Source organism: Lutjanus erythropterus, chromosome 2 (assembly GCF_056507025.1).
Source record: "Lutjanus erythropterus isolate fLutEry1 chromosome 2, fLutEry1.hap2, whole genome shotgun sequence".
Lineage (NCBI taxonomy): Eukaryota > Metazoa > Chordata > Actinopteri > Lutjaniformes > Lutjanidae > Lutjanus > Lutjanus erythropterus.
Genome location: NC_139318.1, coordinates 17197571 through 17341749, shown reverse-complemented (window position 1 = coordinate 17341749; position 144179 = coordinate 17197571). Strand labels below are relative to the sequence as shown.

Genomic DNA, 144179 nt, shown 5'->3' with positions numbered 1-144179 from the left:
GGCAGATCACTTTATTTGTCCCCCAAAGTCAGACAAAGAGTTGATCCGTTTTTCCACATTTTCTTCACAGCCATACAGTTTTTTCTGTGGTGGCTCTTCCAGGTCACTCTCACATTAAACTGCATATTTGTCCACTGAAATAAAGCTGAGGACAAAATGTAATTTGTGTGGCACTTACGAGGTGCCACTAGTTGCCATGCAACCAGTAATTTTCTACAAGTTGTCATCCCTAGCCTATTAGACGATTATTAGGAGGTGAAGTTTGATGCCAGCCAAGTAGTGTATTAAATGTAGGCTGAAAGTGAAAGTATTTTAATGGAACAATGAAAATATAATGCATGCATCTCATTACACATTCATGGACTGCACAAAATGTTTCTGAGGGCGACTACTGGTCCACAGGCCTTGATTATGCTCTCAGTTGAACTGTTGAAATATAAAACCAGTTTGATTCAAGTGAAAGGAGTTGCATAAAGTCACATATACAACTGTGTAGTGGTGGAGGTATAGCCATCACACTAGATGAAGAGAGTTTCTCTTTATCTTCATAGGTAGTAAATTGTATTTCATGACTTCCATATAATTCCAGTAAATTTTGTTTTGACCACCCTGACCACTTCTGATTTGAAAGCAGCCAAATAACAGTGTCTCAAACTGTTTATACTGACCTCATTGTTCAATTTGTAAAGATCCCCCCTCATCTGTGGCTTGGCCCAGTACTGCCTCTGGCTATGCTTTTACATACTCTGTGATCTAGCTCATTGCACCACTTCACTGTGAATAGAGAGAGTTAAAGTCAAACCCCGGGGTAACAGAGGAAAGCATTATGGATGAGCAGCCTGTGAAAAAGGCCCATTGAAAAAAGCCCTTTGACAGTTTAATTGGTCGAATTAGTCACGATATTCAAATCACCTCTGTTGACCAGCCAATGACTGAAGTGTGTGCTACTGCAGGCTGGGCCAACCACAAAACTCTGTCCAGATTGCAAACGAGACACATTAGGCTTTCTCTTGCTGCCAGCAAACCCCAGTCCAGTGGCACAGCACTTCTGCCAGTGTAAAACTCCTTGAAAAAGTTTCATTGCTACTTTCTGGCTACATGGAAAACATTGAAAACTCCTTTATAATATCTGTCAGCTCCCCCAGCCTCCAACATAAACAGGTGTTCCACCCAAGCCAGTGTATTTACTTATGTCAAGGCAGTGCTTACATATACAGACACTCAACACACTTTTAACATTCTCCTCAATGCTACAGCCGAGCTGCACTTGGCATCAGTGTCTGCGGCAGGCTACACTGTTTCAAGAAGACAAATTAAAGCCATATAATTTGCCTGCTGAAAGACTTGCTCTGTATCGCAGGTGTCACGGCCCAAAGCAGGCGTTAACTCCCTCCAGCCCCACAAACACACAGACACACACACACACACACACACACACACACACACACACACACACACACACACATACATGCTAACATGTATGTAAGACAGCTACAAAAAATATCTCAAGCGGTCACTTAAGTCCCCATAGTATGGTTAACATGGTTGTAAAACATGCTGGCCTGCACATGGCTGCAGCTTGTAATAACTGGTGATGACAGTAATATGAGTTAGCATGTGTGTGTGTGTGTGTGTGTGTGTGTGTGTGTGTGTGTGTGTGTGTGTGTCTGTGTGTGTGTGTGTGTGTGTGTGTGTAGATAATGTGTGCAGATATTGTGTGTGATTGTGAGAAATGTATATAAATGTGTCAGTGCAAAGAGGAAGACGAAGACCTGGATTGTAGGGGATTAGCAGAGCTGAGTGTGGTTATGACCAAACACTTAAAGATGCAGGAAGTGATTCTGGAGAAAGATAATTGATCGTTGAGTGTTATTCCCAAATCGTCAAATACAAATACTTATGTTTTGGGAATGAAACTCAACCGTTAACAATCTTACTGGCTGTGATTGGCCAAAGTCTCCCATCACTTGCTAGATTTTCTAAAGCCTGAAAACAGAGCCAAGAGGAGGAGCAGAAGTCTATTTTTACGTCAGACAACTGTAAATAGACTATACTTAAAGCTTATTATGGATGCCAAAAATAACCTGCCTACGCCAACTTTAATAACAGAAATAGAAGTGCTTTTTTAGAGTGTGATAAATCAATATCAACTTTATGTCAGTCCATTAAACCTGTAAAAACAGTTAACCAGGGAAACAAGTTAAAACACAACACACAGACATGGAGGTTGATATAGTGAACATCTTAACAATCAGCCTACATTTACACATTTACCAAGTATGGAGAAACATTAACATTTTTATGGAGCTATTTTTGTGCCCACCAGATGAATTTGTGTCCAATATTCACTCTTTTAAACTTGGTTTTTGGTTTCTATCAACTCCTGAAGGAAATATGTGGCTCTTTAGCTGCCAAATGTGCCACTATGTTCACAAGCCAGTCGATAAGTATGTCAGTCTGATGTTTGATGCTGGGAAACTTGTGTACTGTGGGTTTATCAGACGTTTTGCTGAAAGCTGCCTGCTGAAATAACGCTATGAGAGCGGTGAGAAAGAACCAAAACAGTAAAGTTGTACATAAACAGAAATGTAACGAGGCCAGTTTGTGGTTTAAGGGGGAGTTACATGCTGTAACTATTTCTTCAGTCACTGCACAACAATCACATGCAGTGACTGTGCACAGCATCCTGAGGCCAGGCTTTACAGTCAAGCTGGTGCAGAAACATATACAAAAACCTGTGCTTATCCACCATATCCAGCAAACCCACACTGCTGGAGACACTGTGCAAAAGTACTTGGCAGATGGATGAGCTGTTGTCAAGAAATAATTCCAGGATGTAAGAATTGTTATTTTTTTTACATGTCTGTTTATGTACAGGTTAAACAAACAATAGCCTATGCACTGTGTAAATAAATAATGATAATCTTTATTGTCCACAAATGTGGAAATTTGCCGTCAGTTTAAAAGACATCACAGTAAATCACAATACATATACAATAATAACAATTAACACAACATGCACAGTAAAGACAACAATAACAGACATGGAGATTGTAAATGTTGTTGGTTGCTGCAGTGGCTCTTGTATCTTCCTGAGGGCGGTTGTGTAAATTGTTATATACCTGTTAACCTTTTTCCTGGGATCCTCCTGTATTTTACCCTTCTCTCCATTGTAAAAAAAAATGTGAAAAAGAAAACAAACAAATAAAAAAAGTAGGCCTTAGCCAGTCATAGCACACCAGCCCTATTTGATGGGTTTTCTGCATTCCCAGATGGCAGTACACAGGACATTAGCTGCAACACAAAAAGAAGAAGAAGAAACACAAGGATGCACAGACGGATGAACGTGAGTGGGATACAGTACCTGTCAAAAAATGCAGGAAGTTTGTGTTTGGGCTGGCTATGTCTACAGTGATACAGTGGGGTCATTTTCAAATCCTAATGTTGACAGGTGTGCTGCTTTCAGCTAAGCTAAGTTAAACCCACCTTGACTCCAGTTCATTAAAAGGACTGGATACTGTATTCCAACATGTCCCCCATTCTTTCCAATAAAAGGTGCTCACCAACCAAGCCAGCAGACGTCCTGTTAGCTTTGAGACTTCTTAATTTTAATTTTAATTTTAATATAATCTAATAAATTAATATTGCAGAGACCCACTAATTCATCCTTTCGTAATGACTATGTATGGGAAAAAGTTTCGGGGGGCTTCTGGGCAACACACAAGCTGCAGTTCCAACTGTGGCCACAACACCAAAGTCACCAAAGCCCCCAGAGCTGTTCTCGGAGGCTTGTTCCAATTCTGTTCTAAACACATAATCATGAGATTAATATTGATATTCTCATCTCACACTCAGAAAAAAAAAAGCCAAAAATGTTGAACTAGTCCTTTAAAAACAAAGCAGGGGGTGGAAAGTGGATCCAGCAGGGAGAGAGGAGAAGATGAGAGGAGAGGATGAGAAAGAGAAGAAGGGGAGGAAAAGCGATAGAGCACTGAAATGCCAAAAGTAATAATCCTTATGAGACACAAAGGCGTGCACTCCCTGGTGTTCGTATGTGTGATAATGTGGCTTGGCCTTCAGCCACTTCCAACAGTTGAAGAAAGCACTGGAGAAGAGAACAGAGGCTGTCCCTTCCACTTACCTCCCCCCACCTCCCTTCTCTGACTCTCTCTATATAAATGCTTGGCAGTTTTACGCATGGCTGGGAGCAATTTCCCACAATGTGTAAATTAGTCAATCTCCCAAGTCAGTAAAGTGGCCTTTGATGGGGAGGACATTAATGAAGTGTACCATTAGGCCTCACATTTGTATTCTTAGGGGCTCTCCAAGCTTTTGATGTCGCGGGGCCCCATGGCTGATTATCCACATGCCAGCACTGCATGCCTCTGTTACTTAGACGAGAGAGGGAGGGAGGGGAAGAGCCAGAAAGCAAAGATGCAGGACATTTAATGTTCTCTTTCGCTGCCCCGCTGGACTGTCCACACTGTCCTGCTGGCCATTTGAAATTGGCAAGAGAGAGAAAGCGGACGAGGGGAAGGAGAGAAGAGAGGCTGAGCAGTCCAAAAAGTCCTCCAGTCGAGGAGCTGGACTGCTCCCTGACACTTCAAAGCGCTGTCTGGAGTAAATTGCTGTGGACCGCTTCATTCAGAGTAGAAGGGCTTTCCCTTTGCGGATGACAGTTGCATGGTGACAAAGTTCAATTGGCACTGGTAGGAGTGGAGAGGAGGGGGGGGCCCAGATCAAAGCAGGACCATTGTAATGGTTTTGTTCCGTGGAAAATCGCTTTTTGTCCCCGGCCTTTTCAAGCCAACTCCTGGCTCCAGTCAGGGTAAATGGGATTTTTAACTCCCTTGTGTGGGTGGAAGGGCGAGGGGAGGTGGAAGAGCAGAGGGAGGGGAGATTCTTAGCCTCAGGGTAAGGAACTCAAGACCCCCCCTCTCCACCTCCCCTCCTGCTCCTCCTTTAACCCCCCACCCCCCCCTCCAGCCCCTCTTTCCACCCTGACAATGCAAGGCCAACTATGTTGATGTTATTGAGCCTTTCATCTGAGCTCGGCATCATAATCTTCACAGAGAAAGTTTAGCAGAGCAATTGAGCAATTATGTTTATTGTAATTACCAGAATGGGACCATGACTTATGTCTTTAAAATGTTCTCTGTTGTGCTCTCATCTGCGCTCACACACAAACAAATTCTCTCCGTCTGTCTTCATGTCTGAATTTCTTCCTTTTTCTTTCTTTCTTCATTGACAGACTCACACATGATATCTCATTCCATTGTGTACTAGGAAATAAAGCAGAAGAGGGTGATCTGAGCCAATTATGGACAAATAAACTATCATCATCTATCTCTGAGCCCTCATCTACTCCCCCACCTCCTCCTCCCATCCTCCCTTTTCTCTCATCTGCACTTTCTTAAAACAGGAGATGTGGAATCTCTGCCATCAGCTTGCTTTGAGTCAGTACAAAGAAACACATTTCTGCAGGGGATTTGTAGGGATTTCATTGGTCTGTTGGTATTTGGTCCAAACTGAAATATTTTAACAACTACTGAATCAACTGCTCTGACAATGAGTGCAGACATTTATCATCTCAGGGTGACTTGTAATCACTTTTGTTAATTTTTTAATTTACCACCACCATTAGGTCAATTTAGTCATGTTTCTACATAAGCCCAGAACAGACAATCCAAACACTGACTCCAGCAAGAGCCTTTTGCTTATTTCTGGAGTTTCATTGCTGCCATAAGTTCTCCTACATGCTGGGAAGGGGAGGGTGAGATGTTTGCTATTTGCAAGCTCACTGCTAAATGCTACTCAATCACACTGGAGTCACACTGGTCCTTTAAGCCACGTTTCCACTGCATGACACAGCTCAACTCTACTCTACATGGCTCACTTTTGGTGCCAGGTACTTTTTTCTGTTTTGTTTTTCACTGCAGACTGTACCACATCAGCATAGTTGAGATTCTTAGTTGACTGTCACAGCGATGCCAAACTGCTGTGACACCATTTTCAGGGTGACACAAACACAGGAACAACTGAGCAGAGCCTATCCTTTCCTTTTGAGATCCCTTCATTGGCAACCAAACAGAGGAACATCTGCACATAATCAGCTGACCGTGGTGTGATTTTGTGGGCTGCAATTTATCAAATCTGGGTTGAGTGAATAAAAATATTGCGGTCACATTTGTAGTTGGTGTACGGGATTTTCGTGTTGCCCTCGATGTTGCACATGACAGTTTTCCCTGTCACCACACCGTTTAAGTATCGACTCAGCTCATTTAGACCCTCGACCAAGGTGATGCTAAAAAAGTACGAGGTATCAGCTACTATCTACAACTTTTGATAAAAAACAAAAAAGGACAAATAGAGTTGAGTCAAGTTGAGTCTTGTTGTCTGGACCTCTGAAAAGACATGACACAGTTCTACACTTGCATGAACATGAGAAACCAGCATATTATACTGATAATATCATTATTTAGAGCATATATTACTTTATTATACGCCCTCTAATCCTCTAATTTAGTCCTCGGCTATCCCTACATTTTGAATGATTGCTTACTCAGTTACAACAATTAGAAGTTTTGCCTCAAATCTTCATATTCCATTACAGTACATTAGTGACAGTAAGTTCCTGACAGACTCTAAACTGAGTACCGAAAAATGTGTGTGTGCGTCTGTATGCCTCCACACACACAAGGTATGAGGATATTTTAGTAGCCAAGTGCGTCAGACAGAGCTTGAGCTCGGTCTGTGTGATTGACTGTATGAGCTGCTGGCCAAATGTCTCCGTTTTTTCCCTTGAGCTCGGGGAGAAAAGTGTTATTTCTTCAAAAGCCCCATTTGAGAAACCCCGCAAGCCTGTAATTGCTAGGGAAAAGGCCGGACAACCTGCCAAGCCAAACACTTGAGAGGGAATTGGAAATATTGTAAACAGTAGAGTAACCCACTCACTGTCGAGACCAAGACCAGGGGGGAGAAGAGGAGAAGAGACGTGGGGGTGTCGGAGGGCTGGAGGGTGGTTGCAGATGAAACATTGACTGTGTGAAAGAGAAATGCTTACAGATTTATGTGCTTCGACGATGACAACAGCTCACCGTCTCCTTTGAAGCTCCACCAGAAGAGGTACCTCTGTTAGTTAGATGTTAGATGAAATGATGAGGAGTTCTTCATCTGCGATGCCAAGATGAAGACGTTTGAGGATCCCTCCTTCTGCAAAACCTGCCACAACTATTTCTGTATTGAAGTTGTCAACTCTGCGATGCCTCCCCCTCCACACTTCTTGAACAGTGAGTGTACTTTATGATCACCAGTAACCTCTTTTATGTGTTGACACAATATTTTTCTTGTGCTGTCAAATAAAAGCAGGGGATTATTTTTCTAGCGCAACCCCATTTTCCCGTCTTAATGACCCGAGCCATGCTCTCCTGGAGTAGCAACCATTAAAACCCAGTTTGGGTTCAGTGCAACTCTGCAGTTCTGCATGTGGGCTTATTTTTCCCCTCCCGCCCCGCTTTCCTCGCTCGGTTTTTTTCACCTTCCCCTTTTAAAAACCAAAATCCCCCGACACCAATTAGAAGGCAAAAACGGAAATCTTCGACCAAACATGACATTTACAGGCTAGAACTCAAGACTTTTAACAGCTCCCCCCACCCTCCTCTCTCAGACGCATATTATGCAGGAGCTCACGTGCAACACACACACACACACACACACACACACACACACACACACACACACTGAATTTGTTGTAACTGTTGATGCCAAATCATTGCATTTTTATGAGTTATATCCTCATGTTCTGCTTTATTGTTTGGTGTTTAGAAAAAGTTCAAAAATTGTAGGTTTTGAACCTTAATGACCCCAAAGCAACACCTCATATTTCATTCTTCTACAGCCAGAGGTGAGAAGTAGCAAAGTAGTAATACAGTGTTACTGTACTTAAGTTTTTAGGTATCTGTATCTCGAGTATTTATTTTTACTTTTAATCCCTACATTTTAACACAAATGTCTGTACTTTCTACTCCTTACATTTTCAAAACAGGCTCATTACATTGGTTTCAATGCATCTGAGGGGAATTATTGTTTATTTCAGGTCATTGTGTGCCACCATCCCAACATCAAGATTGATTTAAACCTAAATGGATGAGACAACAACACAGAAAAAAAAGATTCCTTGATGTATCCATCAGTGCCTGTGATGCATGACAGACGTAACAAGACAAAAACAGACAAGAGAGAGACTCAACCGCAGAAAGAGGGTGATGGTCGGTTAACTTTGCAGAAACTTCCGATAGAAATTATGGGAAGAGAAAACATCAGGGCCTGCACTGTAAAAAAAAAAAATCATAAAGGAACTGAGTAGAATCATCTGATCTTTTCTCTTTAACTTAATGTAAACGCAATACAAGTTTTGTTTATTCAGGCTCACTGAATATAAAATTTATAGTAATTGTTTTCAGAACACTTAAGGACATGTAAAAATTTAGTTCTCCTAACTTGAAGTCTTTTGACCTGAAATGATGAGTTGAATTAGTGTCCTGTGCAGAGTTCAATCAACTCATTAAAATAAGTTTCTAAAGAAACATGCACTGTAAAAAGTGTATTTCAGTAGTAGTAGTCCCACTGAGTCCCATTCAGCTGTCTGCTTTACTGATGGCAGTCTATAACGATACATCCCTGTTCCTTAACCTGCCATTCTTATTTCAATAAAACTGCATCATTTAGATTTCCCAGATTTTTCCCTCAGCAGTTGAGCCACCATTTTCTCTTGGTGACTTAGAAAGAAGGTTATGTCTGATGTGAGACTAAATTATATTTTGTCATCACATAATGTATTATGTCAGAAATAAAATGTCCACATCAATTGGTTAAATTCTGTTTTTGCAGACTAACTGAACAAAAGCAGCTATCATTATGTCAAGCTAATGTTTTAATCATATTCATTATATCATTTAACAATCTGAAATAAAACACTACAGAATTATTGTACATTGTTAAGGAGCAGTATTTTACTTTTGGGTAAAGCAAATAATTGAGTTGGAAAATTGATTAAATTTAGGTTGCATCAATTCAATGATTATGACAAATTAATTATTTGAAAGCAATCAGATGATTCAGTACATCTGACTTAACTTAATTGTGCTCATATAATTTGATAACTTGGTTTGAAAAACAAAAACTAATTCACTAATTCATTTGGTTGTTACCAAATGAAGCAGTTTATGTTTTTTCAGTGTGATCAGCATATTAGCAGACTTTCCAGCATGCATTGTTATAGTTTTCTCAAGTACAACTGAATTAAATTCATGTTTATTTGATTTTAAATGTCTAATTGTTTTGAATCATCACAAAATGACCTCAACTTTCCTTTTCAAATTTAGTCAAATTAAAATTTTTACAAGGTGAACTTTTACTTGAGTAAAGAAGTTGAATCAGTACTTTTACAAGATTCTTTTTTACAGTATCTGTACTTTAGTAAAGAATTTATTTGCTTTTACCACCTCTGTCTACACCTCAGTGAATTAACTCTCATTTCATCTCGTGTCAGACTGCCACCCTCAGCGTCGATCTGTGTCAGTCTCCACAAAATTACATCTACATGTGTCTGTATGCCTGCGCTTTAACCAGACTGGACCACAGCATTAAATAAGATGGAAACACATCATTAACTCAGATGCCCCCCCTCTGAGCTGTTCTCCCACCCAGCCCAGGACTACAGAGCGTACACAAAAACAGTTGGGTAATTACTGATAATTAAATCAATTACAGGCAGGCTCTGCCTTGCCAGCTCTGGATGGCGGCAGCCGTGTCAGGGAGTTCCAAATATTTGAACAGCACAACCCAAATATTCTCTTTGAGGTGTTTTTCACTTCGGAGCAAATCAGCCGCCAAACCTCGTTCTGACAGCAGCAGTCAGCATGGACATGCGGGCAGTGCCAGCCAGCAGGCGGCAAAAGCCCTGATGAGCTTCAGCATTAATGATGAGGTGATTAGTCAGCTTTTCCTTCCTGCGGAAGAGGCTCTGCAATTTCATCCCAATCATAGTTCGCTTTGAAAGGTTTTTGGACAACTGTAAAAAAAATTGTGGGAGCAATTAAATTGTTTTTACTCTTTTTTTTCACCCAGATTACTATCTGGTGCTCTTGCAGTCATGGTTGACAGAAAAGAGATAAAATGGACCATTTACTGCCTCCTTGGGGGTGGGCTCAGGCAGGGAGAGGGAGACGCTGCAGGCCTGGGGAACAGGATGCTCTGCTTCAACTTTTTAGTGCTGGTTAGAGTCAAAATGTAACTTTTCACTTTGTTTTAACCGTGATATTTAAACAATTAAATATTGATATAATGTTAATAACAGACATATGATAATATTATGTAAATGATCCAGCACCTCTTAAATATACTGTATGCTCTTAAATCATTTATAATTATGGTTACAGACTCCCTTCACCTCCCTACACTCTTGTTTGGAGTTTAATTCACGTGCCAAAAAAAGACAAAATGCACAATAAACTAAATTAAATGTATTTGACTTTTATTCCAAATTTTTCTGTTAATATTGCAATGATGTCATTATCATAACTTATTTTGCCAATTTGTGCAACATTTATGACTGAATCTGCTTCAGCTTTATTTGCAAATTAGCAAGTTTAGCATGTTAAATTAAGATGTCTGCCATGCTAAACAGTATATAATACTAACATCATATCTGCCTAACATTAGCATTTAGAATTTTCATTGTGAGCATGTTAGCAAAGCGGTGTTAGCGTTTAAACCATAGCATTGCTGTGCTTAAGTGCAGCTTCACAGGATTGCCAGTATGGCTGTAGACTCGTGAGCCATGATCCCACTACATGGTACTAGGTACTTTTTGTCAATTTTGTTTTCCATTGTAAATAGTACCCCCTCAATGTAGGTGAGATTCTTAGCTAATTGTCATCATCTGAAATGCAACACAAACACAGAGGACAACCAGAAGATGTGTTTTTTGTGTTTTTTTTACTGAGAATTTTGTCTTGAAGTTGCATTTTTGTTTCTTTGAAAAAAAATAAAGAAGTACCAGGACAGACTGCACCACTTTTCTTTGGTGTTGCCTTTAATTGCTATTGACAATAAAAGCTGATTTATGGGAGTGTAAAGAACTCACTGATTTATGCTTCAACATGAGTTGCAACAAGTCTTACAATGTCAAATCATTTTCTATGGAGTGTGGTGTCAGTGTAAGTAGCATTTTACTCCTATGAGGTTTTGTGTGGCATTATTAGCTGTGTCTGATGTGGAGCTGTGGGATAAGGAGGGAGGGATGGACAGAGGGAGGGGGTAGTTTATCAGATGCAGATTTGGTGGGTAAAGGCAGCCACAGAGGGGAGTGGCTACCAATGTCTCTGTGTGGTTTTGATAAAGATAGAGATTTATGCTCTTCCAGCGTTTATGGGTCTGGGCCATTGTGGCGATGCCTACTCAGACCTGCCGCCACCTCTGTCTCGACAAGCTGGGAGGGAGGCGGATATTATTAACAGCGTGCCACACCTCTTCCACTGCTCTGTCACCCCCATCATGCCAACTGAGGGTCAAACAGTGATAGACTGACTGACTCCCTGCAAACAGTGAACTGATAAAGCATTTACCATGAAGTGGTAAAGACAGCTGCAAGGAGGATTTCCCCAGGGTGTCTGTTTTAAGCTTATCAGATCTAACACAGACATTAATATTAGAGTTAATTATGAAGGCCCCATTCACATTCATGGGTCAGCATGAAAGGGAAAATGAAACCTCAGATCTTGCATCTATTCTTATGTGTGCGAAAGGAAGGACGGAGGAAAAAATAATAATTTTTAAGGGGTTTTGTGTTTTTGTTTGAGTTTTTTTTTTTTTTTTTTTTTACCACAAAAACTATGCCCTATATTGGCTGGAGGCTACACACCATGGCCAAAAGGTTGATGCCCAGAAATGTCCCAAGCACTGAAAAATAGGTGGAAATAAGAAAATACAGGCCAGAGCAGGGTCAGATACAGCCACCACTACACACTTCTGCTGCGCTTGTCCCCCCTGGCTTATTGTGAATATAGCCGAAGTGATTCTCAAGCAGCTACGCCTGTGTGTGTCTGTGTGTGTGTGTGTGTGGATATCACTCAATATAGCTCTCACAGACAGACAGCAGAGGAAAGAGACAGAAAATGCAATGTCACCACTGGTCACTACATTTTTTAAAGTTCTGACAGCAAAATGTACATGGTGTATTGGCTTAATTTTGAATAAATACAGCTGAAGCGATCCTCAGTCTGCTCTGCCTGTGTGTGTGTATATGCAGCTCTCACAGACAGAGAGCACACTACTGCCCAAAGGTTGGTGCCCAGAAATGTCCTGAACACAGCAAAATATGAGAAAAAAAGAAAATACAGACAGAGAGCAGGGTCAAATATAGCCACCATCACATGCCTCTTCTACCATCATAAGTGATGATTTATGTAGTTATATGTACTCTGAGTCAATACATTGCTTTTGTTTGTTTTTAAAGGAAGATGCTGCACATTAAGCCCTTAAAATATCACAAACATACAGCGGATACAGTGCACAGTGGATCTTTACTTAGCGGAAGCTCCTTCCACTGCAGACTGACATTTGTTGCAGATAGCCCACAGAGGCTTCAGTCGGAAGAGTGAGGGCGCAGAGGGCAGGAGGGGGAAGCAGTGCGCCGCTGCGCTTGTCCCCCCTGGCTTATTGAATTACCTAAATGAGCAGAGGAGACCAGACTGGGGCTCTTAGTCTTTTGAAGTTTACAAATCATCCTGACTGCTCTGGGGCTTGAGGGGGGGAGACGTCGCGAGGGAGTGAGCGGGTGGAGGGTGTCTTTTGATGCCTTAAATAAAAACATCAGGGAAACAAACAAACAAGGGAGAGAAAGCGGATAAAGATGGAGACGGTGAAGAGGTGGTAAGGAAACACCATGTTACCCATGGCAACTTGGGAATGGTGATGGTTGAGAAACCACTTCCTGTGTATGATGGGAAAATTGCAAAATTGCAAAGTTCACTGTTGGTGTCTGGACAGACTGAGGATTGTGTGTGTGTTTGTGAAAATACAAGGGTAAGTTAAGCGTGGGTCCTGCTCCATGTGTAGGCAGAGGTCTTTGCCTTAAAGGAATAGTTCGATGTTTTGGGAAATATGCCTTTTTTTTACCATGACCATTTAAAGTCCAGTGTGTGAGATTATAATCACCTGAAAATAAGAACTGTTGTGCTTTTGTTTCCTAAGAATGAGCCGTAGTCTAGAACAGACAAAGCAAACACTGGCTCTTGATACAGCCACTAAATCTGACACACACCCAACTTCACTCTCTCAGGGTTCACAGCAGGCTTCTCTCTCTACTGTTGAACATGGTACTCAATTCTTACTCTTATAACTGTCCCCCCTCATGGAAGGTAAGAACTATCTAAGCCATAGGAAAGGGGACATGAAGAAGCAACTTAAATACCAGACATGAAAATATATAAATGAATACAGCGCTACAAATGACAATGAAATAATGATGTATTTATCAGTAAACTTAAATGTCTTAACTGTCTTGTTGTCTTGTTGACTTGAATGAAGAGCGTTAACATTAGTTGATTCAGAAAATGTAGGGAAATTAATTGTTTTGTGGCACTCTTTTTAAAAAACAAACTTTTTCATCTTTGAGTTTGGAGGGAGGTATCAAGTCACAAGGCTCAAGTCCAAGTTAAGTCACAAGTCATTGGTGTTCAAGTCCATGTTGAGGTGTAAGTCTATTTTGTCTGTTTTTTAATTTTGTCATATTGTACCAGAGTCATCAAATTGATGACTTGAGTCTGACTCAAGTCCATTTCATGTGGCTCAAGTCCACACCTCTGCCATTCCTTTAATGCATATAGGAAGCAGAAAAACATAAATGCAGAGTTTAGGTGTTTTTTTTCTCTGTCCACATTTGTAACGTCACTCTAACAACTGGTGAGAATTTGCTTGGTTCTGAGCATCAGTAGCCCACTGCAGAGACCTCTGCTCTGAAATCTATTCAAACATTTTGTCTCTGTACAAAACAGATGGGAAGAAATTCTGTGCTTCATTTCATTCCTGTGTGGACTTAGTTAGAAAAAGACCACATTTAGCTCACATGAGACATTTTCCTGTTTTATCAGTTCAAATTTAAATAGAGAAAATATGAGTAAAATAATTTGTCTATCCTATAGCAGCGTTTTGAAATAAATATAACTTTGTGGACTTTGCTCCCTAACAACACAGACCATGGTGATTCTTCTGCAAAGACCAATCAATAATTGATTGTGCCTGGACACGATGGAGAAAAGATAGCATGTTGTTAGTACAATCAGGGGCCTTTTCCAAGCTATTAAGTGGAACTAATTAATTATGGCATGGAAATGCGTTAAAATGTCTCTCTCCCACTGCAGACAACATCCATTTTGAAAATGGAAAAGCCTGAAATGTAATTAGTTACATAATCATGGCAAAATAAGGTTGACTTGATTCAAACCATATTGTTCACATTGCATGTCCCCATTTCCCATTTCCATTCCTCAAAGCACCCGTAACACAGTATTTTGTTTTCAAACGATATTTACCGTTCTCTCTGGCTGTCCGTCCCATTTGCAGTTGATTTTTCAAATTCATGAGGCTGGCTCATTTATGTAAAACACATGCACACATGCTCATGACCAAAAAATGACAACGGGGGAAAGAATGATTTCAGCATTCAGATTACCAGGAACCCAATCAACATCTGTCTGGGGATGGTAGGAATCCATTTCAACTTTGTGACCTGTTGGCTCTGAGCGTCTCTGTAACCACGCGACTCGGCTCTAATTGGACGACACAAAGTCTGGGAGTTCTGAGGCTGGACAGAACTCACGGCAAATTACCACTCACTTCCTGTTCAATCTGAGTGGGCACTCGAGCCGTCAAGGGAGCTGTTGGACTTTGAAAAGTGTTTGCTTAGTTTGGCATCTCCGGTAACCGTGACCCTTGTTGTAATGAAGAATAATTTACCATTTTGGAAAGTTCATTTTTGTGCACGCCTTATTTACAACAGCAACATCCCAACGGTGCATGGAACTGATCCAGTTATGTGAACGGGTAAATTGAAATGGCACTTATGAGATTTAGACCTTGAAATGATCTTTTTTGGGTCAACATAAAAGAAATGTTTGAAAAAGTTAAATGTTCCTTTTCTTTAAATTAAGGATAAACTACAGTTGCACAGTTGGGAGACTGGGGACGGCTGCAACACATTTTGCATTTCCCTCTGTTCAGAGACTATTTGAACCAGACCAACCAAATCTTTATATATTAAACTGGCATCTGCCAGGTAATTAACCAAACAATTTAAAGATAGATACATATGGCCTGTTGTTCACAATATTTATTTGAAGTGGAAAAAGTCAGACGTTGCAACTGACCCCACACAATCAAGAGACAGTTGCAAAATCTTATAAATACTTAAATTTCCCTAAGTAATTTGGCTTTTTTTTCTCAATAAGTAATTCTAAAAATATTCATTACTTTGCAATAATATTATGGTATTTTTTATTTATTTAATAATGTTTATTAAATAACAGTTACTGAGCTTTGTTTGTTTATGTGTAGCAAATAGGCCTACGTTGTGTTAATGTGCAGATGTTACAGATGCTATTCAATCTCTATAGTTCAGTCTGAGAGAGCAAGAATGGAGCGGATTTGCAATGAAACATTTTTAAAACCTCAGTATTAATAATCTCTTTTAGAAATTGATATTTGTCTCTTTTAGAAATTGATATTTGTCAGATTCTAGTCTGTGAATTATCTTCATATTTATCTGACAATAATATGAGTAGGTTTATGTTGAGGGATACACACTCTGTTTTGGTATGGCTGCTTAGCTTGGGGACGGTTGGGGACAGAGTATCCGCCATGACAGAACATCATGTGCGAGTTAGACACAGTGATGTTGATACACGTTAACCATGTCACTTAGAAGTCCACAAAACAATTATTCAAGCTAAGTAAATTTTGACTAAAGCCCACAAAGCAATAATAAATGTGTGTTCTGAGTTCATCACATCACAGAAAAATGTGTTATTAACCACCCAGCTAAATTTGAATGATTGCAAAAAAAAAATCACTGGTTATTAAATATTAGGTTTCAAAATTGTATAAAAATGAGCAGTTTTCTCTGCACTGAAATGCTGGGGGTTTGTCCGTTCCGCTGCCTCAAGTGTCACACACCACTATGACTAGAAATATGGCTGCACCATCATTGGACTTGTACAGATGTTTGTGCAACCAGAGGCAGAGGACAATGACCTACCCAAGAATCAACCTTTTTCCTCTAAATCTGCACCCACATGGGATTTTTTTTTTGTATTTAGTTGATGGAACTGAAGTGAGCAGTTACTACCCAGGTGATTTGGACTGAAAAGGTCACTAAAGTTACGTTTTTAACTCACTTTGTGGGTGTTGAGTCATTCATGAGTCGGTTCACTTGTGGTGGATGAACAAAATGAACCAGGTTACTTACAGTCTTCTCATAGAAAACAACAACAATCTCTGAGGTAGCAACCTACACGCTGAAAATATCAAATTAGCACCTGGGATGATAATGGTACTAACATAAACAAGCTAACAGCGGTTACCTTTTCTTTTGCAGTGTTCCACCAAACAAGTTCCCCCGACACTATTTTGCAGCAGCACCGTCACAGCATCCAGAGCTCAGTGCTGTCTGAGACGATTGTGAGTGGTTTAGAGAAATACAAAGAAGCAAGGCCATTTTTTCTCTTACAGGAGAATGATCATTTGTGGAGCCAGACCACCAGCGCCGTGGCTATAGGTCTGCCTATGCTAGATCTGGAGACATGTGCTCCAGAACATCAGTGAACCATATTTCAGGTCTGCTCAAAAATCCTGAACACAAAAACAGTTAACGGTAGAAGTCCAATTCAGTATTATGCAGGCTGACGGTCTTCACGTTTTCAGCAACTCTTGTCTAACATGTATAATGTGTTTAAAAGAAAACCCCTTAATTTAATTCAGAGGTTTTCTTTTAAACAACCGCTGACTTTAATTCATGTGAAAGGTCAGGACAGTATGAAAAAATACAGCTCAAGAAAAAAAAATTACTGTCCTACCTCCAAAACAAGTTATTTTCAATACATGCAGCACACCTACTGTAAGTGAAATTACAAAGAAACTGTTATTAAAATGCTTTTAAAATTGATTTTAAAAAATTATTTGTTAGTTTGTTTGTTTTAACAGGGACAATATAAACAGGCCAACAGGCCAAGTTGAACCTAAACTATGTAAACAGCTAAACAAACAAACAACAAAGCAGACAATATGCAAGTAGATATTAGAGGTGCACAGATATGTTATTATTTGTATCTGTATCTGTTCAGCCAACAAAATGATCAGTCTCTGTATCTGTCAGATAGAAGACAGGAAGTGGGTGTGGTTTATACTGGAAGTCACATTAAATCAGGCAAATGTTTTATTGGCAATGCAATTGTTGTAACCTCAAAGCATCAAGTTGATCAATTCTAGCTAAACTAAGGCTTTATGAACTGAATCCCACCACCACTTTTACTGAGGGACACTGAACAATCAGAAACTGAATAAGATGTTTTATAAATTAAAAGAATTTGTTTTGCATTGAACTCTTTACAGCAAAAATATCAAAAATGTCCTTCAGTTGAAGTGTCATGTATTACATTAATCTTACAGCAGTTAACAGTGTATTTTTCATCTATATTAATATAATAATAATAATAATAATAATAATAATAATAATAATAATAATAATAATAATAATAATAACAATAATAACAATAATAATAATAATAATATATTTGTGTAGAAATGTGCTCAGATGAAAGTAAAAAGTAGAACTCTGAGTGTTACTGTGTTACACTTTGAAAAATTTTTTTTTTTTTTCCCCAAATAATAATAAGAATATTTGGTTAGAATAAATATTTGTGCTTTCCAGAATAACTTATTTGTATTCAGGTACATTCCTACTGTATATACTATGTCATAGGTGTATGTTGTGCATGATTGTGTACTGATGTATTTTTGTAGGGATGGAGGGTTTCAAAATGAAATTATTCACCATTAAGGTTTACAATAAAGTGTATTTTATTGTGTAATTATGCATCATTTAAAGTCAAAGTTACAGGTATGCACATGTATAAAATGTGTAGACGTCACTCTCTTGAAGACTTTGCATTCTGTGTCCATGTCACCACGTTGGCTTTGTCAGGCTCCAGCAGGCTCCGTGTCTCCGTGCTGCTGCCTGGTGAAAGCAGCGTCCAGTGGAAGACGATTGGTAGTGACATCTGGCAGTTTGATAAAGTGGATTTGGTTTCTTAGGGGCAATTCCAGGCTGCTCTCCCCGGGCGCCAGGCCTACTCTGGTTAGTATATGACTTACATGTGTAGGCTGCTGAGAGGGGAGGACTGCGGACTGTGTGTGTGTGTGTGTGTGTGTGTGTGTGTGTGTGTGTGTGTGTGTGTGTGTGTGTTTGTGTGTGTCCGTTTGTGTATGTGTGTGTGTGTGTGTGTGTGTGTGTGTGTGTGTGTGTGTGTGAGTGTGTGTATGTGAAGGAGAGAGTGTCAGTATGTACAGTATACAGTATATCTAAATAGGTATGTGTGTATGTGTGTGTGCGGTTTGCTGTATTGAGCGGAGGGGAAGCGGTTAGTTCAAATGGAAAACAGCAGTCCCTCCACCATTTACATTAATGCAAGCCTTTCATCACCAGCTCCCCTAAAGCATGGCCTCTCCCCTTCTAATTTACTTTAAACACACACATTAGTCTCATCACTAAACGCTAATGGCTCTTTATGAAACAGAGGTCTATTTCCCATTTTTCTAATGAAGGCCCTGTTTCCCTGCAGAGCCTCCGAGTCCGCTCTAATCCATCGCTGAGATGGCTGATCCGTCCTTCCATAACATCCTCCGCCACCACAAAGTGAGGACAACAAACAACATGCAGGCATGTCCAAATACAGAGTCCGGTGCTCGTTAACATGTTCCTCCTTCACAACACATGGTACGTATAGACAGTAATACATACACTGTAAAATAAACAGTTTTATTTAACTTTAAAAACTTAGTGTCCAGGCTGCCTTAAAAAAATAAGTTGACTGAATTTGACAAGACAAGTTGTGATGATGAACTTGATTGTAATGATTCCAAACAAACTTTTTCTTGTCAAACACTATACAATACACTTGACAATATGACAGTGACAGTAGGATATAAAGGGGGAAGGATTGGATTCAATACCAATGTTCATCATGGTTCTCTGTATTTCGGTGCATAAGTGACACACATCAAGTTTTTATTATTTATGAACATGAAAAAGAAGGGTCACAGGATAATTTTAACTAAAAAAAATGCATGCTGGGAAGTCTACTAACATGCTCATCATGTTTCTTGGATTGATCTCTGTATGATACAGTCATTCAGCTCATCATTTCAAGTCAAAAGTTAGAAGAGTCAAGTTAGAAGAACTCATGTTTATAAGTTCAGAGATGTTCTGATAATAAGTAGAAGCTGAAATAACTTAAATAAATAAAAGTTGTATATTTATGTCAAACTAATGAGAAAAGACTGGTTGATTCCTCTAAATTCCTGTCTGTTTTTTTTTTTTTTTTTTTTTTTTTTTTACAATGCATGAATTATCTTAAAGTGTCTTAGAGACACAGCAACTTTCCATCAGAGTTTGAATGCAGGACTGAATTGCTACTTTTACTTAAACAAAGGATATGAGTACTTTTCCACCACTTTAAGTTACTAGTTACTTTAATAAAATAGTCTATAAAGTACAGTAGTTAAAATTACTTCATGCAATATTATATCCAGTAATAATAATACATAATATCCAATATATAATAAATCATAATAATCTAATCTTATGATATATACTGTATAATAACATAATAAATCTGACTATGGGTATTCTGAATAATGCATTCCTTTGCTCTTGACACTTTAAGTGTCACTTTGCTGTTAATACTTTAATGTACTCAACAAGAACCAAATAATGTTGAGATAAAGACGTAATGACACAGCAGCTCTGAACTGAATTGATATTTGAAGATATTTCAGGATCAGCCTTTTCGGCATGTCCACTGTGTGTAAAAGACACACAGTCACGTCATGGGTTGTATTCCTGCTTTAAAGTGCATGTGAAATTGCCCGGTGATGAAAAATCCTATTTACATTTTTGGGTGAGCTTTCCCTTAGATGGTGGAACAGCAGAATGCACGGTCTGTCCATGAGCCCGGCGTGTTCGTGTGAGCCCTGGCGAGAAAACACCCATGATGTTTTCATAGCCACAGTAGGACCGTGCTATTGACCTTCACCTCGGCTTTCATGTGGCTTGGTCCTAAAGCAAACCTCGGAACCCACAACATGTTCATAAATCAGTCGCTCAGGACAGATGCAACGCAAATCACTCAGTTTTGAAGCCACATAAAGAACAAAATATGGTACAAAAAAAGACATCCCTGGGGATGTTTTGCAACTTAAATCAGTTACTTTGGTGCCAGTATTTTCTCTTCAGTATTCCTCTCTGTAAGTAGTGTTTTGTTGAATGCTGCACTGAAATATCATTTTCAGGAGTGCTTTCATCTTCCAAGTTATCTATTTGGCTCTGCTGGCTCTGTTGCAAAAGCCCTCTCATCCATTTAGACAAATGCAGTCACAAAAACCTACAAAGCAGTTTCATGTCAGCAGTTATAAAGCTAATTTGGGCTTTTGTTTATGTATCATATTAATACCAGAAGATTATTGCAATGGGAGTCTTTTCAAATTCAACTTTCTTAGAAAAAAATGCCAACCTTTTGCCAGAGGAGCTGCCTTAAAGGAAAACTGAAAAAAGTCTGACACTAAAAAAAAATCATACATGAATTTAGTAGATTCAACTAGTTTTTTTCTCTTTAACTTAACTTAAATATACTAATTTTATTTATACAAGTTAATTCAACTTAAAAAGAAACATCAGCATATTAACAGACCTCCCAGCATGTTTTGTTTAAGAATTAAAGCTTTCCTGAGATCCTTCTTTTTATGTTTTAAAGAAAACATAGATTTTGTATCTTGCATTTGTGGTTGAGAATCAATAGTTAGCCTCTGTGAACAATTAAACAAAAACTATAAATGCATGATCATGGTCTACTACAACATTTGGCAGGAAATGAATCCCCTTCATCATATGGCCTGTGGTACCTCCAGACCCTGCAGAGGTATACCTCTTATCATATTTCACAGGTGCTTTTTCTGTCACTCGAATTTTTCACGACTTTGTCAATCAGTTTGTTCCTAATGACTTCAGATCTCTAATTTTCTGTCCCTGTTTTGATTTGTGCTTTTTTAAAACACCAATTTGTTGGGTTCCTGGGGGACTCCACTCAAAATCACCCAATTCTGCCAACGCAGTTTCAGTTTAGATGCAACTATTTGTTGAGCTTATGTTTGCCATGGGCTCCAATTTAAAGTACCACACACTGACAGGAGGGTAGAGGCACTCTGTCATTTTGAAGGAGACAGACACAGATGCAGCAAACACAGATTTCCTCATGTGCTCTGTCGACAACCCTGATATATTTTTGTCTTACATAATATTCAAATTAACTGTAACTTTCTTAAAATAATAATAATTTATTGTGCTGACGACATTAATTATATAACTAATAGTGTTTTGAGTAGAATTAAGTTAATACTTTTGCTGTTAGTTGTTTCTTAGAGTAGGTGGTAGTCCTTGTATAATAAATATGTTGATACGATGAGGGTCAAATGTTTCAAATAGAACACAAGAACACACAAGAACTTGCCGTCTGAACTTGATTACAGAAATTTGGGTTTGAAAAACTGCTTGGATGTTATTAATAATAAACTATTCTCATAGTCTGATCATATCTCAAGAAGCCCTGAGATATTTAACTGTTCTGTGTCCATTTAAGATCGTCTGGCTTCCTAATATTTTCTTGAATACGGACAAGAATTTGATACATTTTAAATTTCCTCTGAAAAGACTACGCTCAAAGGTTTAAGTTAGAACAAGAAAAATCTAAATGTATGATGAATAAGGTATATGTAATAGTTAAAGTGGACTGAACAGCCTTTACATCCGGGTTTTTAATTAGTAAAATCTAAAAAATATGACTTAATTTAATCTCCTGTCCTCTATGTTATACTTACTCTTCCATCTCTCTCTCTCAGTTCACTCTGTCTGTCTCTGAGTGCTCAGGAGGAAAAAGGATCTCCAGTTGGGCCTTACCTCACCCGTGGCATTGGAGGGGGAATTACAGGGCTTAGTTCTCTCAACTTGACCCCGCTCCTAATTACTTGTCGGATAAGTCCTTTGGCTCCTAGTGGAGTGTTGTCCTAACCTCCACTTGTCTGCTGTGTGTCCAAACATGGAGAAAGGAAAACACGTTCCAGTGGAACAGGGGGCTTAGCCTCCACGCCGCGTTCTCACAGAGCCCAGCGCCCCACCACAGGCTCCCAGGGACCCACACAGGTTAGACTGAGGACTCCTGCTTACCTCTGCTCTTCTGCTGCTTTGAGGATGAGTGAGTGGTGGGAAAAGGACAGGCACACTGTGTCCTGGAGTAGTATTTCATTTTGAAATGAGAGGACAACTCTTTACATTTTTATAACCTGTAAATGTAGAACATAAATTCCCATTGTTCCTCTTCACTGTACAAAAAAAACCACACACACACAAAAAAAAAAACATACAGGAATCAACTAAATCAACTAATCGTTTCTCATTAAGTTAATGTAAAAATACAAGTTTCATTTTTCAACTTAATTAAACTGAAATATTCTGGTCTTTACTTCAGAACAACTTTTGACTTGAAATGAGGAGTTGAATTAAAGTACTGTACAGAGTCCAGTCAACTCATTAAATTTCATTTCTAAGGAAAAATCATATCAGCATATTAGCAGACATCCCAGCATGCATTGTGTGAGATTTAAAAATCCATTGAGACCCTTCTTTTTTATAGTTTAAGAAAACAGATATGATGAAAACTTGGTGTGTCTCTCACAGAGACACTTTAAACTCAGTCATGGTTGTTTCACAATAATGAAAACATTGTGAATCAAGATGAGGTTTTTCCATTTTAAATGTAATAAATTCACTGAGTAGCTCCCACAGGAGCAGCTGCAACTTTCTTTGTATGAAATGAAGGACTGACTCTTTAAATTGAGAAAACGTAAAAGGAAATCAAATTTGTTTTTAATGTTTGCCAGCATGACTGAAGAGTTGTTAGTTCAACTTAATATCTTAAGCTTATTGAACATGTTTTCTCAAGAGCAACTGAATTAAAGGAATCAAAGTCATTTATTATAAGTTATAGTTCTTTCATGCTACACACAAAATACAACATATATGCAGATAATTAATTGAATTCAGAATGGAATAGTCTAAAATATAAAACAAAATAAAACAATACATACAGTTATTTACAGGAAATAATACTGTAGTGAATATTTTGAATTTACATAAGGTTGAATGTCATGATCAACTCTGACTGTGTTTGAGCTGAAAGCATCATGGATGTAAAATACTCCTCCTGTTATATGCTGTGTCCTGTCAGCATGTACAGTACACTCCACCAATCAAGTGCAACGCCTTTTATATCAAGTTTATTTAACTTGATTTGTGTTTTTTTGTTTAGTTTTTTGGAATAATGACAAAATATCCTCAATCCGTCACCTTAAATTTAGCCAATTTAAAATTTTAAGGTACCTCGGACGTTCACTTAAAGTGAAAAAAAAAAAAGTTTTTGCACTGTTCTTTTTTTCCCCCTTAGTTAAACAACAATACACCCCTCTTTGAAGCAGAATAGAGAAGCAGCAGCAGCGTTGTGAGCTGGAGACCGGTCTGTCTGGAGTATTTTAAAGCACCGTTGTCCTTTGTGACAGGCTCCAGTGAGTGGAGGCAACCTGCAGCAAATTTGTCTTCGTCAGACCATATTGTCTCAGACATTTCAAAACCTTTTTTGGCAACCTCCCCTGTAATTATGGCCCCTTCAAAGACGATGATCAGTGCAACAACTTAGTGTGTAATAGACACTAATGATGGATAATAACACTGGTATACAGAGAGAGAGAGGACTCCTCATAATCGGGTCTTTTAAGCGTTCCTGATGTGACTTCACACTCAGCAGGAATGTGTTGTGTTTTTGTTCTTTTTAAGTGTGATTCACAACTGAGAGACATTTCACTTTTAATTCCTTCTCTTTGCAGTGAGTCACGCGGCGCTCTGCACTTGAACTCACCCACAAATATGCAGCAATTATGACTGAATAAAGCAGAGAAGGTTAATCATTGTTACCAAGAGAGAAAATTAAAAAGTTACGGTCCAACATCCCCATCGTTTACTTGCTGATCATATCTCCTCAACTCATCTCTCCCCTCCCTGCCTTAACCCTGGGAAAACGTTCTCTGAGATTACCGTACTTTAAATCATAACTCAAAACAGGGATTATCAGGCTCAGAGATTAGCTTTTAAATGAGACCTTTTTAAGGTATGTCATCAATTTGGTCTAAATACACAGCGATAAGCAACAGTGGAACAGGACAATCCTCCAGGGACTGAATAAGTTAAAGGAGGGCAGTTTATTCCATTATTGTCTAATAGCTTCCATAACCATCACCCTTTACCCCCAATAAAGTCTCATTGGCCTGAGGATTGAGTCTGGATTACATGGTAGCTCTGCTAATAATGTCAAACACATGAAGAGACCTGACCCTGAAACTCACCCATCACCACAGCGAGGTTACCTTTGCACCAGAGTGTTAACTGTAACACACTGTGGTAATGGGAATATAAATAGCATAAGGATGTAGCTTTCTTCAAAAAGGCATTATGTGTCTGTAAAATGTTATGTACAGTATGTCAAACATGTTCTTACAGCATGTTATATCATTGTGTAATTGGTAATTAAAGGCTTTCAAAGGAGACGTGCTTAAACAGAGACAAGATATATAAAGGAAGAGCAACCTGAAAAGCCTCTGCCTTTCTTAAACATATGCGTGTATGTGTGTGCACTGTAAAAATAAACTTTGGTTTAACTTTAAAAAGTTAGCATCCAGGCTGCCTCAAAATTTAAGCTGACTGAATTTGAAAAGACAAGTCGTGATAATTTTGTAAGGATTAAAAACAAAAAAAAAATTCTAGATACATTAACTTGGCACAAAGTCTATATGTGAAACTGCTCCCAGTTTATTAAACTTGAAGTGTAAGGGTGTAGGGACTGAATTCAATACCTTCATCATGGTTCACAGCATTTTCATTTTGTTGTGAAAACAAACCACCATGACTTATCTTACAGTGTATTAGAGATGTACAGCAAGTCATCATATTTGTTTTCTTCAAACTATAAAAAATAAATATTCGGGACAATTTTAACTCACACAATGCATGCTGGGAAGTCTTGCAACGTGTTGCACATAAAAATGATTATAAACACAAAACAACGCTGTTTCGCTGTGTTTTAACTATGAATAAGCTCGTTGTCTTCTGGGAGTTTGATGTCAACAACATCTATTCGCTAAAGATTCATAACTTGACCTCAACATCATGGAACAAAAAATCACCTACTACACACCAATCTAAACATGAGTAAAACTGTTGTTCCTTCTTCTGTTTTTTTTTTACAATAGATTAGATGCTAATTCTGGGTGACAGTAGTTCTGGATTTAAAAATAAAGGATTCAAAAGTACAAAAGAGTGAAACAGACGAGTTTCTATTTAACATTAAATAATTAAATAATTAAAAAACATACAGATAACAAACACCATGTATGCAAAGGTTGGCTGCTGAACATTTTTTGGGGCAAGTTTGGCATGGTGGGACACACAAACACATAAACTGTTCTCCCATTATATTAGTAGGATAGCTACAACAATTTTTAATTTGCATTAAAACTTGTATATCTACATGAAGTTAACAATAAAAGATTACTTGGTTCCACTCAATTCCTGTTTGACTTTTTACAGTGTGCATACCTCAGCTTGTAGGCTGCAGCGCCGTGTGGCTCCCCCCGGGGCTGCACTGAGAGGCTGGTGCCAGAGAGTCTCACCTTGTCAGGTTAGCCTGGGAACATACTCATACTGCAGGCATTTCTTCCACTCTCAAACACGCACACACACACATGCTTGCACATTCACATGTCTGCATGCACACAATGCTGCCCACATCATAAGCTAATGAGCCATTATATTGTCATTAGTGTTTTATTTGCACCACCCTGTCTTTGAGCAATCTGTCACACCGTTCACATGGCGATGACTCAGAAACTAAACAGTTGTTGCGGATTTGAGCGTGCGTGTGCATGTGTGGTTGTGTGTGTGTGTGTTTCCACTCTCATGTGCACACACTCATTGTTTGTGCAGGTCTACATGCTGCACTTTTGTTAGTGATCGATTGCCTCTGTCTTTTTTCGTCTATTTTTGTATGCTCTTGACATGTAATCCATTCCCATTTGTCAAAAGCAGACAACATCTGAATCCATCATGGTGTCCACTGTGAATCCAACATGTGATGATGATGATTTCCCACAGGGCCTCAGAAACCATACATGATTTAAGTAGACTTGAAATTTGTTTGGGGAATGTCTACTGTATAAAGCATGTGTGTTTATGTACATAGCACGTCATTATCTTTGCATCTTGATTAGATTTTCTCATGTTTGTGCACCTAAATAAGACAATTCACTGGCAGGACCACCCAAACAGAGCAATCACACATGTAAAATAAGAAAAGGGATGCTCATTATGTGGCAGACAGTTTGACGCTCTTGGTCTCTGTTGCGCTTAAGAAAAAAAAAACATGACTGTAAATACAGTAAAAATTTGTTGAAGAACTTTTGGCATCATATTTGCCTCCATAAGTTGAGTAAAGTGATTTGTCTTTCCACATACAAGAGTTCAGAATGAGGTAACAGGTTTATACGTCCATCAGCATCACCTCCCGATGGCTGCTGCTGAACTAATTTCTCATGATGCCGCCTTTGTTTGTTTCCAAATGATCCCACGCTTTAAAGGTGCGATTATGTAAGTTAATAATCTTGTCAAAACAAACAGATGAAACCGCAACATGGAGAAGAGTGATTGCTGTTCCTGCACCTGGAGGGGAGGGGGGGCACCGCAGAGAGCCGGGCTCACGCCGAGCAGACGGGCTCTCCCCAGCGTTCACTGTGAGGAATGCAGCCAGAGTTGACAATAGCACTCAGTGTAACATTGATTCCTCCCACACATGCCAAAACACACACATCCACATGCTGCCACAGTGTTAATTGTTTGATTCAAACTCAGCCCAAACTTTACATGCCAGGATGAGTTTTAGCTGTTTAAACAGGTCTGATGAGAACAGCCACACCAGCGCGTATCGATGGCTTATATGGAGCATTTAAAGAGCTGGCAGACGTGGTAATAACTCTTCAGAAAAGGTTTCTCAACATTTTGAAGTATGCCTGATAAAAACTACAGCATGCACTATACGAGTTCCCGTTTGGCATGGATGCCTTTAAAGACTTCTTTCTTTCTCGTGGGATCCCATTTCAATAATCAGACTGAGCTATTAAACCTTTTAAGACCTAAAATACACTCAACAAAATATAAGTGCAACAGTTGAGTTTTTGCTCCAATTTTTCATGAGTTTAGAGTAAAAATGTAAGACTTTTTCTGTGCTCTCAAACTTTGTTCTCTTCTCCCCTGCCAAAATAAACCGTCCACCTGACCAGTGTGACATACAGAAATGCCGATTAAACAACGAGATTATGACACAGGTGTGCCTTAAACTTGTCACAATAAAAGGCCGCTCTAAAATGTGCAGTTTGATCTTGAAAGACATTTGAAGACATTTATTAGGCACTGACCTATGGTTATTTCACATGGGGCCACAGGTGCCATTTTCCCCCAGGACATCGGGTTTGAGGAGTAACTGAGTATTGTTAACGTAAAAAATACCAGGGTAAGCCAATTAGAGGTGGAGTAGGGCGGGACATGACTTTGCCCAGCTGGGGGAAAATGGTATCTGAAACCCTTTGTGAAATAACCATAGTTCAGTTCTAATAAATGTCTTTTTCCCAAGCCTTTTATTGTGACCAGTCCAAGACACACCTGTACATCATCATCTCTGCCACACCTGTCTTGACAAAGAAGAAGAGCTAACATGGATTTTAAAAAAAATTTTGATCAAAATTTTAGAGAAATAAACCTTTTGTGTGCACAGAAGAAGTCTTAGATCTTTTACTTGAGCTTGTGGGAAATGTGAGCAAAGAAGTCTTGCGTTTATACTTTTGTTGAGTAAATGATATTGAGATTTTAGCCAGAAGTAAAGAATAGTAAAGTTCATATGTACATGTAAATTCATCTATTTCACTAAAACCTCTGTTATATTTAGTTGAAATTATGACATGCTGCTGGTTAGGGGGTTCATGAATGAAATAATAAAATAATAATCATTATTTAAATTAACAATTTTTTATAATTGCTTCCATAAGAGATACAGTGATTTTGTTTTTTGTGTAGTGACACAAGTGGCTAATCACCCTGAGTTGTCAGGCAGTGACTCACCATTAAGCAACAAGGTAATAATGCCCCTTTCGTGCCAACAGGCCACTTTCTCTGCCCACCGCCAGTGAGGCTGATTTTCCTTACAGTTACAATCCACATAAGATATCGCTCAGTGTTTCTTTTGTGACAATACTAAAGCAATAATTACGACGAGACCAACACAGTATTTTCATCATTAAAGCACAGCTGTGATGGATGTGGCTGTTTCAGAATTGGAGTTTAGCCTTTAATTACCTTTGAGTGATTGCTCTCCTCGAACAAAGCACGTTGATGCTGTTGAGGAAGACATGATTAAATAGCAGTTCTTATTACAAAAAGCAGCACATGTGAGTCTGTCCTTAAAAGGTTCATTGGCTGGAGTCAGCTGGTAACACATCCCAGGAAGCATTTATGAATATAGTATATATTTAGCTCCATTCAAAGCTGGCCCGGCTCTCACGGCCTGCACCCCTGTGAGTCAGAGTTTCAACATTACCTGAAGAAAACTTGGCACAGCCACTCAGCAAGGGATGGAAAATTAAAAAGCCCAGTTAGTGCCTATGGGTGAGAAACAATTATGGGTTTGTGTTCATTACAATGGTGTACAAAGGGAATGAAAATTCCTAAGCTAAGGGTTTTACCATCAAAATGCCAAGAGTAAAATGAATGTAATTAAGGCCACAAATACCTCCGGCTTTTGTAACAAAGCTGTTTTACTGCCTTTAGCAGCATGCAAGTACTTTTCTTAAGACTAAGTGGTCAATAGAAGAGCTTTGGCCGGGAATGACTCTGGAATCACTCATGCATAACACAGCATGTCATTGTATCGTGTTGCATGTTTGTTTACCAGGCCTGAGATATTGCTAATTTAGATATTTTAATGAATTTAAATCTCCATAAACAAAAGATTTCTGCTTATGCAGCTCTTCCATTACTCAGCAGTGTTGTGTCACCATGTAAGAATCACAGTTTCCTTCATTCTCAAGCCCTCAGTGTGTCGTTTTCTTCCTCAACAGAATATTTAAAAAACAATACTTAGCAATAATACACTAAAAATGGAGGTATCATGAAGGCCAATACACAGTAAGGTACCATTTACTGATTTCCTTTAACAAATCCATAATAGTCATGAAGGAGCAGAAGCAGAAAAGACTTTCTAAAAGATCTTTAAGCTTTGACAAAAACTGTAATAATGTAAGGATCACATAAAAGGCACGGTTACTCAGTATCAGAAAGTCCTCCCCAATATTTATATTGAAAAAAATAAAATAGTAACTAACCCCTATTAAGTAGAGGTCGACACTGTGCTTTGTCAAGCAAGATGCCAATACAGATAGAAATTAAAATCTTGGTGCCAAACTTTAGAATAACACAAACTCTTTGTTGAAACAAAACTTTGTTGAAATTCCTTCAAGTATTATATTTAATTATGCTGTTACTCATAACGTGCAACCAATCAGATGATGTTATGGTTGGGACACTAAATGAGACCACAGAATGATGACTACAGACAGATGAGGCTGCATGTCAACCAAAGTTGCATATTTTAAAATTAATTTGTCTTATTAGCAATCAGATTGAGGAAAAACAAAAAAGAAGAGGAAGACGAAAACAAGCCAAAACCCATACAGACTCCAGGCATCGAGGAGGCCAACACCATCACTGAATAAAAGTTCAACAGCTAACATGTATTTGTTTGCACGCTTAGGAAAGCTCAGATGCCTCTCTGCAGTTCACACTGACAAAACCTTCTCCAGGCTTGGACCATAGGAGGGGGAAAGGAAATCCAAACCAGAAAATCATTTTATGTATTATTGACAATGTAATATACTCAGAACCTAAAAGACAAAAAAAAAAAAAGAATGAATATTGTTATTCACTGTAAAAAGAAACACATGAACAAACCACTGCAGTAAGTATATTATCTACAAATTAGAATTGTATAATAATATGTGTAGAATGGGTTATGTTGATGAAATAATACAACCAGGAATCCCACAAAAGTTAGACGTGTAATTTACTGAATGAAATTAATTAAATTTTAAGGTGAAAGGAATAGATGCCAATTTCCAACTGATCTTTCACTGTAATTTCAATCAATAGATTGCAATATAATCAGTAAAATCATGGCAGAAAATTGAAAAAATAACCTACACTAACTTTTTCTAATCAACAGAAAGAATAATGTGCCAAAAACATAGACAGTATTATAAACAGTGGACGGTTTCTGAAGAGCCATTGTGAAGCTCACAGTGTGGCGGCGCTGGCCGTTGCCATCTTGGCAGCACCTGACTCAGATAATCCAATATTGGATAAAGAGGTAGAGTGTGGGTGGTAGCCACCTGTGATGGCACCCACCTGTCACTCAAAGTGGGCACACCCTACACTATACATAACGTTAAGCCTCATAATCTCTCATGCAGTTGTCGAGAACGAGGAAATTAGCTAACAAGACCAAAACAGTTTTCTGTTCCAGGCTGTGCGCATGTGTGTGCTGTGAAGTTGGGCATTTTAATATGAGAGTCTGTGGGGATTGACTTGCTTTTGAAGCCAGCCTCAAGTGGCCATTCGAGCAACTGCAGTTTTTGAGACCTCTTCATCGGCTTAATTTTTCAACCCCAGAGGTGGAATAAAACCAACTTAAAAGAGTACTACTCAAGTTTAGGTGTATCAAAATTGATGCAGCAGAAGTAGAGTGTGTTTTTTTATTCCACACATTCTTCTTTCTTGTCAAGAATTGGTGGCGACATTACCCACCATGCAACTCAACAGCTGACAGCTCTGTTGGAGATTCCCTGTGTTACGCCAGCAGCTGCTAATGTAGATTTGAGCCACTAGCCTCAAGCAGCCATAGGGGGCTGGTAAGATCACTTATTTCTAACTCTTCACTCAAAGATTTTTTTTTTTGTAATTTTCACACTTCAGTTCCCTCTGATGCTGACTCAAGTGATCACTTGAGGCAGTGTATCATAATTCACACAGCTTCCTCTGGAGCCACAAAAGGCTTTATACTTTTTCACAATGCAGCAGAACTCCCTAAAACCTGAAAACAGACTTTAATGTGTAATAAATGGTAATGAAACTTAATCTATTAATTCATGTACATGGATACATTTTCTTTTCATGACACTGAGCATGACTTCCAAATTAATAAGCAAATGAAGTGGTATGAAGAGCAACAAAATCTGTATAGAAAGAAAGATGGATTAGTGGGTCAAACACAGGACTTTCACACGGGGGACTGGGGTTTGTTTCTTATTTGAAACCAATAGTCAATTAAGGAAGTAATTGTTTTCCTAAACCTAACCAGGTATTTTTGGCACCTAAACCTAATCAAACTGCAACATCACCTGAAATGTTTCTTAGCAAGCTTTATTGTGAAAGTCTTACTGGACATTGCATATTTATTATTGCTAACTTGATCACAGAATGAGAATTATGGTGGATAAAACATTAATTTGAAAGTTGTGCTGAGTGTCACAGAAGACGTGGAAAATTTGTGTTCATGTACACAAATTGACTATGTGTGACTATTTAACAAACTGCTGTGAGTCTGTGTTGAAATTGAAGTTTTCCTTTAAGCACTGAATGTTTTGCAAGAAAAATGAATTCAGTTTGTTGTCTGTTTCTCTTCTGTCAGTCTATCAACGAGGGCTCTATAAACTGTCAAATAAGATGATGTTATATATGTGATAAATATTTACAGAGGTGAATTAATACTCTATCTAGCTGAAAAATGCTTTATAGCCTACATGCTTAAATGACTAAGGGATTATTTTCTGACTAAAAGTCATCATAACATGACCTACAATAATGGAACATTTTTTTAATGTTCCTAAACAGTTGTTGCAGCATAAACAGCATATGTTTGCACTACGCACACAGTTTGTTATGTCTGCTGGATATCAGGAGGTCACAGTGAAAATAAAGCACTAGCGTAGCATCCATATCACCCTCGGGATATTTAGACACAGTTTAAACTTTGCTGTTTAGGCCTCAGCACTCGTGTGAAAACAGTTATTCAGCTGAATTCATGAAACAGTGAATCAAATTCTCAACTTGCTGAGTGTGTGTTTGGGTGTGTGTGTGTGTGTGTGTATGGCCTTTTGTTTAGTGTGGGTCTGTGCTTGTTTGTGAAAATCAGTGATCACAGAGCATTTTGTACGTCTCTGACATGGAGTATTAATAAGCAGATGTCGGGGCAGCGGTAACGGTGAGGAAAGCCACTTGTGAGTTTAAGAGGAACAACAGAAATCTTAAGGCTATGAGCCTATTAGACACAGCATGTTTTATTTCATGTGGACTTTGTTATTCCATCAAACCCACACTCAAGCAGGCCCTTATATCTGAGCTCTACATTTCCCCCAATTGAAAACATCTTCATTGAGATACATAAACATATTTAAAAATCCCATTTCGCTCTACATTTGGGTTCTTGTCTGCAATCTGATTTTCCTCCCTTTGATGTTACGTTCATATTCTTCCTCCTCCCCGGCAACATGTGTCCCTTGTTACATCACGTCATGCCAACGAACAATCAGTTTGTCAAAACACATCTCAGAGAGTGCAGAGAGGAGGGATGGGAAGAACGAGTGAGGGAAGAACGGCTGAAAACAGAAGGGACTGTCAGGAGTGTTATTAAAGCAGTAACAGATAGCCGCTCTTAGCGTCGCACGGCCAGCGGCTCCAAGGCCTCACCCCCCAACAGCACCTTCTCCTTGATGTGAGCACCGGGCCGCTCTGGGACCAGATCAGGGCGGCTCATTGAGTGACAGCTTCAATAAGGCTAATTACAGTGGGCTGCAGGGCCCAGTTATGTTGTCTGGCGACTCCACCCACTGTGGAGCCAGAGCGACTGTGTTAACTATGGTGTTAGAGCAAGGTAGGCATCAGTCAGCCACCGCTGGACCTCACAGCAGTAAACACACACACACACACACACACACACACACACACACACACACACACACACACACACACACACACACACACACACACACACACATACACACACAGTTGTGTTTCTACACTTCACATTTACTTACATACATTTTTCTGGAGAATTATCCAGACTCTACCCATAACGACTACATGCCTGACCCTGACCCTAACTTAATCTAAACCTAACCTCACCCTAATCTTAAACTCAGTCTTCACCATGAAATTTATGATTTATGTTACACTGCGCTCCCATAAGGAATGCGAGTCCCCACAGCGTGAGTGTGTGGACAGGGTTGTGTCCCCACAACATGAGTAATACACTTCCACGCAAACATACACACACACATCTAGGCACAGAGGAGTACACACAGGTTTGGTCATCATGACACTCACAAGAACATGAACACATACTCTTAAAAAACCTAACTGAAATAAAAGATAATCCTTTATGTACACACTACACTACAACTTTTTCCATGGGTCACATTATGGACAGAAGAACACACAAAATATTCAACTGTTGTTCTCCTTCGAGGTAACGCTTGATGACCTTAAAGTCCTGAGAATAATGTTGGCAATGTAGGTTATGATACCTGAAGAACAGATTCATGCTATTTTATACTTCTGCAACTCAAAGGAAAATGTTGTACTTTTTACTGTACTACATTCATCCAACAGCTTTAGTTATAACCAGTGGCAAACAGGGGTCCCTCCCACCTACTGCTCCAGTGTTATGCTGAAGTCATGCATGATATACAAGATTACAGTCCATATTTTTAACCAAGGTAACAACAATGTTGAAGCAGGAAAAAAATTCCACTGCTTGTCAAGTTTTTGGGGCAACATTAGGTTTCCTAAACTACTCAACATTTTGATGTCCTACCATTTGCAACAGCACCACCACAAACAACCAGGTATTCAGTGGAAATATGGAGAAACTCCATAACAATATTTTCCTGAATTTGTCAAAAAATTATTTGCAACTTGCATGATGAATTACAAAGGATTTTTTTTTTATATTGCAATGTTGTTTAAAGGTGCTGTGTGGAATTTCCAGAAAGTCTTCATTATTAGTGACACCAGTCACACTTGCTCACACTCTGGATGTGAGCATCCTGGGCATCAGTTAAAACAGTGATGTGACATAAACAAGACTCAATTTGATTAACCAACATAACGAGGTGAGTGAAGTTAGGCTTGTGTTGTAGTGGGTGCTGGTCGTTTGTTGATGTTAGCCACTAGTGTAGTTGGTGTTGCATGGCGCTGGTGCTGGCGAGCTGAAAAGAGGTAAGAAGAGAAGAACATGTTTCATTAATCCCCCTTAGTGGAATTTTCTTTTTTACTCCATTGTTAAATATTATTTTACACATATGTAGGCCTGTACACACACATGCACAAGCAATTTGTGGGAGAGGTGGTAGAGTGATGACCCAGAATCAGACACCTGAGCATTTGGGGATCCAGTGCTCCCCTCTCCAGTGCTCAAGGGCACCTTGACAGTGCCAAAGAGGTGAACAGGCACCTCACTAGCTACCAGTCCACACTCTGTACTTTTTTGGTCTGAGCTGAACTTGTAAGGCACTCATAAACGTCACATCCTTTGGATATTCCAAGAAAAAACACACTCACTCCTTTACATAGAAATCAGTCCACAGGCTGTTACAGGCAGCAGAGAAAGTTGGGGGTCTCCTTTGTTTTTAGTTATGTTACAATTTGTTGACACATTGGCAATTCAAAGCATGTAAATTTCTTCAAGGATATAAATACTTCCTCTCATCTTGTGATCAGTTGATGCCAATGAACTGCACCTCTGCTTCTTTCCTCTGAATATTACGGGGTTTTTTTCATAAAAAGTAAATACATTCTTAATTATGTCAGCAGAGGGGGTCTTTGTTTCAGGTGAGGTGCAGTAAAGCACTGTGGGAAACCCTGGATGCACATCTGCACTAAGGGAGAGTCAAACAGTTTAAGCTTGATGTTGGGTGTAGCAGTCATTTTGTATGATCAGTGTGTGTGCATGTGTGTGTTAAACATGCCAAACTAAAGACTAAAGAACATCACCATGTTTATATACAGCATCTGGGTGTCTTGGGTTTGGCATGTTTACAGTATGTTGCTGTCTGGAAGCTCATCTCTGCTGCCCTCACACTGAGAACAGTTCTGCTGCTTCACTCAGACTTGTCACGGACTTACCATGCTATGTCTTATGTGTAACACTTTCTGAGATATGTTGTAATATTTTTTGAATTAAGTCTAAAAAACTTGTTTGGCTTTCTGTGTCAAAGCCAGCAGCCAAACTGCTTTGCTTCCCATTAATTATAAATCAGGTGCAGTCTTGCCTGTTTATATAAAAACTGGAAATTATGCTTAATTAGAATTCTGCTTAATGACTGTCATTACAGCATATTGTAATTCATTATGGTACATTGTAATTATTGGTTACTCATCACAATAACCATGCCTGCATGTTGCTTCATTTATCATTGCAAAGAGTTTTAGTTTCATCAAAGAACCTGATGTTTTTCTGGTGCCGCAGCCGGATCAGCTGAACTCATCTTACTCTGCAGATGATCTGAAAAGTTTTTAAAATGACATTCACACATGAAAGACACAATGTGTTGTCTGTTCCAATTCTTTGCTCGAGCTACATGACACATCACACATCATCAGCAGTGCTGAAGATGTTGGTCAGCCGACCTGGCGGCAGGGCCGTGATGTTTGTGGGTAGCCCGGTGTGGGAGGCTCATTCCACAGTGGAGCCAGGACTGTTTAGAGGCCTGTTGTGTCTGGAGTCTCTCAGGTCACTTTAATATCAGCCCAAGGCCTCGAGTTGGCCCCCATGTCGCTCCAGCAATTACAGGAGGATCCCCCTCGTCCTTCTTCCTCCCTCCCTCCTTCCCTCTGCTGCTCTTCCTCACCCTGCTGCTGCTGCTGTCTGCCACTTTGTTGTGTCTACTAACCTGTGGCCTCTCACTGTCTTTTTCTTAAACTTTGTTTTTTTCTCTTTCTCCTTCTACAGTGTAGTCAAATATTAAACATAACTGATGGTAGAGCAGCCCATATTATGGAAGGTAAGTCATAATTATAAGATAAAAACTCATAATTATTAGAATAAATATCATTATTATTAGATAAAACATCACAATTTTAAAAATTACTTTTTTGTTGCATATTTATTATTATTTCTTCTCATAATTGATTTTTTCCCCCAAATTATGACTTTTTTCTCATAATTGACTTTTTCTCACAATCATGACTTTTATTCTCATACTTTTCACTTTTGATCCCGTATCTATGACTTTTGACAGTTTCATTTTACTAAGAATTTTGACTTTTTATCTCATTATTCAGATTTTTTTTTATCACAATTTTTGACTTTATTTCATAATTTCACTATTTTCTCATAATTATAATGTTTCCTCTTATAATTATGGCTTTTACTCTTATAGTTATGACTTTTTTCTCTGACATACCTTTGTATCTCAGATTTTTTTTTTCATAATTTTGACTTTTTTGTTCATTTTATTTACCCCAAACATTGCTTCTTTGCAGCTCTAGAGGAAATTTGAATGAGAACCGTTAACCCCGAGTCCATCATCAACCTTTTCAGCCATCGCAGTGTTTACTCTATCATTGATCTGCCAGTAAACCAAGTTCCAGTCTGTGCATTTGTGTCTAAGCATACACAAGTCATCGCTGTGAGCTTGCGTGTATACAATAATGCTTTTAGGGGATTGAGCCCTGTGTTGGGCCTTTTAACTTCAGTCAGCGCTGCATCCTGATATCCTGGTGTGACTGGTTTGAGGGGGTAATTCACTCCACCAGAAACACAGGCTTTTAGAGGTTCCACATGTTCCTTGGCACCAGACAGAAGAGAGGCCGGTAGGTTTCATTAATTGTGGCAACATTCCTGTAGCGTTGTCAGGAGGTTTTATTAGTATTAGCTTTGCCCACAGGCTGTCATTATGCCTCATTTTGAGCCTGAGCCCTTCCCATGGCTGTCAGGTCGTAACTGTTAGAGAATATTGTTGACCACTAACAACCTGATCATCAAATCAATAAAGCCAAATTTATATCATAAACTCACAAACGATGGAAAATATTGAATTGAAATCAATTTCACAATACAGTGAGGGAAATTTTATATTTAATTTCTTTTTTTATTATACATGTTCTTTCCCCAAATAATTAAAAAATATATCCAATATTGACATATAGGAAATCATTTAAAATCATGTTACTGTCTCACAGTTAATATTTACAAGAAAAACACAGTAATATGGAACCCCATTTCTGTAACTTAACAAAAACAAACATATGAGATAAAAAATCAAGATTGAAATGATAAGATAAGAGGTTGAAATCATGAGATAAAAGGGCAAAAATATGAGATAAAAATCAAAATTATGAGGAAAAAAGTCACAATAATGACTATAAAACTATAATAATTTAAATAATTATGAGATACAAATGTTGAAATGATAAAATAAATTGTCAGAATTATGAATGAAAAGTCCGAATTATGAGAATAAGAACATGAAATTATTAAATAAAAAGTGATAATTATGAGATTTTTTTTCTCTTTTAAAGGCAGAAATGGGCTTCCATACAATAATTACCACAAGCTGAAAATAAGAATTTAAAACCAAGCTATGCGTACCTAATGTGCTCTTTCATAGAGATGGAGTGACAAAAATATTTGCAGGTTTCCCTTGTCAAACATCCCAGAAGAAATGTCAAATGCTTCTTTAATCCATGCAGCTCACTGGGTGGATTCATTGGAGCAATCATCCTAATAACAGTAAATCCACAATAATTGACATGTCAAAATTACTTAGCAAAAATTGACTTTTTTTCCCCCCTTGACAGAGACCTTTTAAAACAGGCCGTGATGATCCAGCAGGTTGGAAATGAAAAGCAGATTGATCGTTCCAGCAGGCATTAACCTCACCTCTGGTCTGATCTCCTCGGGTCAGGCCCGGCTACTGAAACAGTCGCACTTCTGACTGGTTTGATCCGAACCTGTTGACAAGGTCAGCTGTAACCGGCTGAGGGGTTGTCATGACTGACTGCAAAGAGCTCCCGACTCATCTATGTAATCATCTGTCAGCATGGCGTGGTGCTCAAATGTCAGGGTTGGTTGAAAAAAGGCCAGAAATCATAGAAAATGACATTTGATTGTCTTTTGTTGGCAAATAAACAGAACATTTTTATAAACCTCAACAAATTGCTTTTAGACATATTGAAAATAGTTCAACTGTTAAGCATTTTAATTTACAGTTTCCGTACCACTTGATAATGAGACCACCTATATCAATGATTAATAAATGCATCATAATTATTATTAATTAGGATGAATTATTAACAATATTTTATAAATCATTGCTATGCTGTTACAGCACCGTGTATAAAAAGGACCTGTTATTTGCCAAATAGTGAGCCCACATTTATCTGTACAGTTAATGCTATTATGTAACATTTCAGTATTAAAATGTCTGAAAACAATAGAAGTGTGTTATCCTATTTTTTGTTGAGCTGTCCCAAATGTTTCCAACAATGATCAAACTCAGAGAAATCCACAATTTATTTACAGCAACTGTGCATTTACTACGAGCTGCTAGATGCTGTTACTTCCATGAAAACATGGGATACGTCACATATGTCAGAAAGTGAGGGCGGAAATTGAATGTGCAAACATGACTAAAAGTAACACAGATAAAACTTAATACATTACCTCGTCCATGAACATAATTTCTCTTTTGAGTCATGTCCTTTTCATATGCAACGGTGGTTGTTTAACACTCACGACAACAACTCCCAGAATCCCGCACTTCTTGAGATATTATCAAACTACTTCTTTTGTCATTGTTTTAACGTGAGAGAACCCCTCGCTGCAGAACTTACATATTGTACATTTAGTCTTCAAATCTCATTGCTTACTCAGCCTACCTTGTCTTCTCCATGAACAGTACGTATACCTTTAAGCAATATCACTTATTCTTATCAAATTAACATACCAAATTACCAGATTTATCAGCCAGTTCTAAATGTTAGTAACAAAGTTGTATAGCCAGGATTTTAGAAATACTGATGTCATGAGTTGCCCCCCCTGAGAAAATTTTGAAGCCTCCATTATAAATCTTTGCATTTTGAGAGTAACAATAATCACTTAGGAAATAATGTCAGCTGCAACATATAGATGAAAATTCAACACACGATACAGATGTGGCAAATTTTGAAAATACTCTTTCTGAGTTCAGTTTTAAATTGTATTGAAATGACTGATTGTCAACAAATTGTACACATCACATTTCAGTCATTTTTTTATATATTATATGACAAGTGTTCTAACACTCATTACTCAAGCTGATTCAAACAATGAGCCATAGTTCTGCTACAGGCTGTTCAGCTCTGCTGGTGAGATGATGCCAACCTTTGTTCACAACACACCGTAATAGAACAAAATAGTTTTAGCAATTTGTCACTTTAATTTAACACTCTGATAAAAATATAGGCCAAATTAAAAGTTCAAAAAGACCAAACACCTCAGTGGTGGCCACAGGCCTGGATAGTAACTCATTAGTGAGATTAATTAGTTATAAGCAGTAACTGGATCTTACCAAATAAAGAGCCCATATTGACATGTGAAAACTGTTATAACTTGTTTATAAATGTTTATTAATGATTTATAAAGTCTGAACAGCCTTATTAATAATGTGATTTTAAAAAGCATTTATAAATTATTTTCACGGTAGTCTTATTATAAATTGATACCATTATTTCATTAAAACAATACTTAGCTGAAAAGACTGTATCAAAGGGTTTTATCTGCAGTTTACAAATGTTCAATCTGCCCCTTTACTCTTTATTTTCTCATTTCTGGGATTTAACTTCTAACTGGCACCATGTGACTTGTTCAAGCAGAGAAATGTGACTAGTTAGTGGTGCTTATTGTGGTCGTCTGGACATGATTTGTTTGCACCAATAAAAGCGGGCAGGAATTGTTTGTTTTTAATGACCATGTTATCCACCAAGGAAGCATGAAATTTTATGTCTTTTTTCCACTGAGACTTCCAAAATCCCATCAGGATGAGATAATGAAACTGAATTACACTTTATTAGAAATATATTTAGTTGTTCTAAGTGCTTGAGTAAATATTTCACTTTGATCAAGTGTGTTTATGTGCTCATTGCATGCGAACAGCAAGCATGATGCTGTTTGTTTGTGCAACGTTTTTCATCATTATGACTGGGTCAGAGGACGTTCACAGAAAACTGTATGTACACATCACAGTGTAAGTGGCTGCTAATTCACATTTTACCACTGTGTGTGTTCGTGTGAGAGCCCCAGTGGTTCGCTGTCTCTCTGCATGGAGCTGAGATGTGAGAAGTGAATGAGGAGCTCTGCTGCCATCCCACTGCACACCAAACACTTGTCAGGCGGCACGAGGACGACAAACAGTCAAAACAGAAACTGATCTGGGGGGCAATTACTAGTGTTTGTTTAATCTTTGGAACGCGCTGTCGAAAACCACGCTCAGTGACACTGCTTGACTCTCTCTTTTTAGCTGGTGCAAGAATGGGGATTATTACTCATTTGGACTTCACAGTTTGGTGGATGGAGATGTGGGGGAAGTGTGTGTGTTTGGAAGGGGCATGATCCCCCCCCATCACACACAGAGGAGAGAGGAGATGTGTGTTTAAACACCCAAACACACCACAATAAATATAAGAGCACAGTCTGAAGTAGAAGTACATACTCCTGGCCACCAATTGCATATTGTGACATTTTTGTGGCATGCTCAGTATATAATTTAGCACTTTTCAAAACAAATGCTACAAAGTGCATCACAAGGTAATAAAACACAAAACATTTAGAGGCAGTAAAGATAACTTAAAGGAGCAATGTATAACAATTGCATGTCCGGAAATTAGTACTGCAGACTACATAGCGAGTTGAAGCCATAGACGGTATATTAAGTAGGTTGAAATCCTATTTAATATACAGTCTAAGGTTGGAGTGAGTTGTTTCCTCCCCAGACTTGAGAAAGCTCAGGCAGGCTCAAGGAGCACTGCAGGAGCGCAAGACAACCCAACATTGTAAACTGACAAAAACAAGTGATGACAAGTCCTGCACTGTAAGTTGATTACCATTTATAACTGTTGGTTATCTGCCAATGTAAAGCTAAGCCTTTTATCCTGAAAAGAAAAGCCAACTGCTCCGAAAAGACACTCTCAGGAGTTAGAGTCCAGTCACTGCCTACCGTCAGCCTCCCAGACTCCATTAACACATTACTTAATTTAACCATTCTGCAAACATTTGGCATTAATTGTAAGTCTCATTAACAAGAAGCAAGCAAACAAAAAATAATTTAAAAAAAGGAATTTCAAAGAATACTGTATTCATATGGTCAGAGTGGTGATTATTCCAACTTAATTTTTGATGACACTTCAGGGTCATTTTATGATTTATTTCAGTAAAAGTGTTACAGACTTCTTTAAGAAAGAACAGTGTTAATGTAAGGTAGCGCACGCTTAAATGTGGGCTTCCTCAGTGTTTGTGCGCTTCACCTAGAGACAATGGTTGAGGGCTGCACATGGTTACAGGGGTGAACATGCTAACATTAGCCTCTGTAGCAAGAGGTTCCATCTGGCCCCTTTCTGTCAAAAAAAAAGTTGAAAAAAACCCCATAAATGTTTCGTCTCACTGCAACAACACAAACCCTATCATTTTATATGATCAGTTTAGCTAACCCTTTCCATTACAAACACCAGGAATCCACACCACTGGCAATTAACATAGCATGTAGCTAACATTAACTTTTGGCTAGGGTAACAACAACATTACATCAGTTAGTGTTACAGCTTATATTTGGATTAGCATGTAACTAACATTAGCTTTTGGCTAGGTTCCATCGGCATGGCATCAGATAGTGTTACAGCTAATATTAGCATTAGCATGTAACTAACAGTAGGTTTTCGCAAGGTAACACTGGCACTGCATCAGATAGCATTACAGCTAATATTAGCATTAGCATGTCACTAACAGTAGGTTTTGGCAAGGTAACACTGGCATTGCATCAGATAGCATTACAGTTAATATTAGCATTAGCATGTCACTAACAGTAGCTTTTGGCTAGGTTAACACCAGCATGGCATCAGATAGCATTACGGCATTTAACAAGCATCATGTGGGCCATGTACTCCACTACTAACTGGTTGTCTATTTATGCTACTCACCAGAGAAGGCCAGCCTGTAACCGAGCAACACGTCCAGCATGTTGGACCTCATGCTGGTCCAGTTGGAGCCACTTCAGTTGTTGTGTTTCTTAATTGTCTAGTCTTGTTTTTGTTTCTTCAGCTTCTTCCAACACTTTTTCATTGTGTGAACAATGTTCATCTCACTTAGCTTGCTGCATATTTTTGCATACACTTTCTCACTGCAAATCGCCATTTCCAATTCCTATTGCATAAATGCTAAGTTAAGGCCTGGGCTTTGTTGTCGGTCCGTCTTTCATAAGCTTTCTTCTGTGACTTCATGTTGATGGCTCAAATCATAGTCTTGAAGAACAATAAACATAAACAAACAGCTTGTTGCTGCAGAGTTTTAAACATCATGTTTGAAATAAAATGCTGTGAGTAGTCAACCAAACAGAAATGTTCAGTGCTGCAGGTGGTACCCCCCAAGTTCCTTAACATCTGTAAAGTACTACCCCCTGAGCAGGGACATTTTTGGGGAAACAGTTACCCTGGAACTTAATTTAGACCCTGGTTCCTGCTGCTGAATTGCACTGCATCCCTCTAAAGGTTCCTGGGGAAATTTCCTGTGGTTGAAATTCAGCTTTTGTGTGAAGGACAAAAAAGAAAGGAAACAGGAATAAAAAGGACAAAATAATAATTTAATATAATATGATAAGTTAAAGCATGAATAGGTCTAAATTTGACAACAATCAAATCACACACTTGATTCAGTTTCTAATTTGTCCTCAGCTTTCTTTTCAACGTTTGTTTTGGTGAAAAAAAAGTTCTGAAACTGACACTCTTTCACCATTTTTCATCGTTAACCCGCTGGCAGTCCTCTCCCACTGATTCTGTTACCTGTTTGTTACCTCAGCGTCAATTAAAGCTATTTGAAACCTCAACCACCCACAGGCTCCTGCACCATACAATTAAGATGGCGTGAGACCTGGGTTTGCTTCACGCTAATTCCACACCACATTTTAAATGACAGCGTCAGGGGCCCTGGAGGGTTGTATGAATGGCTTTATTGGTTAGCTGAGAATTTATAATTACCTGAAAAAGTAATTGCAACTAATTCCACCCAGCCTTCAGGACATTACAAGTTAGGTATTTAGCTGAAAGCTGAGGTGTTCAGTCTCTGATTGCCTGTAAAAAATTGTGACTACCGTAAAGTTGCAATAAAGTTTCTTTGAATTCTTTTTTAAAACAATGACAAACAATATGTTATATGGATGTGAATGATAATCACTGTAATGACAGATATTTGCCCTCTGCATTTTCATCCATCATCAAAACAACAAAATCTCTTCTGAGTGTAAAATGTTGAGTGAGTGCATCCAAAATTCCAAAAATAACCCTTCATTGAAGTAAAACTTTGTGAGCACATCACTGCGACAAGTAGGGTCAGGCTGAGAAAATAGTTCAGGCCGGGAATCTAAGGTCAGCTCAGGCCAGTGTCTCACAACAAAAACATAAAACCATGTTTACTGTGACTGGTTTGTTGAATTATATTTTTTCTTTTATTTTTATTATTCAACCGTTGTTATGTATAAAACATTGTTATTGTGAAAAACAAAAGGGAACTACATATTAGTACTTTGCTCTATAACGATGAATAAATCTACCTTGTGCCTAGTTTTATTACTTAAAAAAAAATGCTTTTTTGAAGATTTGGCCAAGATCTATTGATGAGGCCTATTGTGAACTGGGTCATGATTGTCATTTTAAAAAAGTGGGTCCCCAGAAAAAAGTCAAGAAAACAATGAGTTAGGCAATTACACATCATATATTAATGTGCATTTTTAAAATGTGTTTGTTTTGTACCTGTGATTTCCGTCTGACTGGCCCGTGCTGATCATCACAAAGCTTTGGAAGCTCTGAGTATCTTGAGGTACTTCCCCAGAAAAGAGTTCACAGGTCTCCCCCCCACCCCCATCTCTCTCTCTCTCTCATTCACTCACACACACACACACACACACACACACAAACATCTTGTGGTCATGTAGTGACTAACCCGGGGGATGAGAAGAGGTTTCATGCTGACAGGATGTCAGTGCTCAGTGGGAGACGGCTAACTAGTGGGAGCATCAAAGAACGGCTAAATCAGCTCCCTTCCACCGCGGCACAGTCACGACATTCCTCCAAGGTGCAGATATGAAAGGGAGAATGTGCTCTGTAGAAAAAAAAAAGTACATTCTGAGATAATATTGGGTGTAAAAGCAGCAGCAGATGAATTTCTTTTGTGAAATTTTTTTGTGTCATTCCTGATTTTCTCCTCAAACATCTTAGCCATTGATACATTTTGCAAAACATGCTTAGATCTCTCACAGAACATTTCTGTGCCTAACAGTACAGCTGTGTTCACTTTGTAGTTTACTGTTGGCTCTTTTGTAACTTTTCTTTTTTTTACTGTTGGCAGCAGTAACACAGTAACCACCACCCTAAAGAAAATCTCATATACCACTCAGCACACACACTGTGAGGGGCCGTGTGCATGGAGCACTAAAAGTTGTTGCAGAGAGGAAAAGAGAATATAATGAGACATTTATTTGGTGACAGCTTCAGTCACTGTGCTTCTGTTTCACACTCGTATAAAGAGATGCCATAAAGGACAAATTGAAGTCGTGAACATAGACAGTGCTTTGATTTCAGAGGAAATAACTCTCAGATTGAGCTCTCTGTGGGGTGAATGTATTTCAGCATTTTTTTTTTATTTCTAAAAAAAATGATACACTGTAATAAAAAAGTTTTAATTTTGAAAGGTTAGTGTTAGACTGCTCTAAAAATTTTAATTGACACCATTTAAAAAGACAAGATACGGTCATTTTGCCTTTTTCATAATTTTGATTAAAACATTTTTCTAGACAAATAAAAACTTTCTTCCAGCACTGACATAAAAAAAAAAGAGTTAATTGAACTCTGTGCAGTACATTCATCACATCATTGTCATTTCAAGTCAAAAGACTAGTTAAAAGAACTTATGTTTATAAGTTCTGAAGTGCAAATAACATGAATAATAAGACTTGTATATTTCTGTTAAGTTTATGAGAAAAGATTAGTGAAATCCACTATATTCCTGCATGACTTTCTACATGGTATATGTTTGTTTGTTTGCATGAGTTAGTGGGCCACTTTTACAGCTCTCCCTCCTTTTTTTCAACACAGATTAACTGTAGGTGAGTAAACATTGACTTTATTTCATCCAGAGTGGGTTTTTCCCCTTCTGGGCTTCATAGCCTCACTATTGTTTCCTTGCCATTCTCATTCATCTCCAAACCGCCGCCTCAACCCCAAACTCTCCCCTGCCAAGCCCGTCACACAGCCAAACAGGACCTGCTTTGACTGCCACTTAATTACACACCGTTTTACTCCACAGTTTACCAGTCAAAAGGAGGGGCCAGCTGGGGGTATATGTGGAGGGGTTTGTGGGGGAAGGTGGGGGTACTGGGGGGCCCCCAGTATCCTCTCCATCAATGTCGGCGGCCCCCACAAAGGCCCTCATGACAGAGGATGAGTAGTTATAATGCCGTGGCCGTGCCTGCCGCTCAAAGTCTCCCCATTCCTAATTGCCCTCAGAGATGGCAGATAATGGAGGGGCTTTGAAGTGAAAATGGCTCCTAATGAGCAAGAGAAAGCAAAGAAGCAGAGGTAAGGAGGACGGGGACAGCAAGGCCATGTGTATGTGTGAGGATTGCATCTCAACCTGTTTATATGAAGAGGAAAGTGGAGAAAATGTTTGAGAAATGTAGAAAAATAATTGAGGATGTGTGATGAGGACCTGCTGCAGTCCTTGGTCGCTCCCACTGTGCTCACAGGAGCACAGAGGAGACCGAGACGGGAGTCTGAGACGGACACTCAGCAGGGGTCTGCTTCATCCATCTTCCTGGCTCGCCTCCCTCTGTCTCCAGTGTAGCCTTTAGGCACCTGTCTCCCCCCTTTCCAAGCTTGTCTCTCCATCTTTTCTCTCCTTACATCATACTCTCCTTCCTTTCATCCTCTTTTTGTCGTCTGTCTGTCCCTTTGTTCCCATCCTTCCCTCTTTTTCTCTGTGTTTCTGATGGACAAATTGACAATGGCACCGCCACTCGGTCTGGCGTCAGGGCCTTCCCATACCAGCAACATGCCTGAGATTCTTTGGACTGTCTTGCATGCTTTCACATGACGCCAAGGAAACTCAGATGATTTACATACAAAGCATTTTTCTTTTTACTGCGAGCTCCTTTTGTCATGCTCTCTGCTACTGTCTCTTGATTACCTTTGCTTTGTTATTTTGATGAAGCTCTCTCACACTTTACCTCTGACTTTGTCAGCAGGCTATAAAGTGAATTTACTTCACAGGCTCCCACTTTACCTTTGAATATACAAATAGGGTCAATCAGCTGCTTACACTTAAATAAGTACACAAGAACAAAAGTCTGTATACAGGAACTAGTCATATCTAAAGTCAAGTATACCCAACCTAAAGAACAAGTCATTTTTCATTGTTACCTGTTGAATCATGTTTATATACTAAAAAATCAGGATAAAATCACCTTTGTGAACATATATGCATGTGGAATGCATATAACTTTCTTCATCTTATCTTATAAAAATTTATCTTAAAAAGGTTCAGAGGTTGCACTTCATTTTCCTAATCCAAACAGAGATGGTGGCCAGAATGACATATCTTGCTCAATTCGTGCATCACATTGTGGCTTTTGTAAATTTTCAGTATGGCTTTACAATCAGTACAGTACTCGGCCCCTCAATCAGGAAAGGAAAAACTCTTTTTCTCTTTTTCTGAAAAAAATCTAAACAGGATAAATTAAAAAATATTTTTTTCAATGAAAGGGTTAGAACAGTCTTTAATGATTCTGGAAGTAACTTCAGAACAGCAGTAAAATCAGATGCTCGGTAATGGTAATACAAAACAACTGTATTTTAATGATATGATAAGGAAAATAAATGCTGTGCCAGTGGTATGGCTCAGGTCCCATTGGTGGCATCTGAAGTTGTTCAGCTGGATCTGCTTTTTTTGACATATGGTCATAATTTTATGTATCAGAAATTTTGTCATCAAATTCTGTATTTAATGTGATTTTGCTGTTCTGTTCAGGACACAGGACATCTACTGCTTGTCTTGAGGAGGGATCCCTCTTCTGTGGCGTTCCCTGAGGTTTCTCCCTTTTTCCCTGTTAAAATGGTTTGTTTTCGGGATATTTTCCTTACCCGATCGAAGGTATAAAGGACAGGAGATGTCACCTCAAATTGTGATTTGTGATATTGGGCTGTATAAATAAAATTTGGCTTGATTCGATTAATTTACTTTTTTAATGATCAGGTAATTGCCATTATTTTCTACAGTTTCCATAAAGCCCTAATCATATATTCTCTTTAGTCTTACTGACATCTTGCAGTCCCATTAGCTCTGTTGTTTACATCCTATTGTTGTTGTAATTTAGAGCCTATTGTTAGAAAACCAACTTTCCCCCTTCTGAACTGAATTTCATATAAACTTGCATTGATTTAAGTCTCCGCAACATTTGCAGCTAAAAGGTCACAGCCTTCCCTGTAAACTCAGAGCTACAACACCGGACAGTCTTAACTCCCTGCGTCGTGACCCGACCTTGTCACACAATAAATCTCAACCCGCTCAGGTTGATGAAACAGCCAGTTAACTGTAATCTGCCTTTATCAGGCCCCATCAAGCATTGTGAAACTCCCCTCAGCCTTTGTCTCCCTCTCAAACACAAGTTGTGTTTTTGGTATGGGCTACCATTTCAAAGGGGGCCCCCTCTCCTCGACAAAGACCAGAGCCAGCGGGGCCCTTCAGAATGACAATACTTTGAGGAATCAGTTGGTATTTACTGCTGAGGAGGAGGTGGAGTGCATTAAGCCAAGAGACTGATTGTTGTTGTGTTTGCCTTTACTAATTGGCTGGAAGGCAGTAAGCTGCTGATACAATTCAGAGGGAAAACAGTGATCAGAGGAGGAGACGGGAGGAGGAAAAAAGGGAAGGAGGAGTGGAAACTGCAGATTAAAAAAGTGCATGGTTGGTTGACTTTCAGAGGGCTGATGAGAACATTAAGATTATAAGGACATGCCAGACGGTGACATGCGGTCAAACCTTGTTTATTCAAAACTAAATTATACTGTGTGGATTCCCACATGTTGAATGAGGTCATGACCCACTTTATCAATGACTTTGTGTACACTCATAATGTCTACATAACACGTATTAGTGGTGAATGATTAAAAGCAGGTTTATTTTAGAACCATCCACAATCCAACAGGGTCCCCTGTCCTTGACAGAAACCTCAGAGACCGTCACTCCGAAATATGAGGGGAAACGAGGACCAGTGAGACCTGGTTCTGTCTAACCATGGGTACTTGTCTACTTAGTAATCAGGACAAGCTGTGGGGAGACTTGGCCTAAACTCTCAACCGCAATTTCTTCCTCCGCAGTGAAAGAAGAAGAGGAGGAATAACAGAGGGGAGGAACGGTGAGCGAATGTTTCTGCTGGGCGAGCAGAAAATAGCCATCCCTGTGATAATGTTGTGAAGATCCGAGGCAAGCCACAGGTCTGAAAGGGATGCACTGTGTATTAACAGTGGTGGAAAAACTATTCAGATCCTTTACTCAAGTAAAAGTACTAATACCGCACTGTGAAAATACTCCACTACAAGTAAAAATACTATTTACTTTAAGGACCAGTGTGTATGATTTAGGAGCATGTATGTCTCGGCTCACTCTCCCCTTCCAAGCATGTGGCACTACCTACAGCTGTGAAAAATGAGAAATGGTTTGTATCTAGAGCCAATGTTTGGTTTGTCCATTCTGGGTTACTGTAGAAATATGGCAGTGCAATGTGGTGGCTTCAATGGAAGAGGAATCACACCCACTATAGATACAAACATCTCATTCTAACATAACAAAAACACAGAAATTCTTATTTTCAGGTTATTATACACAAATGAAAACATACAAATTACTGCCATATTCCTCATTATTCCCTGCCTTATAATTAACGTAGTGGGGCAGTAGCTCGGTCTGTAATGAGTTGGCCTGGGAACTGCAGGGTGACTGGTCCAAGTCCAGCACAGACCACAATATGGAGTGTGGACTGGTAGCATGGAGAGGTGTCTGTTCACCTCCTGCCTTTGAGCAAGGCAGCAAACCCCTGATTACTCAGGGTGCCTTTATAAGTGGCACCTCTTTCACATTTCTCCATTGATGCATGTCCATAGGTCTTGCTTATGCATGCGTTGCTTCATGAGGGAATGCTGTGTTGGGGGACCATGGCTCTGACACATCACCGACTCATGTTTCAGTTCCGCCCCAAAAAATCTTGAACACAGAAATTGCATGTTTATTGGGGGGACTCTGCAATTCAGAAACAGACTTAAATAGTATTAAATGTGCACATTTAAATGTACTTTGTTAAGGATCCTATGTTATTCACATTGTACACTCAAACTTCAGGTAAACTGCCATATGTCACAATCATCATTTGATTTACATGGAGTTTTTGCAGTGTGCCCTTGATATACTGTGACATAACGAATTAGTTAGTATTCTGTAGCACCAGCTAGTGGATACAGGAAGTGATACTGAACTACTTCTTGTGGTGAATGTGCAACACTTCATGGTTACACTTCCAATCAGTCAGAAGCTTGAAGGACTTAGGTAGATTCAGGCAAATGTCTCTTTTGAAGAAGAAGAAGAAGAAGAAGAAGAAGAAGAAGAAGAAGAAGAAGAAGAAGAAGAAGAAGAAGAAGAAGATCCCTGGAAGAAGATCCCCAGGAGAAATCTCCCAAAGGCTGCTGGTACTGTTTGGTAATGCCACCCAGTGGTGAGGCCATGGCTGCCACAAACCCTGGCATGCATGGAGTGCTGCTTGCACCTTTAATTTCAAAATTAATTTTGAAATTGTAATCCTACTAATATTTTACATTTTTACTAAATGTGTCTGGAATCTGATTGCATGGAATGCATTAGTTACCTTTTTTTTGTATACAAATTACATAATCCAGTTACATGTAATCCATTATTCCCCAAGCCTGTATATTTTGATTAAGAGTTAGGAGAATTGTCTCGCCCCATAGAGATACACTTAATCGTTCAGTTTATCAGAAAAAAATAAATTCAGAATCACCACAATTGGAGATACATGGTTTTCAATGGACATTTATCGTATGAAAAATGTAATCGGAAAAGTAGCGAATATAGTGGAGTAGAAAGTACAATATTTTCCTCTAAAGTGTAGTGGAGTAGAAGTATAAAGTTGTATGAAATGGAACCACTCAAGTAAAGTACAAGAACCACAAATTTGTGCATATGTGCAGTACTTGAGTAAATGTACTTAAATACATTCCGCCACTGTATACTTCTGTGGGTGTGTGGGCATGCGTGTGCACGTTTGTGTGTGCCACAAGTGGACCAAAGGCATGCATCAGTTCATTTTTTGCTGACAAGAGCCGCCCCGAAAACAGAGACGCTACTCATCAACTTTTAGGTCAGAGAGAGCCCAAATTGAGTGTGTGACACACAGCCGAAAGGGAGGCAGGAGGAGGAGGAGGAGGGAGAATGGGGGGGACTCAAAATCAATGCAAAAGCCAAAAAGTTGGGCTCTCAAATGGTCATGGTTGAAACCAGTATTCACAGTGAATTTCCGGCCGCAGTGCCATGCCTAAGTCCCCTTGATTATTTTCTGGTTCAGGGGTTGCCGCATTTCAAAGCCTCCTCTCTGCCCACGTCTGTGATTCGGTCTTGTTAAGAGGCCTATATTTCAGCAGCGAAACACACAGAAATCCTCAGGCAAAATTAAAAGTGACTATCAGTCACACAGAGTTTTCAGTCTTCCATTTGGGGTGTGGTGGTGGTGGCGTAGACCTGGACGTTCAGCGGTGAAACCCTGCAACACTGAGTGGGCTGATATTTGAGTGTGTTTTTGGAGCATAAAGTTAAATTTACAGTGAGACGGGGGAAACTTTTGACTCTTACAGCCGAGAGCCATGAAGCTCAGCTGCTTCTGCAGTGAGTAGGCCTTTGTCCTCCGTGAAGATGCTTCACTGGAAATGCACAATCAGCCTCTGTCGGATGAAAAACACCCAAATCAAATGAACATGATGTGAGTCACTGAAGAAGACACTTTGTGAGTTGAATGTGAAAATGATCCAGAATCAGATACTGATAATATGCAACAGGCAGACATGATTGCTTGCATCTTATTTGAAATATTCTTTTGATTTGTATATACTACAGGAAAAAGTCTGTTTTATTTTGAGCTGTGGTAAGGCTTTCAGAAAGTCTTATCCATCCAGTATCTAGTATACGCACATTGCTATTGTTAGCAAAATGATGTGGGATTTTTAAAGGGGCACTTTTACACAAGGTTCGGTTTACTTGTCATGAGGAGTATTGCACAGCTTGGATAAATGATTGCATAATGTCTTCTGTGGCTCTGCAGTGGGCTTTCTTAAGTTAAAAAAAAAATGACCCCTAATGATGTCCTCAGGGTTACCTCGGCTTGGGCCTGAAACTTAAAATGTTTGACAGAGAGATTGTGTTTCTGTTAGAAATTCTTCGAAATCCCACAAATTGGAGGTGAGGGATTGTAAGCATTTAAAAGGCAGGGAGGGTCTAACGAAAGACAATACTGTGTTGCATTATGGGAGATGTAGGATCCAGTGTTTTTGGACCTTAATCCAGATTCGAGGTCATGTTATTTCACCCTCTGCTTCTTTGATTTTGATCATTCTTTTTTTTTTTAAAAAAATCTGTCAATTAGTTCCCCAGCTTCAGAAAGGTGCAATACTATAATGCTGGAGTAGCTATCTTAGCTCTATGACAATTAATAATTTCAATATCAAGTACTTTAATGATTATTTGTTGCACTAGTCTATTACGGTAATTGCTTTACCTAGAAAATATTAGAAAATAGCAGAAAAAGAGCTATCTATGTTGCCCAGCAGGGATGTCAATTTGATACCACAGTAAAAAAAATAATAATTAAACTCAGCTATTATTATTTGTCTATGCCCTGAAATAAAAACTCTTCTAAGCTTATAGGGCAAAAGACTGAAGGGAATATGGACTAAGCCTGACACAAATCACTGTCATATGTTACACATGTCTGGAAAAGTGATTTCTGCTTCTGAACTTTGAATATAAGTGGAACTCAGAGTGCAAGCAGTAGTTTAAATTTACTGACATAGTGACAGACAAAACACTGTTATATTTTGATGACAGATTGCAGACTGAACAGTATGGAGTCAGGACAATAGCCTACTAACACATACAGTACAGTATGTTAGCCTAAACACTGTAGCCTTTATTATTTAGCTGTTGCAAACATGGTGGAGCATAGTTGGCTATTCAGCAATGCAGACTGTCTCAAACAAAAATAACAAGGGGAACAATTTTGTTATGTTGTTAATCTGATGTTAACATGAAACTCATCAATGGGATGTCTGAGCTGTTTTGCTAAGTTAGTAAGATGGAAGTGTTTTCTTATTTGTCTGAAAAGTTTGTTGGCACTGTTTGCTTACTGATAATTGAAATTTTATTACTGATCCCTGACAATCCGCCTCAGATGTGAAGTCCTTCCATACCCAACTCTGTTTACTGTATTTCTTTCCAACAAGTTGAGGCGGAGTTGTCACCGAAGCTGCACATGTCACTTCACTCATCTTACTCAGGTTGCTATTGTATTTCTTCATCACTGGTAGGTGTTCCACTTCTTCCCGTCCTCGTCAGATCTGGAAGAATTGCATCCCTGATGTCTATGGCGCAAAAAAGTGAGAACTGGCACTTTTTTTTAGAACTTTGGCATTGACTTGGTACTGAGGTATTGGTTCCCAAGACATCCTTACTGCCCAGCCCCCAATGTGACATTTTCAAATCACTTGCTTTGTCCCGCCAAGAGTCCAAAACCCAAAGATATTTAACTTAGACATAAACAAAGAAATGCAACAAATGCTCCCAATCAAGAAGCCGAACACAAATGTTTGGCATTTTTGCTTACTTATATAATAAAGTTGATTAAATTGAATTGATTTAGCACTGAATGGCTGTATTAATTCCAATAGTTATTTGGACTGTTTAGGATACTCAGCCTTCTGTGGCGTTTATGTTTGTAGTAGATAAAGGTCATGACAGGCCAGTAGCATTAAGTGCGTGTGAATATCATCCTATCAAATCTTGAGAAACAATCATTGTCCATTGGCTAAATTCCTGCAGGACATAAAAGGAAAAAATGAAAGCATTCAGATGAGGGACCAAGTATCTGTTTCACATAGTCCCTGTCGCTGTTCACGATGCCCCCCTCTCCTCCTCCCCACCATAAGACATGAAAGAGCGAACCTCATAATAAAATGGAATAAACCATCCTCCAAGGTTGAATTATTGTAATTACGTGTAATTGAGTGTTTGGCGGCAAAACCATTTCCTCCTCAGATCCCGCATTTACTTTTTGAAAATCACGATCACTTTGTTCTTGGCCCCAGCCACCGATTGACCTTCTCCAATTGCAGTCTTTCCTGAACGGCTGTGACATGAGACAGAGTGGGACTTGGGGGTGGGGGGGGGGCCGCATGCTATGTTGTCACAAGATGAGTTACTCTCCACCATTTCCATATGGTTTCAGTCATCTGTTGGGCTCATTTCTCTCTTTCCCCTTTTCTCTGTGCCTATTTATAAATACATGAAGCCGTTAGTTTGCGACGTTCTGGCCTTGGCCAGAGCCTGGGGTTAAGAATGGGAGAAACCACCAAGACACAAATTAGTTCATGTTTCATTCCAGTGTCTCTGAGGAGGTTGGTTTGTTCTGGGGCAGAAGTACGTGCCTGTACAGTAGACATGCCTGAGGATGCATAATAGTGGCTATTGTTTTTGGGTTACACTGGTCAGCCAACAGTCTCTCAGCAGAAGAGCACAAGTTTAATTGACCTCAAATGGCCAATTGTCGTCTTGGAAGAGTTTGTCTTTTGTATGTTGTGGGTCAGCAAAGATTATACAAAAATTACAGACTGTTATATTGATGGAGGAGAAAATTGCAGTATACTGTATGTTACCTATGCTACCACAGCATAACAATCTCCCTATAAAATAGATTTCCTCAGTGAACCCGCTGACTCGTGCTAACGCCCACAATTCCCCGAGTCATTTAAAACTTATATTTCCGATATTACAAACGTCCAGTGAGGATGAGGCAATGGGGCGACCAGCGACCTGCTCTGTAAATGCTTCCATGGAGCTTTTTACCCCTCAAAGACCATTGTGTCAGTGTGAATGTAGTCGTCTGTGTCAGCTCTGTCAATCCCCAGTAAACGTGTCTAACTTGAGCTCAGAGGGTGAAGCGGTGTAAACTGTCCATTACAGTGTTGACGAAGCAACATGATTAATTCTGACCTGCACAACTTGCTGACTTAATATTACACTGAGTCATTTATATTTTTGGTCGGACCGCAGTAACAGGATGTGACTTTTTAATCCAGCCAGGGTATTTTTCCTTAGTTGACAGGAAAATAAATACGGCCTTTTGCTTTAACAAATGACTGTGAAAGTGTAGGGTCACTGTCAGTAATTAATATTAAGGTTGTGAAAAGAAAAAGCAACTTCAGGTCAACCACTGCTCTCTAAAAAGTTATTCAGAGGATCTATTGCCACCACTTAGTTGAATGTATGGTTGCAAGATAAAACTTATATTTAGATAATCCTTTTAAGTTGCATTTTTATGAGTTGTGTTGACATAATAAAGTTTTTAATTACATTAACTTATTATTGTGTCTAATTTAATCTAAAATTTATGCATTAATTGATACAAAACAAAATTCAGGTCGTAGTAACTTAAAGAAAATGGCCTGATAATTTAATTTTTCTCAAGTCCCCTCCCCAACCCACTTATCATGCATCAGACAGGTAAGACTGTGTGTTATACAGAGAGAAGAGAGAAACTTGGATTGGAAAATGAGCAGTTTTGGATTTAGAATTAAACCATGTTATACTTAAATAATTTAAATATGAAATACCCCAGTGGTTGGTTAGTGATAGTTATAAAGAGGGGTGTGGACTCGAGTCACAAATTTTAGAATTCTCAACTGAAAACAAAAGAAAAAATTTTAAAAAGACTTGCAACTTGGATTTTTACTCCTTGGCTATGACTCATCACTTCACTTGGACTTGAGCCTTTTGACTTGAAAATACGTGATACCTTCCCACAAGCCTGAGGTGTGCCATTAATCAGTTCATTTCACTTCATTTCCTGAATCAACTGAGGTAAGGTAAGGTAATGTAACGTGTGGTATACTTTAGGTCCTCATAGAAAACAATGTTTTAGACTCCAAGGTGCTGCATCACACACCATACTACAAACATAAACATAGATCATACATACATACATACATACATACATACATACATACATACATACATACATACATACATACACTTGGGTAGCTTAAATTCACACATGAAGTGTGCAACAAATTCACTGAAAGAAGAAAAGTAATAAAAAAAGACAATAGTTTCAAATAATATACCAGGTAAAATCAACCAGCTTCGAATACTAAAACCAAGTGTAAACAAAGCAGGTTATCAATAGTCAGTGTCAATGCTATTCATTCCCCAAAAGTCAGCACTTAATTACCCACATTCTCTAGATCCACTTTGTTTGAACCAATCTGACTGCATCCAGTCAAGTTGTTGGAGAGAACCATGAAGAACTAGTGATACATTACCGAGCTCCTGTTGGGAAAAAAATTATACAAAGATGATTTTGTTTGCTTACAATAACAACAAAACAAAAAACAAATTGCAGTATGCAAGACGCGTGGGTACAAAATGACAGATGGTGACACAACAACTTCCAACTCATTCGACATTCAAAGTTGCATAGAGAATGGTAAGGCTAATAGTAAACAAGTTAATGCTTAGCTAACATTAGTTTAACAGCTAAGTAACTCATTTCTACATAATGATTTGTTTAGGACTCAAAATGTAAAGTTTAGGACTTGAGGCTTGACTCTGGACTTGAGTGCAAAGACCTGAGACTTGTTTGTGACTTGGAAAAAATGACTCAGTCTCATCTGGTTTTAATTAGCAGTAGCCTATAGTGATAAAACTGACAGTTTACACAAAGAAGATTACAATAAGTGGCATTAGTCACGGTTCATCATTACGGGATAATTACATATATTTGACTTTTGGTGGATTAAACTAAAATGTGACTTTGATCTTTAAAATAAAACATTCCATGAGCTATAATGGAGAAATTGTAATTCTAGTATTCATAGTCGATTTGTCAGTGGGTATCATGCACTCCCCCTTGATTACATGGACTCCAGCTCAAAAGTTATTTGCGATTGGGGATGTCAGGTTGCCATTTTCTTATGATTGGCTGATGAAAGGTATAATTTGGGACTGCCAAGACAGCAACTTCAAAAGCTTCCAGTGCCATATTAGGCAGGAATGTGAAAGCTGTCCAGGCAAAAAATGATCCAATTTTCTACTGGCTTTAATTACAAAGAGGATCCCCTTTCATTGGTGGGGCAATTGCTGTCCATTTCTGAAGACCATTGTGGAAAATGATCAAGTCAAGCATATCCAGAATGTTTAAATCTGGACTGTCGCAGTGTGACCAAAGTATGATTATATCATATTTGAAACGCTCATATCCACAGTCTGTGAAACAACATCCAAACTGATGGTAACAAAGAACCAAGAGACATTTAGCACCAAACAAGACACAGTGATAACACTGATGGCCATAGTCCGATCAATCAATGTCCAAAAAGTAGTTTATTTAATAACCATTTTGTTTGTGCTTGTGGTGACAGCTCAGACAAAATAAAATAAGTGGTTAAAGGGTAATGTGCCTTGTAACCATGTTGTTTTAGAAAGTTTCCCTTTCTTGGCTGTCACCACGCCAACAAAATAAAAGCATAAATTGTGGTTAATCCCTGGAGCAGAGACATTGTGCCTGAAGCCTGTTGGTAATGGGCAATGCCCTTTCTAATCTAAATAAAGTTAAGCGTTTGTAACAGCGACTGCATTATGGAAAATCCAATTTGTGATTGCAACATCTGTACTTAACCTATGGGTAGTTCTTTGTTGGTCCAAGCAGCTAAGCTGCATGTCTTTTCCATGATTAGTTTTCCAGGAAACTTACGTGCACATGACCTTGCATGCAATGCTTATGATTCATATGCAAAAACCAGGTCCTGGTTATTATGGTGGTAAAAAAGAATTAACATCTAAATATTCTCAGACATGCAAACGCATGCATGGGGCACAGAACCCAGAGATATTGTACACACACACAAGAACATACACTGCAGAAAAATCATACAGGAATTTAGTGGAATCAGCTAATCCTTTCTCATTAACTTAACCGAAATATACAAATTTTATTTATTCAAGTTAATTACACTTAAAATTTCTTGTATTTATTTTCAGAACATTTCAGATCTTACAAATGTGCATTTTTCTAACTTAGTTATTTTACTTGAAATGATGAGTTGTATTAATGTAATGCAATCTAATTCAGTCAACTCATTAAATTAAGTTTCTAATGAAACATGATCAGCTTATTAGCAGACTTCCCAGCATGCATTGTTTGAGAGTATTTTCTATAGTTTGAAGAAACATATGAAAACCTGCTTTGTGTCTCTAAAAAACTTTAAGATAATTCATGGTTGCTTGTTTCCACTATAATGAAAACACTGACTCTTGATGAAGGTTCGTATTGAATTCCCATTATGTCCTACTTTGAAAAGTTCACTGTGAGCAGTTGAATCAAAGTAGCTCCAAAAGGACCAGCTGAAGCTTAAGTTTTTTTGTGTGCAAAATGAAGAACTTTAAACTGACAAAATATCAAAGGAAATCTAATTTATCTGTAATGTTTGTCAGAGTGACTGAGGAGCTGTTGGTTCAACTTAATATATCATAGAGCATGTTTTCTCAAGTACAAATTAAAGTAATAAGTCTGTGTACACCATATTATTCGGCCTACCTAAAAAATAATAAGATGTTCTTTGTTTGATTACCTTTTGTTTGACAATAATAATAAATTTATTGTTCATGTTAATTCAATTAAGATGACATTATTAGACAAAGAGAGAAACTCAGATGACTGAAACGTCGCCTGACTCAAACATCTATCCTGGCGCCAACTCCAAATATCTGTTCTTCTCTGGCTCTGAAAAGGCTTCTTCTATTTGTTTCATTGACATAAAGCCAACCAAAGCAAACTAGTTAATTCACCATCTTGGCCAACACTTCCCTCTCTACCCCCACCTGTCAAATTCCATCAGACCATATGTCACGAGGAGAAGGACACGAAGAAAAGGGGCCATTCTCACACGTTTGGGATGTGTCCAGAGGCTTATTTGTAAGCCTGCAGGGTGTGGCAGGTAAGCTTCCACCTCAAAGGCAACAGCTCCCTCCCATGTAATTGCTCTTCATCAGATCAAGCTGCATGACATTCCTGCAGACTGTTTCAAGTGACTGCTGCCAAAAGACAGTAAGTTAACTGCCATCAAAGGGGACTATCTCCAATCAGGATCAGTGGTGGCTGATGGGATATCATTGTGTCATTAGCTCAGGTTTCGGACTACACCCCACTAAAAAACAATGCAAACAGAAAATACAGCACAACCAAGCAAAACAGAAAAGGGAAACATAATAATAAGCCAGGGACATACATAAAAAATCCCTCAGACAAAACAGTGTTATTCACCCCAATAAGACGTCCTCTTATCAGAGCTGGGACCATTCTAGCGAGTCAGAGGAAGGATGCATCCTCAGGCAAACCAGAGATAAGGGCCTTTGATAGAATTAAGCCAACGTCAAACAGCCAGTAGATGAGTTCTGTGAAGATAAAGCGGCCAGGACTGACAGGTCTGATAATAGTCCAAACAAAGAGAAAGTGGAGATTAAGGGGTTCCTTTTCAGGCAGTTAAGTGGACTGCCCAGAGGACACTCCAAAACATGGCTCATCTGTCAGGGACGGGAGGAATGGATACCATCACTGACGCTTCATCCAAAGGACAGATAGCATCTAGGAATGCCTGTAAAGAATGCTTAGTCTGTTGTACCGTTGTTCAGTTTTTCATCAGTACTCTATCAACATGTTAGCATTTTACATTATTTCTCAAACATTTAGCTGATAGTCTTATTTAGAGGTATAAAATAAAGGCAAAAGACAAATAAGCATAAAATACGTGTTTCCAAGCAAGCAAAACTAAAGTACTAAGGTCAAAGGGCAGACAATATTCATGGCCTGACAACAGAACAACTATGAGTGAAGTACAAGAAACAGAAAGACTTTTAGAGCAGTCATTCCCAATCAGTGATACTGGTATGTCAGGAGGTACCTCCCCATTTGTCAGAGGATATGTGGAATGCTCAATGGACTCGACTGAACTCAACTAATTCCATAGAAATTGCAATTTGGTATTTAAAAAAAACATGTTTGTGTAAAACAGGAAAATAAAAAGCCATCACAACTTGTAGTAATTTATAATAACCAATAAGCTGCCCGTCATGCTGAGCCAGTTGTAACACATAAACGCAATTCTGTGAAAGCAAGCCGGCAAAGACGCTGCTATTGTCAGCTTTAAGTAATGTATGAATGACTGAAAACAATTAAAAGTAATGGACAAATGGTTTAAATAAGTTAATGGATAAAAAGTAGAAATGGTTAGCTTAAAGTTAAGGATAGCAATTTTGACAACAGTTGAAAAAATCTAAAATACAGTTGATAATTGAAAGCAATTGATACACAGTTGAAATAGTTAGCTGAAAATAACTTTAATAAGTAAACAGTTGAGATAGACAGAAATAACTAGGGAACTGATAAATGAAGTTTTCAGCTAAAAGTGATGAATACATGGTTGGAATAGTTACAGTTATGGGAAAAGTGGGAAAACATATTGGTAAGCCTGTGAATAAGCTAGTTAAAGTTGAAATAGCTAAAGAGGAATGGATAAACATTTTGATATATGTAGTAAAAAGTAGAGAAAGTAAAGTAAAGTAATGAATTCACAGTTGATAGTTTAAAGTAAGTAAAAAAAGTAACTAGGCTTAATATACAATTAAAATAGCTAAAAGCAATGAATTTACAGACTTAGTTCAAACTAATCAGCAATTTCTTGCAATTGTTAGCTAAAAGTGATGGAATGGTTGAAACAGTTGAATGAACAGTTGAAAACTCTTATACAGCTTATACAGCTCCATATAAAAGTATTAAATAGCACCCAAGTTACAATCATTCATAAGAACATATTTGAGTGGTGCAGGTGAAGGAGCTTTTGAGATAATCTAAAAATGCCGTGTGTACACCGAACCACTGCATTGGAGAATAAATGCTATCTGTGAAAAGATGGCTTTTCAGCATGTAAAGGAACACGCTGTGACTGAAACATATGCAGATAAAATCAGCTGTTGAAGTAGCAGCCTGTCATCCTTTTTCCCTCTTTGGCCCAGTACAGTACACGCCTGCAGCAGGCTCAATTAGTGCGTTTCATCCTGTGGTCAGATAAAAGTTAGGAAACTTTAATGCTCTGTTTGACTCCTCATATCAACACATTAAGTATTATAAAGTCAGTCATGCTCGTAACCTTGGTCCCTGAAAAGCTGCTGTCTTTCCACAGTCAACGCTAAAAACGAGTGAATGAGAAAAAAAATGACGAGGAGTTAATGCTGAGGCAGCAGAAAGGGAGAGACAGTCACTGCACTCAGTTGTAACACAGTCTGGCACAACACTAACAAAGGAAATGAGCAAACCACACAGCAAATAACAGACTTTTATTCAACACTCTGGGCCTCACTGCTTACATCTGGGTGCCAACCTCAGTCACTTACAAATAAACGGGTTTAAGAGAAATATTACGCACAAATTACTACATTTGTCTAGACAGGACATTATTGTAGCTTTACTTACATTGGCATGACCAAGTTCAATTTTCATAAATATGTATATTGGTGTATGTCAAACATTTACAGCTTCCAAATTTGCACTTAGGAGCAAATGGCATGAATCAGCAAATAAACTACATTTCTTTCAGTGTAAAACTATACATAAGAGTTGGACTTTCCTGCCACATAACTAAACTAAATTATGCTTCCTACAAAGAATACATTTGACTTCAAGAATTTGAGAGTTTAATAGTTGTAATTCCACAGATATATACAGTACATTGCATAATGTACTGTGTTCACCTGGGAAAATATTTCAAGGTTATGTGAGCTTTGTTAATGTATAATTTGTTCTCTTTGTATTAATAAGTACAAGCTATACTCTCATCATTGTATATAAATAACTATGACATCAGCTATCATTAAAATCAAATCAGTTTTTCAGTCCACAATAATATATGTATTCAAAGAGACCTAATTTTGCCCTTGAAATAGCCACAAAGGCATAGTAAAAACCAAATGAAATGTAACTCATTACAGTTTTCATGATACTTAACATGATTTACTGCCAGATCAGTATTGTAGCAATTACAATACAGTACCAGTAACTGAAAAAGACATCTGCAAAGAGTATAATCAAAAAGAACATCAAACAAAATGTCTGGTAAATGTAACATACTAGTTTCATCAGATTTTGGGGGTTTTGGTTTCTTTTGATGAACAGCCAAAATCTGCCATAATGCACAATAGTAATATTTTAAAATTCTGTTTGGTCTTAGTAGTATGGTTGGCCAAACATTGCAATTAACACAAAAGACCTTTCCAGGTGAGAAGCCAGTGAGGGACCATGTTGTCTCACCAGGGACTACTACTTGTTGGTTGGTGGCACAGATGGAGCTGAGCCTTTGGGGGTTAGGAGTAAACGACTGCATGCATCACATATTCCTGGTGACCTGGCTGGCGTGGAAAGTAGTAAATGGCTGCTCCATGTGTATCAAAGCAAACTCATGGTTGTTCACAGTCTTTCCAGGCCAACAGTGGAGCGGTGAGAAGAACAGCAGTACAAGGACATACTTCAGGTATTTTTGCATTATTGCTGGACAAGCACAGTTATAACCAGGCTGCACTCCATTTAGATTTCCAAGTTCCAGGCTCATGGTACTGTGCACGATGGCTCACTTGAATAGATTTTTTTTTTTAGTTTTTCAGCCTTTATTTGATAGGACAAATTAAAATAAAGGCTGCTGCTGAGGGGGTGAACACTCAACCACGTGAGCTACCAGGTCACTCCTAATATGGCGATAGTACTAAAGCAAAAATGTCTCCTGTGAAAAAGGTCAATTGGCCATTTCAAAATTAATGACAGACCAGGGATCATAATTATATTTGCATCGAAATGACGAGAAAAATATACTTATAAGCGTAGCAGAACATCATCAGGAGGGTCAAACCCACAGTCTAAATGATGATATAAAGAGCTGACATCAATCGGCATTGACCTGATCACAGTTTCTCAATGGCTGAAATATGGAATGCACCTCCAAGCTAATTAAATATGCTGTTTTTAGTATTTCACCACACCGCTCCAGACTGCAAGCACCCAAGTTAAAACTTTACATGGTTGCATTCATGCGAGTGGCCCAATCTGGGAGAAACATCACTCTGCAGAGCTGAGCAGCTCCCACAGTTCTAGATGCTGCCGTGCACTGTCTTAGATGTGCAACTTAAGTAACAGTCAGCAACTGTGTTATATCCTGAGCTAGACAGAGAGAGGACTGGAGTTAACTCTCTATCTCAATGACGCTGGTTATGTGTAATGAGATGTCAGCCAAGTTTTGATATCGCTACTCAGTGGCTAACTTAATGTTATTAAGCTAAGTTTACCTAGCAATCTACACTGAATGTCAACCTATGCCCTGTAACACCCTGGGAAGAAGGTGTAATTTGGGGCAGCTTGCTTGCTTCAGCATGAATTCATGTAATGACATGCTGATAGCATTAGTCTTAAATACATTTTTAATTGCATATTTTGATGACATATTTAATACATACAATGATTGTACATTTAGCTTTTCATGTGTGTAGTGTGTCTTTGGCCTACATTCAGTCATGAAATGTCATTTAACAAAGAACAAGGAAGAACAATAATGGTTATCGTTATTAATCATTTAGGTGTAAAGCATGCACATTCAGAGATTAACACAATGCTGTACTAAAAAACAAACAGTGATACCATATCATGTGCTGCTGGTGCGACCAACTGAGAAAGCAGGTAGCAAATCTGCTACGAATGTAAAGGTTAGTATGGAGCCCTGCTATACAAAAAACACAAACATATGATAGTACTACTTGAATTTCTGTTGACTTCAATGATTACATTTTGCAGACAGACACAAGTCACAAACAGGCACAAGTCATTCTCTACAACTTCTTCAGTCCTTTGGAAGTGGCCCTTCCATTTGCCTTTTCATCATCTTAATTTTTAGTGTGTAATACTCTTCTTGCAGCTTGAGGACGGCCTCTTGTCTTCTCAGCACAGACATTTCCAAATCCATTCGCTCTTGCAAAGTTGTGCAGTGCGCTGAGGGAGGAGAAGCAGAGAATGGAGTATCTAGCCGTTCCGCTGAAGTAGAGAAGCCGGCAGCACGATGGTTACTTAACTGCACCGTGAATGATTTTGGATCATCAGTAAAAGTTATTTTTTGATCCGCTGGAGATGTGGACGGATCAGGATATGTAGGAAGATCCAGTTCTGTCATTGGAGGCTTATTTAAGAATCTTCCATCAATTGTGTGGTCATTTCCATCTTCATCACAGCTGAAAAAAACAAAGCTTGTCTATAAATTTGTTTGATAAAAAATTGCATTTCATCCTTAAATCCTCTGGAGATTTTAAATGATCAAATGCATATATGATATCAAAATAGGTTACATGTTAGAAAACCTAGTAGATATGAAATCTTACATGCTATATTTCTAATATAATTTAGAATATGTGATGTTTTTCATGTGTTACAAACATATCAGGGGTAAAATAAGCAGTACATGCTATGTCTCAGCATGTCTTGCTTTGACAATGCAGTGAGCAAGGGCAGTCTTAAAAAACAGATTCTGATAAGCTGGGTATATTTTATATTGCTTAAAATATGACTGGTGGTGGCCTTTAACAGTTTGTGTCCAAACTAACATCACCTCCCGCAGATCAAGGCAGCGGTAGACCAGCAACCCTTGTGTTCTGCAAGGTAAAATTACTGTTTTTGTCAGAGGAGCCTTCAGTTCCCCACTGTGAGGAGCCAGATTAAGCAGGAACAGAGAGGTTTTAGGCAGCTGATTAGTGGGGCAACTGATGTCATGAAATGTTTCTGATTGGTTCAGAAATAATTGTGTAATTTTCATAATAACTGTTCAAATACAAACACATCCAACACAAACCCAATATCAGGAAAATGTAAAAAACTTAAATATCAATATTTCAAAAAAACACTTTTCGATACTTACTATTATGTATTCAAGTCACTAAATTACACAGTTAGCAGGCTATTGTGGATTTGGGTTTTCACTGGCTTTAACACATAAAGGGTTCATCTATATTACAAAAAACATTTTCTCACTTGCCTATAGTAGTATCCAGCCATGCAGATAGTTTACATAAATTATTTGCAGCATCTCTTTCCAGACACAATGTTGGTCTAAATAATCCTCGCCCCTCAGTGTGGACAGTTTTCATTTGAAGTATTTATCTGAGAGAAAGTTCCACTGAAAACTGTTTACAATGAGGGTTGTTCATTATTGAAATGTAACAGCAACATTTAAGTGCAAGTTAGTGAGAAAATACTATATCTTTGTGGGTGAACAGACCCCGATTACAGAAAAGTATTTTCAATTAATTCATATATATACATATATATATATATATATATATATATATATATATATAAAATTAGGTTCTTCTTTGATACAGTCTAGGCACATGAAAATAAGTCAACAAATACACATTACACACATTACCTGTTTTGTTGAGTTTCCACAAACTCTGAGATTGAAGAGTTTTCTCCATCTTGTTGCAGCATGTTTGAGAGGTTCATCACAGAGATCACTACTTGAGTCACAGTACTTAACTGTTCAAGGGACAGACCTTCTGTAAATGGAAAATCATGTTATACATTAATTAATAATAAGCACAATACAAACAATTCAACATAAAAAGTCATGATGTTGATTTGCTTCTTTATTTCCTTTATGTTTTTAACTCTGTGTATTCTTCTGCGTCTCCACCTTGAAGGTCTTGTTTTGTTGTCAGGCTTAGATTAAATTTAATGATACTAATTATAAGATTAAAATCATATTTTTATTGCTAACAAAAAGCAGAGTTTCCTCACCTGTCCCCGCTTGCCTTTTCTGTCGTTTGATCTCCTCCCTTGACTTTGCCAGCAAATTTTCCCATTTTTTGTTGCAGTCAGAAACTGTACGCTGGATATGGGGAAAGGCAGCATTGATAGCTTGGGCTATTTCCTCCCAGGCTTGTCTTTTATCCTGGATTGAAACTCCAGTGCTGCACTTCCCTCTGATGATGCCTTTCCTCTCCTGCATTAACTGAGCAAGAAGGAGACACTCCTGGTCTGTCCAGTTAGGTCTTCGCTTCCTACTGGACATCCCTTCAATAAGCTGTAGGGGCATTTTTCTGAAACACACACACACACACACACACACACACACACACACACACACACACACACACACACACACACACACACACAGATTGATTAGCTATTAATCAATTAGTTGTCAACAATTAAATTAATTCCCAACCATTTTGATAATCAATTAATCATTTTGAGACATTTTTTAAAGAGAAGAAAGTCCAAACTATCTGATTTCAACCTCTGAAACGTTAATATTTTCTGGTTCCGTTACTCTCCTATGAAATTAACTGATTATCTTTTGAGGGTGTTATCTTGGACTTTGAGAAACAGTGATCATAATTTTCTGTTATTTTCTGACATTGTATGGACCAAGCAACCAGAGCTCAACCAATATATTGTTTGTCTGATATTGGCCTATCACAGCTATATTGGTCTATATTGATGGCAGTATATTTGTTGTCTGATATGTGCCTCAATGAACATTTTTTAAACATGAAACAATGCAGACTGTTTTTGTTACCTTTATTAGCTGCATATTATTATGCAGCTAATATTATTAATATTATAATATTATTAGTTGATCCCTTTTCTTAAGTCAGGTTTGTGATGAACATATATTTAGCTCTATGTGTTTTTTTATTTATATATATATTTTCTTATAATTATTTAAAAAATACTGACGAAAGCTTACTGTTTCAGTACCCTAATGTCATTTTGGACAATGAAGTTTATTGTTAAATATCCTGCCTCCATTACATATCTTTGTCATGAGTGTTGTTTGAGAGATCATTGCAAAAAATATTTTAATGTTTAATTTTATTAGAGTAAAATTTAATTTAATTAAATTAATTAGTATACTCGTGGAAAAAATATTGGCTCATATATTGATATCAGAATTTCTTTTTTCCCTAATATCAGTATCGGCTCTGGCCCCAATAAGACAGTGTCAGTTAGGTCCTACAAACAACTAATTCATTAATTGAGATAATGATTGACACACTACGAAATGTGAAAATAACCATTTGTTGCAACCCTAGATTAGATGATTGATTATCTGAGTACATTTGGCCCCATTTCATCCTTGAAACATATACATACAGATCAGAAAATTCAACACGTCTAAGTTTAATATACTATTAAACCTAATCGTCGAACTAAAAGGCAAAGCCTTCCACTTAAGTCTCTTTAAACTTAAGTTATTATATTTAAGAGATTTTTTTTAATTTTAAGATTTCCGTTACCTGCAACTCAATCAAGACGAAGAGTAACTTGAAATCTGGTCAAACGCTTGCAGGATGCAAATACTATGAGGCACAGTACACGTTATAGTAAGTAATTTCTGATAAAACCTTAAGGTAAAATGTAAGGCTTTCTTCTCCGTCTCAGGGAAAATCCACAGCGTCGCGGGATGATGACGTCCTCAGTTGGTGACGTGTCAGTTTGTTTACAGCGATCCCTCCTGCACTGCAGCAGCTGCACTGACATGGCTGTGGATATAACTTTACTGTTCAAAGCCAGTGTCAAGACAGTGAAGACCAGGAACAAGGCAATAGGGATCGGCTTTGACTCCACCAAAGATGAGATTTTCAAGAGGAGCAGACCAAAGAGTGGCTTCTCTCCGAAGGCGAAAGAAGTGGTGAGTGCTAACTGAAGCTAACTGGGCTAGCATGGATACACACTCACTGTAGGTGTAATTATAGCTAAATACTTGACTGTGTTAGTGAATTGTTGTCCATACTGTATTATAGAAGCAGCAGTAAGCCTTGGAAATGTACAGTAAATTGGGTTATTCTCTGACATGCTTGGTGCTGCCAAACTGAAACTCAGTTGTTGAGTTAAGTACAGTGTGTACCAGCTGTTCTTATTTAGCAAGGCCTCTGTCAGCACTGTATATTACTATACCTGTGTTAAATGCAACACGAATTAATAGACATTTTTCACAGCAGCCAGTTTTACATGAAATAGCATGGTAAACACAGGTGTTACTAATGATATTAATTAAACTTCTGTTCCATTCAGGTCAAACAGAGTCAGGGTGCTACGATTGTGCATGTTGGCTCACAGGAAAGGCTATGCTGCACTAAATTCAACGGGATTTAATTAGTTAGCATTTTTAACACCTGTGTTTACCCCACTATATCATATGCATATGTCTGAAACCGTTAAAACTGCTAATATATTCAATGAAAGAGGCGCCAATGTCTGTTTTATGCTAATCAAGCAAACCAGTCAAGCTTATCTGACAAATCAAGACACTTTATCACATTGATGCTAAAATCTTAGAAAAATCCAGTATTGCTATAAAGCAGTAGTGCTTATTGATTTTTAACACTGCTTATAATACACCCATATATATTACTGGGATAGCTACCTTAGGATAAAAGGTGTTAAGAAATTTCTGTCAGTTGACAATTTTATGTGTATGTGATAGGACAGGTATCACCATACTGGTCAATCAAATCAAGTGCTATATGTGCAGGTTTAGTCTGAGGGAATTGATTTGCCCTCCTGATTCTTATGCTGTCCTGATGATAGCAGCCTCCTTTTTAGATCCTGTTACATAATAGTATTATACATTGTAGAGGATAAAATAATCACATCTATTAAAATGCTTTACAGTCATACATGATAATACAGTTGGGTTTGGAAATTAAATTTTTAAGATGTGAACATCCACTAGCCATGTTCGAATTTACCAGCCACTCAATAGTAAATCAGTATTTTGTTTCTGAAATCTACCAGCCACTTTCTTATTTTACCAGTAGTAATTCCCCACCCAGACAACAATATATGATGAAGAAACAATTTCTCACCTTATACCGGATAAATATTAACCGTTTGGTCTTAACCGTGTATATGTGAATAAATGTCAGAGCTGTCATTCAAACCTGAAACTATGATCATATCACTTGGAGCTTTATTTTCTCCATGTGAATGTATTAGGTATTTACAACTTTCAAAAAGGAAATTACTTTTCCTTAAATGGTGATGTACTGGTTTACTTTAAACTTAAATTCAATTTTATAGGTTAGAGGGCTCATCATCATTCCTCGTATTTAACACAGACTAGCTTTCCACAGAGCCATTACCTACACAACGGTGTTTCTTGGTCTGTCTTTCACTGCAACATTCTTGTCAGTTAAACTGGAACATTATGCTGGCCTTTAATACATTTAGACTGTTTTTCTAGCTCATCTTGCAGGGTGCCGCTGCCCACTGTTCTGGTGTTGAGTTGTAAAAGGCAGTTAGTAAATGAGACTTGAGATGAAATATCTTGGAGTTGGCAAAAAAAATGTCTTGTCTGTGTGTCCTTTGGCACAAGCTGTGCTCTTGACTGATTGACAAACCAGAGTTTAGTGTGTTGCACATATTTTGTGTACAGAATACATATGTGTGTATCCCCTCTCTGGACCCACTCCACAAGTACAGAGGCACAGATGTTACCACATAGTTCAAATTTAATTGGCAAAGTCCTCCTCTGCTGTGCTAGCCTGCTTTGTTACATGCCTGCTTGACCATCATATTCCCACAAAATGTGAACATAAGGTCAGCAATTGTTATTGATATCATTTTCAAGTAGACATGAATGAATACTGTATGCTCTCAAGACTGTAAAACATTACAATAACTTAAGCTAATTTGATTCTGGAGATAAATCACTTCCAAAATGACCATCCACTGTACACAGAGAAATTGAGATTACTAAAATAACTTAGCACTCATAAAATTGCCACTATTTTTACTTGACCCCCAGTCAGACTACAGGAATGTTCAAATCCTGCCCAGTGTGGGCAGTTCAGAATAAATGCCTGCTCTGCTTGAGATCTGGGAAGACAAAAGCTAAATTGTTTGGGGAAAAAATCTCATTTGGCCAACTGGCCAGACTGAGCAGTTTTGAGCCCAGAATATTTTGTGCCAACTGTCAGGTCCGAGTACCGCTTCTCCCCCAACACTGACAGGCCTGGATTCTGGGCTTTGAACTGACCCGGAAAATTGGCCAATCTGATGTAGACTTTAGGCTGTCGTAGACGAAACATTACTTATAAAAATAGTGAAGAGCTTTCTCCTCACTTAATCTAGCTTGAAAAGAGCTGGCAAGATTTCTTACAATGTCCTGACTAATTAAAACAAGAATTCAATCTCATGTCCAACCATTGGTTTTTATCCCTAGGGCCCGACCAATACTGGATTTTTGGGGCCAATGCCGATTCCAATGTTAGGTTATCAGTATTGTGATCAATAAATCAGTCACTATTCTTTATATACATTATGGGCCTAACATGCAGACTATATATGTAAAAACGTTTTTTTTGCAGCCAACATTTATTACAAAGATGTGTAATGGAGCTGTGTATTGCCAAGAATCTGACAATACCATATGTATCATGATACAGGGGTTACAATTAATTATTTCTTGGCTTTTGTTAAATACTTGATTCTATTACAGAATTCTAAGGTCTGTTATTTCTGTATAGCGAACTGTTGCTATGAAGAACAGACCATTGCTATGGACGCAGTTCTGATCATAGACTCTGGAGAAGCATTAAAATCATTTTTAGTCCATAAAGTCATTTTAAAATGAATATTTTTTTTGTCAAATCGTTGTTTTTTCGGGAAAGTAACCATGTAATAAGTGGGATAATGTACAGTCAGTAGGTCATTATTGTGGAATAAACCTCTTCAGGATGATTCAAGACCGGCATCACCCTGTCAGCATTTGTTCTGCAGTAATGACCAGCTTACTGTATCTTATCTCCTCCATATACTGCGATATGTGATGATTCAGTAAGCAAGGTGGTATGCTATATACTTTTTTTTTTTTAAATCTAATCTCAGGAAAACTGTCAAAGTAAGTTGTCCAAACTGATATGAACAGTTTTTCAGAGCTATTTTTAATAATTATTTAAAAAAAAACACAAAGATACCAAAATTTATGTATTTAAGAATTAAGATAAGGATCAAATCTATGCAGAATACTGCCTATGAAGGTAAATTAAATAAAAACAGTTGGCATCATCTGTTTTCATTTAGGTGCATATTGGACAACACATTTCTCGCTGTTGTATACACAGATATAGCTGTGATAGATCAGTCCTGGGTCGATAATATCAGTCGACCAATATATCGGTAAGGCTCTAGTAATTGCATTGTCAGCAAGGACATTTTTACTTTAAAATCTCTGTTGAAAGACTTGTGTCCTAATCTTGGTTTAGTTGTAGGAAACTGCACATGGCTTTAAACACGATGATGAAAAAATGTTGTTTTGAACCTCTAGTCATGGGAAACTGACTTTAAAGACTTGGCAGGAAGGGCAACATTGGTGTTTAATTAGTTCAGAAAACTTCACAAAACATCTCAAATTTTATTCTTCCATTGAGGTACTGAGACATCATCAGTGGTTGGCAGTAGGAGATGGATCGTTGGCAACTAAAAGACTTCGCTCCATGTCATGAACGTTGTTACTGCAGCCAGAAGTCCTTGGCCTGACATGAATATCATGAACACAAACCTCTTCAAAGGCACCTTGAAAAACCACTTTACGTTTCCCTCAGGGAGTCAGGACTTTAAGTTGTACCTGATGTCTCCAGCCATCATTCTGAGAGGCAAACGTGAGCCGAGGCACAGCAGCTCTGCACAACCAGGTTTTTGTTATGTTCTGTTACATTGATATTAGAAATGGTGGTTTAATAAAAGCAGTGGTGCTGATTCAAAGAAACCCAAACCTATCCTGCGGTGCCTGCCCTCTGCTCTCCTCCCCCCCTACTGCTGTCTCTCTCACGCTGCAGATATAATCTCAAACCATCTCAGTGAAGCAGCTTTTGTAGAAATTGAAATTGCGAGTTTGGAATGTCCTGACTGCTTACAGTTATGTTGCGGTTTTCAGCCACAACTCAACTATCCATTCTTCTCTGTACAGTCTGACACAGGCAGCATTTTTTGTGCGAGTCAGTCCCCTCTTCACATGTATGACTCCATAAACATGCTGCAATAACATTTTCTTTCGGCTCTCGAACAATTTCTCGGGGAAAGCCGATCCTCCCAAGAGCCAGTGATTAAAGGTGGAAGATCAAAACAGAGAAAATATTAAATTAGGTCCCCAGTAACAATGTTGACGGCCGGCACCTAATGCACAACAGATGTGGGTGCCCTTCAAGACATGCATAACTCTCCAAGTTCCCACTGAAGCTTCACAAAAATAGAAGGAAAACATCAAAGTTGACAAATACACAGTGGTCCTATGAGGCTTTTTCCCACTCAAAAAAGCAGCTCAATGAGAAAGAAATGTAGCTTCTTTCAAGGCAATGCAGGAAAAAAAAAGGCTTGATTTACTAATAAGAGGGCCAGTGTTTACAGGGTGGGGTTTGGTCAGGGGAATCTTTTACCTCATAGGGGTCGGTTTGGGGCACTGTGATCTCCATTTCACCGCTCACCTCATCTCGTCTCCACAGCATGCTGCCCTTCTCAAGTTTAAATGGAGGAGGTCACTTTAAAATTGGTAAATTGTGTGTAGAAAATAGTGCTCAGCTCCCCACTGTGCCTTTAGTATTAGTATGTCCAAAATTGGCTCCTTCTCACAGTGTTTTCTTAGAAACCTTGAAAAGTGTGGCCCTCAGCCAGCACTTAAAAGTATGTTGTGCTGTTAGAGGCAGGGGGCTCTTCCCTAAGACAACTTTCGCATTGAAATAGTATGCTTGTATATTCTCAAAACATTTAGTTTGAATTTTAGGAGTCTGGCTTACTTGATATTTTTGTTAGTGATGATCAAGTTTCAAAGTCCAAAATGTTTTTTAAACATTCACAATTTTGCCAGTTATGGTTTGGGCATGCTCTGAACTAGTGATTTTCAAAGTGTGGCGTGCCTCAGGAAAGTGCTTAAAATTTTTTAAATAAAATGTATTTATAATTAGGTGAATTATTATAAAATATCATTCATAATAATATATAACATATTGAAAATGTATTTTCCATGCCCATATTGCTAATTGCTTGCCAGTCAAAACATCATATGTTTTGCCATAAGCTGTTAGTGTTGACCTGGACAGGTGTGCACCTTCCACGAAGCTGCTCTGCTCCTAAAATTTAGCTGGCTTGCAGATGCCTGATGCTAACTCACGAAACTGAGCATGTTTCTGCAATGGGAAAGACCTGGCAAACAGGCCAAGAACCCAGCTGACAAAAGCTCAGCTTCAGAAGATCCAGATAAATCCTGGCCAACTAAAGGTTGCAAGTATGATGCAGCATACTTAAAGTATGGATTTACAGCCCCACATAAGAATGACTATAAATGCATTATCTGCTTCGAGACCCTCTCATAAGAGTGTTTAAAATCATCTAAACTTTAGCACTGATTGAAACACTCCACAGAGGCTGAAAAAGCAGTCCGCCCAACAGTTTTGAAAAGACATTTTGCGCCGGCCTTAAGCTAAGACTGTTTTGGAGGCCTATGCAAAAGTTTAAAAGTTTGGGAACCCCTGCTCTGGTCTACATGAGCCCAAATAATGTCACATTATGATTTTTTCCAGTGAAATATTCTGGGATATGTTAAATCAGTGATAATTTCAAAGATAGACTAAATTTAAAATGGTTAGTAGGATAATTTTAATGATTCTATTGGTGTTGTCATTTAGATGAAATTGGAGCTAATGTGTAGACCTTTTGTATTTAACAGCACATGTTGAGCAGCCACAGCAGCAGATGACATTTTTAAGTTGTCATTAATGTCAGCCATTTCAGGTATAAAGTGCACAAGTGTGGAAATCTGCCCTTTTGTCTTGAAGCACTGAAGCTAAAATTTACCTTCTTAAATATTCATAAAATGCCCTTAACACAGGTCCAATAAATATTTCTGAGAATAAAAAACAGGTGGCAAAAGTGCGCACATTTGTTACTCAAGTAGAAGCACAGATACTTGTGTAAATGACTGATAAAAGTAGAAGTACTGATTCAAGTTCATCACTCAAAAGTGAAAAAGTACAGGATCTGGAATGCACAAAATGTGTAACAGTAAAAAGGAGATTTCTACCTGCTGTGTCTGTGCAAAGATACATAAAAATGACATTTTCTCAGCAGTGGAGCCTCCGTCTCTTGTCTCTTTTGTCTTGTTACGTCTGCTGTGCATGGTATGAGCGGATAGATACACCAAGATGTCTTTTCTATGTGTTATTGTTCCATCCATTTAGGTTGAAAGTGGTTAGGAAGACAAAACAGTGATGCAAAATAAAGATAATAATTCCATTCACATGCATTAAAGCTAAAATGAGCCTGTAGTATTGAGTATTGAGTATGTATTGAGTAGTACTGAGTATAATTTATGTTAAAATTAAGGAAGTAAAAGTAAAAAGTTATGAGTAAAAGAAATACTCAAGTAAAGTACAGATACCTGAAAAATCTACAAAAGTAGTGATGAAATATTTGTGTTTATTTACTTCCCACCTCTGTATAAACACACTCATCAAATTAAACTACATTTGCATGCAGGTAAAAACATGCACACATGCAGCTGTCAGAGCCGAGGCTGTGCTCAGTCAGTATGTTTGAGCCATGGGGAAGTGATTTGCAGGGATCACCCTGAGATGAACGTGCTGCTAAATGGTCTCTTTACCAGTTGGCCTAATCTCTGTGCTGTTTTCCCACGAAAGCCAGGCAAATTGAATTTTGAGGCATCTGCTGTCAGGCCTGAGCACAATCTTGATTGTGTTTTACTGCGTGCAACAAAGTGTTTTTGCATGATTCATGAAAATGAGAATAAAAGAGGAAAAAGCAGTGAAACGCAGATTTACAGATGTATGTCAAACTCTAAATCATGAGATGGACACCAGATACTTAACAGACTAAATAGTTTAAGTGGAACGAAAGTAATGTTGAGCTCAATATACAAGGCTCAGTTTAAGCATTTAAATGTGTAGCAAAACCAAAGCAGCAGCTGCTGAAGGTTTTTGAAGAATGTTGTCAGGCTTTGTCATTAGACAGTTGCAGTTATTGTGATTTACAATCACTCAAATACTACAAATACACATATTTCACCCTGACGCTCCAAAATACAGAGTCTGAATCGTGAAACTACAACAGATGTGTTCTCCTCTAAAAGTGTTCTTTTTGTTCTAGATTAAGATGTTACTGTAAGACATGGGGTATTAATTATGTATAATCATTTCACATTGATATTGAATGCATCAAGTGAAACTAAAGCAGATAATGTTGTTTAACTAACAGTAAACATATTGTTTACTTTTCAGTTGCGGTCGCCATTCATCTACAGTAGATGAAAGATATTGTTTAAGGCAAAGGTCAACAGAAAAAGATTGTTTTCAAAGTCAGGCAGAGTTACTGTGGTTTCTGCCTCAGAGGTGCAGACTGTAAGTCTTGTTTCCATGTGTCTAATGTATTACAGTATTGTTACAATTTGTCATCCACACAGCTGAAATGTCTGTTGTTTTCAGGGCATACCTACTTACTGCTTATAGTTTTTATAGCGTTTTTCTTTTCTAAAATTATATGGCTTTATTCAAATCAGTCTTACTGTATCAAATGCTGAGAGGACATCGTCTTCGTCTTTATAGCAAATGTCTAATGTTGACCTTAGAGTTTTCATACCAGATTTGAAATTTAGAGATTTGAAAGAAAGTGCTTTCCTGTCACCTTCTTCTGAACTCCTTCTGTCTTTTCGTGCATTTTATATTTTACAACATTATATGGGATTAGAAAGGGAGAAGTTGTCACTTATCATGGTTTTTACTTAGATGTCCTTGTCATTGTCAGATCAGAAGCTTATCAAATCAGATCAGCAGATCAAATTTATTGGATTGTTATTATTTATCTTTTTTATTGAAGATATTTTTTTTCAATATCAAATATCTAGCATCAGTTATTATGCCCATTATGCCCATTATCATGAATTGTGTTTGGCTTTCTAAATGGTAGGGATTAGTGACAGATCAATTCAAGCTGATTATCTGGCATTTTGAGATAATCACATCAGCCGGTGTCTGCACTCACAAGCTTGATTAAAAAAAAGTGTTCTGCACGCAGTCTTGTCAATGTGGGTTCTGTGTGAGTTTTGGGAAGGTGGTGAAAAAGTTTTGAGCAGTTTTGAGCCCTGGATTATAACTGTCGTGCATCCTTTTGTAAACGTTGCCCCAAATTTTCTCAGCCACCATCTTCTTTTGTAAAATGTTAACATTGTTCTCCAATCCTAAATCTAATTTTGACCGGTCATCGGCCTGTGTTAAATATATATATATATATATATTACATTAAAATGAATTGAATAATGCAGTTAAATGGCGTCTCCCATAAATACCAGTCATGTTCAGAATTCTACAGCATATTAAAACCCAATATATTTTTTATTTCATTAATTTATGAAAAAAATCATCTAAAACAGTATTTTACTGGATTAATTAACCATGTATATTGGACTGTAATGTGCATGAAATAATGGTATTCTACATGATTTTTCTCTGTTTTGATATGCGTTTTATCTATCAGCCAGCCTTCGGCCTCCATGCTCTCTAAATATCGGCATCAGCCATTGACAAAACCCATACTGGTCAGTCACCAATAGGAATAGTGGAAAATAGCAAAAGTTACAGATCTGTATATTTTCCAGGTTTGAGGTCATTTTCAATATTGCTATCTCAATTGAAATATCCACATATATTAATTAGTATATTTAAAATATGTATTCATTTTTTATCTTTATTTTATTCAGAGGTGAAATGAGGCTGAAACTCCTGACCTGAAACAACCTGTTCACATGCAGGTAACACAGTTCAAATGAGTTGAGAGAAGTCGCAAACAATGTGGGTGATGACGCAATTGAAACGCTTTAAGAGGCACCTTCCCAGTGTAAATCCAAGGTGTGTGTCATTTTGGATTTTACACTTTAAAACAGCAAATGAGTCTTGATATGAATAGAACTTTCCATTCAAGTCATTTATCATAGATTGCAGTAATACAATCAGCATGTGGGTTAATATGACTCAATACTAGATAATACTTAAGCTGAAAACACAGAGTAAGTGAAAGGAAGGAAATCTGTTGATTTACCTGATAAACAGACTTTAGAAAACATGTTCTCATTATTCAGAAATATGTTGCAGGAATCACAAATGGTACTGTTGCAGTAATATACGATCATGCTCATTAAACAATCACAGTACATACTGTGCAATACATCAGATGTAACTTTTCTAAAAACAACAGCTTCTGACCTGTCACTTAATGTCACACATGCGGTTCATTATTGCCTCTAATGTTGTGTACTGGGGTGTCCATGTTTTTCGTGAGTTAAACGTGACAGGCTCAGCCAGTACATCTGTTTCTTGTGAAATTGATTGTTGAAACGTGATTTAATTGCCACAAAATGCAGCCGTGTTGTTTCCACTGAATTCTGTCCAAAACTCAAAAACTTATGAGACCTGTCTCAGTAGTGATGTCACCTACACAGTCGGTTTCTGTTAGATCTCAGATTGTGATTGACAAAGATTTCAGCACTTTCAATTTGTTGGAAATGAGAGAGTCTTACAGCACGGACAGTGGCAGTTATGTCGCTGAAGTTTTAATACTCTTTACAACATCAGTGTTTGTTTAAGTTTACGTTTTGTATCCATGAATGATCCGACCCACATGATCAAAAGTGAACAAATACAAAGACTGTTTACAAGTGCTGCTTACTTCAGCTTTGGATCTAAATGAAATATTCTGTAAGAATCAAAACACATGAATACAATTTAAGTGCATTTCAAAAAATGTCAAGGACCATTAAATTAGCTAAATGAAATGACAAAAATCAACCCCAAAAAACGACGATTGGCTGATGGACTAAGTCAGTTGCAGACAGCTGAGACATTTGTCCAATCGGCCAACCTTATTTTTTCGATTAATAGATTAGTTATTTATGGAATGTCAGTAAATAGCCAAGAGTCAAGTAATAAAATGTCTTGTTTTCTCAGTCTAACTAGAAAATATTCACATTTGAGAAAATGGAGCCAGTGAGGTTTTTGTTTCCGTTTCTGCTTAAAAATGATATTATTATCAAAATAGGCGCAGGCTTATTTTAAGTTTGATTGCATAATTGATCAATCAACTAACTGGTTCAGCTATAGACTGCATTAGGCTAAATACTTCACATTAGTCTGAGTGTTTCATCTAGGAGTTGAACTCTGTCAGTTAGATCTCAGATTGTGATCAACAAAGAAGCTTCTTAAACGCTTTCAATTAGTTGCAAATTGGAGTCTGCCATATCATATTGTTCATGATATATTGTTATAATTATTTTCATTATTTAAAAAAAATAATAATGATAATGGCAATATTACGGTGGAGAGTTACTTCTAAAAAGGGGACGGCCTTTGGTAGTGTGGAGGTGGTTTTGTTTACAAAAGATCAGATGTACAATAAACCAAAGTCAAAAAGTCTAAAATCCCGAGGACAGCTCAAGAGATATTGAGACTAATAAACAAAAATAATTTTTGTATATTGTCAAGAATATCGTTATTGCAGAGTACCCTAAAGTATCGTGATAGTATTTTAGTGCCATATTGCCCATCCCATGTTGTAAATTATAAAAGTTATAGATGTGTCACAGTCTTACAGCACAGTGGCAGTTGTCTCTGCTTGTCTCAACTTTATATTCTTTACAACATATAATGTCTCCATTGATGTGTTCAATCTGACCCACATGATCAAAAGAGAACAAACACAGGCATTATAAAAGTCCTGCTTACTACGGCTTTGACTCTAAACGAATTATCCAGTAAAAATCAAAACACATCAGTACAACTTTAGCACTTTTCAAAAAAGGGTCAAAGACCCAGTTCCTAAATGCTCATTAAAGGTTTTCTTTGATGGTACTTTTGTTTGTTTATAGAGCTGACTGAAGCGCTCAAACTGCAAATAGACATAAGAAGACAAAAGTGAACCCATTAGAGAGTCAGACATAAACATGATAATAAAATCAACATGCGGCAGAGTCTTCTTCTCCACTGAAGCATCCTCTCTGTATCAGACCCACATACCTAAACACAACATGGCATGGCGTCAGTGCGGATAGCCCTTGGTCAGGACACACAGGGACTTAAACCAAAGCAGGGCAGTCATCATCAAATTCTGTTAGTTACCTGGATTTAACAAAACAAAGAGCCATCCAAGCCCTTCAGAAATCTGCTGGCTAAGCCTTTTCTCTTTTCTTCCTCATAATAATCCCCCCTGATGGTTTGTTTGGGCTCAATCGAGGCTGGAGGGAAGCAGGGGGAAGGAGAAAGTGAGGAGGTAAAGTGGGGGTCTTTGATGATGACGAGATTAGATGTAGCCCGGCAGACTGTCTCCTTCTGCCTTCGCTGCGAGCTCTGCCTCACACACACCTATGGCGGTGGCATGTATGCACACATACACTCGCATATAGCCACATACACACATCTATATGGAGAGCCGCATGCACAAGGCCACCCCCTTCCTCATTGTTGAGGAATTACTTGCTCTTTAGGGTCTTAAGTTACAAGAGCAATTGATCCCTCTGACCCCCTGCAAACCCTTGAGGTTGTGCTGGGAATCTGAGCTCCAATGTATACACACAGGAGACAGCTCAACCCCCAGAGCAGCACTCTTGACACTCCCCGGCACCCCCACAACACACACACACACACACACACACACACACACACACACACACACACATTCGTTGTCTGATTCGGCATGTCCCAACACTGTGGATTCAGCACTGCCTGCTGGTCAAAAAGGGGCAGTACCATTTCAGAGTTCTACAGACAAATATAGTTTGTACATAAATAAAAGGCTGAGGTCAAGTGCTAATTGCAAACAGAAAATATAGTTTATAGTAAGAGATAAATTAGTCATGCCATGTAAGAGGTTATACTTTCCACTTTGTGGCAGGCCAAGGATCATCTCGAAAACTGAGAATTACTGAAACTCTAAAATGTGCCTCCAGCGGTTTTCATGGCTATAAATAATCCACTTTACCACCAGCGGTGGTTTTACTTGAGATAGGGGAGTTAGTGGCTTAATAAGCTCACATCTTAAACACTCAGAGGTCAGGACATCCTGGAACTCTGGGCTCCTTTTAAAGGTTTGGATAAATATATAGACAGGAGTTTACACGATGACTTTGGGGCAGCAATTAACAGTTTCATTATCCATTCAGCTAATGACAGCAAATAGCAAAAAATGCCCATCGCAAGTTCTCAGAGCCCATGTCATAAAATGTCTTACTTTCTCTGACGAACTGTCCAAACACCATAAATATTCAGTTTACCACCACAGAAGACTCAGAAAACTAGAAAATATTCATATGTGACAAACTGGACCCAGTGAGGGTTTTTTTGCCATTTTTTTTGACTATTTGCAATTGTTTGTTTCTGTAATTACTTAAACGACTGATTTTTTCCAGCTCCACACCACATGAAAGACTTCACTTTTGACTTGAGTATTTCATCTAAAAGGTTAGATGAAACATTAATAAAAATCCTATAATTGAAGCACAATTAAAGCCAGAGATATAGGCCTATTTGCTTTTCAGTCACGCCTACGTATAGCATTTATTTCTGAGGATGCTCCCAGGACATACGAGATAGCCTTGATGTGTGTGCAAACCTGTATTTAAAGGCAACTATATCTCAAAACATGCCAAATCTAACAAAAGTTTATCCTTAATAACAACAATTTAGGTATGGCTGCAACTAATGATCAATCATTTAGTCCATAGAGTGTTGTGTGCTCATTAATTTCCCAAATTTATTTGATGCTACAAGTGGGAATGACTGATTTCATGACTTGATTGCTGAAGAAAACATTATTTCTAATTTTGTTGCAAAAAGTTAACCATTCTTTCCAACCAACACTGTCACCCGGGACATTATAAATCGCACTTTATTCAATAGAGGTTTTATGGCCATAGTTTTGGAAAATCCTACCAGTCTCTCAAGAGCTCATTTCAAAGTTCCCAACTTCACTGAGACACAACAGCACAGACAATGTTTTGAAAGACTTTGAACCATAAGAAAGGTTCTCCTCTCCTGTGAACCCCCCTTTAAACCTAACTGCTCTGAACAACAATTAACTCTTGACCTTAAATAATTGTGTTATTACAGGGGTCGGCTTGCCTTAACAGCCCTTACTCAATCAGTGCCCCACAGCAGTGTCATACGTCACCGAATCACATTCGAAACCAAAGACTTCTAGCTTTCTAACAAATTGCTCAGTTCTGTTTGTCTTGACACCTTCTTTCTGCATTGAAAAACTCGTCATTTTTCAAACGTCGGCTCAAATGAAAAACACTGCTTCAGGTCACCATGACGCTAGCAGTGAATGTTTGGAGACGTTATTAGACAGCTGGTGCCAGGTTACCCCTTACAGCCAAGGCAATTTGATAATTGAGGTTGTTACAAGCTGAAGGCCGTAGACAGCGTCGTTATGCTATCAAAATAATCTCCCACGCTCCGGGGTCGCTGTCACAGTCAGACTCATTGTGTCATTTTTCAATCCTTAGCTTGTCTTGAGTTCTGTCTTCTTCTGGATCCAACAGAGCCTGCTGTGTGCGTACTCACACCCACTTGTAGCCTGCCAGCAGAGCTCTGTGGACAGGGAAGCAATTTGGTCTTTTTTAATATTTGACCGAATTACAGGAGCAAATATTGGATTGAACCAAGTTTCCTCTGGTTTCCCTGTGCACACACACACTTGGACATTTTCTCGGTGATAAATAGTAACAGATCATGAATTTAAAGCTTATTAGAGATGGCTCTGTCAGTGCTCTGTATGCAGCCGCTCAGGGTTTTATTTGTGAGGGCTGTTTGACGAGGAAATTGCAGGTTTGATTTTTGTATGTCCCAGACTTGATGAATTGTCAAAAGCAAATATTGAGAATTCACAGAGATAGACGGACATTGGTCGCCTGTCACATCCAATAAACACAAAATTATACATTTACTCTGGCTCTGTCTAAATGTAGCAGGGAGAAAATAGTTTCCTGGTACACGTCTAAAAACTCTTTCTTAAGCCGTGTTGACATGGTATTTGAAGGAGCAACTGATGCATAGCATTTAAAGAGACTCATTGACATAAATGCACTAAAGTAATGCCTCTTCTCACTTTATTTTGGCAGATCTCGAACATCACCAAGCTCAAAGACTTTCTGCTACAACACAGGAAAGATTATGTGAGCGCCGGAAGGTAAGCCTCTCCAAACAGTCACTGTAATCCACCACAATCAACAACAGCAGCGGTAAAAACCCCTCAAGGCTGCAGGGGAGGCCGGAGGAGAGACAAGCACTTTGATTTTGACAGAACTCAGAGGAGGTCAGGAGTCAGGGCTACTCGAAGGTACCGTCAAATATGTCTCCAGTGTGTGTACGTGTGTGTGTGTGCTGCAGGGTCTGTCTGCTGGCACGAGGTCAGCAGCGAGTAGGGTGGTCTGTAGCGGCAGGCTCCAGTCTAATTGTCTGGAATAATTGAGCTGCAACCAAGTGAAGAACACATCACGCCCTGGGACTAATCCAGGCCTTCCTCCCTTCAAGGCCCCTTCTGTGTTCTGTAGGTGTGGGTGTGTGGAGTAGCCGCTGTTTTGTTCGGTTTGTTGATAAAGCCTCAGCAGAACACATTAAAGACACATTAGAGATGTCAATGGGTGGAGTGCAGAGGTGTTTAATGGTGGGAAAATCCATCAAGGAGCCATCAGTGGTGTGTGTGTGTGTGTGTGTGTGTGAGTCGTGTCTACCTTCAGCCTCGTCATTAGCTGTTTCTGTCCTCCAATTTTCTTATCAACTTCCTTCTTCCACACTTGGACTTTGTCTGACAGGATAATTGGGGACTATGGATTATACTGAATTCACTTCCAAATGTTAAAGGAATTAGTGTGACTGTTTCAGACCAAGTATGGCTAAGACTCTGGAAACTTGTCATGGATATTTGTCTGACAAAAAAACGTGAAAATAATCAACAGATTTATTGGGAATGAAAATAAATAAAAGCCTGATTGCCACTGAATCAAATGATGTGTAATGTAACGTGTATCTTCAACAGATTCAACTTTGTGTTTCATCACTGCATGTTTGTTCTTTTGTGTTTGTTTTATTTAGAGGCTACAACTAATGTTTGTTTTCATTTTCAATGAACATGTTGATTATTTTCTTGTTATCTCCTCAAGGCACAATTCTGCACTCTGCACAATTCTGTACTCTTCTAATTGTTTTCTGTAATATGTTAGAAAATAGTGACAAATATCTATCACAATTTTCCAGAGCCCAATTTAACATTTTAAACAAATAGTTATGTACGTAATTAAATAAGCTTTATTTAAGAACCAGAGTTACAAGTTGCTTTTCAGTGGAAACATTGCAAAAAGTTAATAATAAAAACAACAAAACAACATTGAACAATAAAAACTACACAGAGTGCAAACACATATTACAGGATAAAGTGTACAACAAACAACAGTCCCAGAACCCAAAGATATAAAGAACTGAATTCTACAAATCTCTCTGCAGTGCAAAACACAAAATTAAGTGAGCCTATTTCAAAAAATTGAAAAGGTAGCACGTCTCAAGGACAAAATACTCACATTTCACTTGGTTAGTTGGTTCATATCACAATTTTTACCCAATTTTCTATTGTGAGCCAAATGATAACAATAATAATAATAATAATAATAATAATAATAATAATAATAATTGAAATGTAAATATTTTGTCCTTGACTTAAAAACTTGAGATGTACTACCTTTTAATTTTTTTGGACTGTAAAGATTTTTTTGCATTCGACTTGTTATTTCAGCTTGAATTTTATTATATACTCATTCATAACACATTTATATAGGGACTTTTTGCAAAAATTAAGCCTAATTTAATTTAACCAATCAAGCAAATTCAAAATCCAGTCTAAATCAATCAGAGTCCACCTTTACACCAGAATAAAATCATCTCCAGAACTTTGTGTTCTTACTATGCCTATGGACTGTCATTGTGTCTTGAGGAACATCTTGTTTCCACCAGAGGGAGACATTAAGTCTCAGATACACAGAGCACAGTACAGAGACGGTCGTCTGTCAGAGTCTCCAAGAGTGTTTGTGCAGGTTTCCTCAGATTGTTTCAGTTTCCTCTCAGAGTTATAAAAGATGAGCTTCAGTGGACTGGAAACTCTAAATCATCCATTTTTGAAAGCTTGAATGTTTTTATTTGTTTAAGTGTTTGATATTTAATGATCTGGAGACCTGGTCAGGGGGTTCCCTGCCTTCTACCCAGGGCATGATGGGATAGGTTTCTGATGCAAAATTCTGAATAGTGATATGTGGGAAGCACAGAAAGTGGTTTGCATTAGTTAGGGGAGCTGAGTCTTATGGCTCTGTTCTTTTCCAAGGAACAATTTCTCAAAAATAATGTTAGTTTGTGAAAGTGGCCCATACTACAGCCAACTTCTGATCACTCCCGTTGTTGACTTAAAGGAGTCAACTCCACACATCGCTAGGTGAAAGTAGATGTGGATATTAGTGGAGAGGAAGGTATCTATCAGTTTTAAGCCACGTACAATAAAGCTGTGCTCTAAAGAGTCTTTGTTTGGATATCTATCAATTATTCACCTCTTGATACTTGGCCACAATGTATTTAAACCTGCTGTGACTGTTCTTGTGTGTTTTACAGCCTCATCTCATCAGATCTCACCCGCATGACGGACAATGAACGAGACCAGATTGACCAGGATGCCCAGATCTTCATGAGGACATGTTCTGAGGCCATCAGGCAGCTACGTAATGAAGGTGAGTGTGCTTGTTATACTGTGCTGCACATGAGCTAGTATACAAATATAATCTGTAATGTAAAATATGCTTTCATCTGACACTAGTTTTGTCCTGCATTACGCAGCAAACATTAAGGATAGAAGTCAAGTTTTATTTTTCAACGTCATCTCTCGTTTGTGTTAACTTTTAAAATATCAACCAGGAGCTGAGAGGAAATTGGATTTGTTGTTACTTGTTTGCACTCCACCAAAACCTGTGAGATTGTCTTAAATAAGTGAATCAGTTATTGTTGTCGCTGTAGCAGAGAAGCAGGTGACATCAGCCCAGATAAAGGAGCACAGAGGCGCAGTGCTGGACCTCATTGAAATGTATCTGAAAGGTGAGTTCATGCTACTCATCACAATTCAGATAGCACATGTTTCATAGTTTGTCCTCTATGGACTGTTTTATATGCATCCGTTTGTTTATCTTGAGGACATTTACTGGCTCAGGAAGTAGTGTGTGAGACCTGCAGTGTGGTTGCATTGGTTTCAAGATGAGCTGCCATGCACATACTGCAACCTAGAAATCACTGGACCAACATTTTAACAAACAGGACCACATAGTAACATCATGTGTATCTTGATTGTGTTTAAGGAGTGTGTAAGCTGTACTCTGAGCAGAGAGCAATCAGAGTCAAGAGGATGGTGGACAAGAAGAGATTGTGAGTATTTGCAAAATTCAGCTCTTCCACATCAACAATTATTGCTTTTTCTCATTAGAGGACGGTAGCGAAATTTTCTCCTGATTCACACGACCCTGTACTGTGTGGTTTCAGGTCAAGACTGGCACCGGAGCACCACAGTCGGGTGGAGAAAACGCCAGAGGTGGAGCCCACAGAGGAGAAGGCTGTCAAAGAGGAAAGCTCTGGTAAGTCAGTGAGTCCTCTGAGACACTGGACTGTATTTCTGTGGCGACACACAGACTGGTACAAGAAACCCTGCTACATGTTCGTGCTTTACTGACCGTGACTTGTTCTTCGCAGGTTTGGTATTTCCATGTGTTCAGCTACTTCTGTTAAGTGCACTTTTCCTTGCAGTCTGTGTAGGTCAAGAAAATATGGAACTAGTCACAGAAATGCACCGTAACTGTGTAAATATAAAAGAAAGACTCAGTATAAACATTCTTAAACCAGATACATTTGCTGAGAAATACAGTTTTAAAGGGATTATAGCAAGAATGCAAGTAAAGCAGTCTGCTCTGTACTCAAGAATAATGGGTTATTATTTTTCTGTATATAGTTTTTTTATTGTAGAAAAGTGTTCCCTTTCATTATTTTCATTTCCACAGCCATATAAAGGCAGCAACACCAATCTTTATGTTTCATCTGAAGCGTCTAATTTAAAAACTGCCGTGCCACAGCACCATTATGTCTGATGATTCATTGTGGAAGCTTTGAATAAATCACAACCATTAACTTGTAATTCTGCAGGTTTATGTAATCCAAACCATCAGGTGTAAGGAATCGTTAACATGTAGGGATTTGTTTGTCAGTTCACAGTGACAAATTGTTTTATTTTAAAGGTGCTTTATGTAAGAATGTTGAACGTTCACAAATTGACCAAAATTATCAAGTGAATTTGAAGAAATAAGACTTTTGATGTTATGTTAAAGATGTCTATGTACTGTGTTGCACAGATATCTACTGATGTTGATATGCTAGCCAGCTGGCTTCACTCCATCCTGGTGGTGCAGATTCTCTGTCTCTGTCAGAGACAGATAAAGACAATGGCAGCCGTCCGTTTTTATTTACACCCACTTCTGTCTCTGCCTGAAACCACTGCCTTCCCTGTTGTAGCTACTGTAAGTCACTTCTGTGCCGTATTTTCTGTTGCCAAACTAGCCTCCGTCAGTCTCCGGGGGTGTGTTCAGTCCCAGTCTGGCCATGTTCATTAGGAGACCAGTTCTGTTGCACGCTTGCTTGACTTGGGTTCTGATGCCTGTTGTTCCGAGTCAGCATTCCCCACTGGTTCCCTCCCACCCCAGGCCTGAAATCCTCCAAGCTCCTGGCGGTCCAAAGCTCCTGTGCTAGAAGTGTAAACACCAACATTACCCCCGGTGCTCCCAGTCCGGACAGAGTCAGCCAGTAGGACAGCCAGCTGCAGGGCTTACTGAGCGAACTAGCTAATGGCAGCTTAATTTTTGGTAATATGCTGTCCTCTGTTTGTTTGGAGTATGACACAGGTGGACAATTCTCACATATAGCACCTTTTAAAATAAAAAAGTTCCCAGTCCTCTCTAGTGTTTTCAGGACCATCCTCATCCATACCTTCATCCAAAAACACAAGGCATCATCAATTTCATTTCAGCTTCACTGCCAAATGTAGCTTTCTACTTTTAAATTTAAAACACATTTAATGGTATTATGATGTGTTACAGCTTAATTATGAGAATAAATGTTTTAGTTAAGTTTGCAGCAAGTCAAAAAAGGAAATTGTTGTCATTATTATTAGCATGTTAAGATTATGATGTGAACCATGAGAACTGCTTACAGACAATACTTCCTCAACCTTATTATCACTTAAAAGAAACAAATGAAGGAACCAAAATAAATATTACACATTTAATTGACTTTTGCTGTACTTATTTTCAAATAAAAACAGCACATTTTCAATTATGTTTGTAAATGCTGTCATTGTGTTTCAGAAATGGTTCATTATTACAGATGAGAACATGGTAACTGGACTTTTAAGTATCTCCACAAACACAGTTAACATAAAAAGGCTCATCATTTGCCTTTGGCAGCATAATGTTTGTACTGTATCTTGGCACCTTGCTACTGAACCTCTCAGACAACAGTAATATTTCTGTGATTGGAGAGGCTCATCTTCACTCTCCTCAGTGTAATGAGCCATTTTCATCAAGCAGCACTGAGAGTGCACAGCCAAGGTATGAGGTGAATAAAGTCAGGTGATAATGATGAATCACCACACTCTCACTCACTTACTCTACTCTCACTGCTCCAGGATTTCAACCTCTTTGGTCCAATGTGGTGAAATGTAAAGTGACTATAAGGGTGTCCCAGTTAAATAATCACCTAAATAACCACACAGGATTGAATTAGCAACTAAATAAGCAAGTCAGATGAACAAAGGGAATGACAGACTTTTCAAGTTGTGTGCTTTCTTTCCTGTAGAGAAGAGTGTGTCAGAGGTCCTGGACAATCCTGTCAACCTGTGGGAGGAGGGCCGAGTGGAGGACGAGCTCTCACCTGAGGAGATCCAGATGGTGTGGCACCTCAGCATCATTATTCGTGTCACACAGTATACATACAGCAGATGTGTATGACTCATGTGTGTCTCATGATGTCTCATACAATGACGCTTGGATGACGTCAAAATGCACAGGGATTCAGTAAAGCACAAGGCTTTTGTTTTACTGATGAGGATTTTAGGGATCATTTACTTGTAGAGATTAGAAACAACACAGTCTATAGTCTATTCTTACAAAAGTACACTGGTAATTTAACATTTTTGCTGGATAGACCTCTTTAACAGCTTGTGGTTCAGATAATACAACATATCTCAACTACTAGTGACACCAAATAAACATCTGCGTAAGCATTAATGATGAATTTGTTTTATTATTATGTTTCTGTTTAGTTTGAGCAGGAGAACCAGAGGTTGGTGAGTGAGATGAACAGCCTGGTGGATGAAGTAAGGTGAGTCCCACTCAGCACACACATTGCACACACATTTCTTCTCTGTACAGCATGGCTAGAGTTAAAGTTAGGGGTACAGGGCATGTCAGTGATTTCACTCATTTCAGTATTGTAAATGATGATGATGTAAACCATAAAATTATTTGCAGAGGAACTGTGGTAAAATTGTGAGACACTCTTGTGTGAGTGTGTGTTGCAGTGCCACTTCCCCACTAAATAATTACAGCACTACAGTGACTTAAATGCCAGCTAAGCAAGACAACGTATGTGAAATACCAAATGTCGATTCAGACAGGATTAAAATCACCTTAGAACATAGATGTGTGCAGATGAAATTAATACCATGTTAGCTAGAGAAAATCACAGACATGTTTGTCCCAAATGGAACAAAATTGTCCAGAGGCAAAAATGACCAGCATGAACAGCGGACCTGCCCCTGTAATACTAACATCATCTGTAAAGGCTTAAATATGCTTTGCACACTATTCCATGTGATATTTCTTGCACTCTGTCCCAGGCAAATCGAGGGGAAGGTGGTGGAGATCTCTCGACTGCAGGAAATCTTTGCTGAGAAAGTCCTGCAACAAGTGAGCTGACTACCTTCCATTTCATTCACTCAGTGACATATATGAGAAATTACACATAAACTCATTGTCCATCTTGCTCTCTATGACAGGAAACTGAGATAGACAGTATTCATCAGCTGGTTGTTGGTGCTACAGAAAACGTCAAAGAGGGCAATGAGGATATACGAGAGGTAACGTTTCCGTTTACTAAATGAAAACAACCACCTCATCTTTATTTTCTCTCTGTGCAATAACAGTTCAACTTCTCAAAACTCTGTTTTAAACTGACATCAATATTGCATTTATTTATTTATACCGTACATTTCAGCAGTAGTCTTACTTTTAATATTTTGGCATATTAACAGTTATGTATTGATTCCATTTTTTCAGAGTTATTGTTTATGCACACTGTTTTATATATTACAGTATATATATTTTGAAAGATTCCTTCAGTATAATGCACATTTTTACATATTCTCATTTATATTCACATGTAAGGGACAATGTACAGTGCAAAATAAACCCTGCAGCACCCAGTCTGACCCACTCACTGTACATTATCCTGCTTATCCTGCTTAAAAACAATAATTTGGCTCAAAACATTAATTCAAAAATGATTTTATTGATATAAAAATGATTTTATTGCTGCTCCAGTCTGTGATCAGAACTGTGTACATAGCACCAGTCTTCTTTTCAGAGATAACAGACCTTAGAATGCCATTATGGACTAAATAGAATTGAGTATTGAAGCCAGGTAATAAGTAATTCTGATTTCTTTATGCTTACAAATATATCTATTCTAGAATAAAAGCCCCTGTAACATAACCCAATTTACTCCTAGGGATCAACACAGTATTTCTGATGATGTTTTCTTTTGGTTGATGTTCATGAATGTGAGCAGTAAAGTGCCATTTCGTTTACTTCTACCCCAAGGCAATCAAAAACAACGCTGGCTTCCGGGTATGGATCCTCTTCTTCCTGGTCATGTGTTCTTTCTCTCTCCTCTTCCTGGACTGGTACGACAGCTAACACAGCTCGCCAGCGTGGACTCTATGTATGACAGGAAAGCGTCTGACTCTGGCACACACTGCTTATCGCATAAAGAGGCGTTGACAGCACTGAGACTGAATGTACAGTTGACCATGCTGGACCTGGTGTCTGCAGTAACAAAGTGAAGATTCATGAAGATTCTGTCAGCAGTTTGGTCTTCCCAGATACTAACCTGATGCTATTTTCAATGTTTTAAAGCACTTCTACGGAGGCGAGCTTTGTATCGAGCATTGTATCCACTTTAAGTGCGTGTACAGTTGAACAGTCATTCTCCAACACAAAAACCATATTTCCACTACATGGTATGGCTCTACTCGATTCTACTTGCTTTTGGTACCTCTACTTACTTTTTCCACTGCAGATGGTAGTCCATCAACATAGTTGGAGCTGCCTGTCATAGTGACACTTCACATACATGAGTGCCTTGGTCTTGAGAAGCTCCAGCTTTTATTCACTGACAAACTGTAAGCTACATTTAGTGCCATTTACTGCTTGCCTTTTCCTCTGCTCAGCTCACATTCACTGCCACTCTCTGGCATTCACTACACACACGAAAAAGGAGCCACGCTGCTCTTATAAGTGTTTGTGATACATCTGCATTTCATCAGTAAAGCATAGTGTGGTTTTGGCATTTTTAAATGGGTGACAAATTATGGTCACTTGCTGGCTATTTAAAAATGTCAGGACACAGAGCATGTCCAGTGTAGCACCAGTCAGTGGTCTGCAGTGTTTTCACATCACTGTTTAGTATCGGCTCTGCATACGTGGAAACTCGACAGAGGTGATACCAAATAAAGTAACAGGTACCAGGTAGTAACAGGAAAATTTTGAAGAAGCTGAGTTGAGTCAAGCTGTACCATGCAGTGAAAATGCAGCTTTAAAACAGTGGAAATTGGCAGCGACTGCTCTTCTCTGAAAAAACATTGATTTCTGTTTGTCTTTTTTGGAGCAGACTAGAGAGTAGAGCACAGACTGACATTGCATTGACTTGACTGTCTAGTGTACACTATTTCAAAAGATTATAATCTTGTGTCCCTCAATGCCATATAAATTATGCATCACTGTCTATGTTGAGAATATTTTGCTTTTCAGGCAATTATGAGCAGCAGAACAATTTATTTGATGTCTATCACGGCATAACTGTACTGACACACACTCGGTTTCTAGTAAAACTAAGCAATTATCTTAATTAAATTCTGTATATTCTGTCATTACTTCAGGATATCATTTTATAACGGTAAATACATTTCATGTTTGTGTCAAGCTTTCAGATAAGATCAGGAGTAGCAGAAAGCCACTGCCTTGGTTCATGTGAGCTAAAGAAGGGAAGCTGTCGACAGAAGATTTGATTCACATGCAGCCTCTTGATGTTTCTGCTAATCTGTTTATTAGGATTAACCTATATTTTAGTTCAAGCATTACAGCGCTAAGAAATGTTTCTTTGATCTTAACTCGGGGGAATTGGGGCTGTATTTATTTTCTGCACTGAGGGAGTTTCAGCATCACTGACAAGATTTACTCTTGAAAATGTTCTTACCCATACATAGATTCCACATGGACATTGGTGTGAAATGTGGGCACTTTATTTCAGTTTTTCATTTAACATTTTATGTAGCAAATGCACTTCAATGGTAATCATTACATTGTTTGAAAAAGGTACATAATTGTGACAGTTTAAGTTAAATGACAAATACAGAAAAAAAGCAACAGGACAAGCGACTACTGTCAGATTGTTCCACTACATCAACCTAAGTCTAGTATCTGATGGCTGCCAACAGCCATCTATGGTGACATTAATCAATGCGAAGCATTGCACAATACAGTGTCTTCACTAGCAATGCAAAAAAACATTCAATACAGTAGCATAAAATATATGCTATGAAAATTAACTGTTAATAAGTCTCATGTAGCCGGCAAAGAAAAGCACATGGTGTTCACAAACAGTTTAAATGACTAGAGACAATCATTAATGCTGGTTTAAAAGATTTGATGCCTCAAATACTTTAAAAACTCCTTAACAGCACTAAATGCAGAGAGCAGTATGGGCTGCCTCAAAACAATTACGATTAAAATATTTTTTTTTTCCGCTGGTTAAAAGGTTTCCTTCAGGTCAAGCCTCATTTATTCACAATATCTTGACAGTAAAATATTTTCACACAGATGACCTCAGTTGCAAATATGCTGCAAACTTTGTCGCTTCATGAGAAAGTTACCACTTGCTGGACCTCATGAGGTCTGACATGCGCTATCAGTACTGGATGTGTTTGAAAAGAAAGAGTTTCAAAGCAAACTGTTTTCAGAGTCGTGCGTGCATGTGCGTTAAAACAAGCGACGCAGACACGAGATGGTTCACAGTCATTTCACAATGTGAGTACTAAAGTGATTTCTGTTACATATGTGTATGTACAAAGACAGTGAGTGTGTGTCTGTGTTTGTGTTCCTGTGGCTTTTTTACACATTTTGCCACTCTGTTTTGAAGTGTAAATAAATAATAACATATGCTATTCAAACAAACCATGAATCCAGCCAACTGTAAGTTTGCTGAAAACATGCTCAAAATTTCCACAGATTTCCTGCTAAAGTACACATCAGCCAACCAAACTACATCAACAAGGCAGCAGAGCACCTCAGCGAGAGAAGCTGATTTTTTTTACCCACAGAAAGAAGCCATGGGACTCTGAGGTTTGCTTGAATGGCACAACCGTATTATTTATTTTTTTCCTGCAGCAGGTGAGGCCACTTCCTTGTCCCAGGATGGTTAAGCCAGTTTCTGGGCGGTCTCCGTCTCCTGCTGGGTGACCTTCTCCTCAGACATGATGGTCATCCATGGTGATACTGACCGGGTGATGGTCTGCTTGGCTATGTTGTAGTGGTTAATGAGGGTGAAGAGGCGCCCGCGGCCCCCAGGGCCCTGAGGGGGGTAGTTACCATACATCCCAGCTGGCATGCAGCGACCTTGCTGCTCCATAGAGAGAGGGAATAAGATTAAAAATACCAATGTGAGAAGAAAGACAACACTCAAGGTGACAAAATTATGATTCAGGAAAGTCTAATGAAATACTGAGAAAAAAATCTGGTTATCTGACAGTGACAAAACCGATTAGAAAGAAGATTAAATACAAGCTTCATTACCTAATCTATACAGGCACCTGTGAAAATGAATTAGACTTAACTATGTAACTCTTGCTGATCAGTGGGTACTTTCACCACAAGTGACAGTCGAGCTGATGATACTAAATGCAACTGCTCAGCATTTAAACCGATGTTTCAGGGCCTCTGGAGTAACCAGGGTATCCAGGCCAAGACTTCCTTTTCCATGTGCCACTCATTGTGTACAGTTCGATTAGCAATTTGAGATGTGAGAATGGAGTTGGAGGTCAATATCTACATAAATGCAGAACACTGTTAAAAGGCCAATATAAAGCTAAGTTGTGGTCAGATGATAGTCGATGGGTTCTGAGATCGGATTTTGGCTCATGTGTTCTGCCCCGTTTACCCTCCACTCGACCTGTTAACCTGCTCTCAACCAAAGCTCATTCAGACATCACTGGACAACCATTCATAGTACAGAATCTGTTTACCTCTTAAAAGGCTTTCCAACCTTATACCCAATGGGATAAAATCGTAAGACTTTACCTCAGTTGTGTACCCCTGTCACCCAAGTTGTTTGAGTTAACCCTAACCTAACCCTACCCATAATCAGACTGCAGGAAGACTGTGCATTTTTGGAGCAATGGGTGTTTGTTTCGGGGATAACAGGCTGGTTGACAAACGGGCTTTCAATCAAGTGGGACATTTTTTTGTAATATTGACATCTTGGAATAATGGGCTGTCTAAACAATGGGCAGGCCCCCAGCAATACCCCTGAGATTACGGAACTGAACTATAATGTGTTTAATTTCTTATTAATTCAAATTTTCCGCTTTGAGTTCTTATCTTGAGAAGTGCATAATCTTGCCTTAAGCTCTTTTAAAAACAAACCAAAAGCCAATAATGTGTGGTAGTAGTGAAATGACTAATGACATTCATATCAAAGTTCTACCTTCAAATAGGAAATGATTCCATTATAGAGCATATCTACAAAAAGAAAACTATTACATATTTCTAAAATTGGAGTGCTGGTTCGACTCCAACCAGTGACTGTTTTTGCATATCGTGCCCCTCTCTCCCCCCATTTTCTATCTGCCTCCTCACCCTATTCTGTCCAGTTCACCATATGCACACAATAATAATTTCCTCTGATGTCACACTCCAGGAGGGAAGCTTAAATGCTGCTCAAAAGGATCACGTCATGCTGCTGTGGTTGCAAGTTGTATAAACTTAGGGACAACTGTTACATAGCAAGCTTGATTACATCCCATGTGTTTTACTTCAAAGCTTACATAAATGTGGGAAGCAGTGATATGATAAGGATTGGTCCGATTCCCTACAGTTATACAATTCGCAACCACAGAAGAACAACATGTTGTTCTCATAACAGCAGCTTCTCACCAGGACTGTGTCATTAGAGGAAAGTGGCCTGTGAATGTGGTAAAAGTGAGAAAATGCCCAAAAATATCTTTAAAAAAATTGTTCTAAAATAATCTGCTTAGTGTCAGATATAGTGAAAGGGTACATTTGTGGAGGCAAAAAACAAATTACATTTTAACACCATTATGACAGTCTGGCTGTGTAGAAAGTTCATCTATAGGACATACATACTAAACTGAATTTATACATCACTTCTCAAAACGATACTAAAAACGCTTCACAAATGAAAGAGCATTGGGTAACAATGAAATAAAATGATAAGAATGAGTGTTTACCGTGTAAACAAAGCTGTCAGGGCACGGCTGCTCATACTGGTAGACCTTGTAGACGACCAGGAACACCACACACACCAGGAAGGCCAGGGCACAGATCACCAACAAGGTCACCTAAAGGAGACACACACAACAGCTCATGTATTGTGCATGTCTTCATGAGAGCAAAATAAGACTGAATTTGTTAAAAATTGTTTTCTCTTTTCTTCATGTTACAGGTTAAAAAGCGGTGCGTGGCACAGATGAGGTGTACGCTGAGTTATATATGGATGTATACAGTATGCAGCGGTAACCAACAGCCGTTCAGGGCAACAAAATATTCTGCATATAGTAACTGAACAGGAAAATGTCTTGTGTGACCATCTGTAGAGTTGAGCTCTCACCTCTCTGGGGAGTTATGTAACAGCTACTGGTGTTTCTAGGAAGTGGGAGGGGGACAAGACAAGGTGTGAGAGAAATCGCCTCATTATTGCTGAAGATGTTGAGCCCCAAGGTGTGAGCAAGTTATTTTTGTGAGTTGATGTGAATGTCATTTTGTTGTGGAGCAACTGAAATATTTCGAGCACCGTCAGAGAGATTGTTATACACTTCTGTGATGAACAGTTGCAAGAGAGAAATCCTGATACAAATGTTGATTTTGGGCTGACAGAAAATCCTTGAGGATTTCTTAACCATGCATGCAAGTTCTTTCTGTTCTGTTTGCCAGTATGTTTGGCACAGTGGATTGTTACCAGCATGTATCAATATGAATAAGAGGATATCCTTTTTATCTGTCTGTATGAATCCTGCCGTTGCACAGCAGAGCAGACAGTACAACACGTACAAAGCAGAGCAACAGGAGATTATGAAAGAGACTACCTGCGATGAAAGGGCTGCCTGCAGCATTTCAAAGCACCGGTGTGAGGATGCGAGCTGTGTTCACTGAGACACTGATGTGCCTCCTTGCATCTCAGATGTTGGAGAATTAAAACTCTGTTACAAAAGGAGGCCTGACACACCTCACAGAGGCGGCTTCATCTGTTGATTTTGTATAGTCTGCATGCAAAACAGTTTTATGAATTTTGAAAGGTGCAACTGAGCCAGGATTGACCTTTTCTTCCACATGAGCGTATGTTTTAATTGTTCTATACGGTGTGAACAGCTCAACACATCTGCTGGCTGGAAGGGGGGCGTTGAGGGAGGTGGGAGAGATGCTGCCGTTTGGAGGCCATCGCCATGGCAGCAGCTGAATTAATGAGAGTTCCAGGGCGGGGTTAAGTGAATCATTGTGCATTATGGCTCCCTGTGTAGCCCGACAAGATGACAGGCTGCACAGGAGGACACAGGAGATGAAGGTGGCCCGGGCAAAGAGGAGTATAACTTGGAGATATTATGACGGCGGTGACAAATGCCCTAAAGCTGCAGGGAGACAGCTGTCTCCTCTCCGGCATATGCATGTGTAGGAGCGTGTGTGAGATATTAGAAATGGGACGGAAGATGACAGCAGCAACATTATTCTTACTTTGAGTCGCTCAGATACGCCTTCAATGATGCTTATTGAGAACTCTGCGATTTTAGGAGACCGTAGCTTCCCCTTCTTGCTCTCACCGTCATAGTCTGCTTTTGTCTTCACCACCACCTGGTAGAAAACACACACGTTGATGAGTGGAGATCCAATCAGCTTGCAGTTATAGTTTCAGGAGGAAATGAGGGTTCACAGATGCAGGATGGCACATTATTTGCATTATTCTATGTATTATATACAATAGATCTTTAAATTGAACATTGCCTACCTAAAACAATTAGTTTTCCTTAATGTTCATCATCTTAATTGGACTAACTGGAATGATGGAGATGCAGAAAAAGGCCCCTCACTCTGGTTCTCTATATCAAGGGAAAATTTAAAACAAAAAAGAAAATCTTACCTTATCTGGTGGAGGAAACTGCAGCTGACTGGCATCTAATGGTGTTATGAGGGGGATGGTGTCAAATCCATCTTCAGAAACCACCTTCCCGTTATTTTTCTCGCTGAAATTATTCCCCAATTTAACCATTTTGTCCCTGCACGCAAAAGCACCAACCTGAGAGGGGGTAAACAAGCGCTTATTAGTCCTCATCCAGACCCATTAACGATTATTCTCAGCGCCTGCGTGAGGGCATTAATCATTCAAGTGTATAATTATGTACTTTCTTTTTTATATTCATGCAAACAGCAGTAGAAATCAAACAAAACGACGTGAGCCTCTTTGTGGGCCATGAGAAAGCCTGTTAACCACAAAAGCGCAGGAGAGGACACGCAAGGCTTCGACATAATGGGACTGATGCATCACCGTGAAATAATAAAAAAAACATATGATTTACCGCATCCAAACACTCACCAGCTCAGCCGAGTAGCGTTTCCAGACAGCGTTTTTCTCCTGATGTGGCGGCTTTACGGCTCCAGCGCTGCTCTGTGTGTTTTAAGGTGTGACGCAGCCGATTTGCGGAGAGCTGCTGGTGCACAATATGGCCAGCCGGGTCTTTGCGCCGCGTTACCTCCGAGCAGAGCTGAGCTGAGCTGAGCTGGATGCTGCTGCTGGCGTCTGGCTGCACTGCAAGTGATGTAACATCCTCATCACATCCATCTCTACACATCTGAGCTGTGGCACTAACCCAGGAGCTGGAGCCCATCATCAGCTGAGATTTAGGGAAACGACGTGAAAGAACATAATGTTTTTATTGTGCCCATTGATGAGGGATTTTTGCGGGCAAAGTGTACATCTGGAACATTTTAATTTGTGTTTAGCATGCAGGAAAATGACCAGACTTTTGTCACCTTTGCATTCATTACAGCTGCTAGTGCAAATTTAGTGGAAAATAATTCATATAATAGAACATTTGAATTTATCTGGAGAAAGTCATTTGACTGTAGTCTTCTTAAATTCATTTTTAAGTGTGTATTTGAGGGGTGAAGCAAACCCCCCATGTTAACCTGCCATCACCCCTCTCCATCCCCATCTCCATTTAACTGACCAGGGTTTGACCAGGTTAGAATCCAGGGCCCTGACCATGGCTCTGAAACATCAGTAAGATGGTGCTCCATATACTGAGTAATCTATGGTGCTGAAGTAGCAGACAGAGTTGAAACTGTGACTTCTCTGTGTATCATTCTGCTGTCAGTTTTGTCTTGGATCTATAATATTCTCCAAACCATATAGCTGCAAGAATCAGTCAGAAGTCGGTTCACGAGTCACAGGTGAACGAAACAAACAAGGCCCAACAGACCAAACTGCATCCTGCTTATATTTACAACTGGGCTTCAATTTTTAAAACTGCATTATCAGAAATTAATGTAAAACTGTGATAATATGAAAAAAAAGCCATTGGTTCTGATGAAACTAAAGAGAATTATCTCCTGAATCTGCAGCTCCCCTCAGCTTTACTGCGTTTTAAAGACAATTTCAGCCCATCCTCTAGTTGTCAGGTCTGCAACTTTATTACTCTGGTTCACTTTGATCGTTCTCACAACTAAGTTCTCACGTGTTAATCTCTAATGCTCACTCAATGGAGACTGAGGACATGCAGAAGTTGTATGCTTACTGCTGAAGAGAACGGGGGGAGAGGGTTAGGGTTAGGGGCGACAAAGCTCTAAAAACCACTACCTGTTCAGCATCAAGGAGCAGTTAGACACATAGTAGAGCATTTGGCAACTAAAGAGCCAAATATTTCTCTCAGGAGTTGGTGGAGACCAAAAGAGAGCTACAGTAGCTCTGTAACTGCTAGGGTATAAATAAGTTTGCAACAAGTTCACTAAATCAATCAGTTCATCCTCCCTGTTGTCAGCCCACAACTGGACCCATACCAGTTTGCATTGCAGTATATATATTATTACTGTAAATCTCAATGCAGTAAATTTTAGGGGGAATATTTTTCCAGCAGTCATGTAAAAATCTGGCTTTTGCTGTTAGCACATTTTTCATTATTTAAAACACAAATAGTTAATTATTTTGTTATCAAGAAGGCAGAAGAGGACCTGACTTTCCTCCAGTCCAGGTACATGTCACAAATGATGGAAATTTTGTGTTTTGTTTTGTGTTGTTGGCCACCTGCTTTTCTCCATTAAATTTTATTGTAAGAGCGACTAAATTCCTCACTTTATTCAGCCTTTGACTTCAACAAGGTAAGTCATTCATTTTTAATTCTGTTAGTTTAGCACAGCTCTCACAATGTTATCAGGTTGGTGTAGGAGTAACATCACTGGAAATAAAGTGGCAGTGCATGACAATATATCCGTGTGTGTGTGTGTGTGTGTGTGGGACACGTCTTTTCTCTTGCTAGCAGCCGTGAGGCCTGAGAATCAAGCGCTGAAACAGCTCAGGTCGCCACAGACCCTCAGAAAGATAAGACAATACAAACTTTCACATCAATGGCAGACTTTCGCTGAGCGATTATCTCCCTCTCATCAAAACAAATCTGACTGACATCGTTATTACAACAAAAACAAAGAACAACTCTGACTCTTCACATGTTCAGTTGTTTTTTTCACTAAAAAACAAACAGACTTTTACTTTTAGAGAACATTTTGCTGAATAATTCAAATGAAATGCTCTGACATCATCAGTCACATCAGACATTATTAGAGCCAATATTTATCAGCTGATATTTACCAATACCAATATAGACTGAAATGCTGTGACAGGCCAATATCAATCAATAATTTATCAGCACTGATATTTATTGTGCATCCCTAGTTATATGTACTTCATTTGAAAATACAAAAATGTGACATTATTGGTTATCTTATCAATATCGACCATGAGAAGCAGATAATTATCAGTTATCTGTATTGTCTAAAAAAGAAATCCACATTGTTTATCTCTAATATTATTTATCTGCTGAACTGAAAATTCTGCTGACAGCTCAACTTGTCTCACAATGGCTGCAGCATTCATCAGTGTCCCAGACCGAGCTGTTTGTCTGCCAGACTCCATTAACATTTTGTTCATTTTAACTGTTATAAACATCTACATCTTCTACAAGATCATTAATGATTTCTTATGACTCATCAACAGACACAAACTCATTCAGAAAACATTCAGCATTAATTTGATTAATGTGAAACAGTAAACACAGGACTGAACATTTTAATTGCAAGCAATTAGTGCATGAATTTTAAAGTTCTGATTGTAAAAAATACTTTTTAACATCTCATGTAACAGTTTTCCTCAGTGTTTTGTTTTGTGTTTTTTGAATCTTGTGAAACAACAGCAAGGGCAGAAAGAATTTGTTCAAAGTGAATAGTGAGAATAAAAAACGCTTCTAAAACATATCATATATATATATATATATATATATATATATATATATATATATATATATATATATATATATACATATATATATGATGTGACACCGATCCACATCAGTACATTTCTTAGCTTCCTACACTGGTTCTTCTGCTGCTTCTCACCCAAATAATGAGCATACAAACTGAAATTAAAATTCAGTTTAATTAGTCAAGAAACAAACAGCTTGGGATCAAAAACTAAAATGGGTTTAAAATCCCGCTTGGTTCAGTCTTCAGAGTTGAGAGGCAAAGAGGAGAGATGAAGGAGAAACAGTTGATCTGTCTCAGTTCTTAAACGGAGCCAAACAGTATTTGCAAACATGTTTCAGTTTGTTTTGAGTTAGTTAGTTAGTTAGTTAGTTAGTTAGTTAGTTAGTTAGTTAGTTAGTTAGTTAGTTAGTTATTAATTCATGTTATTAAAATTAATACAGTGATGCCTTTTACAGTAGTTGAATTAGTGTTGTGATAAAAAATACAGCATGCTGATTATTACTGTGATAATAGTTATAGTACTGTGGTGCCCTTATTAGATTTACCATAATCATACTGTGAAATGTATTTACAGCAGCTTACCAGCTAACTGTACCAGTAAGTTACTGAAAATTTTACAGCATTCTTGTCACAGTGCACTTCACTCAGTGGAGCACAGAAAATCACTTACTTCTGAATGTCACCAAAACCAAGGAACCGTACAGGAGTGTCATCCCATCCTCCTCTACTGTTCCACATGCTACTTCACCATGTTCACCATCACCAACAGAAATAAACTACTCAAAATTATACACATCACCTCTAAAATCATTGGTGTCCCTACTCCAAACTGCCCGGCCCTTATTAGCAATGCCATCACATGCAAAGCACTTACAATATCACTGGACCCCTGCCACCTCCCAAACTAATTTTTCATTGTCCTTCCATCGGGCCACAGATATAGACCCCTGATCTACATGAGCTTACCTCCAGCTGTTCAGCAGCCTCTCATTGTTTCTGCCAAGTAAAGCTGAATATCAACTCTGTCTGTCAACATGCAGTGAAGACTTTACTGAGAGGCCTCAAACCAGTGAGAAGAGCTCAGGGAAAAAAAGGCAAAACAGAAAGTGAGAGAACCCAAACTATTCTACCTTTGGTAGAACATAGTGTGTTGAACATCAGAGTTGATTAAGAAGATAAGTTTTCAGGGCTTTTAAATGACAGGAGATCACCCTGTTAATTGGTTTTGTAGTAATTGACTGTTGTCTTGTCACTGTCATTACAGTAATTTTGTAGACCACATGATTAGATGTATAATGTTTACATTTCCCATATTTGGTCATATATACAGTGTGTCCACAAAGTCTCTTTACAATTTAAAAAATGTATTACAAAAGCAATTGATGAGATATGTTAATCAGATTTGTTCTATGTACTCAGTGGTTATCAAAGTTTTAATCACTTTCATGCTTCACACAGGAAGCAAAAGATCACTGATGCCATTGCCACTATTGATGAGGCTGTGCTACAGCAAACATGGCAAGAAATCAAATGATGTGCAAATAATGGCACCCATATAGAGGTGTATTAAATGAGGCAAAAAAACCTTCAATATCTACTTTTCATTTTGTAATAATTTCCACAGATTGGTCTATTCATACATTTGTTAAATTGTAAAGAGATTTTATGGACTGACCCTGTAGTTCTCCAGGTACCAGATGTGGTCTGAATTTTGATTCATTGACAAACACACATCGCAGCATAAATAATCATAGTTAAAATACTCAACATCATGATTTTACTAAGCCCTTTATGACTCCCCACTATGTACCCACAAATGGTGAAATGAAGCCATGTCTGTGCATATTATCCAGTAGCTTGTTGCCAGGCTACAGTGTGAATGAAGGGGGGTTAGGAGAGGATGCATAAATGATCAAGTCCAGCTTATTAATCCTTAGTCAAAAGGAAGCAGCGAAGAGAAAATGACAATGATCTCATCACATATTGAGACAGAAAACACAGCTCTTCAGTGGACATTCAACTTGGCCTGATGGCTACACGACAGCTGCAGTAGCTCTGTGTGCTGCTGCCTGCTGCTGGGTTGTCTGATAAAGAGCGTGTGATGGTGACTCTATGGTACAAAGTCATTAGCAATCAGATTTTCCTCCCTAGGGCCTGAGAAGTGAAGTCATTGTGTTTCCTGAAAGCAAATACAGTGTGGTGAGGAAATGACTGTACGGTGACACAGTTTGCTAGCTTGGCATTGTATACTTTGTTTCTTAGATGTGAAATAATACCTGAGCTGAATAATTCCTGAGTAAAAGTGTTTGAATTTGTAGATTCTTTAAGCAGATCTTTAAGCAGTTTACTCTCCTTTCTTTTAGTTGTCATTGTTACATATTATAATTGTTCACAGGACAAAGGCCACCAGTGTATAACTGACGTGTTTACATGTGCATCAGTGTCCTGGTCTTGAGCCTTATCCTGATTTAAATATGGCGTTTATGTGAACATGAGAAACCAGATCATTTATATCTTTGTATACATGATTGTAACCGTTCTGTATCCAGGTTTCTGATCATGTATGCAGATGTATCTTGATCTCTCACCATTTCAGTCACTCTGCTCTGTTCCAACAACAAATTTTCAGAAACCAGGATCAGGTGTTTACATTCCACAGTATCCTGGTTTCAATCAGAGTACTGCAGGCTGCTTTCTGGACCCAGGATATGATGTTTACATGCACAAAAAACCAAAACAAAACCATGATACTCATGCACATGTAAGCACACTCACTGTGGGGACTTGTACTCACACATACAGGTATGTGTATCTCTGAGGGGCCCTTTACTGACACATATGCAGGGTTTTCTATCTTTGTGGGGACTTAATCACACATACACATACAGGTTTTTCTATCTTTGTAGGGATTTTTACTCACAGGCATACAGGTTTTTAAGATACAAAATCTTTTTCAACACATTTTTACAATGCAAGTAAATAGGAGCAGATGCCACACAATGTACACACTATACATACATGCATCACTGACACACATATTTGTTTCTTTATCTTTGTGGGGACTTTAACTGGCACACATACTGCACATAATTACGTACATAGCTGATAAACACTCACATACATACATACATACATACATACAGACAGACAGACACTGGGAGACACAGTCACTAACAACTTCCAGCTCTCACATGCATTTTCTTCAGAAAACAAGAATAATCTCAGCAAGCCTCTGTGGATGCTGATTCTTATTTTTAGCTTTCAGACTAGCAGAAACAAACAATCTGAAATCATATATTAAAATAACATAGAAAAGTGGTTATCTGACATCATGAAGCAAACCTGTTTCTTATTTATTTATTAAGAGTTTGTGGTGGCAGCAGCAGGCAGGTGTGTAGCAGGGCTTTCTGCTGCAGCTGCCTTCTCAGGAAAATCCACTAGAGGGAAACATCTGCTTACTTACAGTATCTACAACTCTTGACAGTTTGGTTTTTGCATTATGTGTTTTTTTTTTTTTTCTTTAAACAGGCAGCATAAAAAGGCATCACAGCAGTAACAACTGCTTCTAACAAGTGAACAGATGTTTCCTTTTCATTTCGTATACTACACATTTAAATTTAATTTTCTTGAGTGGATAGACCACCGAAGAAAGCAGCAATGAAAAAAATGCTGATACAAGTATTCCCATCAAAATATACTTAAAGCACTCATTATGCAGAATGGCCTATTTTGTACATTATATTATTGGATTAGTATTATTGTTGCATTAATAGTACACATAATAAAGTGTACATCACTTCAATGTTGCAGCAAGTAAATGGGGGACAATAGTTATTTCTTACAAACTGCTGTGTAGCTTGTGAATTTCCCCTCAGGGGGCATGAAGTTTCATCTTAACCTGTGATAATACATCATTATTTAATTGTTGCTGTTTTTTTTGCTTTATTAATCTAAATTTTCAAAGTAACCAGTAACATAAATGATCAAGTAAAGGCAGTGGAGTAGAAGCCATAAATTGGAATATTCAAATGAAGTATAAGTACCTCAAAATTGCGCTTAAGTACAGTAGCCTACTTGAGTAAATGTACAGTACTAAGTTACTTTCCACCTAGTGTAAATGTAGATCTCATGAAGTTGTTAGTATGAAGCCGTGACAACAGTTTAAATTGAGATGATATGACTATGTTATGCTGCATTCAGTCTTTATAATCTATTGCTGTGCTATATGCTCATTAAAGCTTAAGTAAAACAATTATGTATCGTATTAAGTAAGAGATACATAGCTGAAATTATCTTTACTTGTAACTTACACAGTGTGAAGTGTGACTAAACTGTGTATCACTGCAAACTGCTGTGTCTTTAAAACCTACTCTGCTCTTGGCTCTTTGCCCAGAAAGTTCATTTCCCATTTCCCCATCCAGCCACATGGACTAAGCTCCGCCACGCAGAGAGAACAAGTATTTTCACTCAGAGAGCGGCACCTCAACAGCAGTGTGAACGCAGACTCCCTGAAGGACCTCTGTCACTGACCAAGGAGTTTTACATCCACTTTGTTGTGAAGGACACAAACCTCTCAGCAGCTCCATCACAGCCTGTCAGCCCTCAGAGAAGCCGAGGTATGATTTACTCTCTGACACTCAAGCAACTAGTCTGGCTGTCAGGTGCCCCGTTACTCATATCATTATGTGCTTTGAGTGTTTGCTTTAGTTAACTGTGTGTTTTCTGTTATTGATCTGCTGACTTTTGGACTTTTTTGGACTGTCAGATGACTCATTGAATGTGCTGTGTCTGGTTTAAAAAGTCCTGCTGCCATGTGGGAGCTATTGTCTTTTGCATGAACACAAAGCCTCTTTTCACAAATGTATAATTCCTGTCACTTGTCAACCCAGCAGTTTGTGGTAGGTGTTATGTATAGAGCTGTTAAAAGTATTTCTGTTGCTCTATGAAGAATCACAGTAACAGGCAGGTTACTGAAAGTTGAGATTTTTGCCCTTGAGGAAGAATTAGTCACAAAGATCTGTATAGAAATAACTTTTGCAAGAGCAATAAGATTCAGGCTAATGGTTTGATTTACTCAAGTTCTCACAGCAGGCAGCAGTGACCAGGCTGTATAAACAGGATGCTAGTCTGTACATACACACTCACACACACGCTTAATGCTCTGGTTCAATGAACAGGCTGGGGCACCGGCATCAGTGCTCATCAGTGAGATGTTTTCCTATAAACTGACCGGTTTGTTGTTGTGGATAAGTTGCATGGAGGCTGCATCATGTGAGCGAGTGTGCCGCTGAGGTTTCTGGAGGATTTTCTGGGAAGATGAGGTCACAGGGAGACACACCCAGAGGCCCGGGCTCCGAGAAGGAAGGGCCGGGGGTGGAAGACGTTCAACAGCAGCGGCTCTGACTGAGTCACTTGCTGGGAGGAAGGCATAGTTTTGTTGGAATTTCCATTCAATTGTGGTATTTGTGTGGTATTTATACTGAGACGCATGGCATGAAATACATGGGAAGGGCCATTTCCCTCTCAGGTTCACTAACAGAAGCCTTATGACAGCTCTAATAGGATTACATAATGTACTTAATGTGTTTTATTTTTTACACAAGTGAAACTTCTTTTTACACATAGTGAGTCTAATTTCTCAACATGGACAGGCCCATTTTGAAAGTGGGTGCTTTATTGAATAAAAAACATATTCACGCTGGAATGTGCTTGGAATGAGGACCATTTCCTCTCAGCCAAAAAGACCAAGCGGGATGACCTGTGAACTTTTGGAAGCATTTAAACCCCCACTTCCTGACCTCTCTTCTCCTCACACGAGCATTCACATGCAACAAGTGCTTTTTTGTGCTGGAATCTTATTTGACTTCCTCCCAAACAAGTTTTGAAATAGTGCGATTGGTTACATGCTATGTTTTTGTGTGCTTTGTTGTGATTTATAGGGGCTTGGTTACCGGCATGGACGGACGTGGCTGGGAGGGCTGACTGAGCCGGAAGTGAAGTGGGGGGGGCGGAGGGAAGTTGAGTCAACACAGGACTGTTTCTCAGACTTGTGTCGCTTCTGGTCTCGTGCCTCTCAATGGAATCACAGGCACAGACTGAGATTGCAATAACACAGATTTGCAGACACAGGCAGACAGACTTGGACGGGCTAAAATGAAGTGAAAGTGAGTTGAGTCTGTCTGAGAAGGATTATGTTTGAATCCGAGGAGAGGGGGAACAAGTGTAACTGAACTGAGGCTTAAAAAAATCTTATTAATATTCTTCATAAAGAGTTACTGCAGTGGAATATGTACAGTATGACATCAACAGTAACATGTGAAAGAACACCAAGTCATCAAGGTTTTGACTATATCATGCTGGGGCCTTGCAATCAAAAACATGCTTGTTTCATCTTTTCATCAGTTTAACCGGATTCATCAATTTATCCAGATTTATTTTCATATATATTTACATACTTCCCTACTCATCACTGATCCAGGACCAGATGGTAGCATAAACAACTTTCAGTGGTGCTCACTCCTTTGAACTGCTGAGAAACAGGGCTATTTAAGGGTGATAAAAAACCCACAGCAGAGAGTGAGAGAGTGCACAGGGAGTGTCACAGGTCAACATGATATAAACCTTTTTTCATCATGAAGCCTGATTTTGCTCCACAGCTCTGTGGTTTACTGGAGACTCTGTTAACAGTGGCAAAAAGCTAGATACACATTATACAAGCTCGTCTCCTGTATGAAACAAAAGAAAGATCCGTATAATCATCATCATTAATCATGATCATTATAATAAGAAACTTTCCGGAGATAATGACTTAGGATCTCAATATAATGGGAAAGTCATTATTCAATATTTTAAAATAGAATCTAACAATAGGATGTATATGATATCTCCAAATCCAAAAAAGTTGGGATTTTGTGTAAAAATAAAATAAAAATAAAATGCAATGATTTGCAAATCTTTTTTGACCTATATTTAATTGGATAAGATACAAATACTGTTCAGTTCAGACTGATAAACCTTGTTGTTTTTTGTACAATAGATTCTGCAACACGTTCCAAAGAAGTTGGGACAAAGACAACAAAAGACTGGAAAAATGCTCAAAAACACCTGTTTGGAAGATTCTGCAGGGAAACAGCATAACGCACTGTAATAACAGCAATAACAACACTGATATCATTAAAAGATTCAGCGAATCCAGAGAAATCTCTGCATGTAGAGGGCAAGGCCTAACACCAACACTGAATGCCTGTGACCTTTGTCCCTCAGGTGGCACTGCATTAAAAAATGTCTTAAAAACCCACATAATTGTAAAAAGCACAGTACATGGGCTCTGGAACACTTTGAAAAACCTTACCTGTCAGTAAACACAGCCTGTTGCTGCATCTACAAATGCAGATTAAGACTCTATCATGCAGAGCGAAAGCCATACATCCACAACATCCAGAAACACTGCTGATTACCTGAGATGGACTCATGTGATGTGGAAAAGTGTGCTGTAGTCTGACAACTCCACATTTCAGATTGTTTCCAGAAATAATGGACACTGTGTCTTCCTCTTGCCCCTAAAATGATGAAATTCCAGACCTACTCCTCACACTTTGTAGTGTTCATTTTATTTGCTCGCTCTAGTAACTCAGCGTGTAGCCATGGTAACACAGGTTAGCTAGCAAGCATATAGCAAGAAGTCCAGTTTGTTTCAAAGGGAAAAACAAGACTTAAATGTTCCAAGAAAACATCAGTATGTAACATAGCTAACAGAAAAAGTGTGTGTGTGTGTGTGTACATTCAGTTACAAACAGTGTGTGCAATTGGGCATTTGTACTGGGAGTGTTTTGGTGCCAGCCCTGTCCTGATCTGTGCATCACATTTATGCAATGCACTCTGTGGCAAAACATTACACGCTACAGTGGAGTGGACTATAAAAAGAGGACGCCCATCTGTCTGTAGAGCTATTGTCTTCATTTTGTGGATGTTTATGAGTGCACTGTACAGCATATTCCACAAGGACTTCATTCTGCTACACAGCTGTTTGACTCGCTCTGATAAACACATTGTGACTGGTGTTTCAAAGTACAACAAGCTGTGGTCAGCTCTGACCAGAGCAATACACCAGCCAAGCTCTAAATGCTAAATTCTAAATTCTAAACTGCAATTCAGGTCTTTTAAATAGTGAAACCGTCATGACATTTTCCTTGCTGAACTGTATGTCTGAGGTATATTTTCCAAAATTACAGACTGCAGTGAGCAATGCTGGCAGCACGGCCTGACCCAACCCTTGACCATGATGGAAAGGCGTAGAAATGACGTCCTGCTCCGTGAAGGGAAACTATGAATGATGATGATGATGATGAAGGAGTTGCTCCCTTACTATTACTATGTGGTCGCTCTGACACACAGCGGGGAAACTCTACAGAACACAGACTCTGGCAGTGTTCATGGTCTACCAGTTGATGTCAGGCTTCACCCGATTACAGACCAGGATTAACCTGTTTGTCTGGACATTTTTTTTCTCCCAACCTTCCACAGGGTGGCAGAGCCATGTAAGAGATTACTGTAACACTGTACTGCCAGACCTTTTCAGTGTGAGACCCCTTAAACCAGAATAAAGTCTACTTCCGATCCCTCAAGTAGCCTAACCAGAGTTAGGTCATATTCACAAAACATCCCAAGGCTAGTTAGGGGTCCTAAAAGACTCCTAAGTCTCTAAAACCTGCTGACAGTCAGCACTGCTACAGATAATGTTCCTCTTCTTCTCATTTTGGAGGATATTAAACATAGAAATAACTTCTTATAAGCAAGTTTTGATCAATTTTTTTTTGTTGATAATACTCAAATAACACAGGATGCACAGCTCTCTAATTCTTGGATGCTGGAAAAATTTAGTTTGCTGTTAAACTCGTAATATTTCAACTGTCTGTGAGGATTATTCCTCAAATCAGAAGAATGCACACCTCAGATCTAAAGTTGGTTGACAATTTAGTAAATATACATTAAAGAGTCACCAACTGCAATTTATAAAAAGAAATATATAAAGCTGACTTCATGGCCATTGACGGATTATCTGTAGAAATGACTAAATGTATATATTTATTTATATCATCAAAGGATGAAGACTTGCTCAGAGAGAAGTATTTTAAATACTGTACTTTGTTTCATACTGTATATGAAATTTAATTTCATTTAATTGAGTTGATTTCATTCTATTTGTTTTTATCGAATTAAATTTATAATCTAATTTAAAGGACCAGTTGGATTTAGTAGCATTTAGCAGTAAGCTTTCAAATTGCAAAGATCTTGTCTAACCCTCCTGTTCCAAGAGTGTAGGAGATCCTACAGTGACTGCAAAACTTGTGAAAAGCACAAAAGCCCCTGTCTAAAAGAAGTGTTTGATTTGTCCATTCTGGGCTGCTGTAGAAACATAGTGGTGTAACAGCTCATGATATGGTAATGAACATAACTATTCCATTTTTCAGTTAATAAAATGTATTTTCTAATTTAACTTTGATTGTTGAATCTAATCTAATTTGACCTAAGCTAGTCCAAAGTAGTGTCTTTTTATGCTCCTATGTATTTATGAATATTTTATTTTACAGCCACTAACACAGACTGCAACACTGCAGTCACTAACACTGCCTTTTCTAAAATATCCTTCTATCCTATAAACATAAGCTGCATTACTGATTTGACAACATACTGAAAGTGACAGAACCATTTTATTTTAAGTATGACAGTCTGTGAGACTTAATGTGATTGATTTTTAACCGTAGATTAAACCTTGCTTTGACAACTCCTTCTTGACTCATCTTAACCATCAAGATTTGGAGTGAGGACACAAACACTTATCTCAATGCCGATCTATTCACAGTAGAAACATACTTCTGTTATCTTCAGATGAGACACTCCCTTCTTCTTTGTCTAATTCTATTTTAAAATGCAGCACACAACAGTGTTTTTACAAGTCTGTGTGATTGGGTGGGAGTACGTATGTGATGTGATGGGTGGTATGAAAAAAGGGGATGACCTTGTCTTGCTCCTTGACCTTTGACCTGTGTGCAGCTCAAAGCCAGGAGGTGTGGAAAACAAGTAGTCATTATGAGAGTCACATTGTGATGGCAGGTTTTAGAGACTGTGTAAAAATTCCAGGTGGTTTTCTTTCTAAACTTTCTCATCATATCTGTGGATTCTTCATGTTTGGTTAAACCAATTAGTTAGATAGTACAACCTGATCAGCTTTCTTCCTTGCTTCATGCCACAATCTTCCTCCTCCTCAGTGGCAGACTCAAGTTTTTGAGGGGCAGAGGTGAAAAAACAAAAAGGGCACCAGCTGTAAGCAGTCGGGTCAGAATGTCAAAAGTCATGACGCTTCTATGGTGAAACAGTTCCAATCCCTACTACAACCACTAGACCTTTAATTAAAACTATTAACTCTTTTGGCATTTAGAGGAATATAGAGGCCAACTAATTAATAATTATGTATATTTATCTGATGAGAGGAAATAAAAGCAATGAGATGGTCTCTTAACTCAGCCTTAATTCATTTTTTTCTGATTTCTAAAATATTTAACGTGTATGCTTTCAAAAACACATATCAAGATATTATAAGCTGATGCAGAAATGGCAGTTATAGTGGTCAAAAATTCATTACCAATACTTATTGATTAGGACATTGTGAATTGGGTCACTATCGCTAGTCATTTTGAGTGGGTCCGCAAGAAAAATGTTCAGGAAACACTGCCCTCGAGGGCACTTCCTCACATTTTCTCCATTGTTAGAGCACCCTAGAGGGCACTTTTTAACATTTCATCCATCAGAAGGGCCCCTGCGCTTGGTTTCCCCTATCCCATAGGGCCAACAAAGTGTTGCATTGTTGCAGGAAACTATGGCAACAATTTTGAATCTGCTAGTACTCCGTCTATTTCCACTTTCTTAAATCCCAATTGTTTTTATGTGAGAGATGACAAATTGATTTGACAATTAGATTTGTTTTATTGCAATACAGGCTGAAGCAGGTCGTGAACAATCACAAGGATTAAGAGCACAATTTCCTGTCACATAACCCAGATTTTGCTTCAGCTCCAAACCAAGACCTGTTCAACTTGTTTCCACTCGCCTGTAAGCATAGAATCCAAGGAAAAACGATTGCCTCAGGAATAGTCACATTTTCTCTCTGTGAGACAAGTGAAAGTATATTATCTCTGCAAGATTAATATGTGCTGGCAATACTTATGTTGCACAGATTTCACAGCTTGCATATTTAGAAAAATGCACTTCAACATGCCCAGCAAAGCAGAATTTACTCAATTACTAGTACATTATTATTATCATGCCAGCAGGCCATGGATATGACTCAAATCAGCTGATTCTGCCCTAAAGAACTTAGAATCACTTCAAATGTTTAGTGTAATTACATTATAAAGAGCCTTAATCTGAAAGAACAGTTGGCCCAGTGTTCCTCTGAAAGCTCTCACAGTGTCAGGAACTGGTCAAGCCAGATAGATTTCTCAAAAGCCCTGCAAGCCACATCCTCACCCACTTTATCTCATGACTCACAACATCTTTTTATGGCTGAGACTTTCTACCCAATACAACCAGGCAGAGGACACACAGGAGGACACAGAGCCGATCCCTCCCAGCTTTATAACACTACAGTATCAGCTGCTCAATGTTTACTTCCAGTGTATGCACTTAGGTTGAGGGAGGAGACTTGAGGTGGGAGGGACAGACAGGAGGACCCACCTGTCAAGTCAAGAGAGGAGCAGAAACCTGACATCAGAGCACCGCTGAACAGTCTCAGAGGAGTGCAGGAGGAATAATGCCTACTACTAGCTGAGAGAAACACACTGGTGGAGGTGTCTGTCCATTGACTACAGAGAGGGAAGATCAAAATGGGTGGAAATATAAGTCAGAGGAGAAACAGCAGGCGAGCCAGCTCAAGGAGCCACGCCAACAGTGTCGCGTGAGTCAAATCACTCACCTGTTTGATGCTGATTTTACAGTGCGTTATAGAGAATCTTTACTTACTTATACTTTGTCTTAATTCATTGACTTAAAACTTATCTTGCTTACAGTTGAACCAGTCATGAATGATGTGTTTTGCCTCTCCCACATTACTAGTTCATATTTATTTAGTATAATAGTAGCAGTAGCACTAACTAAACTCACATTCTTTTTCCATTTGACGTGAGTGGCCTCTGTTACAGCGTACACTTGCATGCACATGCAAATATTCACACACCCTCAAAATGAGACCACAGATAAAGACCATATACAGATGGACTGTTAAGCATGTTTGCTCACTGGCCTTACATAAGTATGTGGATGTGTGTCCATGTGCTTTTGAGCAAACACACCAGTGACAATAAAACTGACAAGGAATCACGCAGAAGCAAAAGGTTGGGCATGTTCAAAATTTAACGTGCAAAATTTTTAATAGAGGAGTTGCAACACTGTCACACCAAGTTGTTGTAACTGGTTTAACATGACTGCTTACAGGGTTGTCATAACAGATACAGAGTTTTCTCTTCATGGCATGATCTCATTGTGAGAAATATAGCTTCACTGTGTTAATATTTGCTTGAGGCAAATCATGTCCTCTTTGTTCTGGCAGCTCTGCTTTCCCCTCTAGATTCAACTACAGACACACTGGAGTGTGAAACACAGACTGCTGCTTCTTTTTGGGACTGTAAACATTCCTCACAGATCACTGACAGAGGAAGCAAACATGTTCTACACCCAAAACATTGTTCATGTACAGTACTGGACAATCTGTTGATAGATAGTGTTGTACAAATTGACAGAAAAATCCTGGCGACACAAGTATAGCCACATTCTGTGTCTTCCGTGATGTTTTCTGATGCTGAAGACAAGCAGAGGAAAATACTGGTTCTCTTTGTTCGTTGTTATTTACAGAAAGTGTATCACATTGAGGTCTCACTTAAAAACTAGACTGTGTGTCTTCATAAGATTACCTGTCCATAAAAAAGGATAAAGGCGCAATATATGACATTCACTCACTAGATGTCAGCAAACAACTATTTGCTTTGTAAAGATATGGTGGAATAATATCGTGCTGAGTAGAGAATTAAGTCACACACCCTCTGATTGTATTGTAATCCAAGCTTCTCCCTTTATTCGGTCTGAACGTGCATGCGTTGTAGTGCATGTGAGAGTACATTATCCTACATTCATGTAGCTTCAGAATAATTGGCGAAATTAGTTCTGGAATGGGAAAATTTACATGAATGTCCCCTCAAGTCAGAAGAACTCCAAAAACCATGTTGTAGACTATTTGCCTAGTTATCTGTTGACATTATGTACCCAGAAACATGGCAGATAAGATCATGTTTGGTTGATAACTGTTAATGAATTCATATAATGCATATCAATGTTTTGCTCACATGTAATTTGTAATATAATATAACCATTTGTTGCTGTCCACGTAGAGTGACAGACATAAATGCATAGTACATGTGAGCTTCTCTCTGTCCATGGCAACCTGGTGATGTTCTCATATTACAGCTAAACAGTACACTAAAATGTTTATGAAAATATTTTAGGTGAGAAATAGGCAAAGTAGTAACATAATCTTGACCAATCCTTACTGAGTAAACAGTGCACTCATTTATTTTGGTCTGAGATACTGGTTGTGTACTGCGCCCTCCAGTTGGCAGTGAATGTTGCTTACAGCACCTTTAATAAAAAATAAATAACATCTCAGAAAGTAGAGTCCCTTTGCTCACACGCATCAAACCTCCCAGCTTTTAAATCCACGATAAATATAAACACTGTCACTCATTCCTAACTTTGGCCGTCTGTATCCTGTGTGTTTGTCATCTCAGTCTCTTCCGCTCTGACCCAGGCTTTGGGTGACTTTTGGGTCTGTGTTTTAGGTGAAAGCACGTCAGACTGGCATGAATCAGCAAATCTCTCGCGAGCTTTTTCCCAGTTCTTCTGGTTTTTTGATTTGGTCATGGAGACACTATCTAGAGACATGGTGGCACCAGCCCCCAGACCTGACTGGGACTTTCGGATTTTCAGTTCAATCTGTGTAGAAAGCAAGGAGAAAGAAAGAAAATAATTTTATTGCTTCACAATACATTTTAGTCAAAACAGAATCTGCCAATGGGACATCATCACATCATCCTACCGGAGCTTTCATTCCAGTTCCCTCTTTACCAAGTCCTTCTCCTTTCTTCCAGCCCATTTTTTCCAGCATTTTATGTCCTTTATTGACTTCACTGATCTCCCTTTAGGAAGAACAAGTAAGACATCACATGATTACCACTTCATCCATCATTTGCGTTCTTTAGCATGTAAAGTTATAGACATAATACTTACTCATGAACAGAAGCGGGTGCATCATCTCGTTGGAAAACACCCTCACTGCCCACGGTCTGTCGTCGAGACTCGGCTCGGTCCCTGTATCTTGGGTTCCTCAGGGCTTTGGCCTCCTCGTATTCGCTGCTCTGTTTACAGAAAAGCACAGAGGTGACTAGCTGCACAAAGAGAAGAAAACGGTTGAACTGGCTGCCGAGAGTCCTGATAACACTCACCTGCAGGCCATATTTGGCCTTCATCTGCTTCAGCTCCTTTTGTCTTAGTACTTCTTTATCCTCTTTGGTGAGAGTGGAGCCTTTGGGAAAATTCACAGAAAAGATAAATCTTCCATTCTGAAATTATTTTTTTCTCTTTGTGAAAGTTCACACAGAGCCTTTGTTTGAGTAATAGTTCAGAAAAATGAAAAAGGCTTTATATCAAACGTGTTTTAACAAGTTAAGGCTCAGTATATCACTGCTGTCTCACCTGTCTGCTCCTCTCTCCTGTGCTTGCTGAGGTGAGCCATCACCTGACCAGGCTCACACCCATCACAGGTATCAGTCCCCGAGTGGATATGGAAGGACAGCACGGTCTCTCCCATCTTCACCTCATCGCCGTGCATCAGTGCATGTGGCTCACACTTGGTTTTGGGCTGCAGAAGAAAGATTTGTATATAATGTCATTGCTGAGTTTTGGTTTTACTGCATTATTTAGAGGCAACACACTGACAAAATGTTGACCTGTAAGATCCTGTTGCCATTGATGACGGTTCCATTCTGACTTCCCTGGTCCACCAGCATGTAGCTCTGCTGCTCGTGGTCAAAGTAAACTTCAGAGTGGAACTGCAACCAAACCAAGTTCACAGTTAAAAGCATAACATAACTCTGCTATAGGCAGATGCATTATGTCGATACTGGAGAACAATGCCAGTGGAGAGGTGTACCTTGCTGACTCCCATTTCCGGTATTCGGATAGCATGGTCCATATCTTTCTCTCTGCAACACAAAGACAGTAGGTTGTTTTTAACAAGTTTTCAGCACCACACAGGCAGGGTGAGCAGATTTTGTCTTTGACTAAGAAAACCTAAAAGAAAATGAATGCTGTACAAATCGTCTCTCATTTTATGTGTTTTAGATGATGACAGACTATTGCTACAGCTAGCTCTCAGGCTGCAGTCAGCTCAACTAAAATTAATCAGGAATCAATGAGATGCATTAAAAAAACCATAAATAATTGGACCAATAAGCAGAATCGACAATGGTACTGGTATCAATAAAATCTGACCAATTCCCATCCCTAGCGCAAACATTTCCCACTGGCAACACATTGTGCTTGGTATGAAACTATTCAGCCTCTTACTGAAATGTAACTCCTGCTGCCACATGACAAAAGAGAAAATTGCACAAACCTGCCGATGGTGGCTGCAGAGTCAGCTGTGATGATGAACAGAGTGCCCACCTGCAGCACTGGAGATCTGACAACTATCACTCTGACACAGGGTGGCCAAATGTCTTTGGCTGAAAGAAAAATAAACCCATTCTACTGTCACAGCAACATAGCAACCTCAGAAAGCTCCAGCTTCAGAAACCAACGAGTGACAATCTCATAAGATTCAAGTTACAACAGATTAAACAAGTTTACACAAATGCGTAACTGTGCAGATGTGTGCCCTGAACAAACTCTGACTGAATTCAGTTTGTTTTCTCCTCACCTTCCTGACTCTGAGTCTCCATTTCTGAATTTGGGCTTTCCCTGGAGGGGGAGCTAGACGATGATGAAAACGAGGGAGTGGACTCCCACTCATCTCTCTCTGACTCCGTGATCTCACCCTCTTCTGGTTCACTGTTCCCCTCTGAGTCATCGCTTCGAATCGGGCTCTTTTTCTTCTTCCGCTTTTTTGACTCAGATTTCTTCCTTTTCTTCTTTGATCTACCCTTGTCATCGCAGTGGGAACCATTTTTCTGCTTCTTCCTCTTTGATAAAGATTTGTCACTCTCCTCCCGGTGCTTAGAAGAGTCTTTTCTACGTGGAGCCACATCTGGACTGCAAGATCTTCGCTTCAGTTTTCGTGATTCAGTGCTCCTCTTAGTTGTTTTCTGTTCGACCCAGTCAGTTTCTTCTTCTTCACACTTAACCTCATCAGATACGAGTTCCTGCTGTCAGACAGTCAACATTGAGATTACCACCTCCAGTGATGTTCACTGACAGCGGGCAAGCTGGCTTTGTAGATCCCTTGTTCTATACCATGTCTGGCACCGTTTTTGTACAGTTTCAGTCTTCAAATACAATTCATTATAGACGTCCAGCAAAAAACAGGATTCCCAGGGAAATCTTCAGTGATCTAAATATTACTTTACATCCTGATTTATAAATACAGGTGACCAAATCTCTCAGTAATGTGTGGTTTATGACATTGTACAGAGTAATAATGCTAGTTTTCACATTATTAAAGCTGAGGTAGGCAGTTTATTTTTTGACTTTTAGCATAAGGTAATTCAAGTGGTCTGGGAGAAAACTAGACTTCTGCTCCTCCTCTGGGCTCTGTTTTCAGACTTCAGAAAATCTAACCAGTGAGGGGAGACTTTGGCCAGTCACAGTTTGGTAAGATAGTTGATTGTTGAGTCTAATTCCCAAAAAATAACCATCTTTGAGACACCAATAAAACAAATTGCAAATCCTTTTTGACGTATAGAATATAACAGCAATATATTTTAATGTAATGAACCTCATCAACCTCATTAACAGTATTATATTTGGGTAAGGGGCATCCTAGAAAGGCACAGTTATTCACATGCAAGGTCAGGGCAAGTTTAACCACTTTGTGAAACACATAATTGTAAAGCAGTTGTTCTACATTGGGGACACTTTGAAAAACTGTTGTCGGTAAACACAGTTTGTTTGTAAATTATTGCATTCTGTTGTTATTTATGCTTTAAACAGTGCTGCAACTTGTCTGGACTGGGCTTGTAAAAATAACTATTCTTTTGAATTGTTTTGCATGTTGATATTAAAGAGGTACCTCTGTAGGAAGCAGTATTCCAGTAAGGAGAAATCTTCATTTTAGCCAATGAGTTAGTCACCTCTTGCACCTAGGTCAGAGGATAATCTTTTAGTCAGCTACCCTCAACATGTATACAATAAGAAAAAATACAAGCATTTGAAGACTGAGACCAATAAAGGTAGGGGAACTACAAAGTCAAAGGCCAGCTGTCAGCCACCAACTACAAAAACCATCTACATGCAACAATAAAAGATCCAGGTGTTACATACCTTATTGTCCTGGTGTGGGGTTTTCTTGAACCCTCTCTTAGACTTTTTGCCTTTCTTTTCACTGGTGCTCTTGTCTTGGCAAGGATCTGCAGCAGTTTGTGCGGTGGGTACCTCAATCCTGGAATGAAACTGGTATCGTCCACTGTCTGCATCATAGTAGTAGTAAATCCCTGTGTTGGCATCATAGTACAACTGACTAGCCTAAGAAAGGGAAAAACAGATGAGAGCGCAATGTCAAACAAACAAAAAAATTGAAAAAATTACTGAGAAATTAATCTGGCTAATTTTACTGAAGAGGCTGTTTGACAAACCGAGTCATAGTAGAAACCTGTGCTGTGATCATAGTACATCCCAGTCATCTCATCAAAGACAAACCCAGTCTGTGTCATAGCCTCTTCAGCAGTGGCCCTCAACATATCAGCTATGGATCCTCCATCACCCTCCTGAAAGAGACAGTGTCATTTATTAGTCAAAACGTAAACTCCAGTTTATAAATTAAATTTATCCACTCATATCAACATCTCAAATGACTCACCTATTCCAAGACAGTAAAAAAAAAACATTAATAATTTGTAATTACTTCTGGTTCAAGTAACTCTTTAAAATAAGTATCTAATAACCAACTTTTTAATAAAACAAACCTCTGTTGCAGCTGCAACACTATTATCAGGCTGAGCTGGTACATCAGCTGCTGCTGCTTCATTTGGTGTTGAAACCTCTGTTGCCTCATTGCCATCGGTTGTATCGACTGCTGTTACTGTGTTCAGGCCTTCCTGGGTGTATGAGGCCTCTGGGTTCTGATTAGAGACTCCATAGTAGTAGTTGTAATAATCTGGAAAGACATATTATAACAGGTTGCTCCTTTTGTGACCAACTGAAAAGATTATCTAATTTATTCAATGTACATATGAAAGTAACACACCAGTTTCTGTCCACACATATTCTTCTGTCTGAGTTTCACTGTCAACTCTGTCTTTATCTCTCTTCTTCCGTTCATGAATCTCTGCACTCAGCTGGTCAACCTGAAATGATATGTTAAATTAATTCAGTTGGCAGACATTCTTGAATTATCCAGTGTAATGACACAATAATAGGCTTGTACTGAATCACGTATTCAGGATTTTCTGCATTTTAATTATCAAGAACCCTTCTCATTCATTGTGCAGTGAATTTGAACTTTTAAGATGTTAAAGATTACTGAAGGCAAATAGAAATATTTACAAGAAACCCTTTATCTCAAATGCTGTCAAGGCAATTAATGAAATTAGGATCCCATAGACTATGATATAGGGTGGTGTGATGATGTGTGAATTGTTATTAAACAATAACCATTACAAAAAAAGAAGAAATTCTGTCACAGATTTAACAGTTTTACATTTATAACTACATTAATATGCTGTCATCAACCAATTAGTATAATCACAAGGTGAGACGTGTTTGATCTTAGTGGTTTACCACTGCTGCCAAACAATTTCCTGAGGGAGACCCTTCAGTATTTGACAGTGTCATGACACAATGCATTTTATGAGAATAGCATGGACTGCATTACTGTGATTCAGGGCTGCACAATTTGTTGATATATTAGCAAAATCGCAATAAGAATAGATAAAGAAGAAGCTGCAATTTTTTGTTATTTGCTACAAACCCCAACAAATGATTTAATTTTTTTTTCAGTGAAAATTAATTATTACAGTTATTATGATGCAAAAATGATCATTCCCACTAATCCCACTCATATCTGCAGCAAAATCTGTCAGAAAGAATCCAGTGTATATTTCGTGATATGTTTAGAACATTTCAACATTCAATTATTCTAAATTAATTTTTTAAATGGTCAAGAAAGGAAAAAATAGTATTGACAGACCAAAGTATTTTTTGCCGATATTAACCATTAATCAAAGCATGGATTTACAGTATAAATACCTATGTGTGTGTGTTGATAAAAAAAGAAGATAGACAACATTTCAGCTAAACAACCACACTGTGGTCAGTACTGAGGTCACACTGGTAATTTCTCTAAGTGTTAGTACGCACTGACCTGTTTCCTCAGGTCCTCATTGTAGCTCTCTGTGCTCCTCTGCAGTCTTTCGGACTGGTTCAGTTGTTTCTGTAACTTTACCAGCTCGGCTCTGCATTCATTGAGCTCCTGCTTCAAAGACTCTACTCTCTTACGGAGCTCAGCCACTTCACACTCCGTGTCCTTGTCTCCATCTTCGTTCTCCATTAGGTCAACTGAGGATGTTAACATTCAACTTTTTAATTCACACGGGCTTCAGAATATTAGCCATAGTTTACGCAAGCAAGTTCATCTATCTGCCTCTGGAGATCGTTAGCTAAGTTTTGACAGAGACAGTCGAAATCATAATTGGCATTGTAGAACACAGCACTTACGTTAATATTAAATAAGCACACATTATGCTAACTAACCGTTCACCATGGTGATAATCTGATGTTATACAGTTATTATTAGCTCTGTGTGTGAGGTACACTTCTTACCGGTTGCTTCGTTTTCGTCTCCTCGACAGTGAATTTCCTCTCAGCACGGCATATGAGCTGACCTGAAAGTTGAAAAAGGACATGTTGTCACTACCCTGTCTTTCCGGCACAGTTGAGTACATGTTTTAATGATAATTAGACAGTTACAGTTATAACCGTGGTAATGTTTACTGTCCACCTTGCTCGCAACCGCCATTTAGCTACTAGCTAACGGAAGTACTTCTTCTTCGGGCTTGGCGGACTTCATTCCTCTCTGTAAAGCTGACGGTCGTGTCTGGAAGGTAACCCCAGACGCGCGAAAGATCTCGCGAGAGCTTTCGTCAACCTAAACCATGATCTTTCCCAAACACTAATCAGGTGGTTTCCGTCTTTAAATCTCCCAGATCTTACACAGCGTTGTCACATTATAAGACATAATTGGTTTGTACAACTGCATAATGAAGAAACGTGTACAAATCTCGCGAGGGTTTGTGAAATCTTGGGTTCCCTTCCACACACGACCGAATCGGACAAAGATCTAAGAACTTTGCTGCCACCCATCGACGAACTATTTTCTTAGCGTATTAATAAAAACTAGATAGAAAACTAGATCTTCTATCTGTACTTTTCTTCGCGTTACCCTAAGTTCCATGTCCCTTCGTAATGCGTGATTTATGTCATTCATGGCAACATATTTTACTCAGGAGCCGGGTTAGTGTCATAAAACAAAATATAATGTTCCATCTGCCCTCAGTTTTCCCAGTTTTCCACTCCTTTATATTCATTGTTAACATTTTCTACAGCAGTCATTTTTATATGAAATGGCAGAGTAAACATATGTTACCAGTGATACTAAGCAAGGTTCTCTTTAGGTCAAACAGAGTGAGGGTTCTGCCATTGTGCATGTTGGCTCACTGGAAAGGCTCTGATACACTAAATAAAACAGGACCTCAATTAATATCATTGGTAACACTTGTCTCTACTCACCCTACTGTTTCATATCAGTATGGCTGCTGTGTAATGCACTGATATTCTTCCAGCTGGGGAACAAATGACACTAGCCTGTGATGCATTTTAATTATTTATTTTAATTTTAGAGGTTCATGTTTGAGTTGCCCAGTGTGTTTGTGAATTTGCAAGAATGTATATTGGCACAGTAAAATAAATCTTCTTCTGACATTGTATGACATATGAGGACCCTTAAAATGTGGTTTATAGACCTTTGACTGAGTGCGATTATGCACTTTCACCACTAGATGTCACAGCAGGACACAGATCCAGATATTTGACAGTACAGAGAGAAACAATGATATGATGTGTGAGCGCTTAAGAGACCTAAGATACTAATCTCTGGCAGGATGTGGTCATCTGTTTAAGTCAAAGCAAAACATTTACAGCTAGTAGTTTTAACTGCTATGATGAATGTTTTTCACACACTGTTCAGTTTGTGCCTCAGCTTGCTGGTTGAGGACATAGTCTACATTTGTAGTATTGGATGCTGACGTTGGCTCACATCGTCTGAGTCAAGGACCCTTGCTCCACTTGCCCTTCCTCTTTCTCCTCTGTTCCTCAAACACATGCATAACTATTCCTCTGGTCGCATTTGATTCACTTCCTTCCTCTCTGCATGTCTACACTTATTTTAGCCTCCAGTGGAAAGGCTGTCCACTATTGTCCTCTAAAACAGAACACAGTCTCTATTTGTGGTAAGAGTGTATTTAAAGTATTGGACTGTGCAAATATTATCTTCTGTCATTAGTCACATTTGTTCTGAGACAGTCATAATTTAAGTTGCTGTGTCAACTGAGAAAACCTGAAAAACAATGGTTTGAGAAGGGCCATGTTGTTTTTGTTCTAGTTTAGTGACTTTTGAGTTCCTCCCACCGTGTTTGAAATCTGAGCTCTTTTGGGTTGTGTTTGGATTTTGGTGGGACGTCAGACTCCTTGACAGGACCTCTAGAGTCTGTGGTGGTGGTGGTAGAACAGACTGTGAGAATGAGCTGGTCTTTTATCTTGAGACACACACAGCTGCCTCACGCTACCCACTGATGTTTATTGATGCCATTTTTAGACTAGAAAAGCAGGCATAAAGCTGCCATCTGTGAGTATGACTGGTTTGTTTTAAAAGGAGTAGAAAGGATGACTGTATTCAGCTCAGTTCTCTTTCACATGTTTCTAAAAACTGGCAGCATAGTCATCATTTTTTTTATTTTTTGTTTGGGATGGTAATAGGAACCTTTCTTATGTAACCTACTTATCCCTGGATAGTACGAGTCTTTACTGGCCTCTTGTGCTGGTGCAGAGAACCACTTAGAATAAACAGACAATCCATGGAAACTAAGAGTCTCTTACCACTTACAAACATCAATTTATTGTGAAAATTAACCACACAGACGTAGAAAACACTCCACCGTCACACCTCCCCTATAAGGTTTCTCATGTGTTATAGCTTTGTCCATCAGTCAGTCAGTCAATCAATAAGTGTTGATCAAGGACAAGGACTACCACTCATGACACACTGGAAGACAGTAATCTTTTATTCTATTCAGCTTGAGCCACTGACGTTCTCCACTGTGGATCATTGACTGATCAAAAAGGAAAGCCTTGTGCTTTTTCAAGCAAACATTTTACTGTCAAGAAATAGATACTATCATCAGATTAAAGGCACACCTTGATCCATATGCTGTGGTGATAATCTCTTTGTACTGCCCTTTAACTACTACTTGCACATGATCAGAGCAAGTAGGGATCCTCCTCATCATTGCCCCAACCTCAAGCTCCTCCAGACCCAGACAGTAAATAAGTGGGCAGAGGACAAACTCCACCCTTTCTGGTCCACTGTGGAAACTCTGAGCCTGACTGAGGCACGTGTGTGTCTGCTCCTCCACTGGAATTTGGGAGGAGTTTAGCTGCTGCGTGGTGGCCAAGTCAAACCCTGGAGGAGTTTCTGGATGGGTAGGACACTATAAGAAAACAATACACACAGGATGCATAATAGAAAAAAACAGCAGATACACAGCACCATACAGGTGTTCAAAAAGTAACTAAAATGCTTCAATTGTGGGTCAGATTAGACATTTATAAGTTTTGCCTATCCCCAAATTACTGAATCTGTTACATGTGTGAGTGACGTGCTTCTTTTTAAGATGGGGTTTATCTGTGTCATTATTTATGAGACTGCTCCCCTGACATGATGAATGAATGAAGAGTTTGTTATACTGTCTCAACTACAAACGAAAGGATAGATTCACATTTTTTCAAGTCTATCTATGCAATACTCACTTGTCCATCTATACAACAAAATAGTAATTAGTGGCTTTGATCATACGTTCTTTCAGTACTGGCCATGAGGACACCCCTCTCTAATGTGATTCCAGAGATGGAAGGGGAAAAATCCACAGTATCCAACCAATGTTAAATGTTTGTGGCTAACAATGATATCGATGTATTGCATTAAAAAAATATACATATAAACATACATAAACAATAAATCTGATTTATTTCTAACTGTACATACAGAATGTGGCATCTAACTTCTTCTAAAAATCAATTTGTTAATGTTCTCTGGTTGACAAACTATGTAATAGTGACGTTGTTTTCTAAATTACCTCAAACCTATTTTGACATTTCTGTACTGTAACATTTTGTTATTCTTCAGCCAACATATACACTGATACCAATATAGCTCATACCTGCCATTGTTTTGGCCTGGCTGAGTTATCAGTCAAGCTTTGCACAGAGAACTGTGGATTTTACTCCCTATTTCTTACATAATAAAAGCGTCTAGAGGGCATCACTACACAACCAGCGTGGAGAGGAGGAATGATTACATCAACCTATACCTTTTTTAATGTACATAAAAGCATGTAAGAATTGTTTTAAGGCAGTAAAGGCAAAAACTTAGAGGCATTTGTTAGACTTACTTTATAGCTGACACCTGCTGCTGATTGGCATTTACTAAAATATGAAACACCTATGATAATAATAATAATAATAATAATAATAATAATAATAATACTAATAATAATAATAATAAATTTATTTATAAAACAATGCTCAAAACAAATACAGTTCCTAAGTGCTTTACGTGAGAAAAATCTAGGATAAAACAATTGTGCAGAATAAATTTAGGCCACTACAAGTACAGAAAGTGAAATAGGTTAAAATACCAACAATAAAATGAGATAACATCCAGACATTCAGCACTTGATTTCTGATACACAAGACATTAAGTGATGTGGGTTCTCATCTTTTACATATCTAATATGCATGTTTACACGCAGCTGTGCATAGTTATTCTGATTAACGTACTAATGAAACAAACTAACAAAACAGCACACAGCTAACATGCTAACACAGAACACAGTGAAAAGGTTGGTGCTGTGATATTAGTGCATATCCAAAAACCTGTTGATATCCACGTCTTTCATAATGTTTAAAAGTATGTTTCTCCTTCCAATATTTCACCTGTCTAAGGATTTTTTTTATTTGGAATAAGGGCTAATTCTGAATCTCCAAACACAATATGATGTACGTGACCCTTGTCAAATACATAATATTGTCATATTCAGAATAATAGTGGGAAATTAGTGTGCCTGTTAACATAGTTAGTTAGGCTGTTGTGTTTGTGGGTAACGTCCTGCTGGGAGTGTGTGTGTATATAGAGCATTTGGGGGGTCAAGAATGGAGCCTTGGGGAACTCCACAGAAAGAGTTGTGTTTGACAAGTTTAAACGGGTCTAAGACAGGATCCCTGAGGCAGACTCATTTTTCAAGATGATCCAACCACATAGCGTCATTGATCAAATGGAGAACCATAATCAAGTAATATTTGAATTGCGCAGTCACTGGCACCAGCTGTTAGTAATAGATCAACTGTAGCAGTGTTTCTGATTTTGATTATGTTAGCTGGAGAGTCATCTGTAGATAGTAATAAATAGCTTTGCCTTTTTTAGCAGCATTTATACCGTTAGTACTATTATACTGTTGAAGTATTTCAGACACACATCATAAGTAATGGCATGCTTTCTTTTCCTTGATGACATTCAACATTTTGTACCTGCGTCAGAGGCTACAAGGGGTATTTACTGTCCTTTAATAAGTGCATTGAAATGGTCTGAACTGTTACCTCAGACAGATTGTATACAGCCAGGTATATCTGTGCTGGGGCTATCCAACAGAACTGGTTCCCCTGGTCATGCATGCCTGCCCCTGGATTGGAGAAACAGTTAACTGTTTAACAGCCTGGGGGGGAGCAAAGGAGGCTTTAAGATCCAACTCCACATTCCTAACCTCTCTCTGGGCTATAAAATGTGGAGCCCCAACAGCTCAGCTCCTCCTCCTCCTCCTCCTCCTCCTCCTCCTCCTCCTCCTCCTCCTCCTCCTTCTGTGTTTGCTTTCTGACTCCCTCCTTCTGAATCAGAGTGGTGGAGCGGGCTGACAGGGACGTACCATTCTTCAACCACAGGGGAACTTGTGTAGCAGAGTAAAAGGAAGTTGCTTTAGTTGTAGAGCTTGAAGCTTCCTGCCTCCCCTGCGATGTTTTTTTAGCAGTGGACTGGCCTGAGGTGGAGGGGAACGGTTGGAGGGGGGTTCAGTGGAGGAGAGAGTGAGAGCAGCATTTTGAAACCCAGCTGATCAGAGCTGTGGTATTCTGCCACAGAGGCAGAGGGAAAGGGTGCGTGACTGGAAAAAAGAGAAGATCGAGAAGACATCTGAAATATTTGTGATTAAGATTGAGAATATAGAAATAGAAATAGAAGAAGAATAGAAGAAATGTGTCCTTCCTTTCATGAGAAACTGGGAACTTGTAAAAAGAGAGAAGCTCTTTGGAAAGATGTGAGAGCTGTTGACAGGGTGGAAATCTGAAGAAGAAGACAAGCACAGAAGAGGATCCATCAGGCTTTGGAAACCAGCCCAGTGAATCCTTTAGGTAAACAGAGGGTTGAAGAAGAACCCCCGTGGAAAGAGGAGGGATGTCTTGGCTGTCACCAGTGTCATGGGCCAAATGGACGTGGACGGCAGTGCGAGGGGGAGAGGGAGAGGAGGATGAAGATGGGCTGGAGGCCAGCGAGGAGAGGGAGCAACGTGGAGAGAGAAGAGGAGAGGAAGAGGAGGAGGAGGAGAGATCTCAAGGCTGCAGGCAAGTGTTGAGCTGGAGCCCCTGAGACTTCTGACATCGTGATTCACATTGTCTGGACTGAAGAAGAGGGCATTTTCACATGTCTGTTCATGAGTGTTGATGAGTGTGTAACCACCTATCAGGTTGAGGAATGTCTGACATTATGAGGGTTAGAAAAAGAAGAAAAAATATGCCTCTTGTCATATCTGCATCAACAGTTCTGCATAAAAACATCTAATGAGTTATGTTGTTGTACAGCGCTGACACATTTCTGGCATGGCTGCCATAGTTTAGTCTGTGACAGCAATTGAACTGAATGTGTTTCTGGTACATCCTCATTTCTGTGGCTTCGCAGAAATATCACACCCTCCAGCACTGCAGTCAGGTACGGTTTAGTTAGGATGATGTAATCATTGCTAATACACAAACATTACAGGACACATGCTGAACGCATGATGGCTCCTCATGTCTGCTTTGATAATATTATCTTGGCCATTGTTTCTAGCAGGAAATTTAATAGAGATTCACAGCTACTTTTTTGTACTGACATTATTTTGACCAGATAATGTGTCACTACTCTGCCAAAATCCATGTTTGTTTACTGTACCAGAGTCACATCAATATCTAACTGCACTGTGACGAGGCTTCCTAAGTGATCAGATCAAACTGGAAGTTGCTGCTTTACAATGTTAAAACCTTGAGTCTGTGTTGTTGAGAAAGATCCATGTATCTTATATTAAGATGGCTACATACTGTATTGTTTGTGTGGTGCAGTGTTATACCTCGTGCTGTATAGTGCTGAAGATGTGACAGGAAATAGTGGGTTGCCCTATTTCCTCCTTCTCTCATTTGTCTTAGTGTTTCACTTTGTCCCCATTATTGACATGAATCAAATAGTGTCTGTTGAGTGTTGTTAAAGCACAATATGGCATTAGAGGAGAAAGGAGGGTATAATATAGATAGATTTGGGACAGTAGAAAACTTCAAGTCATCTCTCAACATAACACATAATGAAAAGTGCACATGATAATATTCAGTACACTTGAGTTTTATATTCAAATCAGCATTGACCCTTTTGTAGATCACTTTGCTGTGATCTTTTTTATGCAAAGAAAGGTTTGGAAAGTAAAATCAGTATTTGGTTGAACTCCAGTCTACTGTGAAAAGGAGTCTCAAGTAGACACTGATTCACTTTAAAGGATCAGCAGCTGAAACCAGCTGCAAAACACAAAACACATTTTCACAGTGGAGGCCCTGGCCCTCTTGCGAGGTGCCAGACGCTGCAGCAAAAATGCTAAAACTTAAAAAGATAAAATTGAAAACAAAAAAAAACATTTGAAGTCTTAGTATTATCAGTAAGATGTGTATTATTTTAATGTATAACTTTAGTAATACTTGTGTATAACATACCGAAATCTAGTTTTTCATGTCCATCTTTCTAATTGTCTGCCAGTTAAAACATCATTCATCACACACAGTGTTGACCTGGACCAGTCTGCACCCGCTTCGAAGCTGCTCTGCTCCTGAAATTTAGCTAGATGCCTCAAGACCCTCTCAAATGAGTGTTTAAAAGCATCTAAACTTCAGTGCATCCAGCGGAGGCTGAAAGAACAGTTGACTTTGGATTTTTAAAGACAAATCTCACAAAAGGAGGCCCATACACTAATGCTGTTCGGTGGGCCTTGCCATTGAAATGTTAGATAATGATACCATGATTCTTACAGCATCTGGAATCAAATAATATTTCTGTATGATTGAGCAGATTTGGGAGTGATCAGAGATAAAGAGCTGCATTTGTCCCCCTATTTGCAGATATAGTATAGTTAATGCAGTTCTGTTTATGCAAGTCGTCTTTACAGTTTACAGTGCTGATTCAGTCTTTTGCATTTTCATATATATGGGCCTAATTCCAGCATTTTTTAGGGGGTCACCCCTCCTCAGGATCATTCTGTCCTGCTACTTTATCATGTTTTGAATGTTTTTGAAGTTTATGGTCTCTCTCTCTGGCTTCCACAGCTCTGACTCAGAGGGTCATTTTGACACTCCTGAGGCAGCAACTCCTGTCCGTGCCCCCCCTACCTTCCCAGGAGAGCTGGAGAACAACAACGCTGATCCAGACAAAATAGGTGAGGCCACTGCTGAGCACATAACAGACACAGAGAGTGAGAAAAGATAAGGAGGAGCAGACCAAGACTAAAACACACTGCTGCATTAACACCTCAGGGTAGCTGAAGGTTCTCTTTAACATTACAAATATTAAAAGAAAGTACAAAAGCACATACTGTAGACAGTGTCCCTTCTTGAAGTTGCCATGGAAGCAAGGGTCTTTTGATGTTGCTCCAAATGTTCAGCCACGTGTGCAGGAGTTTATCTTCATAGTCAGCAAGAGAAAAAAATCATATCAGCATATAAATTCCACTACTGCGCCTGAACTGTAGCACATCAGGTCCACCATGCCAGAGTAATTGGATACATGTGTCTGTGTGACTGTTTCAGGAATGTACCTACCTACAGCATTTTAGCTTTAGCTGTTGTGAGTGCCAATAACAAATTATGCCAATATTCAAGTTTCTTATGGATCATATAAGCAGTTGTTCAGTTGCAGTGTTTTAGCACAGGTATGTAAGGTTACCTAACCTGCATGCTTGGTATGTTAGCTGGTATGCTCACTGAGTCTGGATTTTGGGTGGGTTTTGGGTGCGAAGATGGCGGAAGTGCTGTCATTGTCATTTGAATCACTCAGAGGAGGAGCCTGCAGCAGAGTGTGGGAATGGCCTTTGCCCTGGAATTCAACAGGTTCAACAAAAGCTTCAGCTTACTCTGTTTTGAACTGGTAACTGATAGAGGTCACAATGAGGGGAGTGACTAAACAAAGCTTATTATCATGCTGAAACCGTCATGTGGCTCACTCTTTATTAAAGATGTTTTTAGGAGGCTGTGTGTTGCAGTAAGGCCATTTTGATAGGATTAAATCCTTCCTGTAGAACAGCTCCAACTACTTTTTACAAAAGTATACATTGTGAAAGTCGTCCAGTATAGAGCGAGGAAGGCGTTCACTTTTGTTTCAACCACAAACATCCTCTCCTGCAGCTGTGAATCAGGAAGTTTGGATCCTGGCAGGCAGGAGCTAAAGAGCTTCTAGAAACGTATTTGAATGTAAACATGCTGATGGCTGTGTTACTCCGTGCCCATCCAAAGTCTGCATTACTACATCAGTGTCCGTCTATACGTGGTGACAGTTCATAAATATTTAATGGGTGATTTAATAGGTGAAGTCTTTGTTAAAGCCAAACAGGCATCTGATTACAGTAACAGATGGATACTTGAGAGTTGTTTTGTATGTCTCCTGTGGTGAAATGCATGACAAACTGACATTTCAGCTGAGTTAATACATGTTTACTTTATTGTCAACACTATTTTGCAATGTTTTGGTTTTTAAAGCATTGAAAAACTGATTTAAAGGCAGCTAGCTTCACAGCTAACTGAGCTAACTAGCTGACACCATGTACAGACCACAGCAGACAGAAGTTTAGCTGCTCTGTAAGCTAACTGTGTTAGAACCAAGATGATGAACTGACACTGTAAGCCAAATCATCTTGGTACTGTTCTCTGCTGTTAAACTGGCCTTATAACCTTTAATGGCATGATGTGTCCAAATGTGTCCATAGTTGAAGAACAGGAAATTATTCATGTCACCATTACAAAAGCAGTGTAATAACATGTAATGACATCGATATGACAAGTCCAAGATGTACCACTGGAGGTCAAGGAGAATATCCATGACACATTATAACAAACGCTATGCACTGGTACATAAAATGTTTCACTCATACTAGATTAATTGAAGTATATCATAAGAAAATAGTAAACAAATGCAAAACAGTCCATTTTATTAATCAAATTAGCCCACATGTTTTGTGTATTATTACAAACAGACACTGCAGCTGAGTGAGGATTTTCCCACATTAAAACAAACCAAAATACAAAATCAAACCTATACATACTGATAAACACACACACACACACACACACACACACACACACACACACACACACACACAAACAGAAAGCCTTATAGCTTCTCAGGATGATTACAAAAAGAAAATATTTGATCATACTTGCATGTAGATTTGCATGAGGACATATTTTTATGTACTGCATGAATACTTTGAAAGTGATACTCTAGCGACATACTAACATGAATGGAAGTAGGTAGAAACACAGCAGGCAGTGCTAGTATCCTAGCAACATAATATTGCATGGATATGGTGGGTATGACAGGCATACTGAAATATGTTGATGTGTCAAAAGGTTCCCTGGAGGCAATAATTACACCACAACAGTCGCTGTCCCTGTTGTGCTCAACTCACAACACAAAATAAATCAGAACCTGTTTTTTCTCTCTTTCTTACTGTTTTCTAATGCACTGCTTGGTTTAAATGTCATGGTCCTGATAGTAAGACATCACCATGGCAACAGCAGCAATTGTAACCATTGGCTGGCATGCAACCAATCAGACATCACCTTCATCTGAGTGAAGATGTGATTGGAGAGATTATCATAGGCAAAAAAAGGATTCCCCAGTCTGGGATCAATAAAGTACATCTATCTATCTATTAGAGCTGGTTAATATCTGGATATTATCTATCTGTCTGTCTGTTTCTCTGTCTATCTAATTCTGTTTTCCCCCCCCTCATTTCATCTTCAGATGTGGAAAAAGAGGAGCACCTGATAGTGACTGCTCCTGCTGAGGATCAGGATATTTTGCTCAACCACAACATGGGTCAGGATGAGCCTGCGGTGCCCATGGGTGGTCCATTGAAAGTAAACATGCAGACCCTGGAAGCAGAACAAACAGAGAGTCTTCCAGAAGTCCTTGGCTCTGTGCCTGACCCTGCTTCATCCTCAGTGAAGGAGGCGTTTGAAGAGGCTCACTACACAGAACCATCCCCTGAGCCATCCCAAGACCCTGTTCCCATCCTAGTTGCAGAGCCTGTCCTGGATATGGCTCCGGCTCCGGCTCTGGCTCCTGCACCAGCTCCTGCTCCAGCTCCAGAACCAACCCCAGAACCACAACTAACCACAGAACCAGACTCACTCCAGAGCAGTGAACCTGCCGTCAGTGCAGCTCCGGAGCCTCCTGAGCAGGAACCTGTTGCTGAACCAGAACCACAGTGCAATGGCCTCAACCAGACAGAGCCTATTAAAAAGACTAAAAGCAGCAAATCTAAGCCTCCAGCTCTGAAGGTAAAGGCCTCGCTGCTGAACGAGGTTGCCCAAACAAATGAGGAACAAGAACTTCCTGTTCCCAAGGCCACTTACAACTTTGACCCTGACCAGCTGGACGACAGCTTTAACCCCTTCACCTGCGGCGGATCTAAAATTCAGAACTCTCCCCCACCGTGTGGTTCAAGCTCTCTGCCCAGAGTTGAGCCACTTGGTGGCTCACTACCTGTCTATGATGTTAGCTCAGCGGCTACAGCAGAGGTGGAGACGACGGAGCCATCTTCAGAGGCGAAACCTGTGAGGCTGGAGTTCGGTCTGGACGAGGAGCCAGTCAGTAAGCCTCCTTCAAGGAAACTAGGTGGTAAAAAGACAGTCAGCAAACTTGCAGCTAAGAAACAGAAACCTAAAGCATCAGAGGCTTCTAGTAAATCAGCACCAGAGCCCACAGTGTCAGAAACAGACTCTCAGCCAGTGTCAGAGCCAGTTTCCCAACCAATCTCAGAACCAGTTCCTCAGCCAGCATCAGAACCAGTTTCAGATCCTCTTCCAGAAACTGCTTTGGCAGTCTCAGACTCTGCTGCACCTCTGAACCTTGACGATGTTCCTATTCCTAAGACGGGAACGTATAACTTTGATCCCAGTCAGTGGGACGATCCAAACTTCAATCCATTTGGTAGCAATAACAAAATGAGCAACTCTCCAAAGCTCTCCAAGGGCTCCTACAGTTTTGATCCGGACAATTTTGATGACTCAGTTGACCCTTTTAAACCTTCCAAAACCCTGAGCACCGAGGACTCGTCCAGTAGTGCCCCTCAGGCACAGAAAAAAGTAAAAGATGAAGGCAAACAGAAAGCAGGACAACCAGCAGGGGAGAAGAAAGTGAGGCAGATTCCCAAGAAAAGCAAAGAGAGGACAATCACGTAAGTCTGTCTTAACTTGCCCCACGAATTTGTAACATTATCACCAATAATAAAAAAAATGTTGTCAGTTACCAAAAAGTCAACATACAATAATACCACAAGGAAAAGTTAAAGATACAATATTTTTGTAATATTAGAAAACAAAAAAAACATTGTTTATTGAATAACAAATCTGATGTTTACAGCATTTTTGTGCATATAAAATTTGTTTTTCCTTTTGACTTAAAGTGCTCCTACTTTCCTTTTTAAATAAGCCATGAAGCATGTGCAAAAATTGGCATGAATTGTTTTTGGCAATGAATGCTTGAATTATGCATGTACGATTGCAAAGCAGAAACAATGCCACAGTCAGTTGCTGTCCCTTCATAAAATAAAATAAAAATAGAAAAATAAAATCAGGGAAAAAACATTACATTGCTTTTTATGACAGCTTGACATCTATCAAACCAATAATGTCTTTGTCACGACAACCTGACATTATCAAACTGTCATATGTGGTTGGTTCTGGTACAACTGATGATGCTTTGTGGCTGTCATGAGACCATTGTAAGTGTGTCATGGACAGTTTCCTTGACCTCAAGTAGGTACATTTTTGACTTGTCATACAGATGTCATTAAGTTTTATCACACTACCCAATGCTTTTGTAACAGTGTCATGAATGGAACTAAAATGGTACCCTTTAGACTTGTCATAATAATGCCATTAAATGTTATAAGGCCAGTTTGATGACAGAGAGCAGCAGGAGCTTCAAGATATCTTTATGACAAGTCCAAAATGTGCCACCTTACTTGAGGTCAAGACAAACAGTTATGACACACTTAATATGGTCTTATGATGGTCAGTGTCAAGACCAACCACATATGACAGTATAATGTGAGTTTGATAATGCCAAGTGGTCATAACAAAGACATCTAAAGCAATGTCAACTTTGAATTAAAAATCACAACAGTCATAGACTCATTTATTTTCATGGCTGATGCTATGACATGTTATGTCAGTTTTATGAATACTCTTTGAAATAAAGTGTTACCTAGAATAATTAACCATGTTATATCACAGTAGATATTATCACAGTCTGATACGTTATGGAAACTTTTTTTTAATTGGGACATTGCAATATTCAATATATTGTTACATCCCTCATATAAGGTTTAGATTTATCTTTCTGTGGTTGTATGTGTTAGTATTTACATCTGCAAGTGTCTGAATTCATACCAAATAGTGCTTTGAACACACGCCAAACACTTAACACTGCATACTGGCCATTGGTGCAATTCCCAGGTTATATTTAGGCTCCTAAACGTGCTTATAGTTGAGTGGTTGGACTAGTTTCAGCTTTTCCAGGTCTGTCGGCATCTTGTGTTTATGCTCAAACTTGAACCTATCTGCTGAGTGTCTAACAGGCTGAGCTGAACACCTTACGCGCTCTTCTTTGTCTCTTCCTCCTGCTCCATTCTTCATTCCCTTAATCAATGTCCCCTCCATCCTTCATCCTCCTTCTCTTGCGTGTTATGTAATCCCCAAACCTCTGCTTTCGTCCACTTCGATTAGCGCCAGGACATCTGAACAAGCCAAGTTTCTCTGTTTTCTGTTGTAAGTACTCTCCCTATCGATGCTCTCTTTTCTTTCATGCATGTTCGCTTCCCATTGTACTCTCATCGTGGCATGTGCTAGGGTCAGAGCTGACCTGCTGAGGGAGCATGTGAGGAAAATAATGTCCTCTTCGGTTTCACCTCAACTCACAAGGCCATCCCCTGTTACATCAGCAAATTAATTTGTCCCATCTTGTGATCCCTCATGAAGTCTGGCAGCATTAGTATGGTTATATTAGCTATGTACACAGCTGTATCTCCTTTAATATGGTGCTATGCAGTCAGCTCTAAAGCCATAGAAGTGCTTGCAGCTCTATGGTTGGAAAAACAGGAGGAGGAAGAATTAAAATGTTTAGGGATCGCTACGTTTGGATCGACATATTCTGACAGTTATGTTGTCATCTGCTTGTTTTGAAGGAATACCTGTAAAGTTCAGAAGTACGACGAGAGCCAGTCATTGGTGCTCGACGTGTGCAATCAGGTAATGTGTAATGTGTTTTTGCTTGTGAGCGTTGTGTCAGTTGAAACGTTTCAGCTTACTGCAGTGACACTGCAATGTCCATTATTCAGCAGCTGTCCAACCTCCCGGCCTCACCTCTTCAGACACACACACACGCATAGATACACTGTGACACCAGCTGACAGTAACATCAGCAGTGTCTCCGGCTCTGCAGTGCTGGCTTGGCATGCTGACAGATCTGTGACTTATCACTCTGCAGTCAAGTATTAGTCTGCTGCCCCCATATGCCCTCAACATTATCACCTCCTAAGGTGATATTCTCAGGATATTGTATATGTTACATAATATCAGAGTCTCTAAGATAACTTTTTGTTACAAAGGTGTCTAGGCCCACAAATATGACCTTACATAACTTAACTTCCCAGTGAACGTTGGAATCTGTTCATTAATCAGTAGAGTTGCATTGGATTTCTAGGATTGTGAGACGTGATACATTCGTGTCTGAAGTGTGACTATATTTTTTATGTTAAGTTTTAATCCACAATGGTAGAATAGAATAGAATATAGTTACTTTGTTTTTAAGTTTCAAGTTTATAAGTTAACCTAGTTAAAAGTTTTAAGTTGTATTCAAGATCTACATTATCTTGGTCTGTTCTCCGAGATTCCAAGGCTCAACACAAACAAAAATATTTTGTTTTTTGTTTTGTTCAAGCTAAACATGCAAGAACCCCAGAAAAACCTTCTATTAGTATGAAAAGATATTAGCAGATGATGTTATTGATATTGATAGTATTTATCGTATTTGATATCTTATGTAATGAGTATGAAATCTAATGCGGATCCTTCCGCCCTTTTCTCCAGGAGGAGGATGAGGTGGTGGTTCAGACGCCTGAGATCACTCAGCAAGTCCATCACGCCACTGATGAGGAGAAACTCGCCTCCACCGGCATTATGGGCCAGGCAACAGACAGCCAGGAGGAGAGAGGAGAACCAGAATGCAATAAAGCACCTGTGAAAAAACAGCCAGTCAAAGATGTATCTGTTATGGACGGTACGTTCGGATCTTCACACTCTCTGCTGCGTGTGGAGTTTAAAGCAGTGTTTAAAAGCAAAATGAACAACAGCAGATAGTGAATAGAGACTTCATAGATCTACAGATAGGAGTTACTGTTAAGTCATTATTTAGGAATAAATTTATTCTAAAGATTACAGTTTTTTCCCATTAAGGCAGTTTAAGTGGAAGTAATAATTGACTTATCTGTTCACAAAGTAGTGCATGTTTTTATTATGTGAAGAGAACAGCACTATTAGATAAAATAATTCAGTACCCATAATATCTGGTCTCTTTTCCTCCATCCCACTTTCTATGATCATTTGTGATGCATTTAAGTTTGTAGTGTATTATTGGACAAATGACAGGCAATTTTTGCTCAGTGTATGCATGAGGCATGGTCATAAAGAAGTTAACATGATCAGAGAGGTGCCACTTTCAACAAGAGGATAAATTGTAAAGTGTCAGCGAGGAGAGCAATTCAGTTATATAACAAGTACTGTTGGAGGCTGCGAAGGCCCAAGAATGTGTCGAACTTTATGAAGAAAAATGGAGTGTGCAAGCTCAGCAAAACCCTGTCCTGGATATGAGAAAGCTGGAAATGTTACACTGGGGAGCTTATGCTTCCCACGGTTGTGCATTAAAACCAGTCCATGTACCACAATATCTTTTCTTGACAAAAGCAAGAAACCAGATAGAAACCAGACAAAAAGTGCCTATTATTCTTATTCTTATTCTTATATTATTAATAGAATAAATACAGGTAAAGACACAAGAATAGCAGCATATGTAGAAACTTGTTTTGAATTAAGTTGTAAATGTTATGGAATAAAATTGTAACTAGATGTGTGTAATTAGTACAGCAGTTGTCATTTCTTATTGAATTATGTCCCTTTCTCCTCAAAGTTCCTGAGACTAAGGTTGCAGATCACCTGGAGGAGAAAGACATCTGCAGTCTGAAGGACACCTGCAGTCTGAAAGATGATATAGTAAGTAGACTAACCAGGTGGGAGCAGTATGAATATTTTAACATGACCATCTTGTTTTTGCACCAACTGTTCTTCATCTACTTTGGGAAGAAAAAAGTTTAGCCATAATTTAAGTCCTCCTTTTTATTTTTCACAGTGGGGCAACAGTTAGCTCATGTTTCGCTTTTCTATGCCCCACTAGCTATTTCTGCAGCAATAATCTAATAGTGTTTACTCACACAATATTTATCTAACACGACTACACTTGCACCTTCAGGTTATACAAATGTTTGATTAATAAAAATAACACAAATGTGAACCCAGAGCACTCCTTCAAAAAGATCAGGTGATCTGAAATGAAAAGCAAACAGAGCTGAAGCATTTGTGACATGCCATAAGGGATCTGCTTGCAAAATTTAAAGATCACTGATGTTCTTGTGAGATCTTACACTGAGCACACTTTGTGTTTTCTGCATGTCCCACAGAGTGAGATATCCACGACCCAAACAACAAAGGTGCCCAGCAGTGAGGTCCTAGACACAGCAGCTCTGTCCCAGGACAGCATACCTCTGAGTGAGATGGACAAGGCCGCAGTGCTCACCCTGATCAGAGAAGAGGTACATCCCTGCCACACACTCAGACAGACAGTGCTCATTTCATAGTTTTTTTTTTAATCTGAACATTTTTCTCCTAATGTTCTCCAATCAGATCATCACTAAAGAGATTGAGGTCAATGAGTGGAAGAGGAAGTATGAGGAGTGCAGAGCTGAGGTTATGGAGATGAGGTATGAAGCATCACTGTTTCCCCTGAACTTTGCTTCACATATAAAAATATTACAGTGAAAATGTAGACAACAACATACATGATTTAGAGGAACAAATCTGACAAATGGTGTACTGTCTATTCTTATCTTGACAGGAAAATAGTTGCAGAATATGAGAAAACAGTTGCACAGATGATTGGTGAGTTGCTGCCACCTGGTGGCCTTATATTCTGGTTGTGTTTGTTTAACCAAGATGACTTGAGAATGCCTTATTATAAGTACTGTGTGTATTTCATGACTGCTCCCCCAACACCTCCAGGATACATTTAGATTAGGATTACATTACATAAGGACACACTGCGCTTCTTATCAAAAGGGATGTATCATTCGTCTCTTCTTCCATAGTCAAAGGACCAGTTATGTGCCACCTACTTCAAAAGGAGCAGGTCATATACTGTTATTGAGAGCTATGAAAAAAATATCACAACAAAAAATAACACTGTTAATTGAGTTAATTTTGTAAGTTAATATAATTATTTTACCAAGCAATGCACTCTCACTGCCTGCCGTTTATCTCTAACATGACAGCTGTACATTAGTGCTCGTAAACCTTAGATTTGATACTTTCAAACATGATAAGCAAGAAGTGCACTGAGGTCTAAAACTGTCCGATGATGGAGGATATCACTTAAGTAATATCTGTGATAAATATCAATAATCAATTTTATAACGTGCTCCAATAGCTGCAATACCAGCAATGTAAAACAGACTTATCAGGACTAAGCATGAAAACATAAGTATGCGTTTTCTACATAGCCAATCGAATGCATGCATGTTTCCGTGGCAACACAACAAATACAGTTTGTGCTGCTGTAATTACATTACACGGCTTTGTTCAATGACATTACTAATTCACAGTCCAACAGGTTTTCATATATAATGTATTCGATCAGATCATGTCATCAGGAAAAGAATTAGTGAAAGGGAAGCACTTTCTACAACTGATTTGTTTGAATAATTTGATTTGAATAAGTTACCATCATGATCTAGCCACGTTAAAAGAAAAGCCACTGTCATACTTGAAAATCTGGCTATAGACTTTTGCTAACCCATTAATCTTACTTTGTAGTACACCCCTCTGGAGTAGCCTACAGATCTAGAGCAATAGAAAACATATAATTGTTCTGTACTGTCTTTGCTTTTAAGGTTTTTCTTCTTTTATTTAACCTTAATCAGACAGGTAATCTCATCAAGACACAAAGTCTCATTTTCAAGAGAGATTTTTTTGAAAACAAAGGGTTACACACACAAAGATACAGACAGGACAATTTTGAGACATAAAATACAAAACATAAAATGATAAATACAAAAGGGCTAAATGATCAGGATTAAGTACTATAAACAAGAGCAAACCCTCACAGACGTTTTTTCTCTCTTCATTTAAAATCCCCAAGGGGAGTCATTCTGGACAGCTTCAGTTTCTACTGCAGTGTGTTCTAGGTTTAGGGGGAAGAGTAGGAACAAGCTTTATTATTCCAAATTCTCAATGAACTGAGGGGATAGAGGGATTAATAAAGGTCCTGGGACAAGACAGTTTAAGTGACATGTAAGTAGTTAAAGTATGGATTTATAAATGAAGGTACACCCGTTCAAAGTTCTCCACATGGATAGTCATGGTCACAGTTACATTTGACAGTGCTGTCTCAGTCCAGTTTTTAAGATAAGTGGTATCCATCATATCGTTTCCCTCCTCTGTTTGTTTGCAGAAGATGAGCAGCAGCAAAAGACCCTGTCCTGCAGTAAGTCAGTCAGGCAGTTGACCGCAGAGAGAGATCAGGCCATGGCTGACCTCAACTCTGTGGAGCGTTCATTCGCCGACCTCTTCAGGAGGTATGAAAACATGAAGGGAGTCCTAGAGGGCTTCAAGAAGGTCAGTAGAGCTTTGGGATAAGTCGCATGAGACACTGTCCAGGCCACTGCCACAGATATTTAGATGTCCTCTGCATGTATCTCTCCAGAACGAGGAGGTGCTGAAGAAGTGTGCGCAGGACTACCTGATGCGGATCAAGCAGGAGGAGCAGCGATACCAAACTCTCAAACTGCATGCTGAGGAGAAATTAGACAAGTAAGCCTCCATGTCTGTAGTTTGTGATTCCAAGATTCAATCTTTATACATCCATTATAGTCTGTAATTTTAACATTTCTCATGTCCTTCACTTCCTCTGTAACAGGGCTAATGAGGAGATTGCCCAGGTACGTGCCAAGGCCAACGCTGAGGGAGTCGCACTGAGCGCCAGCCTGAGGAAGGAGCAGATGAAGGTGGAGTCACTTGAAAGAGCTGTCCTTCAGAAGGTAATCATGATTAAAATGGATTCACTGTGTTTTAACTGTGTGAGTGCAAAGTGGAGTATGCCGAAAATACACTGAATAAATGTGGTTAAAAGCCTTTCACTTAGAGTTTTGTGTGTTGGTTTAGGCCTTCCTTTCAAGTCTAAAGTCTGGTAACAGGGCATGTTTAAACATCATTGAGTTACTGTCACACCATGGTATGAAGGAATTATTACTGTAAACAAACATGATCACAGTTGAGATGTTTTGTGAGCTTTATTTCACACCGGTGGGTGAGATTACAGCACTATTTTACTCCAAGATTAAGACCACAATTCCCACAACCTGTTGTTTCCTGTCCTGAGGGATAAATGTGTCCTCCCATCTGCTTTTCACTTATTGTACCAAGAGGAACTCTTCTTGCATTGGAAAAGTATTTTTGTCTGTTTTGTGAAATTAGTTACAATGTTTTAAAACTTTTTCTTTTACTGACGTTTAATTACAGTGATTTGAAAAGTGCTTCACTTACACTTATCTGTAAAATCCCTCAACAAGTGCTGTCATTGATTTTATAAATACATGCACTAGCATGTCATCAAACACTAGAGGGCAGTGTTTCATTCACTAAAACCAGAATCTGATGGTAATACAGACACAGAACCCCACAATCAGTTCTTGGAAATAAAATACAAAAGTAAGAGATGAAAAATAGATAGGATGAAAAAATGTTTGCTGTTTTATACTTACTTTAAGTTTGTTGAGGGGTGTCAGCCCAACAACATGGTGGTCCTTCTCTGCTTTATCAGTTAGTATCTGTGGTGGAAGAAGTTCTCAGATCCTTGACTAAAGTTAAAGTATAAAGACCATGATATAAAAATACTCCATTGCAAGTTAAATTCAAAATGTTACTTAATTAACAAGTAAGTAGTTTTATGAGAAAAAAAATAGTTAATATCAAAAGTAAAGTACTCATTATGCAGAATAGTTTCTTTGAAAGTGTTATATCATCACTAATGAATACATGTAAGGGCTTTTTAATGCTGTAATTCATCAGTGTGGAGCCAATTCAACACACACACACACACACACACACACACACACACACACACACACACACACACACACACACACACACACACAAACACACTTTATATAGTAGTTTAGTACTGCATCATATCATACAAGTTTGAGCATATCATGTTTTTAAATGTTAAATGTAACTATGTATAAGTATCAAATAAATATGGAGTAAAAAAATAATAATAACACTCAAGTATGTTTGACAAGTATGTCAAAATTTTACTTAACTACAGTACTACAGAGTAAATGTATTTAGATACTTTCCACCCAGTGTTAAACACAATGGATATGCCCAGTTTAAATGTTGTAGTTGTAGCTGTGCTCATGGACTCTCCTGCTACAGAGAAACTTTTTGTCTCCATACAGATTTCAGTTGTGTGTTTTATCTTTAACACTAAGTCCTAAACCTTCTTTCTCTCCGTGTCTCTCACAGAATCAAGAAATCGAGGAGCTCACTAAGATCTGTGATGAACTGATTGCCAAACTGGGAACAGAATAAGAGGCCTTTTAATCAAACTGTCACTACAGCAGCATCGATGTAAATTCTGTGCATGGTCACATGTAAACACTCAGCAGCCTTTTTTTCTCTCCATTTGTGTTTTTTTAAACACACTAAAATACTTTTGATCTTTTGAGACTGAAATGTGAAACCAGAACAATAAGTGATTGTGTCAATCATGTCATGGCCGTTAAAGAAGCACAAAGTTATCATGAGATGTATTTTAATTATTTTGAAGGAGAAGCACCGTGATTTATTGACCTTTGGTCGAGGATTTACAGTAAAGGCTGATTTTATGGTTCAACGATACATCCATTTTAAACTGTCGATCTTTTTTTGAAATGTGTTTGCATTTGAAAAACTCAACTAGTTTGTTATATTACAAAGAATTTCCATTACCATTTTATACTGTATGTTTAACACAAAACTGTAGGGAATCATGTGGGAACTAAGGGAAAGACGACGTGGATACAGCACAGACATCTTTTACCACAGTGCGTCTACATGTAACTACCTGTGTTGATGAAAGGACAAATCTCTCTACTGAGTGCCTAAACTGATCAGAGTCTATTAGTTTTCTGGCCTATAAATATTTCCGGCTGCCATTTCTGTTCTGCTAAATATCTTCCTTCATCAGCGAATGAACTGAAAGTAATATTACAGAGTATTTCTTAAGTTGCCTTTGAGTTTATTTGTCTTTTTTGTTTCACAGGATAACATATAAGGAGGACCATACCTGCCAAAATCAAAAATAAATAAACGATTCAATAAATGTTATTGGTAGTAGTAGTAGTGGTAGTACTACCAACAGTAGTAGTAGTAGTTGTAGTATGTACCACAATGTAGGCATTAATTAGTATATAAAATTGATTAATCTCCCCGAAGTGACTTATCTCTATTTTATTTTTACATTTCTATGCATTTCTGCTTCGGTATGCTAATGAGGGGAAATGTAAAAGGAAAATACAGACATAATTAATGCAAAAGTGAATAATACAGAAATAAATAAAAAATAAATGAATAATTGAAATGGAAATTAAATGGCGAAGTAAATAAATTGTGGAATTAATACAAAGGTAATTAAATACAGAGGCAATCAAAACAGAAATATCAATAATGTCACATTTTATGAAATTCAAGCATACATTTATGTTTTATATTATTAGGAGTGCATTTAATGACACAGTCATTTATTTATTGAGTCATTTATTTACTTACTCACTTTTGATTTTGGCAGTTACTCCATAACCTCATACACCCTGGCATAAAGTATTCAGTTATTTAGAGATTGAAGTTAAAGCACAGAGTTTTGACATCTTGTACATGATGCCCCCCCCATAAATCTCTGGGATTGTTAAATATGAAGAGCACTTATGAGAAACTTAAATTCTGTTCTTGAATATCTTATTCATTTGATGATAGTTTGACAGTGATGGATGGAAACTAAAGTTTAGTTTGAAGCTTAAGTAGTAAAAACTTTGCTCTTATTATACTGCAATATTAAACCATGTGCCATGTTTAATTTTCTCGCTCTGTGTTTGAGTGTAGAATCACCTCCTGTTGCTGCCATGTAGATATCGTATTCACATTTTATCTGTGAGCCAAAATGTTGCTGGTGTGCCTTTATTTAGTCTATTTTGTAAAAAAAAAAAAAAAAAAGGATGTCTTCATGAATTTGTTTCCACACTCTGTTGCCAAAGTGTACTGTGTACAGTATATATATCTTTATGATCAAATTATACTGAACAGCAGCAAGTTAAAATGGGTTTGCAGTTTTAATGCTTTATCTGCAATACATGAATGGTGAGATACATTGCTCTTTGAGATGATTGGTTCATCACGTAATAATATCTTCATTGCTTACATCAGAATTTCTGGTCTAATGGAACCTGAAGCAGCACAAGTGCATCTTTGGTCAGATGCGTTTCAGATATAAAGGACAGAATCCTTCCTTCACATCAGCACAATCAGTTGCCAAATGTCGTTGTAAAGTGAGATGGGTCTCAGTGTGACTCTGTGTCCTGTTCTGGTGGTGTTACATTATGTCAGAAGGTGCTTTTCAATGCAAATCCATTGTTACAGTACAATATGTGTAAATTTTATACTTTATGAAAAGAATTTTGTTGCTAATATTTGTAAAATTAAAGAATTACGTATACTCAGATTGTATGTTACCTGCTATATTTTGTGCATTCCTGAATAAATGGTTAAGATTTAATATTATGCCAGTTTCCTCCTTTGTCTGAATCACTTAATGTGAGCACCTAACAAATCAGGAAGACGTGAAATCTTTGCTGTTGCAGTGATAAACATAAACACATGCAAACTCTGTCATTGTTTGTTCCTACAGGGAGGCCGGGAGCCAGATTTCATCACTGTTTTCATGCTCTCGCAGCCAATGAACCAACAGTTTTTACAAACATGTCATTAGTGGCATTTTGTTTGCGAGTCAAAAACCTCCAGTTTCCTCCAGCAGTCAGATTGTCAAATTACAACGATGTAGGCATAAATGCATCAACATTGTGTGGAGTTGTGTGTTTGGTCGGCTTTGATGGAACTTGACTGCAAAGATGAGCTGCTGTCCTGCTGCCGCTGGACTACTGCAGAACTGTCTGTAAATCACATTTTGCATTGATATACGAAGAAATAA

The 144179-nt window shown here is 38.8% G+C and overlaps 5 protein-coding genes across 11 annotated transcripts; 2 read left to right on the top strand and 3 right to left on the bottom strand.

Annotated features, from left to right (window-relative positions):
- Window positions 1–63992: 63992 nt before the first annotated feature.
- Window positions 63993–67694, bottom strand: LOC146331374 (uncharacterized). The gene is made up of 4 exons (XM_084730207.1): window positions 67542–67694; window positions 66037–66338; window positions 65666–65795; window positions 63993–64475 (listed from the first exon to the last, which is right to left on the bottom strand). Exons 2-4 carry the CDS (start codon window positions 66332–66334, stop codon window positions 64091–64093), a joined length of 813 nt encoding a protein of 270 aa, XP_084586333.1. The 5' UTR covers window positions 66335–66338; window positions 67542–67694; the 3' UTR covers window positions 63993–64090.
- stx18 (syntaxin 18) lies at window positions 67693–91168 on the top strand. The gene is made up of 11 exons (XM_084730196.1): window positions 67693–67936; window positions 82421–82488; window positions 84951–85066; window positions 85350–85427; window positions 85685–85751; window positions 85866–85957; window positions 88224–88315; window positions 88690–88748; window positions 89266–89335; window positions 89425–89505; window positions 90248–91168. The coding sequence occupies exons 1-11, from the start codon at window positions 67709–67711 to the stop codon at window positions 90341–90343; spliced, it is 1047 nt and encodes a 348-aa protein (XP_084586322.1). The 5' UTR covers window positions 67693–67708; the 3' UTR covers window positions 90344–91168.
- A 763-nt stretch (window positions 91169–91931) lies between these two features.
- LOC146331372 (neuronal vesicle trafficking-associated protein 1-like) lies at window positions 91932–97740 on the bottom strand. Its single transcript, XM_084730184.1, has 5 exons — window positions 97524–97740; window positions 97071–97226; window positions 96668–96784; window positions 95170–95280; window positions 91932–93323 (listed from the first exon to the last, which is right to left on the bottom strand). The coding sequence occupies exons 2-5, from the start codon at window positions 97197–97199 to the stop codon at window positions 93123–93125; spliced, it is 558 nt and encodes a 185-aa protein (XP_084586310.1). The 5' UTR covers window positions 97200–97226; window positions 97524–97740; the 3' UTR covers window positions 91932–93122.
- A 7147-nt stretch (window positions 97741–104887) lies between these two features.
- Window positions 104888–142132, top strand: tacc1 (transforming, acidic coiled-coil containing protein 1). Of its 4 annotated transcripts, none has more exons than XM_084730139.1 (14): window positions 104888–105078; window positions 128657–128766; window positions 131349–132786; window positions 134339–134380; window positions 134797–134860; window positions 135701–135890; window positions 136797–136879; window positions 137344–137475; window positions 137567–137643; window positions 137778–137821; window positions 139389–139552; window positions 139641–139747; window positions 139854–139974; window positions 141464–142132. In XM_084730139.1, exons 3-14 carry the CDS (start codon window positions 131420–131422, stop codon window positions 141527–141529), a joined length of 2457 nt encoding a protein of 818 aa, XP_084586265.1. In that variant the 5' UTR covers window positions 104888–105078; window positions 128657–128766; window positions 131349–131419; the 3' UTR covers window positions 141530–142132. The 4 variants fall into 4 exon arrangements, with proteins under 4 accessions (XP_084586265.1, XP_084586257.1, XP_084586240.1 ...); XM_084730131.1 differs by lacking the exon at window positions 104888–105078 and adding an exon at window positions 111735–112415; XM_084730114.1 differs by lacking the exon at window positions 104888–105078 and adding an exon at window positions 126103–126661.
- Window positions 112853–120761, bottom strand: aggf1 (angiogenic factor with G patch and FHA domains 1). 4 transcript variants are annotated; one of them, XM_084730157.1, is made up of 16 exons: window positions 120689–120761; window positions 120542–120603; window positions 120084–120277; window positions 118968–119067; window positions 118687–118877; window positions 118357–118488; window positions 118046–118246; window positions 116487–116928; window positions 116184–116292; window positions 115719–115770; window positions 115516–115617; window positions 115262–115427; window positions 115012–115091; window positions 114797–114924; window positions 114606–114705; window positions 112853–114502 (listed from the first exon to the last, which is right to left on the bottom strand). In XM_084730157.1, exons 3-16 carry the CDS (start codon window positions 120267–120269, stop codon window positions 114257–114259), a joined length of 2235 nt encoding a protein of 744 aa, XP_084586283.1. In that variant the 5' UTR covers window positions 120270–120277; window positions 120542–120603; window positions 120689–120761; the 3' UTR covers window positions 112853–114256. The 4 variants fall into 4 exon arrangements, with proteins under 4 accessions (XP_084586283.1, XP_084586291.1, XP_084586298.1 ...); XM_084730165.1 differs by having other exon boundaries at window positions 120720–120737; XM_084730172.1 differs by lacking the exon at window positions 116487–116928 and adding an exon at window positions 117795–117864 and having other exon boundaries at window positions 120542–120759.
- Window positions 142133–144179: the final 2047 nt, after the last annotated feature.

Coding starts and splice junctions, on each gene's coding strand:
- aggf1 (XM_084730150.1), bottom strand. CDS start 120,293: ATGTTAACATCCTCAGTTGACCTAATGGAGAACGAAGATGGAGACAAG. Junction 116,929..118,045: donor CCCCACACCAGGACAATAAG/GTATGTAACACC, acceptor GTCTGACAGCAG/GAACTCGTATCTGATGAGGT. Junction 114,925..115,011: donor AGGCCAAATATGGCCTGCAG/GTGAGTGTTATC, acceptor TTCTGTAAACAG/AGCAGCGAATACGAGGAGGC.
- tacc1 (XM_084730114.1), top strand. CDS start 126,495: ATGTCTTGGCTGTCACCAGTGTCATGGGCCAAATGGACGTGGACGGCA. Junction 137,644..137,777: donor GCTGAGGTTATGGAGATGAG/GTATGAAGCATC, acceptor TTATCTTGACAG/GAAAATAGTTGCAGAATATG. Junction 139,553..139,640: donor TCCTAGAGGGCTTCAAGAAG/GTCAGTAGAGCT, acceptor GTATCTCTCCAG/AACGAGGAGGTGCTGAAGAA.
- stx18 (XM_084730196.1), top strand. CDS start 67,709: ATGATGACGTCCTCAGTTGGTGACGTGTCAGTTTGTTTACAGCGATCC. Junction 82,489..84,950: donor GATTATGTGAGCGCCGGAAG/GTAAGCCTCTCC, acceptor TGTGTTTTACAG/CCTCATCTCATCAGATCTCA. Junction 89,336..89,424: donor CTGAGAAAGTCCTGCAACAA/GTGAGCTGACTA, acceptor TCTCTATGACAG/GAAACTGAGATAGACAGTAT.
- LOC146331372 (XM_084730184.1), bottom strand. CDS start 97,199: ATGGTTAAATTGGGGAATAATTTCAGCGAGAAAAATAACGGGAAGGTG. Junction 95,281..96,667: donor GCGTATCTGAGCGACTCAAA/GTAAGAATAATG, acceptor TGTCTCCTTTAG/GTGACCTTGTTGGTGATCTG. Junction 93,324..95,169: donor CTGACAGCTTTGTTTACACG/GTAAACACTCAT, acceptor TCTATGGAGCAG/CAAGGTCGCTGCATGCCAGC.
- LOC146331374 (XM_084730207.1), bottom strand. CDS start 66,334: ATGCCCCTACAGCTTATTGAAGGGATGTCCAGTAGGAAGCGAAGACCT. Junction 65,796..66,036: donor GAAAAGGCAAGCGGGGACAG/GTGAGGAAACTC, acceptor TTCCATTTACAG/AAGGTCTGTCCCTTGAACAG. Junction 64,476..65,665: donor GTGGAAACTCAACAAAACAG/GTAATGTGTGTA, acceptor TGTTTTTTTCAG/CTGTGATGAAGATGGAAATG.